At 42.4% G+C, this 144,179-nt stretch overlaps 3 protein-coding genes across 3 annotated transcripts; all 3 read left to right on the top strand.

Annotated features, from left to right (window-relative positions):
• Nucleotides 1-26,019: 26,019 nt before the first annotated feature.
• bod1l1 (biorientation of chromosomes in cell division 1-like 1) lies at nt 26,020-53,690 on the top strand. The gene is made up of 29 exons (XM_084149851.1): nt 26,020-26,275; nt 26,570-26,694; nt 27,832-28,022; nt 28,271-28,774; nt 29,113-29,262; nt 29,429-29,592; nt 29,731-29,827; nt 36,507-36,633; nt 36,731-36,794; nt 36,938-38,783; nt 38,901-38,998; nt 39,102-39,198; nt 41,124-41,201; nt 42,568-42,614; nt 42,744-42,816; nt 42,972-43,030; nt 43,145-43,220; nt 43,389-43,453; nt 44,099-44,188; nt 44,301-44,373; nt 44,615-44,679; nt 44,979-45,126; nt 45,367-45,410; nt 45,747-46,398; nt 46,506-46,567; nt 50,106-50,193; nt 50,468-50,600; nt 52,152-52,214; nt 52,683-53,690. The coding sequence occupies exons 1-29, from the start codon at nt 26,159-26,161 to the stop codon at nt 52,810-52,812; spliced, it is 5,526 nt and encodes a 1,841-aa protein (XP_084005977.1). The 5' UTR covers nt 26,020-26,158; the 3' UTR covers nt 52,813-53,690.
• Nucleotides 53,691-62,556: 8,866 nt separating this feature from the next.
• Nucleotides 62,557-64,624, top strand: nkx3-2 (NK3 homeobox 2). Its single transcript, XM_084150142.1, has 2 exons — nt 62,557-63,167; nt 63,605-64,624. The coding sequence occupies exons 1-2, from the start codon at nt 62,774-62,776 to the stop codon at nt 64,039-64,041; spliced, it is 831 nt and encodes a 276-aa protein (XP_084006268.1). The 5' UTR covers nt 62,557-62,773; the 3' UTR covers nt 64,042-64,624.
• Nucleotides 64,625-74,491: 9,867 nt separating this feature from the next.
• rab28 (RAB28, member RAS oncogene family) lies at nt 74,492-121,101 on the top strand. Its single transcript, XM_084150601.1, has 7 exons — nt 74,492-74,731; nt 83,262-83,358; nt 86,666-86,754; nt 91,575-91,704; nt 111,364-111,467; nt 111,616-111,693; nt 118,203-121,101. Exons 1-7 carry the CDS (start codon nt 74,657-74,659, stop codon nt 118,293-118,295), a joined length of 666 nt encoding a protein of 221 aa, XP_084006727.1. The 5' UTR covers nt 74,492-74,656; the 3' UTR covers nt 118,296-121,101.
• The last annotated feature ends 23,078 nt before the right edge of the window (nt 121,102-144,179 follow it).

Raw genomic sequence — 144,179 nt, 5'->3', positions numbered from 1 at the left:
CCACGTAGGAGACCCCTTAACCTGGACAGCTGTTCCAGTACTACGAACCACTTCAAATGGTCCTTCACGACGTTCGTTATACCACTTCCTTCTGAATACCTTTACGAATACTTTGTCTCCCGGTTGTACTGTATTCCTCTTATCCTCCTCAAGCGCCTTCTGCACCTCTTCTTGTCTTTGCCTGTCAGAAACATATGTGGACAACTTTTTATGAAAATTGGCCATATATGTAACGTACGCTCTCATTTCATCTTCCAACAGGGCCAAGCTTGGACCCTTTCCGCTTGTTCGCAAACAAGGCGTAGGCATCCTTCTTCCTGTTACCAACTCATGGGGTGTCATATGTAGATCACGTAACTCACTTGAGCGACACACCATTAGTGCTAAAGGAAGCGCCGCTATCCAGTTTAGACCTGTATGTTGACAAATTTTCACAATGCGATTTTTCAAGACACCGTTCATTCTTTCACACATCCCTTGACTTTGTGGGTGATAAACTGCTCCAAGACGCTGCTTAATTCCCAATTTTTGCAACATCAATTTAACTGATTTATCCACAAATTCCCTTCCATTGTCCGAGGATATTCGATCGGGTAATCCCCACCTGCTTATGACTTCTTTACACAAGAACTTGGCAACCGACTGAGCATCCTTACGCTTGGTTGGACAAGCTTCCGTCCATCGTGAAAATCTATCTACAACCACCAACATGTATATTTTCCCATCAACTGGTTTTATCATATCAACAAAGTCAATAACCAACTCACGCATAGGACCCCTTGGTGTAGGAATGTAACCTGGATGAACAGGTATCCCTCTTCGAACATTATTTTTAAGACAGATAGTGCACCTTCCTATCATATAATCAATTTGTTCAAACAAATATGGAGCCCAAAAACCATATTCCTTTGTGATCTTTCTGTTAACCTCCCCCCTCGCAACATGAGCTAACCCATGTGCTTCTTGAATCATCAGACCTAAGAGGTCTAGAGGCGCTACTATCAACCCCTCATGGTTTCTCCACAGACCAGTAGCATCTTTGACCGCTCCTCGGTCTAGCCATAGCTGTTTGTCGATCATAGAAGCAGCTTCTTGCATCAAAATTACATCCCGAAGCGTAATTTTGTCTTCCAAGTCCACTACATGAGTGACCAGCAAAACTTTTCCCAATTTATCCGCTCCTGCGACGGCTTTTGCAGCTTCATCAGCAGCTTTGTTCCCTTGTGTCACTCTTGACATATCTGTCTTGTGAGCTGCACACTTAGCTATCGCTATCTCTTTAGGCTTCATCATAGCATGCAACAGTTTCATTATTTGTGCATGATGTTGTATCGGAGAACCATCCGTTTTCTTAAACCCTCGACCTTTCCATACTGCCCCAAACAAATGACATACACTATGTGCATATGCTGAATCAGTGTATATGGTTACTCGCTTTCCTTCTGCTAACAAACATGCTTCTGTTAGCCCCACAAGTTCAGCAAGTTGTGCAGACGCAGGCTGTGGTATTACTTCAGCCTTTTCCACAACAAATCCCGTTCCTCTGCCTCTAACTACTGCATAACCAGCACATCATTTATCTCCCACCCGATAGCAAGACCCATCAGTCCAATACTCCAGGTCTGCCTCACGTAATGGAAAGGCTTGTAAATCTGATCTAAGCCTCGAATATCTCTCTGCTTCTTGGACACAATCATGTGGCTCACCATCCTCTGAAGTTGGTAAACTCTCGGCTGGATTTACTGTATCACATCTCACTAGGGTGACATCCTCCTGCTCTAAGAGCCTATGATAGTCTCTGAGCCTAGGCATAGTCAATGTATATTTCCCATAGTTCAGAAGATTTCTGAGACTATGATGGGTAAGAATTGTCACTGGGTAGCCCATCGTGACCGATGATGCTTTGTCATACATTGAATATACTCCCACCATTGCTCTGTAGCACAGTGGTAACCCTAGTTCTACCTCTGAATAAGCAGTAGAGTAGTAGGAAATAGGCTGAGGATTCGTCCCCGTGCCTGTCGGTTGACAAAGAACCGCACACGCATATCTACCTCCAGTAGAAGTAGACACATATAGCAAAAAGTTCTTCGAGTAATCTGGTAGTGCAAGTGCAGGTGCCTCCTGCAACCTCTGTTTGATCGTTTCAAATGCCACATGGCCTTCCTGTGTCCAGGAAAGATTGCTATGGAGTTGACCACTCTCAGTACCCCTAACCATAGCTCTCAAAGGTGCCATCAAACTAGTATAATCCTCTACCCAAGCTGAGGAATAACCAGCAATCCCCAGAAATGTCATCATTTCTCGGACTGTTCTAGGTTTTGGAGCCTTACGAATAGTTTCCACTTGCCTGTCCGAAATGTTTCTGTGGCCATGAGTTATGTTTTGACCTAAATATACAACTTTCTCCTGGCAATATTGCAGCTTTTTCTGTGAAACCTTATGCCCCTTTTCTGCCAATACCTGTAGTAATTTAATTGAGTCTCTATGACATGTTTCCTTATTTTGTGAGCAAACCATTATATCATCCACGTACTGAATGACAGTGCTCTGCAATATCTGATCTATCCCTACCAAATCCTCTTTCAGTACTTTATTGAAGATATGAGGCGAATGCCGGTACCCCTGTGGCATTCTACTGTACTCATAGAACTGTCCCTTATATGTGAACCCAAATAAATTCTGACTCTCTACACTAAGTGGAACACTGAAAAATGCTCCACATAAGTCTAATACTGTAAAATGTGTCGCATCAGGAGGAACTTGGGCTAACAAGGTATGAGGGTCTGGCACTTCTGCTGGAAAGTCAGTCACTACCTCATTTACTGCTCTCAAATCATGAACTACACGATAAGTTCCATCTGGTTTTTCTACAGGCCACAAAGGCGTGTTACTCCGAGGGTTTTTTGTTGTCCTTAAAACACCTGCTTTCGAAAGTCCTTCAATTTGTGGTTCAATCCCTTGGATTGCTTCATCTTTCAATGGATACTGATTTTTCCATGGAGGTCTGGCTCCTGGTCGAAGTTCAACTTTCACAGGTTGGGCTGATTTCACAAGTCCAATATCGGTACTATGTTGAGACCACAACCCTTCTGGAACTTGTTGCAACATCTCCTCTTTCATAGAGTCTGAATCCATCTTCATATTGGAAATAGATTCATGTGTCATTCCTACAGCCTGTGGCTCTCCTTGTCCTTGAGCCGAAATCATTATTTTAAGAAATCGTTGATCTTCACTTCTCCAGATCGCCAAATTCTCTTTCATTGGTCTGAAACTAAGTTTCTCTGCTTCTGTCATCATTTCTCCTATTTGCTTTTGCTCATAGCCTTCCGAAACCAACAAGGTAACATGTGGCACACTCTTCTCAATATCAAATTCTTTATTCAGATAGTCGTCTGTGTTTATCTTCATAGCTGCTCCTTGTGGTCCTAAAATAATGCAACTTGAGCTAAGTTGAACATTCTTCGGTTGATGACTCAACCATTCCTCTGAGTGTGGTTGGGCAGCCTTCTTGAAATACTTGAGCGTACAATGGAATGGATATTCCAGAAGCTTCGCATCCGGCATATTTGCAACAATAAATCTTTCCCATATCTTAGCCTGCTTCATAAAATCTTCACTGAGATTTCCAATCCAGAATACTGAAGACGAATCCATCTCCGTCATCATCGACAATTGGTAAACCTTTTCCTTTGGCATTTCTATCAGACAGCCGTCTGGTGTACATCTTATTGTACAGTTCAACTTACACAATGCATCTCTTCCCAACAATGCAACAGGTGTATGTTCTGATACTAGTATGGGTATTGTAATTTTCTGATCTTTATAGCAGAGCTCAATTGGTTCCGTAAGAGGAATCAGCTGTTTTACTCCCTCAAATCCGATTGTCCTAACGAGTTGATTGGACATAGGGAGATGTGTAGCATCTTCAGGTCGAACACAGGTGAACGCAGCTCCGCTATCCGCCATCACTTCCAATGGTCGGTTGTTTATTTTCACCTCAATTGTTGGATCTTTTTCCGGTCCTGATGCTACCAGCTGACACCCCCCTTTCGGATCATCTAGGCACCTCTAGAATCCTTGCTCCGGACCCCTGTAGGGGTTCACCGGTCCTCCAGATGATCTTGACTGGCCCCTGTATCTTCCTCTAAAATTCCCTCTAACGTTTCCTCCTGACCAATTGCACTCACGACCATAGTGACCAACCTGTCCACAATTATAACACACCTCTGGAGACTGCGGGAAGTATGGCTTAAATCTTCCTCCCCTTTCTAATCCTTCTCGTCCTCTTCCTCTCCAATTCTGTGTCTGTCCAGAAATTGGCTGTGGATATGAAACACCTGGTGCCGCCATTGGTGGCTGGTACACTTGCGGTTGGAACTGTTCTGGTTGAAGCTGTGGCAGTGATTGTTGGTTTGGTGCACACTGACTCTGCATAACCAAAGCTTGTTTCTTATCCTTTTTATTCTCCCCCAGTTGTATTTGATTGAGTTTTCTGAGAGTTTCTTCGTCCTGCTCTTTCTGGTTGAGTTCCTTTTTCCTGTACAGATCCACTTGATGAGCTATGTGATCTGTATAGACACCTTTTGTCATGCTTCCAAGTCCAACCACTTCTGCCAGTTTGCTCCTTACTGGTGAGGGCAGTCCCATTTGCAGTTTAGCTCTCAAAATTGACTGCTCAATTTGACTCACATCTGGATCATTTCCAGTAATATTTTTCCACACTTGATGAACTCTTGACACATAGGCTCTCGGATTTTCTTGTTGTCCTAGCGGGTCAATCAGAATATTATCAGGATGCACATTTGTTGGAAATATATCTTTCAATGCTCTCCACAGACGATTCCTACTTGCAGCCAACAATTCAGGATCGTTCACTGCAGTCCCTACATATCTAATGAGTCCAGCTCTCTGAAAGACTTCTTCCATATCTGGAATCCCAATGAGATTAGCCAACAGTCTCTTAACGTCTCCTATGGCTGACTGTGTTCCCACCGTAATTTCTTCCAATTTCGAAATCCAAGGATAGGCCCCATTTTGAAGAATAGGCAGCTTCTCAAGTATATTTGACATATCGGTTGTCACGATCGTCTGAAGGAGGAGACCAATGCGCAGCGTTGCGAGTGAACATGATGACTTTATTAACTTAAAGCAACCACGAAGAAAACAACAAATGACGATCCGTGAAGTTCTAATACTGAATACTACTAACAGCAACAAAGAAACAATAACCCACAACACAAAGGAGAAAACACACAGAATATATATGGCTCCCAATCAGAGATAACGAGCCGACAGCTGACACTCGTTACCTCTGATTGGGAGTCATCGACCAATCACCACATGACACAAACAAAATGAAACTCACCCATCCCCAACACCACCAAATGAAATACACCCAAACACAAGAAAATGAACAACCCTGGCTCAATATAAACGTCCATAGAGCCAGAGTGTTACAGTACCCCCCCCTAAAGGTGCGAACTCCGGGCGCACCAACATCAGGACTAGGGGAGGGTCTGGGTGGGCGTCTGTCCATGGTGGCGGCTCTGGCCCCGGTCGTGATCCCCACCCCACCACAGTCACAACCTGCTTCGGTAGCCTCCTCCCAATGACCACCCTCCACCTAACCCCACCTGGACTAAGGGGCAACCCCGGACTAAGGGGCAGCATCGGCCTAAGGGGCAGCACCGGGATAAGGGGCAGCACCGGGATAAGGGGCAGCACCGGGACAAGGGGCAGCACCGGACTACGGGGCAGCACCGGACTAAAGGGCAGTACAGGACTAAGGGGCAGCACCGGGCTAAGGGGCAGTACCGGACTAAGGGGCAGCACCGGACTAAGGGGCAGTACCGGACTAAGGGGCGGCACCGGACTCAGGGGCAGCACCGGACTAAGGGGCAGCACCGGGCTAAAGGGCAGCACCGGGCTAAGGGGCAGCACCTGACCAGATGGCGGATCCTGGCTGGCTGGCTCTGGCGGATCCTGGCGGGACGGCTCTGGCGGATCCTGGCGGGACGTCTCTGGCGGATCCTGGCGGGACGGCTCTGGCGGATCCAGGCTGGACGGCTCTGGCGGATCCTGGCGGGACGGCTCTGGCGGATCCTGGCTGGACGGCTCTGGCGGATCCTGGCTGGACGGCTCTGGCGGATCCTGGCTGGACGGCTCTGGCGGATCCTGGCTGGACGGCTCTGGCGGATCCTGGCTGGACGGCTCTGGCGGATCCTGGCTGGACGGTTCTGGCGGATCCTGGCTGGACGGCTCTGGCGGATCCTGGCGGGACGGCTCTGGCGGATCCAGGCTGGACGGCTCTGGCGGATCCTGGCTGGACGGCTCTGGCGGATCCTGGCTGGACGGCTCTGGCGGATCCTGGCTGGACGGCTCTGGCGGATCCTGGCTGGACGGCTCTGGCGGATCCTGGCTGGACGGCTCTGGCGGATCCTGGCTGGACGGTTCTGGCGGATCCTGGCTGGACGGCTCTGGCGGATCCTGGCGGGACGGCTCTGGCGGATCCAGGCTGGACGGCTCTGGCGGATCCTGGCGGGACGGCTCTGGCGGATCCTGGCTGGACGGCTCTGGCGGATCCTGGCTGGACGGCTCTGGCGGATCCTGGCTGGACGGCTCTGGCGGATCCTGGCTGGACGGCTCTGGCGGATCCTGGCTGGACGGCTCTGGCGGATCCTGGCTGGACGGCTCTGGCGGATCCTGGCTGGACGGCTCTGGCGGATCCTGGCTGGCTGACGGGTCTGGCTGCTCATGGCTGGCTGACGGATCTGGCTGCTCATGGCTGGCTGACGGATCTGGCTGCTCATGGCTGGCTGACGGATCTGGCTGCTCATGGCTGGCTGACGGATCTGGCTGCTCATGGCTGGCTGACGGATCTGGCTGCTCATGGCTGGCTGACGGATCTGGCTGCTCATGGCTGGCTGACGGATCTGGCTGCTCATGGCTGGCTGACGGATCTGGCTGCTCATGGCTGGCTGACGGATCTGGCTGCTCATGGCTGGCTGACGGATCTGGCTGCTCATGGCTGACTGACGGATCTGGCTGCTCATGGCTGGCTGACGGGTCTGGCTGCTCATGGCTGGCTGACGGATCTGGCTGCTCATGGCTGGCTGACGGATCTGGCTGCTCATGGCTGGCTGACGGGTCTGGCTGCTCATGGCTGGCTGACGGATCTGGCTGCTCATGGCTGACTGACGGATCTGGCTGCTCATGGCTGGCTGACGGGTCTGGCTGCTCATGGCTGGCTGACGGGTCTGGCTGCTCATGGCTGGCTGACGGATCTGGCTGCTCATGGCTGGCTGACGGGTCTGGCTGCTCATGGCTGGCTGACGGGTCTGGCTGCTCATGGCTGGCTGACGGATCTGGCTGCTCATGGCTGGCTGACGGGTCTAGCTGCTCATGGCTGGCTGACGGATCTGGCTGCTCATGGCTGGCTGATGGTGCTGGCTGGGAGGCTGGCGGTGGAGGCGGACCCCAGCCTCGGATTGCAGTCATCACCTCCAGCAGGGCGGCTCCCATCTGCAGGAGTTGCTCTTTCTGGTCCCGAACCCGAGCTTCCAGTCTAGTATGGGCTGCGTCGGCTCCTGCTGATTCCATAGCAGGTGTATGATTCTGTCTGGCGGACGGCTCTGAAGGCTCATGGCAGACGGACGGCTTTGCAGGCTCAGTACAGACGGGCGGCTTATGCAGCGCTTGGCAGACGGGCAGTTCAGACGCCCTAGGGCAGACGGCAGACTCTGGCCGGCTGGCGACGCACATCGTGGACCTGGTGCGTGGAGTAGGAACAGACCGGTCCGTACCGGGAACACCCACCACTGGCCTTAACTGGGGATCAAGAACGGACCGGACCAGACTGGGAACACACTTCAGTCTCTCATGCCGTGCCACAACAACTTCCCTCCCTCTACTCGCCAATGGCTCCCGTAATCCGATAGCCTTCTCTCCAGCTCTACCTGTGGCAGCCTCCTGCTGCCCAGGCGCCCAAGCCATGTGCCCCCCCCCAAAAAATTTTTGGGGAGTAACCACGGGCTTCCAGCCTCGACTCCGCGCTTCCTCTTCATACCACCTCCTCTCGGCTGCAGCTGCCTCCAGCTCTTCACGAGGGCGGTGATATTCCTCCTCATACCACCTCCTCTCGGCTGCAGCTGCCTCCAGCTCTTCACGAGGGCGGTGATATTCCTCCGGTTGTGCCCAAGGACCCTTTCCAGCCCGAATCTCCTCCCAAGTCCAAAAATCCTTAGGAGGCGTCCATAAATCCTGCGTAGGTAGGTCCTGTTGCCGCTTGTTACGCCGCTTGGTCCTCTTGTGGTGGGTTATTCTGTCACGATCGTCTGAAGGAGGAGACCAATGCGCAGCGTTGCGAGTGAACATGATGACTTTATTAACTTAAAGCAACCACGAAGAAAACAACAAATGACGATCCGTGAAGTTCTAATACTGAATACTACTAACAGCAACAAAGAAACAATAACCCACAACACAAAGGAGAAAACACACAGAATATATATGGCTCCCAATCAGAGATAACGAGCCGACAGCTGACACTCGTTACCTCTGATTGGGAGTCATCGACCAATCACCACATGACACAAACAAAATGAAACTCACCCATCCCCAACACCACCAAATGAAATACACCCAAACACAAGAAAATGAACAACCCTGGCTCAATATAAACGTCCATAGAGCCAGAGTGTTACATCGGTATTTTGCAACGGCTTATATTCAAAGTTTTGACCTCGAATGATAACTGGTATCATTTTGCTCGTGGTCTCTTTCCTTGGCCTTAATGCATATTTTGTCTCACCTTTTTTGGATTCTTTTTTCAGCTGTTTCTCCTTCTGTATGGTCAGCGTCTGGAGTTCTTCCTCTAGCTCTCTTACCTCTCCTGCAGTCCTTGCATTCTCCAGTTCTGATAAGCATCGGTCTATATCTCCTTCTATTTCTTCTGTGCCAGTCTTTGCAGGATAAACTCCTTTCGAATACACAGCACCTTTAGTCTCCTCTTTATCGCTGTCTTCATCTTTGCTTTCCTCAGAACTCGAATATATTGTATCCTTCTTCTTCAAACCTTCCTCAGCCCTGGAATATCTTGTATCCTTCTTCTTCCAACCTTCCTCACCCCTTCTCTCCGTTCTGGCCAACCTCCGTTTGATCACCGGATCATATCCACCCATGATCCCCTCTAAATCACTCTGATCATCATCGTCCTCATCCAGTTCCATCCTACTTAACCTCATTCCACCCTTAGTTTTCAGACTTCTCGTTTTCTTTTTACCTTTGGAGCTTGGATGCATTTTTATGGTCGTTTCTGCTTGTCCTCTCTCTATTATTTGTTCATCTTCATCTCTGATGTAATAATCACCCTGCTGGAGGATCACTGGAAGCTGAGGATAAGCATCCCTAAGCTCTACTTCCTTCTCATAAGGTGGGGGTCTTTTCGCCGAATCCGTATGTGAGAAAGGTATACCGACTTCTACCCTTAGTTTCTCTGTCGACTTCTCTTCCTTTAGCCTTTTCTCCATACCTTTGCTTCCCTTATCGTTGGTATCTTTCATCAGTTTTTGTCCTTCATCTTCAAACAGTTTAAGAACACCCAGCTCCCTTTGTCTCTTTTCTTTACGTCGTTCCTTTTGTTTTCCCTTCTTCTGATCTGCCTTGTAAATTGACAGAAGCACTTTCATGATGTTGATGACGTCAGGGTTAAGAGTCCCTTCCACTGGCCATGGTTGTTCAATGTCAGGCCAACGTTTGTTCCATTTGCCGGATAATCTCGCAATACCCTTAACTAAAGGATTACTATGTTCCACTATATCAACCGGTGTAATAACTTTCATAGCCTTGCTGTCCTTTCTCCCCATTGTAACTACTCTTTTATATTCCTTTATTGTGAAATATTTTATTTTAGCCTATATAGCCTATGGCTTCCCCCCTTTAATTATTAATATAACCTAAACAACCCAAAAAAAAAAATCAATAAAAATATGAATATAAAAAATTCAATTAAAAAAATTATTAATTTTTTTTTAAATTAAAAATAAAAAAGATCAATCAAAAAATCAATTACAAATTTTATAAAAAAATTATTTTTAATTAAAAATAAAGAAATATCAATTAAAAAATCAATTAAAAATCAATTAAAAATTATGAATAATTAACACCAATCCTTTATTTCTACACCTATCTTACCAATTTATCAATTAGTGGCCCACTTACCTTAACCCATCCGGAAAGTGAATACCAGTAGTCAACTTCACAGCAATCCCAAAAACAACGACTTCCAATCTACAACACTACCACACTCATAAATTCCATTGTTTAATATGCACCCAAGTATCTTAATTTCACAGAATAATGTCAGTACCTGCTTTCCAACCGAACCCCTAATCAAGCCAAGTAATGCACAGAGACTCCAAAATGCAAGTTTTATTCAAATGATCAGTCTGTTGCCAAGCGTCTGAGAAATTGTCATACCATCCAACATCCTGTAGGGAATATTTGTAGACAAAAAAGCACTGGCCTGATTTTGAATGATCCTCTGCCTGCGTCACACCTTGTCACGTCACGCACACGTTAGCCCCTCCTCTCTCTCTCCTTTGCTCTCGTCCTATAGCCTCTCATATGACAAGGGAACAAAACGGTACAGACAAGCATTTAAAGTTTATACACTTAACCAAGTTATCCACATTCAATATTCCCCCACTCATATTTGCTATAAGCCTGAACTCAGAACTAAATAGATCGCTCAAAAACATTTGTATTTTAATCCGTCATTTAATTTAATTCATTACGTCAACATATACCTAATTTATAAATTCACTACATCCCAACAAATAGTTTCATTTTCAAACAGCAGTCACTTTAACGATTTAGAAGATTCGTGTCCAAATTCCCCTTGTCTGTGGCTATTTCTCCCCCTGCAGGGTAACCCCACAGAAAAATGACCCTTACCCACAATGCCGTGTTGTAGTTTTAGCAAATAACCTCATGTCGTAGTTTTAGCGCCGTAAAATCAAGCGCATGCGCAAATCCATTTAACCCTATGATTGCCACACAATAGAACGCCAGCGTTCTACCTCAGTTCTCTATTTTACACTTATAGTCAGACAATTACACATAACAGAGCTCACATTTGCGTAGAACTTTGAGTTCCACACACACAGACATATTTTAAGAGGCTTATCCTATCGCAATAGGACCTCTAAGGATACGTTAGCATGTAGCACACAACACAATTAGCCTTAGCATTTAGCATTAGCCGCTATGTACCATGTAGCATGAAACCCAATCCAGCATTTAGCATTAACATTAGCCTTAGCCTTTAGCTAACTGCGGCCTACCACGCCCTAAGTAACCTTGTATTGTGCCTAAATCATTGTCCATTTATCCCCTGCTAACTTTATGCTGCCGTAAGTTCTGGATAATCATATGAGCGGTCACCCCAACCAAATACTCCGTCGACTATAAGATGAGCGTAACATACAATATAATCGTCCACCTTATAGTTCCTAGAACCAACCTGACACCACACTAGCGCGTTGCAAGGATTTATGGCCCACTCCTAAGGAGTCGCCTCGTTTCGAGGTCTTTAACAGATTCACAATGCCATAATTGCATACGTATTCCTGACTTTATTCTGCCAATATCTGCCGTTAATATCTGCCTTCAATTGCTGTACAATTTTAGAATAATTATTACCAGACTCCTAGTCGACCGCAACACCCCACATCAACAACGACCCAAGTACTTTTAACTGTACACCTTCAAAGCCCTCTCATGAATCAGCGGGATAACTAATGCCCAAATTTTGTGAGTAATCTCACCTTTAAAGCCGGCTTGGGCAGTAGTCAACTCGCGAGTCCAGGAAAGGAACCAAGAATGATGAAATCAATATCTCAGCGGAGCCTCCATTCTGTCGTGTCTGTTGTTGGTGGCTGTTGCCGTCAATCAAGGAGTCCGCTTAGGCTGCACCGTGTTTAAAGGCTTTTATTAAAATCACGAGGTTACAGCATAAGTTACAGACCCGCGTGGATAACTTGGTGTCTGGAGAAGCCCCGTCCCAAATTAATCTGAATGCTTCTGGCTTTTCCTTTGTCTAACCCATACTTATAAACAATGGCAATAAATGGGTTGCTCCCTTTTTCGTCCAATCACCGGTCTCCCCTGGAGCGTCACCCTCCCACTGCTACATTCAAACCAAGATAAACAGTTCTTCTTTGTCCCTCAAGACTAGTCATAATCTTCATACACGACACCAGCTCACGACGGACGTCCTCCTGTAGACTACAACGGTAGTGATCGATGAGGGCCCGCTCATTCCACCCTGCTTCCGCCGCTAGAGTCCGGAATTCCAAAGCGAACTCCTGGGCGCTCCTCTTCCCCTGCCGGAGGTAGAATAGACGCTCCCCCGCCGCTTTCCCCTCAGGTGGATGGTCGAACACAGCCTTGAAGCGGCGGGAGAACTCCGCGTATGTGATCGTGGCGGCGTCTATCCTCCTCCATTCGGCGTTGGCCCACTCCAACGCCTTGCCGGTGAGACAGGAGATGAGGGCGGAAACGCTCTCGTGTCCCGAGGGCGCCGGGTGTACGGTGGCCAGGTATAGTTCCACCTGCAGGAGGAACCCCTGACACCCGGCAGCGGTGCCATCATACGCCCTCAGGAGCGAGAGCCGAATCCCACTGGGTTCCGGAGCTTGGATGGGCGGACTGGCCGATGGTGATGGCAAGGTAGGTGGAGATGTGGATGCCCCTCTGTTCTCCCATCGGTGCAGAGTGTTTATTACGTCCTGAAGGGCGGTCCCGATACGAAGGATCTGGTCGTTCTGTTCGCGGACGCGCTCCTCCAGTGACTCGGGTGCTGCTGCTGCTCCTGCTGATTCCATATTGGTGTGTGATTCTGTCAAGAGTGCTGTATGTGGATGTGGTGCAGGAATCAGGCGCAGGACACAGAAGCTTCGTCCAACAGACTTTAGTACTCCAAACACAACACGAGCCAAAAGGAGCCCGGAGACGAGCGATTACGCACACAGGCGTAAACTAGCAAAGAAAATACTAACGCGCACACACGTGCGGAAACCTCTCCTACAACAACGGAGAAAAACCAAACACAGTCTCAGTAGACAGGTAGCGCAATCACACACAACACCTGACTAACAAAACGAGAACTTAAAGGACACATAATCAACGCTAAACGACAACATGTGTACAACATTAAGACAAAACCAAACGAACATCAAAAACATACAACGGTGGTAGCTAGTACTCCGGGGACGACGACCGCCGATGTCTGCCCGAGCAAGGAGGAGAAGCAGCCTCGGCCGAAACCGTGACATCTGAAACATGACTTTTTTTTGTCATGCTATACGTACATGTGTGCATTCCCACTCATAGAAAATACATTGATGCAAATTATTTTAAATTCAGAATGATTATCGACATCTTCAGTAATTAATTATCCATAATTCAGCATCATCATTTAAATCAGGGGTGTCAAACTCATTCCATGGAGGGCCTAGTGGCTGCAGGTTTTGGGATTTTCCTTTCAATTAAGCCCTAGACAACCACGTGAGGGGAGTTCCTTACTAATTAGTGACCTTAATTAATCAATCAAGTACAAGGGAGGAGTGAAAACCCGCAAACACTCGGCCCTCCATAGAGTGAGTTTGACACCTGTGACTTAAATAGTTGCATTGTGAGTGACATTTTGATTTAATTAGAATATGCATGCAGTGGCTTGCGAAAGTATTCGCCCCCCTTGGCATTTTTCCAAATTTTTTTGCCTTACAACCTGGAATTAAAATGGATTTTTTGGGGGTTTGTATCATTTGATTTACACAACATGCCTACCACTTTGAAGATGCAAAACATATTTTTTTGTGGAACAAACAACAAATAAGACAAAAAAACAGAACTTGAGCGTGCAAAACATTTCACTATATTTAGCGCCATCCATCATTCCTTCAATTCTGACCAGTTTCCCAGTCCCTACTGATGAAAAACATCCCCACAGCATAATGCTGCCACCACTATGCTTCACTGTGGGATGGTGTTCTCGGGGTGATGAGAGGTGTTGGGTTTGCGCCAGACATAGCGTTTTTCTTGATGGACAAAAAGCTCAATTTTAGTCTCATCTGACCAGAGTACCTTCTTCCATATGTTTGGGGAGTCTCCCACATGCCTTTTGGCGAACACCAAACGTGTTTGCTTATTTTTTTCTTTAAGCAATGGCTTTTTTCTGGCCACTCTTCCGTGAAGCCCAGCTCTATGGAGTGTACGGCTTAAAGTGGTCCTACGGACAGATACTCCAATCTCCGCTGTGGAGCTTTAAAGCTCCTTCAGGGTTATCTTTGGTGTCTTTGTTGCCTCTCTGATTAATGCCCTCCTTGCCTGGTCCGTGAGATTTGGTGGGCGGCCCTCTCTTGGCAGGTTTGTTGTGGTGCCATATTCTTTCAATTTTTTAATAATGGATTTAATGGTGCTCCGTGGGATGTTTTTTTATAACCCAACCCTGATCTGTACTTCTCCACAACTTTGTCCCTGACCTGTTTGGAGATCTCCTTGGTCTTCATGGTGCCGCTTGCTTGGTGGTGCCCCTTGCTTAGTAGTGTTGCAGACTCTGGGGCCTTTCAGAACAGGTGTATATATACAGTGAGGGAAAAAAGTATTTGATCCCCTGCTGATTTTGTACGTTTGCCCACTGACAAAGAAATGATCAGTCTATCATTTTAATGGTAGGTTTATTTGAACAGTGAGAGACAGAATAACAACAACAAAATCCAGTTCTGGAGACTGGCTAGGCCACTCTAGGACCTTAATGTGCTTCTTCTTGAGCCACTCCTTTGTTATAATGTTATAAATTGATTTGCATTTTAATGAGGGAAATAAGTATTTGACCCCCTCTCAATCAGAAAGATTTCTGGCTCCCAGGTGTCTTTTATACAGGTAACGAGCTGAGATTAGGAGCACACTCTTAAAGGGAGTGCTCCTAATCTCAGTTTGTTACCTGTATAAAAGACACCTGTCCACAGAAGTAATCAATCAATCAGATTCCAAACTCTCCACCATGGCCAAGACCAAAGAGCTCTCCAAGGATGTCAGGGACAAGATTGTAGACCTACACAAGGCTGGAATGGGCTACAAGACCATCGCCAAGCAGCTTGGTGAGAAGGTGACAACAGTTGGTGCGATTATTCGCAAATGGAAGAAACACAAAAGAACTGTCAATCTCCCTCGGCCTGGGGCTCCATGCAAGATCTCACCTCGTGGAGTTGCAATGATCATGAGAACGGTGAGGAATCAGGCCAGAACTACATGGGAGGATCTTGTCAATGATCTCAAGGCAGCTGGGACCATAGTCACCAAGCAAACAATTGGTAACACATTACGCCGTGAAGGACTGAAATCCTGCAGCACCCGCAAGGTCCTCCTGCTCAAGAAAGCACATATACAGGCCCGTCTGAAGTTTGCCAATGAACATCTGAATGATTGTGGTCAAATGAGACCAGAATCGAGCTCTTTGGCATCAACTCAACTCGCCGTGTATGGAGGAGGAGGAATGCTGCCTATGACCCCAAGAACACCATCCCCACCATCAAACATGGAGGTGGAAACATTATGCTTTGGGGGTGTTTTTCTGCTAAGGGGACAGGACAACTTCACCGCATCAAAGGGACGATGGACAGGACCATGGACTGTCAAATCTTGGGTGAGAACCTCCTTCCCTCAGCCAGGGCATTGAAAATGGGTCGTAGATGGGTATTCCAGCATGACAATGACCCAAAACACACGGCCAAGGCAACAAAGGAGTGGCTCAAGAAGAAGCACATTAAGGTCCTGGAGTGGCCTAGCCAGTCTCCAGACCTTAATCCCATAGAAAATCTGTGGAGGGAGCTGAATGTTCGAGTTGCCAAACGTCAGCCTTGAAACCTTAATGACTTGGAGAAGATCTGCAAAGAGGAGTGGGACAAAATCCTTCCTGAGATGTGTGCAAACCTGGTGGCCAACTACAAGAAACGTCTGACCTCTGTGATTGCCAACAAGGGTTTTGCCACCAAGTACTAAGTCATGTTTTGCAGAGGGGTCAAATACTTATTTCCCTCATTAAAATGCAAATTAATTTAGAACATTTTTGACATGCGTTTTTTCTGGATGTTTTTGTTGTTATTTTGTCTCTCACTGTTAAAATAAACCTCCCATTAAAATTATAGACTGATCATGTCTTTGTCAGTGGGCAAATGTACAAAATCAGCAGGGGATCAAATACTTTTTTCCCTCACTATATACACTGCTAAAAAAAATTAAGGGAACACTTAAACAACACAATGTAACTCCAAGGCAATCACACTTCTGTGAAATCAAACTGTCCACTTAGGAAGCAACACTGATTGACAATAAATTTCACATGCTGTTGTGCAAATGGAATAGACAACAGGTGGAAATTATAGGCAATTAGCAAGACACCACCAATAAAGAAGTGGTTCTGCAGGTGGTGACCACAGACCACTTCTCAGTTCCTATGCTTCCTGGCTGATGTTTTGGTCACTTTTGAATGCTGGCGGTGCTTTCACTCTAGTGGTAGCATGAGACGGAGTCTACAACCCACACAAGTGGCTCAGGTAGTGCAGCTCATCCAGGATGGCACATCAATGCGAGCTGTGGCAAGAAGGTTTGCTGTGTCTGTCAGCGTAGTGTCCAGAGCATGGAGGCGCTACCAGGAGACAGGCCAGTACATCAGGAGACGTGTAGGAGGCCGTAGAAGGGCAACTACCCAGCAGCAGGACCGCTACCTCCGCCTTTGTGCAAGAAGGAGCAGGAGGAGCACTGCCAGAGCCCTGCAAAATGACCTCCAGCAGGCCACAAATGTGCATGTGTCTGCTCAAATGGTCAGAAACAGACTCCATGAGGGTGGTATGAGGGCCGACGTCCACAGGTGGGGGTTGTGCTTACAGCCCAACACCGTGCAGGACGTTTGGCATTTGCCAGAGAACACCAAGATTGGCAAATTCGCCACTGGTGCCCTGTGCTCTTCGCAGATGAAAGCAGGTTCACACTGAGCACATGTGACAGACGTGACAGAGTCTGGAGACGCCATGAAGAACGTTCTGCTGCCTGCAACATCCTCCAGCATGACCGGTTTGGCGGTGGGTCAGTCATGGTGTGGGGTGGCATTTCTTTGGGGGGCCGCACAGCCCTCCATGTGCTCGCCAGAGTTAGCCTGACTGCCATTAGGTACCGAGATGAGATCCTCAGACCCCTTGTGAGACCATATGCTGGTGCAGTTGGCCCTGGGTTCCTCCTAATGCAAGACAATGCTAGACCTCATGTGGCTGGAGTGTGTCAGCAGTTCCTGCAAGAGGAAGGCATTGATGCTATGGACTGGCCCGCCCGTTCCCCAGACCTGAATCCAATTGAGCACATCTGGGACATCATGTCTCGCTCCATCCACCAACGCCACGTTGCACCACAGACTGTCCAGGAGTTGGCGGATGCTTTAGTCCAGGTCTGGGAGGAGATCCCTCAGGAGACCATCTGCCACCTCATCAGGAGCATGCCCAGGCGTTGTAGGGAGGTCATACAGGCACGTGGAGGCCACACACACTACTGAGCCTCATTTTGACTTGTTTTAAGGACATTACATCAAAGTTGGATCAGCCTGTAGTGTGGTTTTCCACTTTAATTTTGAGGGTGACTCCAAATCCAGACCTCCATGGGTTGATACATTTGATTTCTATTGATACTTTTTGTGTGATTTTGTTGTCAGCACATTCAACTATGTAAAGAAAAAAGTATTTAATAAGATTATTTCATTCATTCAGATCTATGATGTGTTGTTTAAGTGTTCCCTTTATTTTTTTGAGCAGTGTATATATATATATATATATATATATATATATATATATATATATATACAGTGGGGAGAACAAGTATTTGATACACTGCCGATTTTGCAGGTTTTTCTACTTACAAAGCATGTAGAGGTCTGTAATTTTTATCATAGGTACACTTCAACTGTGAGAGACGGAATCTAAAAAATCAAAAAATCCAGAAAATCACATTGTATGATTTTTAAGTAATTAATTTGCATTTTATTGCATGACATGAGTATTTGATCACCTACCAACCAGTAAGAATTCCGGCTCTCACAGACCTGTTAGTTTTTCTTTAAGAAGCACTCCAGTTCTCCACTCATTACCTATATTAACTGCACCTGTTTGAACTCATTACCTGTATAAATCTTGGGTGAGAACCTCCTTCCCTCAGCCCATACCTCCTGACAGAGCTGGTGTAACTGAGTCAGGTTTGTAGGCCTCCTTGCTCGCACACGCCTTTTCAGTTCTGCCCACACATTTTCTATAGGATTGAGGTCAGGGCTTTGTGATGGCCAATCCAATACCTTGACTTTGTTGTCCTTAAGCCATTTTGCCACAACTTTGGAAATATGCTTGGTGTCATTGTCCATTTGGAAGACTCATTTGCGACCAAGCTTTAACTTCCTGACTGATGTCTTGAGATGTTGCTTCAATATATCCACATCATTTTCCTTCCTCATGATGCCATCTATTTTGTGAAGTGCACCAGTCCCTCCTGCAGCAAAGCACCCCCACAGCATGATGCTGCCACCCCCGTGCTTCACGATTGGGATGGTGTTCTTCGGCTTGCAAGCGTTCCCCTTTTTCCTCCAAACATAACGATGGTCGTTATGGCCAAACAGTTCTATTTTTGTTTCATCACACCAGAGGACATTTCTCCAAAAAGTACGATCTTTGTCCCCATGTGCAGTTGCAAACCGTAGTCTGTCTTTTTTATGGCGGTTTTGGAGCAGTGGCTTCTTCCTTGCTGAGCGGCCTTTCAGGTTATGTCGATATAGGACTTGTTTTACTGTGGATCTACAGTGAGGAAAAAAAGCATTTGATCCCCTGCTGATTTTGTACGTTTGCCCACTGACAAAGACATGATCAGTCTATAATTTTAATGGTAGGTTTATTTGAACAGGGGGACCTTGCGGGCGCTGCAGGATTTCAGTCCTTCACGGCGTAGTGTGTTACCAATTGTTTTCTTGGTGACCATGGTCCCAGCTGCCTTGAGATCATTGACAAGATCCTCCAGTGTAGTTCTGGGCTGATTCCTCACCGTTCTCATGATCATTGCAACTCCACGAGGTGAGATCTTGCATGGAGCCCCAGGCCGAGGGAGATTGACAGGTCTTTTGTGTTTCTTCCATTTGCGAATAATCGCACCAACTGTTGTCACCTTCTCACCAAGCTGCTTGGCTATGGTCTTGTAGCCCATTCCAGCCTTGTGTAGGTCTACAATCTTGTCCCTGACATCCTTGGAGAGCTCTTTGGTCTTGGCCATGGTGGAGAGTTTGGAATCTGATTGATTGATTGCTTCTGTGGACAGGTGTCTTTTATACAGGTAACAAGCTGAGATTAGGAGCACTCCCTTTAAGAGTGTGCTCCTAATCTCAGCTCGTTACCTCTATAAAAGACACCTGGGAGCCAGAAATTATTTCTGATTGAGAGGGGTCAAATACTTATTTCCCTCATTAAAATGCAATTCAATTTATAACATTTTTGACATGCGTTTTTTCTGGATTTTTTTGTTGTTATTCTGTCTCTCATTGTTCAAATAAACCTACCATTAAAATTATAGACTGATCATTTCTTTGTCAGTGGGCATACGTACAAAATCAGCAGGGGATCAAATACTTTTTTCCCTCACTGTAGATACTTTTGTACCTGTTTCCTCCAGCACCTTAATAGTATAATAATATAATAATAATAATATAATATGCCATTTAGCAGACGCTTTTATCCAAAGCGACTTACAGTCATGCGTGCATAAATTTTTTGTGTATGGGTGGTCCCGGGGATCGAACCCACTACCTTGGCGTTACAAGCGTGTGCTCTACCAGCTGAGCTACAGAGGACCACCTTCACAAGGTCCTTTGCTGTTGCTCTGGGATTGATTTGCACTTTTCACACCAAAGTACGTTAATCTCTAGGAGACAGAACGCGTCTCCTCCCTGAGCAGTATGACGGCTGCGTGGTCCCATGGTGTTTATACTTGCGTACTATTGTTTGAACAGATGAACGTGGTACCTTCAGGCGTATGGAAAATGCTCCCAAGGATGAACCAGACTTGTGGAGGTCTACAATTTTTTTCTGAGGTCTTGGCTGATTTCTTTTGATTTTCCCATGATGTCAAGCAAAGAGCCACTGAGTTTGAAGGTATTTCTTGAAATACATCCACAGGTACACCTCCAATTGACTCAAATGATGTCAATTAGCCTATCAGAAGCTATGACATAATTTTCTGGAATTTTCCAAGCTATTTAAAGGCAGTCAACTGTGAATTATAAGTGAAATAATCTGTCTGTAAACAATTGTTGGAAAAATTACTTGTGTTATGCCCAAAGTAGATGTCCTAACCGACTTGCCAAAACTATAGTTTGTTAACAAGACATTTGTGGAGTGGTTGAAAAACAAGTTTTAATGACTCCAACCTAAGTGTATGTAAACTTCCGACTTCAACTGTAGATACTGTAACTAGGGCAGCAGCAGTAGCACACACTGGTAACCCACTCTAATTATGCATTTATTCAGGTAACAGCATTACTATGCATTACTACACTGACATTTGTCAGTATGATGTAACAACACTTCAATATCGTGAGTCAGACATGTCTCAAAAGATTCAATGCAGTCTGTCTCACTGTTTCGTAAACTTACATTCATTTAAGATGGAATGGAAATACTTAGCAATAAACAACTCATCAAATATACAATTATCATACTTATTCATGGCATAGGTTTTTTCGATTTCAGCATTACATTTTAGTCATTTAGCAGACGCTCTTATCCAGAGCTACTTACAGTTAGTGAGTGCATACATTTTTCATACTGGCCCCCCATGGGAATCGAACCCACAACCCTGGTGTTGCAAACGCCACACTCTACCAACTGAGCTACACTGGACCAAGCAGTAGCCGTGAGTGGGTAAAATCCCTGAGGAAGCCAAGTCAAGCCAGTGGAAAATCCATATTACAACCTATGTTGTGATACTTGCGTTGTTTGCTCTATAACCCATTCGTTCATACACCAGCGTATTTATTATCGATCCACATTAGCTGCTGCCAAGGCAGCTGCTACTCTTCCTGGGGTCCGGCAAACTTAAGGCAGTTATACCATTTTAAAAACATTACAATACATTCATTACAAATTTCACAACACACTAAGTGTGCCCCCTCAGGCCCATACTCCACTACCACATATCTACAACACAAAATCCATGTGTACGTGTGTGTATAGTGCGTATGTTATCATGTGTGTGTATGCATGTCTGTGCCTATGTTTGTGTTGCTTCATAGTCCCCGCTGTTTCATAAGGTGTATTTTTATCTGTTTTTAAATCTGATTCTACTGCTTGCATCAGTTACCTGATGTGGAATTGAGTTCCATGTAGTCATGGCTCTATGTAGTACTGTGTGCCTCCAACAGTCTGTTCTGGACCTGGGGACTGTGAAGAGACCTCTGGTGGCATGTCTTGTGGGGTATGCATGGGTGTCTGAGCTGTGTGCTAGTCGTTTAAACAGACAGCTCGGTGCTTTCAACATGTCAATACCTCTCACAAATACAAGTAGTGATGAAGTCAATCTCTCCTCTACTTTGAGCCAGGAGAGATTGACATGCATATTATTAATGTTTGCTCTCTGTGTACATCCAAGGACCAGCCGTGCTGTCCTGTTCTGAGCCAATTGCAATTTTCCTAAGTCCCTCTTTGTGGCACCTGACCACACGACTGAACAGTAGTCCAAGTGTGACAAAACTAGAGCCTGTAGGATCTGCCTTGTTGATATTGTTGTTAAGAAGGTAGAGCAGCGCTTTATTATGGACAGACTTCTCCCCATCTTAGCTACTGTTGTATCAATATGTTTTGACCATGACAGTTTACAATCCAGGGTTACTCCAAGCAGTTTAGTCACCTCAACTTGCTCAATTTCCACATGATTGATTACAAGATTTAGCTGAGGTTTAGGGTTTAGTGAATGATTTGTCACAAATACAATGCTTTTAGTTTTTGAAATATTTAGGACTAACTTATTCCTTGCCACCCATTCTCAAACTAACTGCAGCTTTGTTAAGCGTTGCAGTCATTTCAGTTGCTGTAGTAGCTGAAGTATAGTGTTGAGTCATCCGCATACATAGACACGCTGGCTTTACTTAAAACCAGTGGCATGTCGTTAGTAAAGATTAAAAAAAGTAAGGGGCCTATACAGCTGCCCTGGGGAATTCCTGACTCTTCCTGGATTATGTTGGAGAGGCTTCCATTAAAGAACACCCTCTGTGTTCTGTTAGACAGGTAACTCTTTATCCACAATATAGCAGGGTGTGTAAAGGCATAACACAAGTTTTACCAGCAGCAGACTATGATTGATAATGTCAAAAGCTGCACTGAAGTCTAACAAAACAGCCCCCACAATCTTTTTATCATAAATTTCTCTCAGCCAATCATCAGTCATTTGTGTAAGTGCTGTGCTTGTTGAATGTCTTTCCCTACGTATAAGCGTGCTGAAAGTCTGTTGTCAATTTGTTTACTGTAAAATAGCATTGTATCTGGTCAAACACAATTTTTTCCAAAACTTTACTAAGGTTGGTAACATGCTGATTGGGGGCTTTACTATTCTTACGTAGCGGAATGAGGGCACACACTTTCTAGTAGGCTTAAATTGAAGATATGGCAAATAGGAGTGTTAATATTGTCCGCTATTATCCTCAGTAATTTTCCATCCAAGTTGTCAGACCCCGGTGGCTTGTCATTGTTGATAGACAACAATACTTTTTTCACCTCCTCCACACTCACTTTACGAAATTCAAAATTACAATTCTTGTCTTTCATAATTTGGTCAGATATACTTGGATGTGTAGTGTCAACATTTGCTGCTGGCATGTCATGGCTAAGTTTGCTAATCTTGCCAATGAAAAAAATCATTAAAGTATTTGGCAATATCAGTCGGATATGTAATGAATGAGCCATCTGATTCAATGAATGAGCTGAGTTTGCCTTTTTCCCCAATATTTAATTGAAGGTGCTCCAAAGCTTTTTACTATCATTCTTTATGTCATTTATCTTTGTTTCATAGTGTAGTTTCTTCTTCTTTTTATTCAGTTTAGTCACATGATTTCTCAATTTGCAGTACGTTTGCCAATCGGTTGTACAGCCAGACTTATTTGCCATCCCTTTTTCCTCATCCCTCTCAACCATACAATTTTTCAATTCCTCATCAATCCATAGGGATTTAATCATTATTACAGTCATTTTCTTAATGGGTGCATGCTTATTAGTAACTGGGATAAGCAATTTCAGAAATGTGTCAAGGGCAACGTCTGTTTGATCCTCATTACACACCACGGACCAACAAATATTATTTACATCAACAACATAGGAATCACTACAAAACGTATTGTATGACCTCGTATACACTACATTAGGCCCAGCCTTTGGAACTTTGGTTTTCCTAGATATGGCTACTATATTGTGATCACTACATACGATGGATCACAATATTGCTTTCAAGCACATTTATGCAGCATTAGTGAAGATGTGATCAATACATGTTGATGATTTCATTCCTGTGCTGTTTGTAACTACCCTGGTAGGTTGACTGATAAACTGAACCAGGTTGCAGGCACTGGTTACAGTTTTAAGCTTTTTCTTGACTGGGCAGCTTGATGAAAGCCAGTCAATATTTAAATCACCCAGAAAATATACCTCTCTGTTGATATCACATACATTATCAAGCATTTCACACATGTTATCCAGATACTGACTGTTAAGTGATATACAATAAGGATGTGACAACAAAAAGACAAGTCACACAGTGGAAGAATAAATTCAACTACACATATGTTTGTTTAATCACAAAACCGGAGAGCAACATCTGTCTGGTGGGAGCCACAAAGCAAATATTGCATGCAACAAACAGTTATATGACCTGCAACATGGTCAAGCAAGTTAATGTTTTCGACAGTTTACTAAACAACTACTGATTTAGAATCACAGAGTTACCGCAAGTCAGCACAAAGACAACAGGAGCACTGCCTCTGCTATTCCAGCACCATTTCAACTTAAACATTTCATCATCATCAAATCAACAAGGCTATATATGCTTAGTGTAGTAAACTGAAAACATATTTAAAGATAAAAACAATCGTCCAATCAATGTTGCTAAATATTATGTGGCTTTCGATAGTACTGATTCCTGTCTGTCTGTGTGTGTGTGCGTGCGCCCGCAAGTAAATAAACAAATTGGACTCACTCTACATGTAGACTAGTTGAACGCCAATGCCATCCTCCTCTCTTTAATGTTGGCAAAACGGTCTATGGCTCTGTCATACAGTACGTTTTGGGGTTTTGTTGTCATAGGCTACCTAGCTAAAATGCTTGCTAGCCTAACTTCCTTGCATGGGCAACAATGAACCAGCTAAGTTAGCTAGCTAGTTAATGTGAGCCTAAAAGGGCTAGGCTACATCTAGGCTACATATTGAACTTCAATCGTCTCAGGCCAGTGGCAAATCATATTAATGTATGGTTAGATCAGAATCGCCGTCATAATCATTGGCCTGTACAGAGAATTAAGTCAAAACCACAATACCAAATCCCCATCTCCATCCATGGCTTAGGAAAATGCCGATTTAGCAAGCTAGGTACTGCAGGACATCAACACAAGCAGACCAGAAACTAAAATTACATTTAGCTTAGGATGTGATTTGATTGGTGTGAAGCCAAATCCAAACTGGCCTCCCTTGGGGGGCATTTTGCTGCACCAGGATAACCCACAGTGGAGGTCACCTCAATGCTGATTGGCTAATTATTTTATACTTGTTTTATCAACAGAGGCCAAATGCTTGCTGGCATCACTCAATCAAATGCTTCGGCCGCAACGTCATACTCTTTTGGTCCAGACAGCATCGGATACATGGGCTACACATACTGAGACAGAGGGACACTGTTTCCCTCTTTCAGATGATTTCTCTGGTGAGATTCAGCCACTTGCGAATTTTTGAGAATTATGAAAACCCAGAGAGACGAAAGAGGAATTATTTTAGAATTTGTATTTGTTCATTGGTCAAATATTTTGGGAAGCCTGACCTCTATTGGCATCCATGAATACACACCACTGTCATCAAGACAGACTAAATACCAGACATGTGACTAACCCAATCATAGACGCTTAAACTATCTTTAGTGCCTATTGACTATAGACTCCAGTCTCAACGTCAACAGTGAAGAGGCGACTCCGGGATGCTGACCTTCTAGGCAGAGTTGCAAAGAAAAAGTCCAGTGTCTGTGTTCTTTTGCCCATCTTAATCTTTTCTTTTTATTGGCCAGGTCTGAGATATGGCTTTTTCTTAGCAACTCAGAGTTGCCTCTTCACTGTTGACATTGAGACTGGTGTTTTGCAGGTACTATTTAATGAAGCTGCCAGTTGAGGACCTGTGAGTCGTCTGTTTCTCAAACTAGACACTAATGTATTTGTCCTCTTGCTCAGTTGTGCACCGGGGTCTCCCACTCCTCTTTCTATTCTGGTAAGAGCAAGTTTGCGCTGTTCTGTGAAGGGAGTAGTACACAGCGTTGTACCTCATCGAAGAAGAACAATGAGAGTACAGATAAGGTGAACAACAGGCACAACTATAATGTAGTTTTTTTTCAAAGTTGCCTAAATGCCACGTGCGTCCACTTATATCAGTGCATTCATAACAACATAACCATTACAAAACTTCTATTTTATCAAATATGTAGCAAATTAGCAATTGCATTTTTTGTTGAACGGATTCGACACTCTCATTGACCTCCATACAAAAATTCCTCACTTCCTGCTTTATTTTCGTGAACAGATTTTGGGCGGAGTAAAATCTCGCTTCGCCTCTTCCTCTGGTATTATATCTAGCCGCAACCGACAGAGGGCGACAATTATAAGTCGCAAAAGTAATTTAGTTATTTTTCTTCCGGTTTCATATCGTTCAACTTCCGAGTCAAATGCGTTAGTTCTAAATCAAAATACGGAGAATCTAAGGAGTTAGCAAGCGACTTTGTGGTGGTTTAATTACATTTATTTTATTTTGGATTTTAAAAACAAAAGTGTATAGTAACAGATGGCAGGTTTACCCCCTGGAGACCCGCAGTTGGTCTCTATGATCGTCAATCATTTGAAAACGCAAGGTCTTTTCGATCAGTTTAGAAGGGACTGCTTGGCAGACGTGGATACAAAGGTAACGACCGTTATGAATGGTGAATGAAACAGGAACAAGTAGCTAGCCAGCAAGTAAACTAAAATTAGCCATGATACAGTAGCTAAGCATTAGTAATATTGTCCGAAAGCTTTTGCCTTCGCGAGTTGCTACCAGAATCGTACCTCTGTTCCAGGTCGCGAGACGTTGCGCTCTGGATCAGACCTACCACAATTTGTTGTGCAGCCAGGATTTTGTGCACGCATAACCAATAAATTGCAAACATGGCTGTGATTAAATGTTTGTTAACTAGCTAACGTTATTCACTATTTTTAGCCTGCATACCTGAATTTAAGACAACGAGTGGACAACTTTGTGTCCAATCACCTCTCTAACCACACATGGAGTCCTCACTTGAACAAGAATCAGTTGAGAAACAACATCCGACAATTGGTGCTTCAGTAAGTAATTCGTGACAGTTCACATATGGCCCTATACAGAAAGTACAAGTTTTGGTTATGCATGTGTACTTAGAAAAAATGTACCTTTCATCTTATTTCAACCTGGTCTCAGAGGATTTCGTATTATTCCGAACGAAATACGAGAAACTCAATTTAGGATATGATATGTTACGTTTGGTATGGTTACATAAGACATGTTTACTTAAGGCAAAAACGAAAGTAGGGTGGATTGGTGGGCATATAACGCTTACATCTAGCAACCCAAAGATTGAGAGTTTGAATCTCATCACGGGCAACTTTAGCATTTTAGCTAATTAGCAGCTTTTCAACTTTCAACTTACTACTTTTTAGTACTTTGCAACTACTTAGCATGTTAACTAACACTTCCCCTAACCTCAACCCTTTTAGCTAACCCTAACCATAATAACCATATGTAAAAATGTATGCGCACATGACTAAGTCACTTTGGATAAAAGCGTCTGCTAAATGGCATATTATTATTATTATTATTATTATAACCATTTTAGCTAACTCCTAAACTTATCTCTGACCTTAACCCTAACCTAGCTAACGTTAGCGAGCTAGCTACCGTTAGGTTAGAATTCGTAACATATCATACATTTAGAAAATTTGTATAAACATATAAACAAAATTGTAATTCGTAACATATCATACGAAATGGGTGATGGACATCCACAAATGAATACATACCATACGAAATGTAACATATCATATTGGGCGGCAGGTAGCTTAGTGGTTAAGAGCGTTGTGCCAGTAACCGAAAGGTCGCTGGTTCTAATCCCCGAGCCGACTAGGTGAAAAATCTGTCGATGTGCCCTTGAGCAAGGCACTTAACCCTAATTGCTCCTGTAAGTCGCTCTGGATAAGAGCGTCTGCTAAATGACCAATTATTTATTATATTATTATAGTGTCTTGGATTTACATAAAAAATAATACGAAACGGTCTGAGGCCAGGTTGCTTATTTTCACAGGGGCTGTGAATGTGCAACCCTTTATCTCTCTTTAGTCAGTCACTTACTAGCACTTTTTAAATCATATGTCATGTTAGAACATCAAAAGAGACAGTGCATCCGCTTTTGAGTATATGAACCGAATCCTCTTCTGATCTCGTGGCAGGTCTGGGATGCTGGAGCAGGGAGTTGACAGGATAGTTGCTCAGGTGGTGGATCCCAAAATCCATCACACCTTCAGGCCCCAGGTGGAGAGGGTGGTCCGTGAATTCATGTCCCCCGGCAGCTATATGGATGAAGCCCCTGTCCCGCCTGCTCCTGTGGAGGAGAAACAAGACTTTGACCTGCCAGTGCAAGGTAAAATACAGTTGGATGCTTCTAGCAGGTCCTTAGGAGGAAAAAAAATCGGTCTATTATTGTCTTGTCCAATTCCAGGAAGAATGTCTTTAAATTTGCAGAGCACTATATATTCTACTGCCTTCTTTGACTTCCCCCATTCATGTGTTTGTTCGTAAATGGGATTGTGACTGATAATGGTGTGCTTTTGCATTATTGTCTGACTTAACATTCGTCTGTATGACTCAATGGAAATGTTGGATTCCCAGCTCCTTCATCTGCCCCTGCTACTTCAATGGCCAGAGATGCCATGTCCATCCTGGATACCATCACCACCCTGAACCAGGAGGCCAGCTCCCGGGCCAGCTCCAGTGGAGAGAAGGTCCTCAAGGGGGGCTCTGAGAGGGACCAAGACCCAGAGGAGTCGATGCAGGAGGCTGAAGGGGGAGAGCAGGACATGAGTCTGGTGGAGGAGGGAGAAGAGGACCAGGACAGGAAGACGCCGGAGAAAGATGAGGAATCAAAGCTTGTGTCAGAGGTCCAGGCTATGGAGAACAAAACAGAGGATGTACAGGAGCAGATGGACTCTGAGAGAGAGGGGATGAAGGGTGATGAGGAAGAGATTGGGACTCAAGAGGAGGCAGAAGAGAGAAAGGAGGGGAAGACCATAGGAAAGCTCAAAGAGGAGGTGCAGAACAAGGATGTTGATCCACTTCAGTCCCCCAATGAGAAACAACATATCAATCAGAAGGCCAGAGAGAGGTTAAAAGAAGGTGAGATCTAAGGCTTGTCTTGAATGTTTAGGTTTATGAATTTGATGAAAATCATCACTACACTATGACAATGTCGAATCACTAAGTAGGGATTGAAAGCCTCAGGGTTTTAGTTATTAAAGCCTCATGGTTTTATTCATTAAAGCCTCATGGTTTTATTCATTAAAGCCTCAGGGTTTTAGTTATTAAAGCCTCAGGGTTTTAGTCATTAAAGCCTCAGGGTTTTAGTCATTAAAGCCTCAGGGTTTTAGTCATTAAAGCCTCAGGTTTTTAGTCATTAAAGCCTCAGGGTTTTAGGTACCGTTTACCAATTTATTTTGCGTGTTTTTCCTCATCAGAATATTCTCTGGAGGACTCTGACCTTGATGGCCTCAGTGACATCACTGTGAGCTCTGTCCACACCAGTGACCTGTCGTCATTCGAGGAGGACAGCGATGATGAGCAGCCACCGTCAGATTCTACGGAGGACGGCGAGGTCTCATCTGAAGGTCTGTTTGTGTTCATGTATTATTTCTCAGTAAGAAGCATTTATTTAGAGATACAAATAATTGAAAACAATTTCAAATATCAAGTGAAAACCGAAGCTATTAGAGGACAATATTGAAGCCAATATTTCCTCGTCAGTAATTCGTTTTTATTCTGTGTGATCTCAAGATGAAAAGTCTGAGAAGAAGAAGACCAATAGAGACGAAGACAATGAGGAGAGCACAGAGCGCAAGCCTCGTCGACAGGCCTACGTCCACAAGCCCTTCCTCTACTCCCGTTACTATAGCGACTCTGATGATGAGGTCACCGTGGAGCAGCGTCGGCGGTCAGCGGTAAGTGACAGGATCAGGCTGATATTTATGGAAAATAAATGCCTGCATACTGAAAATACAAAAGTTGTTGACAAAGTGTTTTTGTGGCTGGGTTTAATCAAACTTGTTCAAACTCCCTCCTTACCTCTATTCTCTCAGGCCAAGGACAAGGAGGAGAGGCTTTTCAAGAGACAGCAGAACAGGGAACGCATGGAGGAGAAGCGTAGACAGAAGTCAGCTCAACTAGAAGACCAGGGTACTTGTAACATCAATATATTCCACAATGTGCTTTTCCCTGGCAGACTAATTAGTGTGTCAACCTTTTTATACCTGATTCATTTGACTTACAGTACCAGTCAAAAGTTTGGACACACCTACTCATTCAAGGGTTTTTCTTTATTTGTACTATTTTCTAAATTGTAGAATAATAGTGAAGACATCAAAACTATGAAATAACACATGTGGAATCATGTAGTAACCAAAAAAGTGTTAAACAAATCAAAATATATGACAGCTTTGCACACTCTTGGCATTCTCTCAACCAGCTTCACCTGGAATGCTTTTCCAACAGTCTTGAAGGAGTTCCCACATATGTTGAGCACTTGTTGTCTGCTTTTCCTTCACTGCGGTCCAACTCATCCCAAACATCTCAATTGGGTTGAGGTTGGGTGAATGTGGAGGCCAGGACATCTGATGTAGCACTCCATCACTCTCCTTCTTGGTCAAATAGCCCTTACACAGCCTGGAGGTACAGTGAGGGGAAAAAAGTATTTGATCCCCTGCTGATTTTGTACGTTTGCCCACTGACAAAGAAATGATCAGTCTATAATTTTAATGGTAGGTTTATTTGAACAGTGAGAGACAGAATTTTAAAAAACGCATGTCAAAAATGTTATAAATTGATTAGCATTTTAATGAGGGAAATAAGTATTTGACCCCTCTGCAAAACATGACTTAGTACTTGGTGGCAAAACCCTTGTTGGCAATCACAGAGGTCAGACGTTTCTTATAGTTGGCCACCAGGTTTGCACACATCTCAGGAGGGATTTTGTCCCACTACTCTTTGCAGATCTTCTCCAAGTCATTAAGGTTTCGAGGCTGACGTTTGGCAACTCGAACCTTCAGCTTCAGATTTTCTATGGGATTAAGGTCTGGAGACTGGCTAGGCCACTCCAGGACCTTAATGTGCTTCTTCTTGAGCCACTCCTTTGTTGCCTTGGCCGTGTGTTTTGGGTCATTGTCATGCTGGAATACCCATCCACGACCCATTTTCAATGCCCTGGCTGAGGGAAGGAGGTTCTCACCCAAGATTTGACAGTCCATGGTCCTGTCCATCGTCCCTTTGATGCGGTGAAGTTGTCCTGGCCCCTTAGCAGAAAAACACCCCCAAAGCATAATGTTTCCACCTCCATGTTTGACGGTGGGGATGGTGTTCTTGGGGTCATAGGCAGCATTCCTCCTCCTCCAAACACGGCGAGTTGAGTTGATGCCAAAGAGCTCGATTTTGGTCTCATCTGACCACAACACTTTCACCCAGTTCTCCTCTGAATCATTCAGATGTTCATTGGCAAACTTCAGACGGGCATGTATATGTGCTTTCTTGAGCAGGGGCACCTTGCGGGCGCTGCAGGATTTCAGTCCTTCACGGCGTAGTGTGTTACCAATTGTTTTCTTGGTGACTATGGTCCCAGCTGCCTTGAGATCATGGACAAGATCCTCCTGTGTAGTTCTGGGCTGATTCCTCACCGTTCTCATGATCATTGCAACTCCACGAGGTGAGATCTTGCATGGAGCCCCAGGCCGAGGGAGATTGACAGTTCTTTTGTGTTTCTTCCATTTGCGAATAATCGCACCAACTTTTGTCACCTTCTCACCAAGCTGCTTGGCGATGGTCTGGTAGCCCATTCCAGCCTTGTTTAGGTCTACAATCTTGTCCCTGACATCCTTGGAGAGCTTTTTGGTCTTGGCCATGGTGGAGAGTTTGGAATCTGATTGATTGATTGCTTCTGTGGACAGGTGTCTTTTATAGAGGTAACAAGCTGAGATTAGGAGCACTCCCTTTAAGAGTGTGCTCCAAATCTCAGCTCGTTACCTCTATAAAAGACACCTGGGAGCCAGAAATCTTTCTGATTGAGAGGGGGTCAAATACTTATTTCCCTCATTAAAATGCAAATCAATTTATAACATTTTTTACATGCGTTTTTCTGGATTTTTTTGTTGTAATTCTGTCTCTCACTGTTCAAATAAACCTACCATTAAAATTATAGACTGATCATTTCTTTGTCAGTGGGCAAACGTACAAAATCAGCATGGGATCAAATACTTTTTTCCCTCACTGTATGTTGGGTCATTGTCCTGTTGAAAAACAAATGATAGTCCCACTAAGCGCAAACCAGATGGGATGGCGTATCACTGCAGAATGCTGTGGTAGCCATGCTGGTTAAGTGGGCCTTGAATTCTAAATAAATCACCTACAGTGTCACCAGCAAAGCACCATCACACCTCCTCCTCCGTGCTTCACGGTGGGAACCACACATGTGGAGATCATCCGTTCATCTACTCTGCGTCTCACAAAGACACAGCGGTTGGAACCAAAAATCTCAAATTTGGACTCATCAGACCAAAGGACACATTTCCACCGGTCTAATGTCCATTGCTCGTGTTTCTTGGCCCAAGCAATTCTCTTCTTCTTATTAGTAGGCTACAGTGGAATCATATTATTTGCTCCCTCTTTCTATATTGTTTCTTCACCTCTATCTCTCTCTCACTTATTCTCTCTCTTTCAAAAACACAGACAAAAAGTCACACACTCTAAGAAAAATCACACACTAAGAAAAGTCACACGCTCTAAGAAAAGTATTTTCGACTGTAATAGAACGAAAACAGTCATATAGAAATAACAACATCTATGGGTGGGTAAACCCTGTGTGCTTTGTGCTCCCACCTGGCTGCAGGTTAGCAGGTCGCCAGGTAGGCATTTAACAAGCCCTCCACAGGGCTGTCTGCCCCACTTAACACCTGACATACCCCCTCCATGCCGACCTCTGACCCCCGACCCGAGTGACAGCCGAGGAGACATCTCTTAGATACTTTCCTTTCTCTGCACCCTCTTATTTTCTTCTCGTCCGCTCGGTGAGTGCTGCAGAGTGAGACAAGGTGAAAGGTATCCCACCGGTTTTGAGAGGGGGGCCACACAGGTGTTCATGCCTCCACACCTCTCAAGTTCAAAAGACTCCTTAGCAACCAGGGTAACAGTCAAACAATGTCCCTCCCCCACCTCTCTCTAACTCCCTGAGGGACAGTGTCCTCTGTTTTACTGTCAGCCTAGGGAGGAAGAGAATAGAGTAGTGTGCTTTAAAATGAATGATTCATGTGTACAATGTTGTATACCCTTATGCTCTATCTATGCTCTATCTCAGTCGCTGACAATGGACATACATACAGCAAATACCTGCACATACAGTACATTAGAATAATACCTTGTGATATCACTTATCATATCTTACACACAGATCTCAAAAAATCTCTCAGGCACAAATATGTGAGGAATATGAAAACAAACCAGAGGACAGACAGGTTCATGCTTATCCCCCTGTATCACATTGGTCCCACAGCTAAGATCTTAATTTTTTTCTCGAACCCGTCCACATTTCCCGGCTCCTGTAGGTTTATGGGTTCCCCAAAAATGGGAGCCGGTCCAAGCATTACTAGTAACATTAGTGTCAGTAATTTAATGCTCAGGTGTGAATGGATTCTCAAACAAGCCGGGGAGGCCCCCGGCGAGGCCTGCGTCGGACCGCCAGGGCTAGCGGCAGGTTTAAATAAATACGCTGCTGAGCAGACATGTCGGCAGCTGGGGCCCGATATTGCCGCTGCTGTTTGTGTTGTGGCTTTGCTGCGGCGCTGAGGAGAGAGAGCTGAGGAGAGAGAGCTGAGGAGAGAGAGCTGAGGAGAGAGAGCGGAGGAGAGAGAGAGCGGAGGAGAGAGAGAGCGGAGGAGAGAGAGAGCGGAGGAGAGAGAGAGCTGAGGGGAGAGAGAGCTGAGGGGAGAGAGAGAGAGCTGAGGAGAGAGAGCTGAGGAGGGAGAGCTGAGGAGGGAGAGCTGAGGAGGGAGAGCTGAGGAGAGCCCAGTGGCCTTCTCCTACCATGTTTCCTGGGAGAAGTGAGGATAAAAACCTAAGGAGAGAAATAAGTGGAACCTGAAAACTAGACTGTGCCATGTGAAGCTGCATGTGTGTGGGCAGCTTATGAGATCTAATGGTTTCTGTGTCAATGTTATCATTTAGTGCAGCTCTCGTGAATTCCCTCCCTCAAGCCAACCCATGATATTTGCTGTGATTTTTAATGCAGTTGTATAACCCTCTTCCCTTGATCAGTCACTGACCATATGTGTATATGACATGTCATTAGGGCTGGGCGATATAAAACAATTAATTGGATTAATTCGAATGTAGGTTTTTTCACGATATTTCAAATGCCTGAACGATAGCAAGAATCAAATGTATTTATATTTTTCGTTTTTATGATCGTTTATGTCCGCTTGTTCTCATGGTGTCTTTTGGTCTCGTCTCCTTCGCTCCTTCTGCTGTGACTGTGCACCTTCCCATTTACACACACCAAGCCCCTCCCCCACACACCAAGCCCCTCCCACAGACTTTGATACCAACTTTCTAGTCTGTGTTTTGTAAATGTGCATTACGCATAAAACACAATTATATAAGGAATTGGCAACTCATTCTCATTCTGAGAATTAAGGTAGGCCACTTGATTTCAACATCTGAACAAAGTGGACAGGCTAGCATGCTGTTCAAACAGTTGGAGACGGACAGAAGGGTGTGTTCATGACAGTTAAACTGTTCTACCTTGTTAGCTAGCAAATACTGTAGATCCATGCTGGCTAAACTTGAAATATTAAGATTAGCTGGCTACTCCCTAGCATTTGGGCTTGTGCTTGAGAGATTGTTTGAGACCTGTGTTAATTTTCCATAATACCTGCTACAAGAAGTTAGTTATTATTAGTGAATGTGCATTATGCATTGTTCTGGTTAAATTTGTAACAAAAAAGGCATTTTCATAGACAGACTTGAAAGCCAGATCAGTGATTATTGCAACAAAAAAAAGCAGGTTAAACTATTTAGATATAATGATTAAATTATTAGTGGGTCTTATGGTTGTGGAAGGCTTATATTTAGCCTAGGTTTAATTTCACAAACCCTGAATAATTAGATTATTGCTGACTGTTTGAAATGCTGTGTATTTTACCTTTCATTTTACAACAAAGCTAATTAATCAAGATATATACAGTACCAGTCAAAAGTTTGGACACACCTACTCATTCCAGGGTTTTTCTTTATTTTTACTATTTCCTACATTGTAGAAAAACTATGAAATAACACATGGAATCATGTAGTAACCAAAAAAGTGTTAAACAAATCAGAATATATGTTATATTTGAGATTCTTCAAATAGCCACCCTTTGCATTGATGACAGCTTTGCACACTCTTGGCATTCTCTCAACCAGCTTCACCTGGAATGCTTTTCCAACAATCTTGAAGGAGTTCCCACATATGCTGAGCACTTGTTGGCTGCTTTTCCTTCACTCTGCGGTCCGACTCATCCCAAACCATTTCTATTTGGTTGAGGTCGAGGGATTGTGGAGGCCAGGTCATCTGATGCAGCACTCTATCACCCTCCTTCTTCGTAAAATAGCCCTTACACAGCCTGGAGGTGTGTTGGGTCATTGTCCTGATGAAAAAGAAATGATAGTCCCACTAAGCCCAAACCAGATGGGATGGCATATCGCTGCAGAATGCTGTGGTAGCCATGCTGGTTAAGTGTGCCTTGAATTCTAAATAAATCACAGACAGTGACACCAGCAAAGCACCCTCACACCATAACACCTTCTCCATGTTTAACGGTGGGAAATACACAGACAAAGATCATCTGTTCACCCACACCGTGTCTCACAAAGACACAGCGTTTGGAACCAAAAATCTCAAATTTGGACTCCAGACCAAAGGACACATTTCCACCGGTCTAATGTCCATTGCTTGTGTTTCTTGGCCCAAGCAGGTCTTTTCTTCTTATTGGTGTTCTTTAGTAGTGGTTTCTTTGCAGCAATTCGACAATGAAGGCCTGATTCACGCAGTCTCCTCTGAATAGTTGATGTTGAGATGTGTCTGTTACTTGAACTCTGTGAAGCATTTATTTGGGCTGCAATTTCTGAGGCTGGTAACTCTAATGAACTTATCCTCTGCAACAGAGGTAACTCTGGGTCTTCCATTCCTGTTGCGGTCCTCATAAGGCCAGTTTCATCATAGCGCTTGATGGTTTTTGCGACTGCACTTGAAGAAACTTTCAAAGTTCTTGAAATGTTCCATATTGACTGACCTTCATGTCTTAAAGTAATGATGGACTGTCGTTTCTCTTTGCTTATTTGAGCTGTTCTTGCCATAATATGGACTTGGTCTTTTACCAAATAGGGCTATCTTCTGTATACCCCCCTACCTTGTCACAACACAACTGATTGGCTCAAACGCATTAAGAAGGAAAGTAATTCCACAAATTAACTTTTAAGAAGGCACACCTGTTAATTGAAATGCATTCCAGGTGACTACCTCATGAAGCTGGTTGAGAGAATGCCAAGAGTGTGCAAAGCTGTCATCAAGGCAAAGGGTGGCTACTTTGAAGAATCTCAAATATAAAATATATTTTGATTTGTTTAACACTTTTTTGGTTACTACATAATTCCATATGTTATTTCATAGTTTTGATGTCTTCACTATTATTCTACAATGTAGAAAATAGTAAAAAAATAAAGAAAAACCCTTGAATGAGTAGGTGTGTCCAAACTTTTGACTGGTGCTGTATGTTTTTTTAAATGCTGAGGGTGCGGTAATGGTCCATTCACTCTGTGATGTTAACTCCCTGTACAGAGAGAAGGCGGCAGACCTCTTCCCTCAGCCTGGAAGCTCAGGATCCCAGGGCCAAAGAGGCTCTCAAGGAAAAGAAGGTTCTTGAGAAGAAGATGGCCCTCAGTAGGAAGAGGAAGTGGGACTCACGGTGTGTGTGTGTTTGTAATTGTGTGGACCTGTGGATGCTTGAGTTTGTGAGTTACTGGATACATGGCCATGTCACTAAAGTCATTTACATTTTTCAGGAACGAGGGAGATGTTACAGGCAAGAGAAAGGGAGATGCAGCAGGAGAGTTCAACAAAAAGGAAGTAAGTGTTGAATGAAAATCCAAACGTGACTGTATGCTCACCTTGGCCATTGGTTTAATGAATTAAATGTTGTTTATTGAATTAAATAAATAACTTATTTTAGAATTGTATGCTAATGTATTGCTCTGCTACCTCACAAACAGGAAGCAAAGGGTATTTCCTCAAAGAGCTTGCAGCCCAAGTCAATCACAAAAGTCTCTGAGTCTGCAGCATCAGAAGAGAGGCACAGGAGGAAGAGTGTTAGCACTTCTGAGGAATCTGGAGAACCTAGAAAGCTGACAGACAAAAGCCGGACACATTCCTTTATCCTGGACTTGGAGCAGGGGTCTGAGTCGCCACTCAAGCAGCGACCTGCTGGAAAGTTTGACCGGCTTTCCCGCAAGGAGTTAAACCCTAAAGAGCGCAAAGAGAAAGAGTGTAGCCTGTCGGACGAGCGCACCAAGCTTAAGCAAAAGTTGGAGAAGAGAGTAGGAGGTGAATCCCTCACAGATGAACCTGAGCAGAATGAAGGGGCCCACATTGAAGTATCCTCTGATGACAAAGGGGAGAGAAAGTCCAAGGTCAAAGGTGACAAGAAAGTGTCAGTGAATGCCAGGGAAGGTAGGGCGTCTGTGTCAGAAGGAGGTGCCTCTGACGAGGGGGCTAGCAGGGAAGCCACAACCAAGAAGGGGAAGGTTCTATCAGTTGAAGCTGCCAAAGTTGAGAAGGAAAAGAACAGGGAAAATGAGAAGGAAAGGGAGAAAGATAAGGAGAGGGAAAAGACTAAAGGAGAGAAGATTCCAGTAAAAAGTGACCCCAGGCAGTTACTCCGCCCGGATTCCACCGGCTCTTCTGAGGAAAGGTCTGACATGGAGCCTGGATCAGAAACCATCAAGAAAAAGGATAAACACCCCAAAGAAGTCCTCAAGAGGTCAAAGAGCCACACAGAGGACAAGCATGTAGAAAAACCCAAGTCTAAGCCCGACAGTGAGAAGGAGAAACCCAGAACAGAACATGTTACTCAGGAAAACCAGAAACCAAGTAAGTCCAGCTCTGAAACTGACAAAGATTCCAGAAAGTCCAGGGAGACAGAGCCTGGAATGAAGGTAAAGGTCATGGAAAAGTCCAGATCCAAGTCAAGGGAGGATAAGAAAGCTCAAGGTTTGGAGGTCAAAAACAAAGGTGGCACATCCGGCAGTAGACCTGACGCCTCAAAGGAAAGAAAAAGAGAGGGAAGCGTGAAGGAGCAAAGGAAGGACACTGAGGAAAACCCACCAGAAAAAACGGAAGGCAAGAGTGGGAAGGAAATGGTTGAGAAAAAGGTTCAAAACCCAGAGAAGAAGAAAGAGACCCAGGATGAGAGAAAAGGACGTAAAGCAGATGAAAAATCAGATAAGTCATCAAGGTCCTCAACCTCCTCAATCTCCTCACCTGTTCCAGATATTACAGAACCTCCTCTGAAGAAAGGCCCTCAATCCAAAGACACAAGCACAGACTGGGATGCCACCGATGCCACCATTACCACCTCTGCCTCTGTTACCTATGATGCTTTGAGTGACGTCACCCCTGAACTGGAGGATGATGACAGTGAAATGCCACTCAGGGAGGTGGAACCACGTCCTTTGACAACTGGGGCAGATGCTCTTCTGACTTTGATGGACATCTGTACCTCAGCAGATGCAAGACTAGGCCAAGGAAGTGACATCACTGGGACCATGCAGCGAGACGCCTGCCCAGAGCTCTCCTTCCAAGAAGCGGACATAAAGATGAAAGAGGCAGCTCTGACCCTGCTCTCCATGGACCCTGAGAGTATACTATCTCCTAGCTTAGTCACTCCAGCTGCACAAGAAGCCACAGAGGTGACCACACCTGCTCTGCAGCAGAAGGAAACTACTACACCTGTTGCAAAAGATCAGGAAGATTCTGAGCATGTTCTGGAAATGGACGAAAGTGACCTAACAGCTACTGCCTCGTCATCAGAGAAAATGGATGAACATTCAAGGAGCCAAGGTAATGTGTCTTGTGAAAACAGTTATCTGGTCAGTTCTTCTTTTAGTATCACAAGCCAATGGAGAGTTTTTGGAGTACTTATTGTTAGTTACATTACAGTCCATGTTCTCTCCACAGATGTTCTCGCCACAGATGTTCTCGCCACAGATGTTCCTGGCACAGAGGTGAAAGATACGGAGGTGTCAACATGGACATTAGTTGAAGGGATGTCACAGGTGAGAATGGTGTTTCTATTTCATTCTAGTTCTATAATATAAATATCAGTTAAATGTTACTCAGACTTTGAGAGCATCTAACTTTGTTCCAACTCTTTCAAAGGAAAAAAAAGCTACTGTTGACATAGATGAGGAAAACCCAGGCCATGCTGTTGTTCCTAAGCAAGAGCCTGTATTGGGACCATCATTCGACAAACAAGGTAGAGTGCATTCGGAATGTATTCAGACCCCTTGACTTTTTCCACATTTTGTTACATTACAGCCTTATTCTAAAATTGATTAAATTGTTGTTTTCCGTCATCAATCTACACACAATACCCCATAATGACGAAGAAAAAACAGGTTTTTAGAAATTTCTCCAAATGTATTACAAATAAAAATAACTTATATCACATATACTTAAGTATTCAGACCCTTTACTCAGTACTTTGTTGAAGCACGTTTGGCAGCGATTACAGCCTCGAGTCTTCTTGGGTATGACGCTACAAGCTTGGCACACCTGTAGCTCAGTTGGTAGAGCATGGCGCTTGCAATGCCAGGGTTGTGGGTTCGATTCCCACGGGGGGCCAGTATGAAAAATGTATGCACTCACTAACTGTAAGTCGCTCTGGATAAGAGCGTCTGCTAAATGACTAATGTAAATGTAAATATTTGGGGAGGTTCTCCCATTCTTCTCTGCAGATCCTCTCAAGCTCTGTCAGGTTGGATGGGGAGCGTCGCTGCACAGCTATTTTCAGGTCTTTCCAGAGATGTTTGATCGGGTTCAAGTCCGGGCTCTGGCTGGGCCACTCAAGGACATTCAGAGACTTGTCCCAAAGCCACTGTGCTTAAGGTCGTTGTTCTGTTGGAAGTTGAACCGCTCCAGTCTGAGGTCCTGAGCGCTCTGGAGCAGGTTTTCATCAAGGATCTCTCTGTACTTTGCTCCGTTCATCTTTCCCTCGATCCTGACTAGTGTCCCAGTCCCTGCAGCTGAAAAACATCCCAACAACATGATGCAGCCACCACCATGCTTCACCGTAGGGATGGTGCCAGGTTTCCTCCAGACGTGACGCTTGGCATTCAGGCTAAAGAGTTCAATCTTGGTTTCATCAGACCAGAGAATCTTGTTTCTCGTGGTCTGAGAGTCCTTTAGGTGCCTTTTGGCAAACTCCAAGCGGGCTGTCACGTGCCTTTTACTGAGGAGTGGCTTCCGTCTGGCCACTCTACCATAAAGGACTGATTGGTGGAGTGCTGCAGAGATGGTTGTCCTTCTGGAAGGTTCTCCCCTCATCTCCACAGAGTAAGCTGAAGCTCTGTCAGAGTGACTTGGTCACCTCCCTGACCAAGACCCTTCTCCCCCTATTGCTCAGTTTGGCCGGGCGGCCAGCTCTAGAAAGAGTCTTGGTGGTTCCAAACTTCTTCCATTTAAGAGCGATGGAGGCCACTGTGTTCTTGGGGACCTTCAATGCTGCAGAAATGTTTTGGTACCCTTTCCCAGATCTGTGCCTTGACACAATCCTGTCTCAGAGCTCTACGGACAATTCCTTTGACCTCATGGCTTGGTTTTTGCTCTGACATGCACTGTCAACCATGGGACCTTATATAGACAGGTGTGTGCCTTTCCAAATCATGTCCAGTCAATTGAATTTACCACAGGTGGAAACGTCTCAAGGATGATCAATGGAAACAGGATGCATCTGAGCTGAATTTTGAGTCTCATAGCAAAGGGTCTGTATACTTATGTAAAGAAGGCATTTCTGTTTTTAATTTTTTATAAATTTGCAAAAATGTTGAAATAGCAGTTTTCGCTTTGTCATTATGGGGTATTTGTATTTCTATTTATTATGGATCCCCATTAGCTGCTGCCAAGGCAGCAGCTACTCTTCCTGGGTCCAGCAAATTTCAGGCAGTTCATATTGTGTGTAGATTGATGAGGAAAAACATTAATTTAATCAATTTTAGAATAAGTCTGTAACGTAACAAAATGAGGAAAAAGGGATGTGGTCTGAATACTTTCCGAATGCACTGCTAAGTTTCCAGATTTTCCTGCATTTTGGGGGTTTTTCAGTTCCTCCCAAAAAATAAAGTTTGTGCTCTCTGTTAGTTTTTTTTGTGTCTAAATTTGCTAATCTATGTTTTTGCTTAGATGAGACTCAGCCTGAGAAAACAGAACTGCTGGCCATGGAACATGAGTGTCAGGTCAAGACGGACATTGATAACATTAGTAAGTCATGCACAACTGCAATAGTATTCAAATACCGGTCCTTAATATTCTTTGACAAAACATTATCTTGCTCTTTCCATGACATTAACTGATCAGGTGAATCCAGGTGAAAGCTATGATCCCTTATTGATGTCACTTGTTAAATCCACTTCAATCAGTGTAGATGAAGGGGAGGAGACAGGTCAAATAAGGATTGTTAAGCCTTGAGACAATTGAGACATGGATTGTGTATGTGTGCCATTCAGAGGATGGATGGGCAAGACAAAAGATTTAAGTGCCTTTGAACAGGGTATGGTAGTAGGGGCCAGGCGCACCGGTTTGAGTGTGTGAAGAACTGCAACGCTGCTGGGTTTTTCACGCTCAACAGTTTCCCGTGTATATCAAGAATGGTCCACCACCCAAAGGACATCCAGCCAACTTGACACAACTGTGGGAAGCATTGGAGTCAACATGGGTCAGTATCCCTGTGGAATGCTTTCAACACCTTGTAGAGTCCATGCCCCGATGAATTGAGGCTCTTCTGAGGGCCAAAGGGGGTGCAACTCAATATTAGGAAGGTGTTCATAATGTTTTGTACACTCAGTGTATATTCTTCTTATAGAAATATGATAATAATAATTGATTGGATATATATAGTGCTTTTCTACCAACTGAGATGCTCAAAGTGCTTTACATAGTAGGGGGAAACTCACCTCATCCACCACCAATGTGTAGCACCCACAGCGACCATGTTTGTGCCAGAACGCTCACCACACATCAGCTATCAGGTGGAGAGTGATATATGCCAATGAGGGGGATGATTAGGTGGCCATGATGGAATTGGACCAGGTTGGGAATTTAGCCATGACACTGGGGTTAACACTGGGGTCTTACAATAAGTGCCATGGAATTTTTTATGACCACAGAGTCAGGACACTTCCCATCCGAAAGACGGCACCCTACGCAGGGCAATGTCCCATTCACTGCCCTGGGGTATTGGGATCTCCTTAGACCAGAGGAAAGAGTGCCCCCTACTGGCCCTCCAACACTACTTCCAGCAGCATCTGGTCCATCCAGGGACCAACCAGGACTGACCCTGCTTAGCTTCAGAAGCAAGCAAGCGGTGGGATGCAGGGTGGTACCTCATTTAACCTAATTTGGTATAGAAGGGGGACTGACTGTGTTTTGCTAACAGTTCCAACCCCCACAACCAAACCAACTGTAAAAAACAAAAAAACAAGTGCTTTTAATATCCAAGCTTATGTATAGATTTTAGACCTGAATGCCAATGCACTTTCATAACCCCGTTGCATATAGTTTTGACTTTGTGTAACTCCAGTCCTCAAAAGACTGTTTAAAAGGTGATCTCTCCTCCTTCCACTCTCAGATAAAGACCAGACTGAAGCACAACAGGAAAGGGGAGCCCCTGAGTCGGTAAGTACTCACTCTTGGCAGTTTAGCACACATGTTTTGCAAGAGCACCATGGTCTTTTCTGGTTTCATTTTGTGAACACTTAAGTAACTTACTGCTTTCCTCTGTTGACCTGTATATGTGTATTTCAGGTGAAGTCTGACACACCTGAAAAACCAAGGGAGACTCGACGTGGTCGGCAGTCAAAGCTGGTCAAACAAGCCAGTGAGTCTCTGAGCTTTATTTCTACAGCTGTTTTTGTGTCATGCTGTTCTTCTTTGATCTTTACTTGTTTGTTTTTTTTCCTTCACTTTTTTGTGTCGTCTCTCTTTCTGTTTATATGTCTGAGGAACAGCTTTGATGTTGATTGTTTGTTGCAGGCAATGCATCCAAGTCAGACAGACAAGAGGACGAGAAAGAATCCGACCTGTCTGAAATGGTAATTATCTGCCCTCTATGACCGAGTGTAACATTTTATCTTATGGCAGCACATAATCTTTATTTAGGAAAAATACATGCTCTGAATTTGTTTGGAACCTTGTTCCTTGTTCAGGAGGACAAAATGGAGGGAAGAGTAATCCGCAAAGGAAGGCTGTCCGGTCAGAAAGCTACCACAGCCAAAGACTCCGGTACATTCATTTAGATAAATCGGTGTTAACAACTGAAGAATGAATATAATTAATGTTTTGGTATTCTTTTATAACTCGTTCACGTGACATTTGGCCAGCTTCTCATCATCTCAGATTGTGAAGTCCATCAGAGTTTGTAAATCTTGTGTCCTATCTGCAATTTATCAGGTACGGAGAAAAATGAAAAGGACAGTCGAGAGCAGCAGTCCAAGCTGTCTGTGGACGTGAGTAAAGTAAGTACCTATCAGTACTTGCATTTGGTAGTAAAAATGCCACTGCCTATGGGTCACTGCTAAAACAATGGAAACACTTGAGTAAATGAGGGATATAAAGTATATTGAAAGCAGGTGCTTCCACACAGGTGTGGTTCCTGAGTTAATTAAGGAATTAACACTGCATCATGCTTAGGGTCATGTATAAAAATGCTGGGCAGGCCATTATTTTGGCCACCATGGCTATGCCCCCATAGGATGACAATGCCCCCATCCACAGGGCACGAGCGGTCACTGAATGGTTTGATGAGCATGAAAACGATGTAAACCATATGCCATGGCCATCTCAGTCACCAGATCTCAACCCAATTGAACACTTATGGGAGATCCTAGAGCGGCGCCTGAGACAGCATTTTCTACCACCATCAACAAAACACCAAATGATGGAATTTCTTGTGGAGGAACGGTGTTGCATCCCTCCAATAGAGTTCCAGACACTTGTAGAATATATGCCAAGGTGTATTGAAGCTGTTCTGATGGTCCAACGCCCTATTAAGACACTTTATGTTGGTGTTTAATTTATTTTGGCAGTTATCTGAATAAGTGCATGCATTATGTAATGTTATATTGCCCTAATATCCTTGCTCATATGGTTTGCTATTGTAGGACAATGAGGGAGAAAAGGCCACAGAATCCAGAACGCCACGCAGAGGACGCTCATCTAAAACCTCGGCGGATGAGGAGGAACTTAAAGAGGTTATATCATCCTTCACTGCTCACGCCCCTTCTACCTGTGTGGATTGTATGTTGATGAGGTATGTGAGTTGAGGCTGTGAGGTAACCATGTTGGATGTTGTTCTCTATACAGCCTGAGAAAGTGGAGGAGACCCCGCCTCGCAGAGGCAGACGGTCAGGTGCCCAGGCCAAAGACTCCACCACAGGTAAGAGGTTCCACCACAGCCATTTGGAAATTCAACAGCTAAATGCTTCCATAGTCCCACTCTGTGCTAGGCCTATTTAGTACCTCCAATCTCTCGTTTCTGATAGTGAGATGGGTGATAACTAAGATGCATGCCAAGTTCATCATCTTCTTCCTGTGTGCCCCTCAATTATTCCATTGTTACATTCTTAGTCATTATCAACACATTTCACACCAAATAAACGTATTACTTCCCTACACAGGAAACCAGGAGAAAGAAGAGGAAGAGAGAGCAGGAGAGACATCAGCGGAAAAGGAGAAACGGGAGGTAAGTTCAGTAGACATGATCAGTTTGATTAAAGTTTGGCATAGACCTTCATCCATTCAGCAGGTGGGGCGGTCTCATTCAGCAGGTGGGGCGGTCTCATTCAGCAGGTGGGGCGGTCTCATTCAGCAGGGGGGGGCGGTCTCATTCAGCAGGGGGGGCGGTCCCATTCAGAGTGATTGAAACATGAGGGGAGCAGGTCAACATCAACTATCTATATGGCCACACAGATCACTTGTTAACAGCTGATTGACTCAGTAATTCAGATAAGGGCTCTGTTTGTTTTTTGGTTGTTGTATCAGATTCATCCCCCTCTTCAAAAAGACCAGGAGGAGAAGAGTGAGCAGAAGAGAGGCAGTCGACGGGGAAGACCAGCTAAACCTCCAATCTCCAAGCCAGAGACTAAAGAAGATGCAGAAAGCTCTGATTCCAAGGAGACCACTGATTCTCGTGAGTTTCAAACTCTTTTTTTTATTTTTATTTTTTACTTTATTCAATCCACAATATAATCTTAATGCAAGATCCAAATACTTTTATGATGCATGATTGGATGTTAAAAGTGATTGTCTGTCAACAACTATGAAAAGCTATCATTGTCAATGCACTTTCTAAGTGCACGGAGGGGAGTTAATACAGAACTCAGGAAAGCTTGGTCTGGCATTTGTTACAGTAACGGTCTCTTTCTCTTAGGCAAACCTGCAGTGAAGAGGAAGAGGCCTGAGGAATCAGGGGAGGTGAGGCCATTTTGCTTCATTGACCTACAAGGTTTACTGAGCCATGGCCTGGTTCCTCTTTGATCCCCAGTCTCTACCCCTGCAGACCTCATATCTGGAAGGGCTGGATACATGAGTTATATGGGAAATGCTCCATGTAGCTTATTGGAGGGCTAGGTGCAGCCATCACCTTATTGCTTACACTTATCCAGTCCATTTTAGATCTATGAACACAGAGGAGCTGGCTAGAGGAAGGCCCCTGAGAATAAAATGGAACCGTTTGTCTTTCACTAGCAATTTGTCCTCCCATTGACAGAGAGGTGTGTGTTTTTAAAGTGAGCTTTGATTCTGTTGAAGGGGAGCCAGCCTGAGGAGGTGGAGGAGACCCAGCCTGAGGAGATGGAGGAGACCCAGCCTGAGGAGGTGGAGGAGACCCAGCCTGAGGCGGTGGAGGAGACCCAGCCTGAGGAGGTGGAGGAGACCCAGCCTGAGGAGGTGGAGGAGACCCAGCCTGAGGAGGTGGAGGAGACCCGGCCTGAGGAGGTGGAGGAGACCAGGCCTGAGGAGGAGGAGGAGACCAGGCCTGAGGAGGAGGAGGAGACCAGGCCTGAGGAGGAGGAGGAGACCCAGCCTGAGGAGGAGGAGAAGGAGACCCAGCCTGAGGAGGAGGAGAAGGAGACCCAGCCTGAGGAGGAGGAGAAGGAGACCCAGCCTGAGGAGGAGGAGGAGAAGGAGACCCAGCCTGAGGAGGAGGAGGAGGAGGAGACCCAGCCTGAGGAGGAGGATGAGGAGGAGACCCAGCCTGAGGAGATGGAGGAGGAGGAGACCCAGCCTGAGGAGGAGGAGGAGGAGGAGACCCAGCCTGAGGAGGAGGAGGAGGAGGAGGAGAACCAGCCTGAGGAGGAGGAGGAGGAGGAGGAGGAGGAGGAGGAGACCCAGCCTGATGAGATGGAGAGCCAGGAAAGTGACCTGAAGGAACAAGAGGAGAAACAACCTGGAGAGGATAGCGGTGAGAAGAGATGCAATGCGTTTACTTCCACACACTGTGGTCCATTAACTCATGCCATGTCATTTTTTTCAACTTCTTCTCTCTCCCTTTCTTCTTCTCTTTTTCAGTGAGCCGGTGTGATGACCAGGAGGGGAGAAAACAGGGCTCCAGTGATAACAAAACAGATGAGGTACGTAGAGAACATGCACAGTCAAACTGATTTTAGATAAATACTAATATACATAGAATACTAATATACATAATATATATATATCTATATATCTATATATATATATATATATATATATATACAGTGGGGAAAAAAAGTATTTAGTCAGCCACCAATTGTGCAAGTTCTCCCACTTAAAAAGATGAGAGAGGCCTGTAATTTTCATCATAGGTACACGTCAACTATAACAGACAAAATGAGAAAAAAAATTCCAGAAAATCACATTGTAGGATTTTTAATGAATTTATTTGCAAATTATGGTGGAAAATAAGTATTTGGTCAATAACAAAAGTTTCTCAATACTTTGTTATATACCCTTTGTTGGCAATGACACAGGTCAAACGTTTTCTGTAAGTCTTCACAAGGTTTTCACACACTGTTGCTGGTATTTTGGCCCATTCCTCCATGCAGATCTCCTCTAGAGCAGTGATGTTTTGGGGCTGTCGCTGGGCAACACAGACTTTCAACTCCCTCCAAAGATTTTCTATGGGGTTGAGATCTGGAGACTGGCTAGGCCACTCCAGGACCTTGAAATGCTTCTTACGAAGCCACTCCTTCGTTGCCCGGGCGGTGTGTTTGGGATCATTGTCATGCTGAAAGACCCAGCCACGTTTCATCTTCAATGCCCTTGCTGATGGTAGGAGGTTTTCACTCAAAATCTCACGATACATGGCCCCATTCATTCTTTCCTTTACACGGATCAGTCATCCTGGTCCCTTTGCAGAAAAACAGCCCCAAAGCATGATGTTTCCACCCCCATGCTTCACAGTAGGTATGGTGTTCTTTGGATGCAACTCAGCATTCTTTGTCCTCCAAACACGACGAGTTGAGTTTTTACCAAAAAGTTCTATTTTGGTTTCATCTGACCATATGACATTCTCCCAATCCTCTTCTGGATCATTCAAATGCACTCTAGCAAACTTCAGACGGGCCTGGACATGTACTGACTTAAGCAGGGGGACACGTCTGACACTGCAGGATTTGAGTCCCTGACGGCGTAGTGTGTTACTGATGGTAGGCTTTGTTACTTTGGTCCCAGCTCTCTGCAGGTCATTCACTAGGTCCCCCTGTGTGGTTCTGGGATTTTTGCTCACCGTTCTTGTGATCCTTTTGACCCCACGGGGTGAGATCTTGCGTGGAGCCCCAGATCGAGGGAGATTATCAGTGGTCTTGTATGTCTTCCATTTCCTAATAATTGCTCCCACAGTTGATTTCTTCAAACCAAGCTGCTTACCTATTGCAGATTCAGTCTTCCCAGCCTGGTGCAGGTCTACAATTTTGTTTCTGGTGTCCGTTGACAGCTCTTTGGTCTTGACCATAGTGGAGTTTGGAGTGTGACTGTTTGAGGTTGTGGACAGGTGTCTTTTATACTGATAACAAGTACAAACAGGTGCCATTAATACAGGTAACGAGTGGAGGACAGAGGAGCCTCTTAAAGAAGAAGTTACAGGTCTGTGAGAGCCAGAAATCTTGCTTGTTTGTAGGTGACCAAATACTTATTTTCCACCATGATTTGCAAATAAATTCATAAAAAATCCTACAATGTGATTTTCTGGATTTTTTTTCCTCAATTTGTCTGTCATAGTTGACGTGTACCTATGATGAAAATTACAGGCCTCTCTCATCTTTTTAAGTGGGAGAACTTGCACAATTGCTGGCTGACTAAATACTTTTTTTCCCCACTGTATATACACACACACACACACACACACAGTGGGGAGAACAAGTATTTGATACACTGCCGATTTTGCAGGTTTTCCTACTTAAAAAGCATGTAGAGGTCTGTAATTTTTATCATAGGTACACTTCAACTGTGAGAGACGGAATCTAAAACAAAAATCCAGAAAATCACATTGTATGATTTTTAAATAATTAATTTGCGTTTTATTGCATGACATAAGTATTTGATCACCTACCAACCAGTAAGAATTCCGTCTCTCACAGACCTGTTAGTTTTTCTTTAAGAAGCCCTCCTGTTCTCCACTCATTACCTGTATTAACTGCACCTGTTTGAACTCGTTACCTCTATAAAATACACCTGTCCACACACTCAATCAAACAGACTCCAACCTCTCCACAATGGACAAGACCAGAGAGCTGTGTAAGGACATCAGGGATAAAATTGTAGACCTGCACAAGGCTGGGATGGGCTACAGGACAATAGGGAAGCAGCTTGGTGAGAAGGCAACAACTGTTGGCGCAATTATTAGAAAATGGAAGAAGTTCAAGATGACGGTCAATCACCCTCGGTCTGGGGCTCCATGCAAGATCTCACCTCGTGGGGCATCAATGATCATGAGGAAGGTGAGGGATCAGCCCAGAACTACACGGCAGGACCTAGTCAATGACCTGAAGAGAGCTGGGACCACAGTCTCAAAGAAAACCATTAGTAACACACTACGCCGTCATGGATTAAAATCCTGCAGCGCACGCAAGGTCCCCCTGCTCAAGCCAGCGCATGTCCAGGCCCGTCTGAAGTTTGCCAATGACCATCTGGATGATCCAGAGGAGGAATGGGAGAAGGTCATGTGGTCTGATGAGACAAAAATAGAGCTTTTTGGTCTAAACTCCACTCGCCGTGTTTGGAGGAAGAAGAAGGATGAGTACAACCCCAAGAACACCATCCCAACCGTGAAGCATGGAGGTGGAAACATAATTATTTGGGGATGCTTTTCTGCAAAGGGGACAGGACGACTGCACCATATTGAGGGGAGGATGGATGGGGCCATGTATCGCGAGATCTTGGCCAACAACCTCCTTCCCTCAGTAAGAGCATTGAAGATGGGTCGTGGCTGGGTCTTCCAGCATGACAACGACCCGAAACACACAGCCAGGGCAACTAAGGAGTGGCTCCGTAAGAAGCATATCAAGGTCCTGGAGTGGTCTAGCCAGTCTCCAGACCTGAACCCAATAAAACATCTTTGGAGGGAGCTGAAAGTCCGTATTGCCCAGCGACAGCCCCGAAACCTGAAGGATCTGGAGAAGGTCTGTATGGAGGAGTGGGCCTAAATCCCTGCTGCAGTGTGTGCAAACCTGGTCAAGACCTACAGGAAACGTATGATCTCTGTAATTGCAAACAAAGGTTTCTGTACCAAATATTAAGTTCTGCTTTTCTGATGTATCAAATACTTATGTCATGCAATAAAATGCAAATGAATTACTTAAAAATCATACAATGTGATTTTCTGGATTTTTTAAAATTACAGACCTCTACATGCTTTGTAAGTAGGAAAACCTGCAAAATCGGCAGTGTATCAAATACTTGTTCTCCCCACTGTATATATTTGCGAGATAAAAAAAACATATGGGGGATTGGAAGTGATGCAGACAATTACATTGGAAGTTACAATCTATCTGAAAAAATAAAGCTGATCTACCCCCTTAAAAGAATATATAAAAATAATAATATTATACCTAATCTTTGAATGGTTTTGATCAGTCTCAAACTAACCAAAATGGTGTTTGAATTGATTTTCTTCCCCCGATGGGACTCTACCAGGATGAGGAGGACCAAGACAGGCCTCAGAAGAAACCTGCTCGTAGGGGAAGGCCCTCGAAGGGAGCAACATCAACGTCAGAAGAACCAGGTATGACTCAGGGGGTCTGGGTAGTTAGGAGGATATGATGCAGTATTGTTATGCCCATCTCCATGGAAATTCATTTTGTAACTTGACAAAACATTTATCAATGGCTGTTGGAGAACTCTGAACTCATACATGTATGTATTCATTACAGTTTACTCTCATAGGAGCAGGTTAAACTGGGTTAGAAATGAGAGCGGTTGCAACGTTGTTGCATCTATTAACACCACCGTGCTTTTTGACTACCGTGTGACCATGCACACTTTTTCGTTGTAAACAGAAAATACCGTATCTGAGAAGACCGACAAAAAGCCAGACAAGAAAGAGAGCGAACAAAAAGAGGAAGATGAGGAGAAAGAGACTCCCAAAACCAGAACTGCGACTCGAGCTGCTGTTCGCCTTGAGGCTGAGAGGTAACGACATGTCACATGACATGCAGTGCATGATATACACTATGTGGCCAAAAGTATGTAGACACCCCTTCAAATTAGTGGATTCGGCTATTTCAGCCACACCCGTTGCTGACAGGTGCATAAAATCGAGCACACAGCCATGCAATCTCCATAGACAAACATTGACAGTAGAATTGCCCGTATTGAAGAGCTCAGTGACTTTCAACGTGGCACCGTCATAGGATGCCACCTTTCCAACAAGTCAGTTCGTCAAATTTCTGCCCTGCTAGAGCTGTTCCAGTCAACTGTAAGTGCTGTTATTGGAGCAACAACGGCTCAGCCGCGAAGTGGTAGGCCACACAAGCTCACAGAATAGGACCGCTGAGTGCTGAAGCGCGCAGCGCATAAAAATAATTGTCCTCGGTTGCAACACTCTCTACCAAGTTCCAAACTGCCTCTGGAAGCAACGTTAGCACAATAACTGTTTGACGGGAGCTTCATGCCTAAGATCACCATGCGCAATGCCAAGCATCGGCTGGAGTGGTGTAAAGCCTGCCCCAATTAATAGTGGCAACTGTAAAGTAGGGTGGAGGAGGAATAATGGTCTGGGGCTATTTTTTATGGTTCAGGCTCTTTAGTTCCAGTGAAGGGAAATCTTAACACTATAACGACATTCTAGATGATTCTGTGCTTCCAACTTTGTGGCAACAGTTTGGGGAAGGCCTTTTCCTGTTTCAGCATGACAATGCCCCCGTGCACAAAGCGAGGTCCATACAGAAATGGTTTGTCGAGATCGGTGTGGAAGAACTTGACTGGCCTGCACAGCGCCCTGACCTCAACCCCATCGAACACCTTTGGGATGAATTGGAACGCCGACTTCTAGCCAGGCCTTATCGCACAACATGAGTGCCCAACCTCACTAATGCTCATGTGGCTAAATGGAAGCAAGTCCCCGCAGCAAGGTTCCAACATCTAGTGGAAAGCCTTCCCAGAAGAGTGGAGGCTGCAAAGGGGGGACCAACTCCATATTAATGTCCATGATTTTGGAATGAGATGTTCGACGAGTAGATTCTAGAACACGGCTGACTTAGTGCTTAAAGGTTAGTTCAGACAAATTACAAATGTATATATTCATTGGACAAGGAGAGACTGCAATCCACACTTGGGTTTTGTTAAACTAGCTACTGCCAACAACTACTAATATTAGCATATTTTTGTATTTTTCCACAACATAAGGAAGTCAATGTCCCTCAGTTAGCATACTTTAAATGTAATGTCTAAATCATCTCAAAGTAACTAGTCATTGAACTACATAATACCTTTCATACATGATATGTTGCATACAGTATTGACAACAGTGGGAGTGTATCCGTTTCATCTAACCACCGCAAATAAAAAGGCAACTGGTGTTGCATTGCCCTTAACCATCTTCTGAAACATTCATAATTAAATAATAATGGAAAAGGAATCAAATTCTGTCCATCTATCTTGTTGGGGTGTCTGGCACTGAAGTTGCAAGAAGGCAGTGCACTCAATGATTTTGGTCTTGCTTTCCATTTGTATTTTCTCCAGGAACAAACCAAGGAAACCTTCCACCCGAGCTCGGGGTGAAGAGGAGAACACAGCAAACACACGGTAGGTTTTTGTGTGTGTGTATATGCTTACGTGTGTGACAGGCTATGCTCATCTCTTGGACAGGTAGCTTAGTGGTTAAGAGCATTGTGCCAGTAACCGAAAGGTCGCTGGTTCTAATCCCCGAGCCGACTAGGTGAAAAATCTGTCGATGTGCCCTTGAGCAAGGCACTTAACCCTAATTGCTCCGGATTGCTCTGGATAAGAGCGTCTGTTAAATGACACACAAAAAAAAAAAAAAAAAAAAAAAATTGGTACTGTGTGTATCCTTGTTAATTTGTATAAACGGTATGATTATTTGCTGAAATGCTATATAGGATCTAGCAAACTAGTTTTATAAGAGACCTCTTACAATTGTCTTTACATTACAGGATTTACATGTTTCTTGACATGACCCTCTAATATACTGTCAATATGTCGTTCTATATGTGTGTTACTGCATACTCTTGCTTACCTGTTATTACCCTCCAGTGGGACGAGAGGACAGGTCTCTGTGCCAGCCAAGGCAGTGGGGCGTAAACGTGAAGCTAGCCCCCCAGCAGTGCGTACCAGAGGTGGACAAAAATCTGAGGAGCCCCCTTCCAAAAGGACCAAGCGATAAACAAATACCGGCTTTCCCCAAGCCCAGGTATTAGAATATTCACAGCGCTGTTGACATATTATTTGACTTTTGAATGCTTCTTTGTTTTTAGCAACACTTCACATAATACATACCGGTACATATTTTCAAGTATTAGTTTGAACCCCACCCCTCTATTCAAGCCTGTGGATGTGTTGGATAGCAATATTTGGGGATGGTATGACAGTATGGTCTAGCAGTGGTGGTTCACCAAACATTCACCTAACCTGGATTTAGCTCATGGTGCTTTCCATTTCTATACAGTATTATAGACCCTTCACCATGGGCCCATATGTTTTAGATTGCACTGGTCATTTAAAGATGTTAGCTAATAATACCTCATGAAACAGAGCATTAGAGACCAATCATAGGTCTTATGTGGAGAGGCTCATTGACTTTAATCCTAGGAGAGGTTACTGGAAATTCTTTGTCACTGACAAATCGACTTCTGTCTTTGTTGGTCACTCCAAGGATTTGCCGTTCCTACATCACGTTCAAAGGTTTTATATTTCTTTGACCTATAGATCCATATAGATATCATTCATATAGATTTTTATAGAGCTATTAACCTGGGTATAGTCTCACAAGTGCTTTCACAATTTGTTATGTTTTTGCTCATTGTTTCCGTATCCAGAAGCCTCTTCCTGTTACTGGACTTGAACATGGAAGTATCCATTCTATGAATGTAAAGGATGCGTTTGTCTTCTCCCTGTGTTTTTTTTTCTATGTTATTTTGTTTTTTACTACACAGATCCGTCTGTGCTCCTAACTACTTTCCCCATTTAAGTGATTTCTAGTTTTGCTTATGCCCTGTTGTCAGTATTGGAAGAGATTAAATTCCTTTCAAATGGTGAACAATTGGCGTGTGTGGGACTCTTTCCTCACTTATTGACTGAACATTTGTTTTTGATTATATTGGAAGATATGTTGCAGGACATTATTACATGTGAAATTCAAAACACATGACGCATGTTACACTTCACACTTTGCGTATGCGTAATTCTAGTACTCACCATCATATTTTCACACATTTAAACTCCATTGTAAAATCTTCCACATCTGGTAACACTCATGAAGTGCCGTCTAATCCAGTTTGCATGTTGAACAACTGTAAGTTAAGCTTTGTTATTGTTTCAACTGCGGATTGCCCCTTTAAGGTGAGGTAGTGCTACTGTGTGTACTACCGATGTTTTAACCGCTGTGCAGTTAAGTCTCTCAACTGTTATTTTTCAGTGGAGGCGTTGTGTGAATGGATGTGCTATCTGTAACGTGTACATAGCTGAAGTCAACCTATCGGCTGAGGGGAGAGGACATTCCTGGTTACTAATAGGGAATAAACTAACACGCTAAGAATGAAATATGCCACGATCGTTAACACATTACAAGGATTTAAATAATTACTGCACCTGAGCCTACGAAATCCAAAGGCATCGACAAGGGCCATGAAAAGCTGGAGGTTTTTGAAGATGCTGGATGGAGTTTTCCGACCGGTCTTGCGGAATGCTAAATCCGATTCTTTAAGGAGTTCTGCACAGGTATTTCCTGGTACTGGAATCCAGTCCCTAAATATTAGCTTAACAGCAATTTTTTTTAAACGTTTTTGGATCCGTTTTCATTTAGCCACTGGTCCTGGCAGACAAACAACACCCCTTTCTGTGATTTGATATCATTGGTGTAACCAGGTGTCTTTTGTTTTCTAATGACTGGCTGTCTGAAACGACTGACAATTTGGGACTTTGGGACAATGGGGACTGTAATGTAAGGTCATAGAATTACATATAAAACATCAGTTAATAGGATCTATGTGTTCGGTACTATTGTGGAGACGGCTAGGTTGGTACAGTGCAGTCATGATCTAACAGACATTATAAACTGGGTGGTTCAAGCCCTGAATGCTGATTGGCTGACAGCCATGGTATATCAGACCGTACACCATGGGTATGACAAAACATTTATTTTCACTGCTCTAATTGCTTTGGTAACCAGTTTATAATAGCAATAAGGCACCTCTGGGGTTTGTGGTATATGGCCAATATACCACGGCTAAGGGCTGTGTCCAGGCACTCCGCGTTGCGTCGTGCATAAGAACAGCCCTTAGCCGTGGTATATTGGTCATATACCACACCTCCTCTGGCCTTATTGCTTAATTATAAACCGGGTGGTTTGAGCCCTGCCTTATTTGTTTAATTCAGCAACGGTCACAATGTTAACACATGATAGGGGGATCCTTTGAAACCAGATCCCCACTTTTTAAACCACCTGATGTCGCCAGACTTACTTTGTTACAAAAGGTTCTCCATATCACTTATCCTTATCGCATCCTTAAGATTGGAGAGCTTTGCTTCTCCTGTTGTGACTTGATATGAGTGTCGGCAAGGTTAGGCTAGTCTCTTGGTTAGCCATGTGGTTTATCCTGGAGTGCACTATGGAAAGCCTGTGGTTTCATCTTAGCTGTCAAGTGAAATAAAAGGCATATTAGATTTGAACAGAGGAGAGATCCTCCCAGACTGCCTAGCTCGGCTGTTTGGAATAAGGGGGCTCACTCCCGTAGCCCCTCCATATTGGGAGTGGTCTTTCCTCTACTGGGATTTAGCCAAGGCGACTGGCACTGAATATAATGGCCTCCCATTCAGCCGCTCCGCTCACAAGACATAAAAGTTAACAGGTGTTTAACGTCAGAAGTGTTTCATATGAGAGTCACAGAAATGGAGACGGGCAGCCAAGAAGAGTAGAGGCTTTAAAAGAAATCTTAAAATACCATGGTTAAGACAAAGAGAGAGGTTAAGCCCCTGACTCTAGCGTGACTGGGTTTTTGAGCCATGTCACCACAGCACTCCATCGCTGGCCGCTTTTTGGAGAGACAAGAAAGTGTCATAGGAAACACAACACAGAAGAAACAGATCAAAGATTAGGTTAGTGGTAACCATAATAATATGCTGCTGGCCACTACTGACCACACCCAGGGACCTCGAGTGAATCTTGTATCATCATTAAAAATAATGTCGTAAGAACTTTCTCCACTGACCAACATAGGAGATGCAAAGACATGGTGGCATAGGGGCATGGACAATGTGGGACCTCTAGAAGCTTACAAAGTCTAGATAACCATAAAAGAATGTACAGTGCATTCGGAAAGTATTCAGACCCCTTGACTTTTTCCACATTTTGTTACGTTCAGCCTTATTCTAAAATGGGTTACATTTCTGTTTTTCTCATCAATCTATACACAATACCCCATACTGACAAAACAAAAACAGGTTTTTAGAAATGTTTTTACAGCAGTGATTACAGTGTCGAGTCTTCTTGGGTATGACGCTACAAGCTTGGCACACCAGTATTTGGGGAGTTTCTCCCGTTCTTCTCTGCAGATCCTCTCAAGCTCTGTCAGGTTGGATGGGGAGCGTCACTGCACAGCTATTTTCAGGTTTCTCCAGAGATGTTCGATTGGGTTCAAATCCGGACTCTGGCTGGGCCACTAAAGGACACTCTGAGACTTGTCCCAGAGCCACTCCTGCGTTGTCTTGGCTGTGTGCTTAGGGTCGTTGTCCTGTTGGAAGGTGAACCTTCGCCCCAGTCTGAGGTCCTGAGCGTTCTGGAGCAGGTTTTCATCAAGGATCTCTCTGTACTTTGCTCTGTTCATCTTTCCCTCGATCCTGACTAGTCTCCCAGTCCATGCCGCTGAAAAACATTCCCACAGCATGATGCTGCCACCACCATGCTTCACCGTAGAGATGGTGCAAGGTTTCCTCCAGACGTGACACTTGTCATTCAGGCCAAAGAGTTCAATCTTGGTTTCATCAGACCAGAGAATCTTGTTTCTCATGGTCTGAGAGTCTTTAGGTGCGTTTTGGCAAACTCCAAGTGGGCTGTCATGTGCCATTTACTGAAGAGTGGCTTCCGTCTGGCCACTCTACCATAAATGCCTGATTGGTGGAGTGCTGAAGAGATGTTTGTCCTTCTGGAAGGTTCTCCCCTCTCCACAGAGGAACTCTGGAGCTTGGTCAGAGTGACCATCGGGTTCTTGGGCACCTCCCTGACCAAGACCCTTCTCCCCCGATTCCTTCGACATCTTGGCCTGGTTTTTGCTCTGACATGCACTGTCAACTGTGGGACCTTATATAGACAGGTGTGTGCCTTTCCAAATCATGTCCAATCAATTGAATTTACCACAGGTGGATTCCAATCAAGATGTAGAAACATCTCAAGGATGATCAATGGAAACAGGATGCACCTGAGCTCCATTTCCAGTCTCATAGCAAAGGGTCTGAATACTTATATAAAACTTGCAAAAATTTATAGAAACCTGTTTTCGCTTTGTCATTTTGGGGTATTGTGTGTAGATTGATGAGGGGGAAAAAATTATTTAATCCATTTTAGAATAAGGCTGTAACAAAATGTGGAAAAAGTCGAGGGGTCTGAATACTTTCCGAATGCACTGTATATAATAAGTCCGCCATATGAGCAGTATTGAGCCACAAAGTGGTAATATACAGTCTAAGTCACCTCAGTCCAACTATCCTTGGTTAATTCTAGAACGTCTAAATGGTCCTTGAAGCCTTGATAACCAGATAAACCTCTGTGTATATTCAAAAGAAGTACATCTGACATAACATTCATGAAAGGCTTGTTTTCTTTTGAAGGACATTTTTATTGAAGCGTGAGCAGAGGAGAAAGAGAATAGTCGCAGAGGCATTTAGGCAACAAGGCCCTTGACTAAAGAGAAGCCTTGCATGAATGTGCTTGAGTTGCATGGATTGTCTATTGCGTGCTGAAGGCAGATGGGAGCTCGTTTGTCAGTAGAACATGCCTGAAAATCCACTATAAATCATGTCTGCGCTATCTACACAAATGAATTGGACTGTAACAGTGGGCTATCCCCCCACTAAAAAGTGCTCCTGTGCTTTGAGTGTGGGCCGAGTAATGTAGCCAATGCTGAGTTGTTTTGAATAACTTCCAAGAGGAGGAGGGCACAGCTAGGCCTGCTCTTCCCTTGTCTCTTGGTTCCATTTACAATATTAGGTGTGTGCTATCCATAGGGTTCTTCCATTTAGTGGTTCATCGCATGCAAGGATAATGTTTCTTGAGAAAAAAAAGGGGGTTTGAATTGTTACTTAGGTGACTAAAAGCATACTTATAGTCGGTGGCGCACTTCCTCCGCTTCTTAATGTCGAAGTTGATTAAGGGTGGCTATCATGGTAGATCTGATATTTGGTGAGAAATGCAGAGGACCTTTTGGAAGCATTTATTGCAAATGACTCTTGGCAGTGCCCTCTCATGTATTGCTCCATCTGAATGCAATTTGGCAGCGGTTCTCGTAAGAGAGGGGGAGAATGGCGTGCTGCAAGCCTCCTTCCTCATACCAGCACGCAAAGGTTCAGGACCTGTCATAAACACACCCTGGAGAGGATGGGAAACAGAGATGTTACCATGGTTCTGTCATGCGGCTCGATTAACCAGGATTTCTGTTAAAAACATACGGTTAAAGTTATATGCTGTGTAGAAATAAGGAGACACAACCACTCTCACGCCATGTTAACCCAGTATACATTTGTCTTGAGTAATGGTTTTGTGGTAGTTTTCTCCCTTACATCACACTGAGGATGTATTGAGGGAGTGTGGTAGTTTTCTCCCTTACATCACACTGAGGATGTATTGAGGGAGTGTGGTAGTTTTCTCCCTTACATCACACCGAGGAGGTATTCAGGAAGTGAAAATTAAATCTGTGGACAAATTAATACATCATTATGTCAACTCTCCATAACACCAACACACAGAATGATCTGCCATCATTGTAATTGAATATAACGATGATAATTGAAATGATGATTACATATAATAACCATTAAAGGTGCAATCTGCAATGTTTAAAGGAGAAGTTCACTTTATTTGAACTAAATCTGTATTTTGGATGTAAATGGCATGTTATAGAAGAGTCCAGACACTTTTGTTTAGATTTCACTTGGGTTTGAGAAACTTACCCCAACCAGCGATACACTTTCTTATGCTCGTTCTGCAGTGCTTAGATAAAACATGAACAAAAACACCCAAATACAACGCTCTCAGTATAGTGATGCAGGTCTTTAGATGTTGTACACATGAAATTGTGTCATTCCGAACTTTATCCGCCACATTATATTCCATTTTGTGCGACTCGACTCAGAAGCCTTTTTAAACCTCAAATACACTACAAGTTTTAAATGTCCTGCATTGCAGGAAAGTTCTCCTGCAACAGGGTGGTCAAATTAAGATCCTACATCTGAATGACACAAAGCCCAAACTTACCTGTGGGTCCCAGACACCACCTCCATGTCAGTGTCTTTCCCAGCCAGCAGAGGGACCCATTTTATTTAATCTACCTCGGCTGTCCCTGAGTATCCCTCTATAGGCTAGAGAGCATGATGTGGACCTTACAAACAGGCATTTACTCAAAAACGATGGGGTTTCTATATAGTTTCCCAAACCAGATCCTAGAGAGCCCATGTGTCTGGGCGGTTTTGACTCTCTTCACATATATATTTATATTTATACCTAATTGCACATAAGTCCCACACCCACAAATTAAATGGCAGAGGAGAAGCTAAACTCTGAAAAGGGACAAGTATGCTTTTGTTGATGGTCTGGAAGGATATGTGAAATTGATGTGGGACATTTGATTTATTTCCAATGAGTTATTTGACCACTTCTGCCAATTCTTAAAATGCTGTCAAAATTTGAACCACGAGTTGGTACGCCGATTTGAGATGAATTCATTAGAGCTAGATTTTTCCTTTGAGTGCCGTGAAATATTTTCTTTTGCAAAGAAATGCTTTTATCCATCTGTGACATTAATCTTGCTTTGCTCTATGCATACACACGCTGAAGCTTTTATTGCATATCACTTACTATGCATCACTTATTGTCTCGCTGTACAGCAAACTGCTGTTGCACTGTTTAGTTTTCCTGTCACTTACAGCTACTTACTTTCTATTACTCATCCCAGTTTGGTTATCTAAACACCCTGGAGCCCAGGGAGTCCTGGTTGACATTGTATTGATAGCCAGGGTGAGTTCCTCTTTTGTGGACCTCTGGCACGTGAACAAACTCTCAATTTGACCCATTTTCCATCTTATTCTCTCTTAGCTTCTCTTTACCCTCATTCAGTGGCTAAAGCAGGGAAGACTCATTACAAAACCTTTTAAACACTCTTCAAGACTAAGTCAGACTTTAAGTCTTAAATCAGCTGGGGTTATTTCTGTAAGGAAGGAGTTGTGAGATCAGCAGTCAACTTTTTGCAAGGATCATATGTCATGATATGGTCATATACCCTGATGAAGACAGCTTGTCTGTCGAAACGTTGGTTATTAGGTTATTAAATTATTGCATCTGAGCTACTAGAGTGTGCGGCTTTCTTTTTCTTTTTCAAATGATATGGTCATAAACATGCAAAAGTAGCACAACGAACAATAAATTGTCTGTACACAAAGGCTGTCTTTTTAAATGACGTAAAAAAGGAAAATGAGGTCCCTTTCTAATCCAGGTGCAGGGTCCATGCAGTTGCACAGCAGGAATGGTCCTATATGTACTTCAGGCTGCCAGTGTTTTCACTAGGTTGTCTAACTGCATGGACAGTAGTAAGTAACAGTATTTTTATATGGATTTCTTGAGTATAATTTCATTATCTCAGAAAACTTTATTAAAAGAAGAATTTTATTACATCCCTGATTTATCAACCTCCCAACAACAACATCTACTATCATGTGGTGATCATCATATTGGAATGGGAAAAGTCAAGGATGCCACATATGCAAATGCAAATGTAGTATACTCCGTGACCACTAGGTGGTAGGACATATACATGCAAAAGGTCTGCCAATGACATCATTGATCAACATGACAATTGAGAAACCTTTAATATTTTTAAAATGAGCCTAAGTATGATAGGATTACACACTCATAACATATGCTTGTCATCAATTGTCCTATACATTTTCTAGGCATATGACTTCACTTCATATTCAGTGGGTTCATGCTGATATTTAGATCACTGCAAACTATTGCAATAATCAAACTGTTATCAACATGAGGAAGCTATTTAGAGAGGAAATACTACAACTGCAAATATCTGAATTGATAGGATCAGATTCAAGGCCAATGACCCTATTATGATTCTGTTGAACGGTTGATATTCAAAATAAATCTAAAAATCCCTGTTTATTCAACATTACGCTCTACGTTATGCCAATAAAATATATTATTAATCAAGGCTTACCTATGTAAGAATTATGAGTCAATGTAATAAATTACATAGGCCTAAGCATATACCGCGCATAACTCGATTGATTTTTTGGGCAAGAAGACATTCACAAATACCAGTTACACCTTTTATGTGTTTTCATTGGTTGCCTATTGTATTGATTTACTTGTTGTTGTTTTTATATGTAAAAGATCAGCTGATACATTACCTGTATCTAGTGTTAATAGTGCATCAGTTCTTGGCCTACTAACTTTCAATCAACACAAATATGAGTCAATGTAAAAGCGGATAGTGGATAAACGCTTCAGTTACATGGCTATAAGTCGTAGGCCTATATTATGGGGACCGCTGAGGCATTCGAATATTCACGCTCGCGGTCTGCTCATAAATATAGGTTAATTCGTGCATTGTGCGCTGAATGAATGTTGTTGATGTTTATTAATGTCTTACTATCATCACGATAAAAATTATATTATGTACGCCTATAACAATAACTACCAGCGACCTTTCATTTACTTGCCCAACGCTCTTAACCGCTAGGTTATAGCTGAATTAAACAAGATCAATGATACATCTTGGACGAATTTATTAAGACGTCAATTCGATCAATTGCCATTGAGAAAATCATTATTCCTCCTACCTCAATGGGCTGCAATGTGCCGCCTATAGGCCCACAGATCATGTCGCCGAAACCGGAGGTCTGGAAGCCTATAGGCCTAGGCCTAAATGTGGCAAACCCTGAAAAACATAATGTGCATGCATTGAAATTAAATGATGCTTTAGGCATTTGCTGTATAACGCTGCAACATACAGGAGGAGAAGCATGTAGCCTACATCATTATTTCACGGGAAGATGCTCCTCAGAAAGAACTTCAGACATTAAGCAAATAATCCCTACAATATAACTCTTCTTCGTTTTACAGTTATTAGGAGTTATCAACATTAATGGAATACATTTGACACCGAGTGAAGCTTACCTGTGGTTCAGGTGGTTGGTATCTACAGTATAGATTCAAGGCCAAGGTCGTCGTCAAAAACGTCAAAACAAAACGTCGTCTATAGAGCAAACCGTAAACCTATGTATGGATAGGGAGAAGGCGCAGAACAACAGCCACCCAGGTAGACTGACAGCTGTATTACTATCAACCTCGAAGTTCTCATTATTATGACTAACATTGGCAACAGTTGTGTATGCGTATCTATTGGTGTGTGTTGGCTAAAGACAAACATAGGCTAGGCTACTGTCATTTCAAGGGATGATTTTATTTTCATGGTTTGATATACAACAGCCCGTTTGGCTGGTGAGGGGTTAACCTTTTAAAAACATATTTATTGCCAGACAGGACGTGAGCGTGTCGTAATTTACAGTGACCAATCACCACGCGACTTTCCTCTCCTCTTGTCCAATAGGAAATGGAGAAGGATCGCTGTCTGTCACAGGTGAGGTTGGATAGTGGATCTGTGTGAAAAGGGCAGGAAAAGAGAGAAAGCTTAGGCTAATGCGAGAGCTATACGGAGGAGAAGCATCGTGCCTCGGGAAATAGGCTGAACGCAGTATTTCCATCGCTTTTTCAGTGGGAATGCAATGAGATACCAAATCTGGGAGGTACAAAAAAGCAGTAATAGCGCTTCAGGGGGGATACCATGCGGATGATTTGACATTGGTCCATATCTACGAATTTTAAAAGACAAGAAACTTTGCTTTTTGAAATGGCCGTTCGCAGCAACTCCTTGATGCCTTTCTCTATCCAAGCCATTTTGAACAAAAAAGAGGACAGTCGACACTTGCCAGATTTGGACATCTGCTTCTCGAAGACTGCGTGTTGGAAAATATTTGGGGAAATGGATACTGGTTCGGAGGACTTTCCCGCGGCGTGTAGAAGTGACGAGGGTGCTTGCATGGCCAGCGACCAGAAAAGTTACGACTCGGATTCAGGTCTCAGTGATGACAATGACAGCAAGACGCTGGCCGTTTGCAAGTCAGAGAAAAACAGGGATCCTGCTTCAGACGTGCTGGAAGAAAGTTTGCAGGACGAAACGGACCATGAATCCACTGCTGTCGATAACGCAAAAGGTCTTAGTGACTGTGAACCTAATGTTTCGGGTAAGTTACACATTTATCTTTTATTGAGACATATCGGGAAAAAGTCTGTAAACACATCAATTGAAAGCATCATTTAATGTAATATTCTAAAAATACTTTATGGGGAACATCCAAGGCTAATCCCTTCAAATCATTTCGCCTATGTGGTGTAAACATTAGGCTATTTTACTCGCAGGATGCTCTGCCTTAACATCCTGCTGCCTCGTGCGTAATGTCATGGCATACACTCATATTTAGGCCTCATTTCAATGTATATATATTCCATTAACGTGTGTATATGGCCATGATGATTTATGAAGGTGTGAGGTTCGTTTTCAGACAGCCTTGGATACATTTTCAGAGCTAGGGCCTATATGACTATTCCATCTTGTGTGGTCTAAGAAAAGCGATGGTTTTCATTGTTCATAGTACATCAAATGCACCATTTCTTCTTTCAGATTCCAACAACCTAGACGAGGCCAGTTGTGATAAAAGTTCGGATCAGCCCAAACAGAGGAAAAAACGCTCAAGGGCTGCGTTCTCCCACGCGCAAGTCTTCGAGCTCGAGCGGAGGTTCAATCACCAAAGATACCTATCCGGACCGGAGAGAGCAGACCTGGCCGCCTCCCTGAAGCTGACAGAGACGCAGGTCAAAATATGGTTCCAGAACCGCAGATATAAAACAAAACGTCGTCAAATGGCTGCCGACTTGATGGCCTCGGCCCCTGCAGCAAAGAAAGTGGCTGTGAAAGTGTTAGTTCGGGACGACCAGAGACAGTACAACCCCGGAGAACTACTGCGGCCTCCGCTCCTTGCTCTCCAGCCGTCGTATTACTACCCCTACGCCTATTGCCTCCCGGCATGGACACTCTCTACTTGTGCTGGGAATCAATGAGAATTGAATAGCCTACTTTGTATTTATTTTCCCCCATCAGGAAATCGAGGCATTTGCTTTATTGACTTTTTATGAAGAAATCAGGAGAGATTAAATGAACTCAGAACTGCTTATGTGAGTTATGTCAATCATTTGAACTGCCTCATGGTGTCTAGACTGAACATGTCACTTTTCTTGGTATAGTGATGACACTAGGCCATTGTTTCAGATTGTATGGAGTGTAAACCTTCCAGAGGGGGCCTACAACATCTGTGTTCCTATGTATACTACGAGCATTGGAGATATCAGAGCCCCAAGCGACATTTCGAATAACTCCCTTACTGCTTTTCTTTTCTTGCTGCGGTTGTAGGGTAACGGTAAGATTTATTTTCAGCACTTTTCGAAACATAGAGATAGAGTGTGGACATATATCCGACTGAAATATCGATTTGAAGGTTTGTTTTGTACTTATGACCTTAACGTGAACTGTGGCAGAGACAGTAACAATTGAACTCTTGTTAAAAATGTACTTATTTTCTAATTGTTCTAAAACTGATTGTTTATTAAGAGAGAAATCAAACATTAAAAACATATCAGGCATATTATATCTCGAAGCCAGTCGTGTTTGATTCGAGCCTTAACTACCTTTATATGGATGTCCTTTTTTCATTTTTTTTTTTTTCATTTTTAGACTTTTCCCTTCCGAAAAAAGATTGCAGTTAAGAGTGCAGTATTACTGCATGCTGCCCTACCACAGTCAACTGCACAGTCACTATACTTTTACTGCAGTTTCAAAACGGCAATCTTTTTTTGTAAGGGCTGAATTGTAATTGTGTCATTAACCATTCTTGTGATCATAATGATAACAAAATGATAATAATAACTTAATTAACTTAGTAATACTACTACTAATAAGCAATGAAATACCCATGATGCATTGATGAACGAAATTGCATCACAACAACAAATTTAGACTTTTATTTTCTTGACCTAAATTACTAAATTGGTGGTCATATATTACATAATATACTACGTTTATGTGCACAGATACCACGTAGTACCTGTATCACGTAGCATACATATTCATTGTGTGTGTAGCCTAATTTAATTAGTAACTACTTTCTAACATGGTTTTGATCAGTTTCCGTTCATCATCCTCATAGCTTCATGCAGGCCCACCTTATTATTCAGCTACAGTATATACCATATAGACCTACATCTGCGGAATTACCCTCAAACCAGTTATAAAATAACTGTTTGGGGATTATTTATTTAGCCTACCGATGTATTTCAAAATACTTTAAAAAAATTCAGGAATTAAGCATTGTCCTCTTTTTTTATTCCAGTTGCTCATCATTAATTACAGTACTATTTATCAGTAGGGTAAAAGTAGCATGTCTCACGACGGTCTAATTAGATTGGGAGATAAATATTCTGCACACCAAAACTGCAGGGTTCAAGAGCATGTGACGGTTTTAATCCCACACTATTTGCATTTACATAATTACATTTTACATTTTGGTCATTTACCAGAGCGACTTACAGTTAGTGCATTCATCTTAATATAGCTATAGGTGAGACAACCACATATCACAGTCGTAGTAAGTACATTTTTAATGAAGTTATCAGCAAAGTCAGCGCTAGTAGGAAATGACACGTGCCATTATTAAAGATACTCTTTGAAGAAGTAGGGTTTCAGAAGTTAATTTCATCCTGAGAAACGGAATAATTGGTTGAATGAACTTGTTTATTCAATGACAGAAAGTTGAATTGTGCTGATTCATATAATTTTATTTGGCTGAACAAAGTTAATAGATATACAAATAAAGAACCATAAAACTAACAAGTATAGAATTATTCTTATAATTTTTCTTATAATTATAATTTTTCTTATTATTAGAAGTAAAGGTAACCTAGTAGTCTGTTCTATACTGATATATGATGACATCATGTAATCATAGCCCATAAATCTCGCATATCCTAGCGGCCCTAGTTCAAACCACACACACCTCAGTGCTACCTCCCTTACTGCACAACTTCCTGACAGGTCGGCCATGCGCTAATCCTCATTTGCCTCCCCGCTAACACACCTGCCAGACAATGATTTATGGGTCCCCGATTCCTGAGCTATGTAAACTGACATGGACCTTCGAGGTGTGTCAACATGAAGGTATCTACACCCATGAGTGTTTGGGAGTTAAAGAGGTAAAGAGGTAAAGAGAGAGGAAAAACGTAAGCCTATGTCACATCCTGATTCTCAGCAATGGAGAACAAGGCCGAGGTACCTTGGCCTACAGGATTACGTTCAGACCGAAAGATAGGTATAGGCCTGTACCCAATGATTCTGCCTCATTTTGGAGGCAGACACAAAAGTAGGCTATGGACTGACTTTTATAACCACAACTAATTTCAACCTCGATACTATTTCGGGTAGATAGGCTACTTTTTCCGTGGGCCAATAAATAAGCAACAAACATTAGGCTAATATTTAATCAATCAGAATAACTTTTATAGTATTTTTCAACATATCATCTCACTGACAAAACCAACAGAAATGGTCCCATTTTCTATTTTAGTCATTTAGCAGACGTTCTTATACAGAGCGACTTACAGGAGCAATTAGGGTCAAAATAAATGTTTTATTGTCAAATCCCTTACGTAAAAAAATTGCAGTCAGAGTGCAGTATAACTGCAGTATGCTGCGTTCAAAATAACACCTTTTTTTTACTGCAGTAATTTTCAGTGTGACTGCAGTTACAGTGCAGTATAACTGCAGTTCAACTGCAGTATGCTGCAGTTATTCTGCAATTACTTCGTCCAAAATACCACAGTCGACACAGTTTAAAAACTGCTATTTTTTTAGTAAGGGATACACCTTATAGATGCAGTGAAATGTGTTGTTTTACAGGGTTAGCCATAGTAGTACGGCGCCCCTGGAGCAAATTAGGGTTAAGTGCCTTGCGCAAGGGCACATCGACAGATTTTTCATATAGTCGGCTCAGGGATTCAAACCAGAGACCTTTCAGTTACTAGACCAACGCTCTTAACCGCTAGGCTACCTGCCACCCTGGTTCCAAGCACAAAGGGCATTTCAATCTTCTTATTCTGGAGAATACTTGCACAAAGTTACAAATATCTTATCGAGTACTTTGTGCGGGTATAGCCTATAACTGATACCGCGCCCGGGTATACAGCCAACACAATCGTACAGCCCAAAGGACATCTCATGCCTGCATACGAAGATATCTCATTAAGAGTGAAATATTCTGGCAGTTGAAGTTCTTCTTTTAAACTTTTGATCGGTGAAATGCAAACACACACATATGTGTGCATTAACCTCATTCCATTGTCTACCCATTATACTTGTTTTTCTACATGAGAGCGTTTGCATGACATTTGGAGGGAATGCCTGTATAGGCCTATGCGCAAAGCATGAAGATGGTTAAGAGTGTGTTGCGAAATTTAAAACATGAGTTCCGATTTTTTGTCATGTACTAAGCCTGTACCATGGTAGGTCAAATGTAGAACACATGTCATGTAGCACGTTGGTAGGCCACATCTGTAGGCCTATAGTTTTGATATAGGTCCGTGGTACCCAATTTGTTTTTATGAAAATAATCGTATAATATAGCCTACAGCACAAATTATTTTCAACAGCTAGATTGAAATAATTGAAAACGTAGTCTGCGTCGTGATTTTACATATTTTGTGAGCTTGTCTGATTCATGCGCACGCCATGGGCCATTTGCGCAATCCATTTGCTGAGATTTACGCGTAACCAAACAATTACATACGAATTACACATGTCCTAAAAATGTATTGTCTCTTTCAGGTAAATCATTAATTTCACCCTTTCCTTTGCTATGTGTTGCATCTCGGCCCTGCTGGTCTCATCTCAGCCAGCGCTGCCCGCTCCTGCGTTGCACGCCAGCTTGGCACAGATGGGCATACAGCCTTGGCTAAGGAGATATGTTTCGCATAAAGTAACGGAAAACGATTTCACTCTAACAAATCAAATATTATTCACTTATTTTCAAATAACACAGAAATAAAACTGAACTGGGTGCAAGGGCTAGGCTATAGGGCTATCTATGTGGAGTGCAGGCCCATCCCTTCGTGTTATCGTTTGTCACTTTGGAAATCGCAAGATCACAAGAGGCCCATGTGGAATTGTGACTTTAATACATGAATACATGCCAGTATAATACATCTCAAAATAATTACTATAATTGAAAATTATCTGATCAACCAACAGTAGAGGCCCTTTGTTCCAAAACAAATATGTATGTCATCCAACAGACGGCTCAATACAACTCTCATTCCAATACAACTCTGCATTCCAATCAAGACTTACTCATTTTTGACAAATTGTTTGGTATTTTTCCTTCTATTTTATTTAGACATCATATTTGACACTTTGAATGATACAGGCCAGTTAATGAAGGTTATTCCAAACAGATTTTTCGTTTAATCCGAAATATGTCATCTTGTTCTTTATTCAAGCGGGCTCAGCCCTTAATAACAGCGTCAACATAGGTCAATAGTTGTTTGCATCAAAAGATAGAGTACATCACAGGATGGTTATTTGCAAAAGTAAAACTCCTCAGTTGATGTATATGGGACGCTAATATCTATTGGTATCTATTGGTGCACTTTTTCGGAATGTGACTCGTGAGTGTTGTAGCTTAGGCCTAAGTCAGATCAAGAGCACAATGTTTGAGGCTGGCAGACAGAGATGAATAAATACAGTATATTTACCATATATATATGTTTCTCGACTCGCACACAAACACCTTCAACCTCTGAGTCTCTCTCTCCCCCCCCCCCCCTCTCTTTCTCTCTCTCTGTTGACACACACCCACACACACACACACACACACACACACACACTCACCCTTAGTCACTACTCCTTTGTTTGCCAACACAAAAAATATCATACAAGATTTACTCAACATGGTATAGTAATTTACCAGTTTATTAGTACTTTTTCTTACTATCATCTGAATGCCTGTATATATATTTTTTAAATAAGATCTTGCATGATGCCAAGGACAATTCCATACATGTTCGCTTGACACGTATAATGAGACTTAATCAGCGAAATTATTTTCTCTCGCAGAGACATGTTCCAGTTGTTGTTCTAGATCAGGTTGCAGATCTAATGATAGAAAATTGGTATTTAATATGACGTTCTTTGAGACTTAAATCCGTAGGCCATATGTTTCCAAATGCATGGATAAATGTATCGGTGCGTATAGGCTATAGACTTAATTAAATGATATGTGGACATGTCAGGTTACAATAGCACAATTACAGAACGTCGAAATTTAGTAATGTAGGCTATTGCGCTGCCAGTGGGATGATTTTTTTAAATATATAATGCGTTCACACGATATAATGCGTGTCTACCTTGTCAAAAGGAAAATAATCGACGTGACATCATTATTAGGGCGGCAGGTAGCCTAGCCGCCAGTAACCGAAAGGTCGCTGGTTCGAATATTTGAGCTGACAAGGTGAAAAATCGGTCGATGTGCCCTTGAACAACGCACTTAACCCTAATTTGCTCCAGGGGCGCCGGACTACTATGGCTGACCCTGTAAAACAACACATTTCACCACACCTATCTGGTGTACTTGAAAAATAAAATCATATATTGAGCTGCTTGGATGAATTTGTGGAGAAAGGCAACAATGTAGACATGGTGCACTTATGGAGTTTGATAATATGCAGCATTATTTCTCTGCTTCAAACACCGAGAGAAAAGGACAGCTGTGAGGATGTATTTATTTATTTATTAGGATCTACATTAGCTGTTGCTCATGCAGCAGCGCTCTTCCTGGGGTCCACACAAAACATAAAACATGACATACAGAACATTGATAGACAAGAACAGCTCAAGGACAAAACTACATACATTTAAGAGAATTTGGGCTGTCAAACGATAAAAAACAAATATCAGTTAATCTCAGGATTTGCTGTGATTACACGATTAATCTCAAATTCAGAATTTGTTCAAATTGAGCTTTAAGATTTGTTTCATACAAAAAGCATTACAATAATTTTGACGTCTTGATTTTGTCCAAGGTAACGGTTAGCAAAATCAGGTAAATTGATAAAGCACACTTGCTTTAACCTCAATGTCAACTTGTTTTGACATGGCATTGTTGTTTTTAGCTGTATAGATTATGTATTTTTAATGTTTTCAGTGTATTTTGAACGCTTTCAGACAATGCAATTAATCACGATAAAAATAGAATGCATTAAAATTACAAAAAGTGAACTCGAATTAACTGATTAACTCTGACAGCCCTAAAGAAAATACATAATGAAAATGTAAAATGCCCAACAGGTGTCCTTGCTCCATTTCATACTAAATGGTACATTTTGACCTCCAGCATTTAAACCATCAAGGTCCTTGCGGTGATGTAAGCTGCCACACATGGTATATATATATATATATATATATATATATATATATATATATATATATATATATATATATATATATATATATATATATATATATATATATATAATGAAAATGAAATGACATTTTGATCTATTTTCAGATCTCGTGGAGTAGGCTATCTCGGGTAAGACTTGCATATATTAAACCAAACAAAGATCTTACGAGAAATAAATAAGCAAATCATGGAGAAGGATGCATGTATCGCATCAAAGTAAATAGTATACTAATATATAATTTAAGCAATCTATAATTGTAAAAGTTACTATACAGCCTATACAGTAGTTTCAATATTTCGTTTGTCAAATGTAGCCTAATATCAGACGAGTAGGCCTATTTAAAGACGGCTTGAGTGGCGCAGTGGTCTAAGGCACTGCATCGCAGTGCTAGCTGTGCCACTAGAGATCCTGGTTCGAATCCAGGCGGCGCACAATTGGCCCAGCGTCGTCCAGGGTAGGGGAGGGAATGGCCGGCAGGGATGTAGCTCAGTTGGTAGAGCATGGTGTTTACAACGCCAGGGTTGTGGGCTCGATTCCAGTATGAAAAAATTTAAAATGTATGCACTAACTGTAAGTCGCTCTGGATAAGAGCGTCTGCTAAATGACTAAAATGTAAATGTAAATGCTTGACTAGTGTTGAAGACCAAGCAAGCGCTTACATTCTAGTCTATTTCAATAATGGTTAAGGAACATTATACCATACCAATCGATAAAATGCTTTTTATGAGTCTTTTTCTATTGCTAATGTTAATCTGAAAAATGAAATGACAAATTCACGCACAAAACAAGCAACTAGGTTTGAGAACTTCGATAGAGCGCAGCTAAACTGCACGCTAAAGACTATCACATAACTTCTGAACTGTGATAACCTATACAATTGCCCTACATCAGCTTTAAGCTACTGATACAATGTGTCCCTTCCAGTCTTTAATGAAACGGTAGGTTGTAAACGATGACCTGAGGGGCACAACAAGGTCTGGAGAGGGTAGATTACAGAATGTCACTCATCCATAACGACTTGGGGATGTATAGAATAGAACTCGTGGACATGGCGGTGGAAAAGGATGTTGCAATATTAGTCGCAAGACAAAACTGAATCTATCCGTGGATTGGTATTGTGCATCAAACATTCTAATAATAAGTAAAAAGGTACTAAGCATAGTCTAGTCTGACTAAACTTGGTTTTTGGAATAGAACGGTCTTTGAACTGTCTATATCTTATCTATATCTTATAGCATTCGATGTCTGTCTATATATTTACAGCGATTCGATTCCGAATGGATACAAATTTAACGTTCAAGAAAGATATAATTTAAAATTTCAAAAGTTATAGCCTAGCCTATAACATTTATTTTATTATTTCGCCTACTGCATAAACAAGCTAAATATTGGCTATTTTTATTTGGCGAATACGGACGCAGCATAACGCACTTTTCTGTCATGTAATTTGGAAATGTATACTATTATATAGTACTGAGCAGGCCTATAGTCTACATAAAACAAAGGAAATATGAATGAAATAGTAGGCTATTGTAAAATAGCACATCAAATATTTTCCCGCTAACCTGACGCATGGTGCAATTCGCGACAGAGGCTATTATGCTGATTAAAAATATAGATTTAGGCTACCAAATTAATATAATTATAGGGTGTTTGACATTTTTATGTGACAAATTTATCAAAAGAAACTTTACCATCCTACCTAAACATTTACTAGTGTAGGCTGTGTAGGCTATACCACACAATGCGAAAATATATTCACACTTAAAAACAAATAATGTATTAAATAGGACTTATATAGTCTAAAGATTGATTCTCACATTTGTTTTTGCTCATACATTAAAAAAAGTAATTGCTTTGTTGATTAATATACTCACCTAAGAGAAGGAAATCCTAATCATTACATAACCCTATACATACACATGCTGTATTATGCATTATTATGTTATTAGGGATATTTAATAATGATTAAGGATGACCTCTAGTGACTAGTCCTTCCAACAAGCAGATGTAGTTATTCTATATAAACATTGATATTGTAACACATGTCATTACTATACCACATGACCATATCTATTTTCCCATGAATCTCTACTTTTCCTCTGCATTTCCAAACAACCAACGTGAAACGGCAGAAAATGAAAACGTGTGATTGTTGTTTTTGGATTAATCTGGGCCATACCTGTTTAGTGAATCTGTGTCCTCTCTAGACTGAATCTGTGCCATTACACCACTGCCTTGGATTTGGACTGAAGATTCATCTTTAAGGCATGACCTGGTTCAGAAGACCTTTATGTTGCAAAAAAAATAGTACTTTTGGGGTAATAATAAACTGCACGCTAAAGACTATCACATAACTTCTGAACTGTGATAACCTATACAATTGCAAACGTAAATGTAATATGTATTATGAAAATTCATTTTTCATTCTTACAGATATTTATGAGTGTTCTGATGGTACCCTTAATTGAAGAACATGTGAAAGATATTGGCAAGAATATATTCTTAGAATTCATAACTGCCTGCTATCATGTAGCCCAACAATTTCCTTTGAAATCAATCAACCAATTTAGGTAGTATCTGTACTGGAGTCTATTTTGTTTCACTATACAGTAACAACAATATCAAAGTAATTTTTGCATAACACAGAATTATGTTCAATAGCCTATACAGTGCATGCTTTGTGTGTGCGTGCATGTGTGTAAATGCATGTGCCTTTTCGTGTCCAGTTTAGGTTCTTTCACACATATACCTTCACAATACTCTTATATCTATCTTGGCACCCTCACTTACCACGTTGATGGGCCAATATTGACCTGACAGTCACTGCCACCTGGCTCAAACTGCTCCAGGTGCAAATTCCTCTGGATTACCTGCTGGCCGGCCCGGTGACCACACAACATCCCCTATAACAGACAAAATTAAACTGACGCCGTCTTGAAAACGGTGAAATTTGAAATGAATAAATGTATAACTATTTTTAATTAATCATTAACCTTAATTTAACATCAATGAAAATAAACATATTACTTTGCAGATATAGGCTATCTAGGCCGAATGCAATATGATTTTACAAAGTAACAGCTTTGTGCATTTTCTCATGTTCATTCCTAAACTAAAATGAAAATGACCTCTGGCTTTTCCATGTATTTCATTTCATACTCCTCTGCAAAGGACAAGGATGAATGTGCTCCCGACTTGGAGACTGTGACAGCATGCAGCATTAATTGATTTAACATTTTAGCAGATGCTCATCCAGAGTGATTTACAGTAGGCTAGTAAATTCATACATGTTTCTTAGTGGTCCACCGTGGGAATCGAACCCACAACCCTGGCGTTGCAAGCGCCATGGTCTACCAACTGAGCCACATGGGATAAAAAAAACTGTAATTTAAACCACTATGATTGAGCAGCAGCGATCCCATATGAAGACAATGCAGGTCTAATGAACCTAAAATGCATTAGGTCATCAGCCTTTAGTTTATTTAAAAATCCATTAGGGCCTCGGCCTACCTGGGATTTAAAAAAAATGTTTTATGGACTATCATGATGAATAGGCTAGGCTAGGCTAGGCTAGGAGATGTGGAACGTTTTTGAAGGTGTATAGCTACATATTTCAGTTCATACAGTTATTTGATGCACTTTAGGCTACATCATGTGGGGGGAGAAAAGTACTATTTATGGAATGGTCAATACTTTAAAATTCTACATGTATTTATAGGGAAAGAATCTCAGCCTTTGACCTTGATTACCATAGCAACAAGGACGCGTAGTGTATGGTCACTGGTGAGTGGTGACTGTTCAGGTCCTTGGACTGGTCCATTGTAAAGCAGTTTCATTAAATGAACATTTTCACCTTCTTTATTAGCTACTCTTGGATGATCTTTTTTACATTTATTTTTATAAAAGTTGTAACGTCAAATGTGGCCTTAATGTACAAGTATTTCAGTTGGCCGATAAAGTGTTTGTAAATAAAAGTCTTACAAAACATAAATGGAACATGCCTGGCATAAGTGGCTGGTGAAACATGGCGTCTGGTTGTCTAGTGCTGGGTCTATTTTAGCTATCTGATTAGCACGCTAGCTATAGTTAAAGGCTTTGACTATATTACTGTGAATAGCAGTAGCTACATTTTCAGTACAATAATATCTTCATTGCAATATATCTCAATATGTCGGACTCAGAAGAGGACAGTCAAGATAAGCAACTTAAAATTGTAGTCATCGGAGACGGCGCATCGGGGAAGGTGAGGGATGAGTTAATAGTTAGCTAGCAAGCTAGACTTGTTATTTTGAGTAACGTTAGCTGGCTAGCTAGCAACATAGCTAGGTCGCGGGGGCCAATTGGGTAAATTACTGTGCAGTGGATAACTTTAGCTCAGAAGTATCTTACAGAATTGTCATGCGTAGCTGCGTTTGCTAGACCAACGTTTGGCTATGCTTGTTAGCTGCTAAACTAGCTAACGTTAGCTCTTCAGCCAGGTAGAACAACCGTGAAACCAAACCACCGAGTTTTGTCAAACAGGCAGTGTTTTTGTTTTAGCATAGCTAGCTATATCCAATACTGCTAATTTAGTTGGTTAGTTAACGTTACCGTCTTAATTTTGCACAACAGGGGCCAGGGGGATGTTAATAGCGTTAGTTCATGTGGAGCAAACTAACGACATGGGAACAAAGTCCAGTAATTGTCAATGATGAGAGTTAGCTACTGTCCTCTGAATTATCTTCCCAACAGTCAGTGTCAACAGAAAGGACAATTAGCCTGTGGTGCATAACATGTTGCCCGGCCACAGCCTGGTCTCATAGACCAGACGCAACATAGTAAACGTAAATCCGGGACACTTGTTACTTTTGGTAGGCTGGACAATAGAACGAGTCAAAATTCACCCAAGGCTAAAAAACGGAAATAGAACGTTGGCTAAGCTGGAACACTAGCGCGAGCCCATAGCAAATGAATTGAATCAAACTTTTGCAGAGCCTATTTTGACTGGAATGAAGCTTAGAATTACATTTAGCCTAAATGGCACAAAAAAAATGTATCCCTTTTCATATTACCACTACAATCTGTTCTTAGTACGAAACTGAAAAAATCCAACTTGTGTAGAAAGTAAACATCTGCACCTCTGATGTCAACTTTGCTTACGTCTAGTGATCGATGACAACCGAGCTCGCTGCCCAGACTTACATAATTATAAAGAGGAGATTCTCTTGATTTAAAATGGCGTCCGACTTGAAAAAATCAAAATATACACATTGAGAGATATTTGGCGAAATAGACCGGCATGCTTCTCCATAGGAAAACAATGGGCGGAGCTCAGGGTCCTGTCAAGTTGCAAAAAGTATTTTGGGGCTAGCATTTGATGACAACCGAGCTCGCTGTCCAGACTTACATAATTACAAAGAGGAGTGTCTCATGATTAAAATGGTGCCCGACTTGAAAAAATCTAAATATACACATTGCGAGATATTTTGTGAAATAGACAGACACACCTATATTTCCCCTATAAAAAACAATGAGACGACCTCAGAGTTCCATGGGTAATTTTTTGTTGTTGTTGACTTTTTAACTACCAGCGTGGGCAGGTCTCATTGACAACAATAGCGAAGCAGGCATTGTGACGTAGAACAATGGGCTGGGAATAGAACGTTCTGAAGGCGAGTTGGTGCCACAGTGCTCAATAGAACTAATAGGAGCTGGCAGGGTAAAAACTGCCCTAAACAAAGGCCTGTTTTTTGTTGTTGTGATTACTTCAAAACTACGACAAGCAGCTAGGACATATGGTAATATTATGAAACTGGGCTCCATGGCGGATGCAATGAACACGTTTTTATCAGAAAAAAACGTTGTTAAAAATGTAATGTGTCCAGACTACTTTTGGTATGGTTACATAAGACAGAAGGTTACTGAAGGCTGAAAGTGTTGGGTGGGCGTAGGTGTATAACGTGAACGTCTAGCAACTAGATATGGTCATTTTCACGTTTTCATAAATTCTTAGAATGTTTGGGAATTACCTTAACTAAGGCATTTGTGAAAATCCTATAGCAATGTAGAGTGGGAAAGCGGCCGTGCGTTTGGACTATTAACTGCAGTAAATAAAATCTAATAAAAACATCTGTCTCGTCCGAGACCGGAGTCTACGCAGACCGTTGTGCCATAGCCAATCAGAGCTACAGTAGGCCTTTATGCAAGCAAGCCATTTGCCACACTGGCCTGCCATCATTCACTTTGAACTGGACTGTGTGTTTACAGGCAGTTGCAACAGTGCGACTTTAGATCATTAGAAAGCATTCGCCAAAAGCCACAAAATACACCTGAATGGATTTCTGCAAATATGTAAATACCACGGGAGTCCTCTTACATATGGGAACTTTACAGACATATTGATCAAACAACCATGAAAGGTAGGCTCTCTCTCCCTCAGTTATACACATCAATAACAACAAGATCAACAACTAATGCTAGCCAGAGCAAGATTAACTAAACTCTAACAAAGGAACATTAGATAAACCCTCTCAAACTTTTTCAGCTAGTTACCCATCAAAATTGCACCGATAAATTATGGGGAATTGTAGCCTACATGTCCTTCTGCATCTCGCCTGCCAATGTATCACAACGTGTTTTTAGCTTGCTACATAAATAGATACACTAGCCTATTTGCCACGTTGTGACTGACGTGATCATTGCCCTTGCTAGTTGGATTGTATTGACATACCCAGCCGTAGTTACATTCATCAGTTTTTGTCCAAAATATTGAGTAATTGGAACTGAAACAGTGCATCCCGAATGGAGGCAGCAAACAATGTACCAGTCCAGCTGTGATTTACAACCTGATAGCAATAGTTTTTTTTACCAAGAAAATTATTCATGAATTATATTAATCATGCAGTGAACTGCATCCATCTATTCTGCCAACAATGCCTTAGTGCACGTCATGGAATGTTGAGTCAAATAGAACCTATTTATAAAACCTCTTATAAAGTTTGTTTTGTAGCATTATGATTGTCTGTTTGTTTCATATTTGCAAAGTAGTTAAAACGCTGTCAGTTCCACTTTAAGATTGACTCTCTCAGACAGGATGAAAACTACTACATCGACCATGATCCATTGCTAGTTACGGCCACTTTCACCATGATCCATTTAGCCCCATTCAGCAATATGGCTCGCCTCAAATTCGAATACTTCCGGCTTCATGCACTATCGGGAGGTTTCCATAGGAATACGTGGATGACGTCAGCACAATCATTATCTACTGGTTTTAATGTAATGGTCTTATTCTGGTGACATGATGATCGATGCTTTGCTGCCATTTGACAAATGAAAATAATCTTGCTCTTACCTATAATAATCTCACCATGTACGGTGAATTCGGAATAAGTGGGACACTTTTTGCATTTCTGTCCTCTAACCTTTCTGACATCTATCCAACATATTAGCACAACACATGATACTTTTTACACATTTTGTTACGTTACAGCCTTATTCTAAGATTGATTAAATTGGAACTCCGGAGCTCTGTCAGAGTTCCAATTTAATCAGAGTGACCATTGGGTTCTTGGTCACCTCCCTGACCAAGGCCCTTCTCTTCCGATTGCTCAGTTTGGCCGGGCGGCAAGCTCTAGGAAGAGTCTAGGTGGTTCCAAACTTCTTCCATTGAAGAATGATGGAGGCCACTGTGTTCTTGGGGACCTTCAATGCTGCAGACATTTTTTGGTACATTTCCCCAGATCTGTGCCTCGACACAATCCTGTCTCGGAGCTCTACGGACAATTCCTTCGACCTCATAACTTGGTTTTTACTCTGACATGCACTGTCAACTGTGGGACCTTATATAGACAGGTGTGTGCCTTTCCAAATCATGTCCAATCAATTGAATTTACCACAGGTGGACTCCAATTAAGTTGTAGAAACATCTAAAGGATGATCAATGGAAACAGGATGCACCTGAGCTCAATTTCAAGTCTCATAGCAAAGGGTCTGAATACTTATGTAAATAAGGTATTTCTGTTTATTTTGCTTTGTCATTGTGGGGTATTGGGTGTAAATTGTTGAGGATTTGTTTTCATTTAATCAATTTTAGAATAAGGCTGTAATGTAACAGTGTGTAAAAAGGGAAGGGGTCTGAATACATTCCGAATGCACTGTATGCCTCTCTATTTAAGCGTGGGAATACTTGGGAACAGATTTCCAAAATGTATAATCACTGAGCTGATTTCCTGGTCAATTTACAGTATTTTTTTTTCCAACAACGAAAAAAACTATGAAAAACACTCAATGGTGTTCCTAATGATTTGTTCACTATATGCTCCAGTCTTCAATTGTTCAGAGGGAGATTGCTAAAGTAAGCACTGTTACTGTGTAACAGATCTATAAACTGTTTCAAAGATAGCATAGTGGATTTAAATCTGTCATGAATCCAGTCTTGTAAACCTATTAATCGTACCTGACCCTTAATCCAGGTTGCATGTGCTGTTGGAGGGATTTTCTGTCAAACTTTGGACCATGGTACTCTGGTTGTCTAATTTTACTATTGTAGCCAGTGATTACAGGTAGGCCACACAGGTGTGTGTGTGTGTGTGTGTGTGTGTGTGTGTGGACCACACAATAAATGAAGTTTCTGTATTGCCTAGTACAAGGTAGACTCGCAGCCTATCCTAGGTACAGAGCATTCGGAAAGTATTCAGACCCCTTCCCTTTTTCCACATTTTGTTACGTTACAGCCTTATTCTAAAATGGATTAAATACATATTTTTCCTCATCAATCTACACACAATACCCCATAATGACAAAGGGAGAACCGTTTTTTTTTAAAGAACATTTTGCATATACATATATATATATATATATATATATATATATATAACAGATACCTTATTTACATAAGTATTCAGACCCTTTGCTATCAGACTCAAAATTGAGCTGATAGCAAAGGTGCATCCTGTTTCCATTGATCATCCTTGAGATGTTTCTACAACTTGATTGGAGTTCACCTGTGGTAAATTCAATTGATTGGACATGATTTGGAAAGGCAGACACCTGTCTACAATTTAAAACCTGTTCTCACATAATTAATATTGTAGGTCTAGGTTACAGGGGAATAATATAGTCCTAGGTCTATTTGCTCACTCAGGTATACTATTCAATGTAGATAAAATAGTGTCTAGAATCTCAAAATCAGCTTGATCGTTGAGTAGGGGAAAAAGTTTATCCTACATTTTTTAAGTGAACTGTCTCCTTGCCGTAATCTATATTCAGGACTTAGGGTTGTTTTCTCATTTGACTCCCTGCTGCAGAAGCAGCGCTTTAACATGACCGTTGTGGCTTTGCAGTCATGACCGATTCATTCATATGAACCAGCAGGGGGCAAGTCTCAGTCTGCAGAAATGGTATTGACCTCGCTCCAGATTGCACACATCTTTAAGACTCATATGCTGTTATTCTTGTTAAAAACCGTCCACAGGCATTTATTGTTTTCTTAATGAGAAACGTTCAGTTCATGCCTATGCTCTTCTATTACGTTTAGAGTAGAACCAACTGTGGTAGAAGTTTAGTGGGAAGAGGCTGGAGAGTTCTGCAGTGATTAAATGTTCAGGCGGTGTCTGAATCATTGTTAGGCTACTTGCTTGCTGTCAAAACTGAGGACAGTAATAAAACCAGTCACCATTCTGGACACACATAAAAAAATTAATCGAAACTTGTATTCACCTCACCTACATTTTTTTTACATTTTATGCATATGCTTTAGACCCAGGCTAGGCTGTTTATTACCACAAATATTTAATGAGTCTTTCATTCATTCTGTTCTTGGTAGAAATAGGCTTATATTTTCCAGACCCAGGCTCTATAGCCAACTTTGCAGAATAGCCTACATGCATGTGTTAAGTTCAGATTTATTAAAATGTTAATTTATGGACAAATGTTTTGTATGAGACTGCTTGGTCTACGTGCTCATAATGCAGGTAAATGTACCAACATTTTTCTCTGCCACAGCACAGACAGGAGGCGGCAAGGCAAAGAGGTTGTCATGACAACGCTGCAATGTTTCTTCTTCAGCGCATCTCTGAATCCTCAAATGATTGTGCGAATGCGCTGCAGTGATTTTTAAGGGTTTTTCGGCTTCACTAGCCTCTCTTGAAAGTAATGTCCCCCCCTCTGAGAGAAATAACACAAATGGAGCAGTTAGCCTATGTAGGCTCAACAAGAAAAATGAATGTTCCCAGTCTGAGAAGTCCTTCAGGCGGACAGAGAACACACACAGCTTAGTTTTCAGTAGAAATGCTACATTAATAACCCCCCTCACACTGCTGCCAGGTGTCAGTTCATCACTGTCTCCATGACTTACCTGCTTGTCTGTTTTGGGCAGAAAACATGACCCCTACCCCTATTTTGAATGGGCACCAGTGACTGACATCTTGAATGCTGTTTCCCCCCTTATTAATGTCAATTTGCTCAGCAAATTGCAATCGGATCAGTTTTTCTTGGACGGCATCTTGCGGGGTATTTTCACATACGGTTGTCCATTCAGAAATATGGGGGGGAGATGTGTGAAGGCTTGTCCACCACCTGAGGTAGGAGCTGTCAAAAATATGGATGCTCACAGTTTCATCAGGCCTCACATGGCATTACAGAAGCTAAAGGACTTTTAACTCGACATATTTGTGTTGTTTGAAATGTGATGAAATAGCATAGCCTACATGCAGAGTAGGAATTGATCAACTATCCTAAATCTAAGATATGTAGGCATACTTGTCAGCATATGGTCCCCTTTGATATTTTTTGTATTTAATTTTTGTAAAAGAAATTTGGGGGGGTAGATCAGCTTTAATATTGAAGATAGATTGTAACTTCCATCAATGTAATTGTCTGCATCACTTCTAATCCCCCATATGTTTTTTTTTCTTTTTCTCGCAAATATAAATCCTTTTGAAAAATATATTTCCCTTTATTGGTCCCCTTTGTTGACTAGAAAGCAGCCTAACTAAGCTAACTATGCTCACATTAAATATTAGTGACGTCGCATCATGGACATACTGTGGCTTGCTATCTCTCTCTCTCTCTCTTCTCTCCCCTCCCTTTCTCTCTCTCTCTCTCTCTTCTCTTCTCTCCCCTCCCCTTCTCTCTCCCCCCCCCTCTCTCTCTCTCTCTCTCTCCACCTCTCTCTCTCTCCTCCACCTCTCTCTCCTCTCTCTCTCTCCTCCACCTCTCTCTCTCTCCTCCACCTCTCTCTCTCTCCTCCACCTCTCTCTCTCTCCTCCACCTCTCTCTCTCGCTCTCTCTCTCTCTCTCTATTTTCTCTCAATGGAACTTCCCTCATTTCCCGGCAGTGGTATCATTGGTGACCTTGTGCCATCTCCTTATTGAAGAGAAGTTTGGATTACGCCAGCTTTTACATGCCCTGGTTAGTATGGTGGAAAAAAAGGGTCCTATGAAGAGGGAGTAGAGCCAAGCTACTGGAATGCCAAGACCAATGGCTCCCTAAGCCAACGCCAGCATGTGGAATAGATTGTTGTTATCCGGGATAGTTATTCCTGTGTTGTCAGTGATTGTGTGGGCTACTTAAATGGTCAATTTTCTCCTTGTTGCGTCAGTCACCTCCAGTAAGTTGTCACTCACCATAGAGCTTGTGAAATGCTCAACAAGACAACTTTTCAGACCTTTTGGTCAACGCACGATTTCAGAGTCACAGGCTTAAGTTTAACGAAAATATAAGGACACTGCAACCTATGTAGAAAGCGTTGGCCTCAAATGTATTTGGGGTATTTCAGTCTAATGAAGATCTGTCCTATTCAGCCACTTGAGAAACAGCTGCCAAGATGACTCCTCTTCAGCGATTCTAGTTGGGATAGACCTTACAATACTGTACAGCGGAGTTGCAACCTAATGACTGACTGAAATTGGGCATGTTTTGATGGCGTAAAGAGTTGAAATAGCCTATGCTTGACTGTTTTGACTAATGTAGATAGCAGGTTTAATTGTAGTCCCCTGTGCCTTCCCTGTCGTTGTCTGTTCCATATGACTTTTCTGTCCTTTATTTTTGACTTATTGCTGGCATAACTTGAAATGTCAGAAAATAAATGGCAGTAGATTAAGTGAATAAGTGAATGCTCTGTGGACATAAAGAAACCATTTATTTCAAATTCTATAACCTTCAGTGATAGTAGTCAAGTAGTACATAAAATGAATTCACCGCAGGAAGACTTAGGAAGCCCCACTGTTCCATTATTCCTCCATGCTTATGTAAGCACACTGCTCTAAAGATAGCTAATAGACATCCAGTGCTTTTTTTTTCTTGTACTCATCCATCAAAATGAATTAAACTTGGCATGTCAAGTCTGTGCTGTGAATTCCCATGCTTTTCAGACTAGCCTAGTGACATTGAGAGATGGAGTTTTGTAATTTCGTGCAGGTGGCAATTAGAAGCTGTAGTTAGGATGCATGACTCGTCTACTCAGACACCTGTTTTCTTAATTCACTTGGATTTTTACAGTCAGACAGGCCTTGATAGCTTTGCGAGACAGCAGAGGTAATTACTTTAGCTTACCTCACTTTAATTACAATGGCTAGGGTAAATCTCTTCCCAAGCATTTTTTATTTTTTTTAAACAGAGAAAAATCATGGGCCCAGTTCATTTGGAGTTATGAATAGGCCTAGTTGTCATACAGAACTGAACACCACTCCAACTCCAACACTCAGGCTTGTTCATAAGGCTTGAATTCAACTTCTTTAGTCGTTTTATTGGCAGGACAAGGGTCTTAGCATGATCTCTCTCTCTGTTTCAGACGTCACTCGCCACCAGGTTTGCGCAGGAGGCCTTTGGGAAACAGTACAAACAGACCATTGGCCTGGATTTCTTTCTGAAGAGAATAACTCTGCCAGGTAAGACACCTTCATCCTTTGGTTCTTTCTGAAGAGAATAACTCTGCCAGGTAAGACACCTTCATACTTTGGTTCTTTCTGAAGAGAATAACTTTTCCAGGTAAGACACCTTCATCCTTTGGTTCTTTCTGAAGAGAATAACTCTGCCAGGTAAGACACCTTCATACTTTGGTTCTTTCTGAAGAGAATAACTTTTCCAGGTAAGATGCCTTCATCCTTTGGTTCTTTCTGAAGAGAATAACTCTGCCAGGTAAGACGCCTTCATCCTTTGGGATTGCCGGCCTGCTCTGTACCACACCACAGATACAGGCACACACACACACAAACGCAGGCACACATGCACACACACACGTGCATACTGTAGTCTACCTGTTGGAGCAGTGTTTCCCAAATTCGGTCCTGGAGATCCCAAGGGATGCACGTTTTGGTTTTTACCCTAGCACTACACAGCTGATTAAAATGATCAGAGCTTGATGATTAGTTGATTATTTGTATCAGCTGTGTAGTGCTAGGACAAAAACCAAAACGTGCACCCCTTGGGGTCCTGAAGACCGAGTTTGGGAAACCCTGCGTTAAAGGCACGTTGATGTAAGATGCTGCAGTGTCTGACTTTAAATCTATTCAATACTGCTTATGAAACATGCATATCTAAAAGTATTTAGACGTTATTAAAGTAGCCTACTTGGAATTTATTACATTTCTTTTTACACAAGCTGTATGTGAATTTCTTGATTAGTTTGCCAATTTTAGTTTGTGCACAATTTCTCTTTTCATTTTTTTACACAAAGCATTAGAATGAAAATGTCTAAATTTATTTTCAAATTGTTTAAAAATGTGTTGCATTTTGTATTTCCTTCCCCAGCGTTTTATGGTAGAACCGAACTATTTTGTTCCTCAGGTTATCTCAGGACTTTCAATGTGTCTTTCTTGGTAGCACCACATTGTGGAGAGTCTGCCACTTCTCAGCCTTATTCATTCTGAAAGCTGTTCTCTCTAGGGCAAACACCAGGCTTTTTTCCCTCCATGAAGCCAATGGACAGCTTATGTCCAGAGAGGCGAGCCTTACACATAATTCTGTGGGCACAGTACAGAGTAAATACATTTAGCATTTTATATTCATATCCCGGGGTTCAACTGATCTTTGTTCTGAACCACATAAAACATTCATGTTCTTATTTGTTTATTTTCAAACCCACGGAAATAAAGCCTCGCTCTGTATCCTCTTAGATGTGTAAAATAAATGTTTATTGACTAATGTTATATTTAGACTAAAGCCCTCCGTTTTCACTTCCTACCATATGGCATGAGGATTTTCAGCATTTTAAATTGCATATTTAAAACAGTGCCAAGATATAAAGCTGCAAAACTCTGCAAAGTAGCTCCATTCTTTTATGACTAATAAAATAAAATTTAAGCAAGGGTGGATTAAGTACTAAAATAAATATATGACAACTTGAAGCTATTACATTTAGTCCTATATTCAGTTTCAGTTGGTAATAGTAGGAGAAAGCAAACCATTAACGTTTTAGTAGAGATAATTAGGCAGACCTTGGTGAAAATTGGGAAAGGATTCAATGAGAAAATCACACAAATAATGCCAATCTTAGTTCTTCTGATTCTGGTAAAACTAGTTGAGAACCATTACTGCAGCACAGCAAGACACGTAGATATAATAATAGTAGACGTTGGTTCAACACTAGAGTTGTTAAATGGCACATTTTCTGGGGGATTGGGTTCTGTTGACCTGATGAAGAGGATGGCTGTGTCTGCCGTTTGGGTGGTCCTGAGCTTCGTTAGGACCCACGTCCGCCTTCGACTGGATGTGTTGTGTGGCTCTCTGGGGTTGTATGGGGCTCTATGGGGCTCTCCAAGATGGGGGGGAGAGTATAGCCGGCGCTGGCCCCTCTCACCGTGAAGGCCCAGCTTGTCAAACTTAATGTACATTTTCCAACGCGTGGAGAGGTGAGGCGAGGCCGATTGGCACACAAACTCTTCTTTGTGTGCTTTTAACAATACCTCTTCCAGATGTTTCATGTTTGGTCTGTGAATTAATACTTATCAAAATGGTAATGTTTTGATAGTGTATTTATTGGGTTCCACTGAACATTGCTAATAGCTAATGAAGACTACTAAAAACACAAAAACAGCCACAAACTCACCACGTAAGCAGGGAAACTTTGGGTCTGTTGAGTATTTTAAACATAAATAAAGTATGTGTCCGAGTGCAGGGGATGGGTGGGGATAGCTCACATACTGTAACACCAAGGGCAGTTATTCATTGCACTCTTCAATGTAGCTTTACATTGACACTGTATAGTCTAGATGTAGTCACTGTGAACACTCGTGCTTCCTTCCTCTGAGAAACAGGGACTTGTGTGGTGGGGGTCGGCTCGTCCAGCCGTGTCCACACTGTACGCTCGGCTCGGCTCGCCATAAGCGCTCTAGGCCAATGAAGGGCCCTCATCACACCGACAAACTCCTCACTGTCTGGTCCTCCCTTCTCTTCTTTTCTCAACCACCCCTTTCATTTTCCAGAGGAAGAAAATATTTATTTGGATTTGGTTTTGTACCCCGTCCCTCTCTCTCCCTCTCCCCACCTCCCTCCTATATAAATTGGGACAGTAGTCTTCTTTTGCTTCTTATTTTGTGTTTAATTATCTGTATTTTTCTTAACACCACATATATTTCTCCTCGACTTGGCAGAGTACGACACAATGCAAACAGCTATTCCCAGGCTAATAAGTGCTCTTTTTTTTTTTTCTTCGTCCGGGGTATTGAGAATGTTTAAATTACAGGGTAAGCATACCTATTCATCCCCCTGAATCTCTCCTCTGGATATTCTTGGATGTGGAGTGTGTGTGACCTGCCAGAGGCGAGTGGTTAAAAATGAAAGATTAATCTCTGATTTATTGTTTCCAATATGTACATGAACAACGTCAACGTTTTATTATAGAAATCCCTCTCCAGAAATATAGGCTCCGGTTACGGCTGACTCGTGATTTCCCCAAGATTATGAGCTTTGTTAAAACAAACGCTTATAAAGGGGACCAAAACAACCCAGACGGAATGCTCACAAATTACAGTACAATTGAATTTTGGCTTCTCTTGTCACATTATTTTCCAGTTGATCGACTTACTTTCACTTTTTAGTCAGAAGTTGATCATGTCAAAAATAAGCTAACAAGTCAAGCCAAATGTTGATAGTTTTGTAATATGTGTGCTTTCATTGCAGCAGCGTTTGTTTGAAACATTGAAGTCAGTGAATAATTTCTAATGATTTAAGTTTCTCCATTTCTTCTTCCCTTAGGCAACTTGAATGTTACCCTGCAAGTGTGGGATATTGGAGGTCAAACGATTGGAGGGAAAATGCTGGATAAATATGTCTATGGTGCTCAGGTACTGTAACAACCACACACACACACACACTCAATAAACGCTGAGGTGGTCCGTCGTTCTTCACGATAGAGCTCTGAACCTTTTAACTGTATTTAACTCATTTACAATGTAGTAGTGTTTCCCTATTAGGCTTGGGTAATTAATAAGCCTTTATGATAATATTAGTGCAACAGGACCCTGCACAGATTGCAGCCAAGTTTTACTACTTAGCTGGTCATATGGACTACACAGTGTACAGCATGAGGGGGAGTAAGAAATACCTTTCTCCCTTTCCCCGCTCTAACTTCATTATTTATTAACAAAATAAGCATATTTACTAATTAATGTGAATAGAGTGAGGTTTGTGTTGACACTGCAATAACACGTGGGCGGGAGTGTTATGTTTGTGCGTTTGCTTCACTCCGCTAAGCAACATCCATAAGTGGTTGTTGCTATATAGGCTACCATTATCTGTCACCCAAAGCCACTGTCTACGCTCTCAAAGCTGCACTTGTTTGAAGAGGTATAGATATAGCTATAGATCCGGTCTAGCTGAAGAGCATGGGGCCTGTATGGGATGTAGAGACTGAGACAACACTTGATGCTGTTCTTGTGTGTACACTACCGTTCAAAAGTTTGGGGTCACTTAGAAATGTCCTTGTTTTCCATGAAAACATAAATTAAATGAGTTTGAATAGGAAATATAGAAAAATGCATAGGAAATGTAGTCATTGACAAGGTTAGAAATAATGATTTTTAAAAGGAATAGTAATTGTGTCCTTCAAACTTTGCTTTTGTCAAATAATCCTCAATTTGCAGCAATTACAGCCTTGCAGACCTTTTGGCAGTCTAGTTGTCAATTTGTTGAGGTAATCTGAAGAGATTTCACCCCATGCTTCCTGAAGCACCTCCCACAGGTTGGATTGGTTTGATGGGCACTTCTTACGTACCATACGGTCAAGCTGCTCCCACAACAGCTCAATAGGGTTGAGATCCGGTGACTGTGCTGGCCACTCCATTATAGACAGAATACCAGTTGAATGCTTCTTCCCTAAATAGTTCTTGCATAGTTTGGAGCTGTGCTTTGGGTCATTGTCCTGTTGTAGGAGGAAATTGACTCCAATCAAGCGCCTTCCTTCTTCAAGATCCCTTTTACCCTGTACAAATCTCCCACTTTACCACCACCAAAGCAACCCCAGACCATCCCATTGCCTCCACCATGCTTGACAGATGGCATCAAGCACTCCTCCAGCATCTTTTCATTTGGTCTGCATCTCACAAATGTTCTTCTTTGTGATCCGAACACCTCAAACTTCGATTGTTATGTTCATAACACTTTTTTCCAATCTTCCTCTGTCCAGTGTCTGTGTTCTTTTGCTCATCTTAATATTTTCTTTTTATTGGCCAGTCTGAGATATGGCTTTTTCTTTGCAACTCTGCCTAGAAGGTCAGCATCCCGGAGTCGCCTCTTCACTGTTGACGTTTAGACTGGTGTTTTGCGGGTACTATTTAATGAAGCTGCCAGTTGAGGACCTGTGAGGCATCTGTTTCTCAAACTAGACACTAATGTATTTGTCCTCTTGCTCAGTTGTGCACCGGGGCCTCCCACTCCTCTTTCTATTCTGGTTAGAGCCAGTTTGCGCTGTTATGTGAAGGGAGTAGTACACAGTGTTGTACGAGATCTTCAGTTTCTTGGCAATTTCTCGCATGGAATAGCCTTTATTTCTCAGAACAAGAATAGACTGACAAGTTTCAGAAGAAAGTTATTTGTTTCTGGCCATTTTGAGCCTGTAATCGAAGCCACAATTGCTGATGCTCCAGATACTAAACTAGTCTCAAGAAGGCCAGTTATTGCTTCTTTAATCAGCACAACAGTTTTCAGCTGTGCTAACATAATTGCAAATGGGTTTTCTAATGATCAATTAGCCTTTTAAAATGATAAACTTGGATTAGCAAACACAATGTGCCATTGGAACACAGGACTGATGGTTGCTGATAATGGGCCTCTGTACGCGTATGTACAGTGGGGAGAACAAGTATTTGATACACTGCCGATTTTGCAGGTTTTCCTACTTACAAAGCATGTAGAGGTCTGTAATTTTTATCATAGGTACACTTCAACTGTGAGAGACGGAATCTAAAACAAAAATCCAGAAAATCACATTGTATGATTTTTAAGTAATTAATTTGCATTTTATTGCATGACATAAGTATTTGATCACCTACCAACCAGTAAGAATTCCGGCTCTCACAGACCTGTTAGTTTTTCTTTAAGAAGCCCTCCTGTTCTCCACTCATTACCTGTATTAACTGCACCTGTTTGAACTCGTTACCTGTATAAAAGACACCTGTCCACACACTCAATCAAACAGACTCCAACCTCTCCACAATGGCCAAGACCAGAGAGCTGTGTAAGGACATCAGGGAAAAAATTGTAGACCTGCACAAGGCTGGGATGGGCTACAGAACAATAGGCAAGCAGCTTGGTGAGAAGGCAACAACTGTTGGCGCAATTATTAGAAAATGGAAGAAGTTCAAGATGACGGTCAATCACCCTCGGTCTGGGGCTCCATGCAAGATCTCACTTCGTGGGGCATCAATGATCATGAGGAAGGTGAGGGATCAGCCCAGAACTACATGGCAGGACCTGGTCAATGACCTGAAGAGAGCTGGGACCACAGTCTCAAAGAAAACCATTAGTAACACACTACGCCGTCATGGATTAAAATCCTGCAGCGCACGCAAGGTCCTCCTGCTCAAGCCAGCGCATGTCCAGGCCCGCCTGAAGTTTGCCAATGACCATCTGGATGATCCAGAGGAGGAATGGGAGAAGGTCATGTGGTCTGATGAGACACAAATATAGTTTTTTGGTCTAAACTCCACTCGCCGTGTTTGGAGGAAGAAGAAGGATGAGTACAACCCCAAGAACACCATCCCAACCGTGAAGCATGGAGGTGGAAACATCATTCTTTGGGGATGCTTTTCTGCAAAGGGGACAGGACGACTGCACCGTATTGAGGGGAGGATGGATGGGGCCATGTATCGCGAGATCTTGGCCAACAACCTCCTTCCCTCAGTAAGAGCATTGAAGATGGGTCGTGGCTGGGTCTTCCAGCATGACAACGACCCGAAACACACAGCCAGGGCAACTAAGGAGTGGCTCCGTAAGAAGCATCTCAAGGTCCTGGAGTGGCCTAGCCAGTCTCCAGACCTGAACCCAATAGAAAATCTTTGGAGGGAGCTGAAAGTTCGTATTGCCCAGCGACAGCCCCGAAACCTGAAGGATCTGGAGAAGGTCTGTATGGAGGAGTGGGCCAAAATCCCTGCTGCAGTGTGTGCAAACCTGGTCAAGACTTACAGGAAACGTATGATCTCTGTAATTGCAAACAAAGGTTTCTGTACCAAATATTAAGTTCTGCTTTTCTGATGTATCAAATACTTATGTCATGCAATAAAATGCAAATTAATTACTTAAAAATAATACAATGTGATTTTCTGTTTTAGATTCCGTCTCTCACAGTTGAAGTGTACCTATGATAAAAATTACAGACCTCTACATGCTTTGTAAGTAGGAAAACTTGCATAATCGGCAGTGTATCAAATACTTGTTCTCCCCACTATAGATATTCCATTAACAATCAGCCGTTTCCAGATACAATAGCCATTTACAACCACAATGTCTACACTGTATTTCTGATCAATTTGATGTTATTTTAATGGACAAAAAATTGCTTTTATTTTGAAAACAAGGACATTTCTAAGTGACCCCAAACCTTTGAACGGTAGTGTAGGTCGGTTCTGTCGGTCTCTGTACTGTAATACCACCTCAGCCGCCCTGCCCCGCACACTCACACCCAACAACAACGTGTCGTCCATCAATGCCACATTGGAATACTTTGCTCTGCGGGTTTCTCACCAGCGCTTTATGGGGCTTTCACAACCATTGTTCGACGAGCCACGGGCGACAATCAATCATAGTCATTGGTAGCGACGTGCTGCAATTGTAACTGACACAAACTGTCGTCACCGGCCTTGTGTTGTGACATTGCTGCAGTTCTGTTTCATGATGATGCAATCAAAGGCGAGACATTATTTATTTTGGTCCCTTTTCATATTCTATAGTCTTTTGGAATGGTGAAGAGCTAACTGACACAGTTTTGGCACTTGAGGCTTTTGTTTTTAACATGGAAGTGTTTCATCTTTGTTTACATATAAGCTAGTACAGACGCCAGCTTTAACGGTCTGGTTACTCGGACGGACACCTTTTGTGCTTTGCTATAGGACTGCTTCCGTTCTTGTACTTACGCTGACAATACTTCCACAAAGTATTTCGACGAAGGGAGGAGGATGAGACCTCATTCATAAACACCCGTATACTACCCTCTTTTATTTGTAAGCACAGACAACAGAGCCAATTTTGTTGCCAGAGAACCTAACCTAACCCCTATCCTACCTTCCTATGCTTGTTTGACTGGGTGGACAAAACTCTGCGGTCCCCCTCGCCTCGATGTCCACAGACAGACAGATTAGAGTGTAGGCGTAGTGGTGGGCTGTATGTTCTTAGCATGTCTCTCTGCATCTGTAACAGCGATATAGATCTTTTAATGCCATGACTGGCTTAGAGAGAGCCGAGGAGGTGCTAACTCCGTGTGTGTGTGTGTGTGTTTTGAGACGGAGGGGGGGTAAGAAGAAGGGTAACTGTCTTTTCTCAGACACTAGTGCCACCTGCTGTTCACACTCAAACCTCTCTGGCATGTTTGTTCTCATCTTATGTCAAATTTAATTCGTTTTGGAATGTTGTGATTACATCATTTTAGATTTTCCATGGTATTGTTTTTCAGGGTGTTCTTCTAGTGTACGACATTACAAACTACCAGAGCTTTAAGAATCTGGAGGACTGGTACGGCATGGTCAAGAAGGCCAACGAAGAGTCTGACGTCCAGCCTGTGGTCTCCCTGGTGGGAAACAAAAGTGAGTATCTAAAACAAAGCTCTCTGACACACACGCAGGTAGCCTAGCGGTTAAGAGCGTTGGGCCAGTAACTGAAAGGTCGCTGGTTCGAATCCTCGAGCCGGCAAGGTAGAAAAATCTGCCCTTGAGCAAGGCAGTTAACTCCGAACAACAACTGCTCCCCAGGTGATGACGTGGACGTCGATTTAAGGCAGCCCCCGCACCTCTCTGATTCAGAGGGGTTGGGTTAAATGCAGAGGACACATTTCAGTTGAATGCATTCAGTTGTGCAACTGACCAGGTATCTCCTTTACCTTTCCTTTCTTCTGATCATAGGCCACACTCTTACACATCATAAAAGAGACTGAAGACTAAAGCAGACGACTCAACTATAATGTATAAACACTGAGAGCTGTGAAGAGAATGTCATTTTCAGTGCAGAAAGATCAATCACAATTTTCTCTGCCGGTGAAATGTTTTATTCACTCTTTTATACACTGCATGCTTTAGCAGTACAGCAGTGACCATATTACTGTATCCAGCTCTATTTTGCAGTATGGCAGCGACCATATTACTGTATCCAGCTCTATTTTGCAGTATGGCAGCGACCATATTACTGTACCGAGCTCTATTTTGCGGTACACAGAGACCATATTACTGTATCCAGCTCTCTTTTACGGTACGGCCGCAACATTATTACTGTATCCAGCTCTATTTAGCAGTACAGCAGCGACCGCATTACTGTATCAGGCTGTATATTGCGGTACGGCAGCGACCATATTACTCTGTGTGTGTCTGTGTGTGTCTCTGTGTGTCTGTGTGTATCTGTGTGTGTGTGTCTCTGTCTTTCTGTGTGTGTGTCTCTGTGTGTCTCTGTGTGTCTCTGTGTGTGTCTCTGTGTGTCTCTGTCTTTCTGTGTGTGTGTGTGTGTGTCTCTGTGTGTCTGTGTGTGTCTCTGTGTGTCTCTGTCTTTCTGTGTGTGTGTCTCCTGTGTGTGTGTCTCTGTGTCTGTGTATGTCTCTGTGTGTGTCTCTGTGTGTCTCTGTGTCTGTGTGTGTCTATGTGTGTGTCTATGTGTCTCTCTGTGTGTGTCTCTGTGTGTCTCTGTGTGTCTATGTGTGTCTCTGTGTGTCTCTGTGTGTCTCTGGGTGTGTGTCTCTGTGTCTGTGTGTCTCTGTGTGTGTCCATGTGTGTCTCTGTGTGTGTGTCTCTCTGTGTCTCTGTCTTTCTGTGTGTGTGTCTCTGTCTTTCTGTGTGTCTCTGTGTGTGTGTCTGTGTGTCTCTGTCTTTCTGTGTGTCTCTGTGTGTCTCTGTGTGTCTCTGTGTGTGTCTCTGTGTGTCTGTGTGTCTCTGTCTGTGTCTGTGTGTGTGTCTGTGTCTCTGTGTGTGTCTCTGTGTCTGTGTATGTCTCTGTGTGTCTCTGTGTGTCTCTGTTTTTCTGTGTGTGTGTCTCTGTGTGTGTGTCTCTGTGTGTGTGTCTCTGTGTGTGTCTCTGTGTGTCTCTCTGTGTGTCTGTGTGTGTCTCTGTGTGTCTGTGTGTGTCTCTGTGTGTGTCTGTGTGTGTCTCTCTGTGTCTCTCTGTGTGTCTCTGTGTGTCTCTGTGTGTCTCTGGGTGTCTCTCTGTGTCTCTGGGTGTCTCTGTGTGTGTCTGTGTGTGTAGGAGTGTGTTGCAGCCGATAATACCAGATAGGCCTTTGTGTGTTAGGGCTCAAGCTAATTGATGTGTTTCGATTAGCTAATTGATATTGAGGAGCAGGGTCTCCTGGGGCGATGGGAACGGTGATGTTTGCGTGCTCTTGGGAGTGACCCTCCGTGATTTAAGACCCTGGTGTGGTGGCTACGGGGCACCCTCCCTCTACTCTAACTCCAGCCTGGACACCACTTTGGATGAGGAGAGGATATTAGATGATAACCAGACAACCTTTTCCAACCCCCCCCCCCCCGCCCATCCGCCCCTCTCCAAAATAAAGACTAATAATGATGACTGTGTTTTTTTAAACATCCCCTCTGACAGATGGGGAGACATTGCTGCCGCCGTGTTATTGTAAAGCACCCAGTCACAGACCCGTGTGTAATGATGGCTGTCGACTGTCCAGCCTCGAACCCCTCCGCCCCACTCCTCCTCCGCCCCAGTGATGAATGGCCCACAGAGTGGTATCTACACAGGAAGCCTCTCTAATGTTACTCAACGGGGGCGTTTAGGTCAGGGCTTAATATGCCTGTCTAGCGCAGGGATTCTCTTGTCTTCGCATTAGGGCGCATCTCTTAATGCCCGGCCTAACGGCAGGCGCCTCTGTATTTAGGCTACATTTTGTATACTGTCGGTGAGTGTGTCTGTGTAAACGTGTGTGTAAGTGCGTTTGTATAGTGTGTGTCAGTGCGTATACTGTAATATGTATTTAAGAAGTGTATAGCCCTCTGTCAGGGTCCCCCTTCGCCCGCTCAGTCAGTCTGCTCTTAATGGCCGTATTGCTAAGAATCGCCCATGTGTGTTTTTTCGGCTCCTACAGTCCGCAAAGAAGAAAAACAAAATCCCACACAGATTGCCCTACCAGGAGCAATCAATTACCTAGCGAGACTTTATGAATCCCTGAACCCTCTCACGGACTCCGTTTCTTCAGAGGGCATGAAGAGAGAGTTAGTCTAGCTATCTTGTGGGAATTGCCCACACAGACATTTCTGTTTTGCTTTCTTTTTTCCCCCTCCCCTGCTCCGTCATCTTTCGCTCTTTTGCCGAGGAGCCCCTCTAACACTTTTATGTATCATAGCTCTCTTTTTATTTTATTTTATTTTTTTACCAAGTGCCCGGCTGTCACCCAGTTATAATGAATAGAACAAAAAATATACAGCATTCTTAGGGGGAATGTTGAGATGTTGTTTTGTAGGTTCCCATGAAATCCAAAAGAGTGAAATAGCCACCAGCCCTCAGACCATGTCAATTGAAATAGAAGGACCTAACCAGGAGCTTATAAGAGTATGATTTGCACTATACAGATTTATGAGAGGGCAAGTCCTCTGGGAGATCCCTTCTCTCTCTTAACCACTGACATGTTTTACTGTTGTTTCCCTTCATCATTCACTCTCACTTATCATATATGCAGTACTAGTGCGTTATCTACAGTGGGGAAAAAAAGTATTTAGTCAGCAACCAATTGTGCAAGTTCTCCCACTTAAAAAGATGAGAGAGGCCTGTAATTTTCATCATAGGTACACGTCAACTATGACAGACAAATTGAGAAAAGAAAATCCAGAAAATCACATTGTAGGATTTTTTATGAATTTATTTGCAAATTATGGTGGAAAATAAGTATTTGGTCACCTACAAACAAGCAAGATTTCTGGCTCTCACAGACCTGTAACTACTTCTTTAAGAGGCTCCTCTGTCCTCTACTCGTTACCTGTATTAATGGCACCTGTTTGAACTTGTTATCAGTATAAAAGACACCTGTCCACAACCTCAAACAGTCACACTCCAAACTCCACTATGGCCAAGACCAAAGAGCTGTCAAAGGACACCAGAAACAAAATTGTAGACCTGCACCAGGCTGGGAAGACTGAATCTGCAATAGGTAAGCAGCTTGGTTTGAAGAAATCAACTGTGGGAGCAATTATTAGGAAATGGAAGACATACAAGACCACTGATAATCTCCCTCGATCTGGGGCTCCACGCAAGATCTCACCCCGTGGGGTCAAAATGATCACAAGAACGGTGAGCAAAAATCCCAGAACCACACGGGGGGACCTAGTGAATGACCTGCAGAGAGCTGGGACCAAAGTAACAAAGCCTACCATCAGTAACACACTACGCCGCCAGGGACTCAAATCCTGCAGTGCCAGACGTGTCCCCCTGCTTAAGCCAGTACATGTCCAGGCCCGTCTGAAGTTTGCTAGAGTGCATTTGGATGATCCAGAAGAGGATTGGGAGAATGTCATATGGGCAGATGAAACCAAAATATAACTTTTTGGTAAAAACTCAACTCGTCGTGTTTGGAGGACAAAGAATGCTGAGTTGCATCCAAAGAACACCATACCTACTGTAAAGCATGGGGGTGGAGACATCATGCTTTGGGGCTGTTTTTCTGCAAAGGGACCAGGACGACTGATCAGTGTAAAGGAAAGAATGAATGGGGCCATGTATCGTGAGATTTTGAGTGAAAACCTCCTTCCATCAGCAAGGGCATTGAAGATTAAACATGGCTGGGTCTTTCAGCATGACAATGATTCCGAACACACCACCCGGGCAACGAAGGAGTGGCTTCGTAAGAAGCATTTCAAGGTCCTGGAGTGGCCTAGCCAGTCTCCAGATCTCAACCCCATAGAAAATCTTTGGAGGGAGTTGAAAGTCCGTGTTGCCCAGCGACAGCCCCAAAACATCACTGCTCTAGAGGAGATCTGCATGGAGGAATGGGCCAAAATACCAGCAACAGTGTGTGAAAACCTTGTGAAGACTTACAGAAAATGTTTGACCTGTGTCATTGCCAACAAAGGGTATATAACAAAGTATTGAGAAACTTTTGTTATTGACCAAATACTTATTTTCCACCATAATTTGCAAATAAATTCATTTAAAATCCTACAATGTGATTTTCTGGATTTTTCTTTCTCAATTTGTCTGTCATAGTTGACGTGTACCTATGATGAAAATTACAGGCGCCTCTCATCTTTTTAAGTGGGAGAACTTGCACAATTGGTGGCTGACTAAATACTTTTTTTCCCCACTGTACTTGCTTTTGGATGTCTACAGTACTCTGTACGAACAGTCAGAGAGGGTAAGGCTTTGAAGAGGACAGTCTGACCCCCACCATTTATTTCTACCTGTGCAATGCTTTTGAGACAGACGCTAATAAGAACCCCTCATTATCTTTGCCAAACCTCAGTATACTCAGCCTAATTGAGCTTAAACGGAAATTCTTATTTGGGATGCTGTTGTTCCCTCCTCTCCTTACCCTGGCCTGCCTGACCGCCCTCCACTGCCATTTGGCTGGTGGGGAACAGCCTCCCCATTCTCTGTTTAACACGGCCGTGTAGGGTTAAGGTGCTTGTTAAGCCCGGCGTTGGGCCCCTCCTTGCCCTCCACATGCTGTCCAGACCCTTGTGTTAAATAATGGCACCACTTGTAACAATTCAGGGAGGAAGCCAATGAAATATTTTATTGAGGACACACACGTATATACACACACACACACACACATAAACGCACACACATAGAAACTCACACACCGTGCACACAGAAACACAAACACTATGCACACACAGACACGCACACACACACACACACACACACACAGAGAGAGAGAGAACCATAGAGAAACATAAAGACACTCAAACACTTGCAGAGGTGGGCTTTTCTGGGAACACATGGGTAATGGAAGAATGCTCAGCTCTTGGTCTGTCTAAACATACTATAACTGTTTATTACAGCACAGCCCAGTGTAACACCGTATGGTACACAGTATCCTCTCAGGAAAATGTAGACATCATATGCATGCAGTCTCCCTCACTCATTAAGATATTGTTTCGCTATACTATTCAATGAGCATACAATATAGCTCAGTATTTGTATTATTTATTTTACACAGCCATTATGTGTCGATATTTCGGACCCTACGCTATAGTTTATCTATGCAATGAATCATGTGTGAAGTCAATGTATTGTAAATAATCGATCAAGTACAACTTTTTTTCATTTGATATTTTATGTGATGTCTAATGATCATCTTAAAGGGATAGTTCAGCGATTTTATATATTTAATATTTATTTCCTTACGTTGAATGCAGTCTATGAACAAGGAGTGACTGCAATACACACATTGGTTTTGTTAATTAAACTAGCTACTGCAAACAATTAGCATCATTAGCACCTCCGTACCTCCGTACCTTCAGGCTCTGATCAGTCCCTACACCCAAACGAGGGCATTGCGTTCATCCACCTCTGGCCTGCTGGCTCTCCTACCTCTGCGGAAGCACAGTTCCCGCTCAGCCCAGTCAAAACTGTTCGCTGCTCTGGCACCCCAATGGTGGAACAAGCTCCCTCACGACGCCAGGACAGCGGAGTCACTCACCACCTTCCGGAGACATTTGAAACCCCACCTCTTTAAGGAATACCTGGGATAGGATAAAGTAATCCTTCTACCCCCCCCTTACCCCACCCCCCAAAAAAACAAAAACATTGTAAAGTGGTTATCCCACTGGCTTAAAGGTGAATACACCAATTTGTAAGTCGCTCTGGATAAGAGCGTCTGCTAAATGACGTAAATGTAAATGTAAAATCCATCTCCCCCGTTTAGCGTGTTTTAAATGTAATGTCCAAAATAAATAATCTTAAAATAATTTAAACCAATTAATTGAGTAACCCAATCCATTTAAGAGGTGATTATTGCATGACATTTGATACGTGCTAAACGTTGCAGATTGATTTACATGAGGAATTTATCCCAAAATGCTAATGTTGCTAATTGTTTGCGTTGGCCAGTTGAACAAAACCAAAGTGTGGATTGCAGTCACTCCTTGTCCATAGACTGCTTTCAAGGTAAGGAAACAAATGATCTTAATATGCAAAATCACTGAACTATCCCTTTAAAACCTTGAAATACTGTGTTTGGGTCATTACCTGAATAATTTATCGAATGTATTTAACAAGTGGCATGTTTATGCTGACATTGGAACTGTGCACCCTCTTTTCATTCTGCAGTTTATCAAGCCAATTTGTTTTTATTAAGAGGGGACCACTGGACCCCTGCTACCCCCGCATTCCCTTTCCCTTTCGGTCTCACTATCCCTTAGGAGCTCTGGGGGCATCCATCATGGGCTCCCACAGCCCTTATTTGGGTGACTTAAATGGGTTCAGTTCTCTTAACCCCTCCTCATCACTCATGCCTTTTAGCACGGAGGTTCTGACGCTTTTCAGCTCGGCAGATCCACGCTGGCTCGCCATGGGAAATGTTCCAGATCCACGCTGGCTCGCCATGGGAAATGTTCCAGATCCACGCTTTCTCGCCATGGGACATGTTCCAGATCCACGCTGGCTCTCCATGGGAGATAAGACCTGCACCAAGAGACTGTCCCTTGCTTTTTTTCCTTCTCTCTCTCTCTCACACACACAATCTCTTTCTTTCAGTCACACACTTAGCCCTGTACTTACACACTATCTTTCGGAAGTTTGAACTAACATGTTCACTTTCCCTGCCTTTTACAGTAATGTCTTCATTGGCTCTGTGTGTCAAACAACATGCGTGTTTACCTTCTACATGGTACGGCAAACCTTTCCACGTACTGTTACCCATCACACTCTTCTTCACTGCCGCCCATTCGGCTATGTGAAAACGCAAATGCCTATTTCTCAAAACTTGGTTATTGTACAGATGTAGGATCTTCATTTGATCACCCTGTTGCAGGTTTGCTTTCCTGCAATACAAGCTTCTGAAGTTTGTAATTTCCATTTTGAGATTTGAGACTTTATTTTCCCTTGCGAAAACGTTATAAACCCCTAAAAAAAAAAATAATCCACTTAATAATTCACATTTCCTGTTGCTGCAGGATTATTTTCCTGCTGTAGCAAACTGGCTCAAATGAAGATCCTACATCTGTATAACATCTCTAAACTCGGTTCTCGTATAACATGTCTCTCCTCCACCAACATTGTCCGGACGGAGTTGTTTGCCCTCTTGGCAAGGCCCAGGGTGGAGGCCTCCCCCTCCTCTTCTCCACTCCCCTCAACCCCCTGCCCCAGTAAAGCTGCCACAGTTCCTGTCTGTTCTGTGTAGGCCTGCACATTTCTTAATAGAGATGCTCAGAAGTCCAGGAGCCCGGAGGAGCTCAATGCGCTTCTGTTTTTGGTTTAGCTCAGAAATGTTTTTCCTGGCTTGGCCCGCTCGTACTTAGGTCCTCTTACAACAAACTAAAAGGCCCTAATTGCCCCCGAGGGAACGGTTTAGCCACAATAGACATGTGGTGGGACAAAAGCCCAGTCCTTCAACCCCCCCCCCCCCCCAGATATAGGAGATGTACACGTCAGCAGTGTCTGTGTAGCGCTGCAGGGAGGGTGACCGCAGGTTCGACACTGTAAAACATTATATATACAGTCTATAGATCCCGGTAAGGGATGGTGCATGCTTGGGTAAAGATTAGGAATGTTTACAGTATACACCAAGTCCAGCGTTTCCTGTTGTTTTTCTTCCTTCCATTTTATTAAAGGGAAACACTGGCCGGATTGGATGTTTATTGTATCGAATCTGAAGCACGACCACATTAGCTAAAGCAGCAGGCCCTCTTGGCGCAAAATAATTATCTGTGTGATAATTAGAGATTCAGGTTACTATGACGCAGTGGGAGGCTGAGGATGAATGGGAAGGTTTAGCACTTTGTTGCAGATAAGCCAGCCAGGCACCCAATGGAAAAATGGCGGCCATTGAAAACATGCCTGTACACTCATCTCTCCTACTACGTCCCGAGCCTGCAGTAAAATGAAAAGTCCTCATTCATTTTAGCCATCCATAAAGCAAATATTGTTGCACGTGCAGTAGATGATCAGTCTTCGGATGCCTTCTTGTGTGGTAAGTCATGGGCCATTTAAGTTGCACAACGCAGCACAGCTTAGCCACCTGACCCGACGGCAGCCTGGAACCATCATCACGGTCAAACTGCGCTTTATTCCTTGGGTTTCTCCACAACATTGATATGGAGGAATGCCTGGACTAAGCTTATACAGCACAGGATACTTGCCGAGGCTGCTTTGGATTCGCTAGCATCACTTTAATAAAGCCTAATCTTAAGCTTTTGGCTGTTATTTGGGAGTGGGATGGGAAGCATCTCCTTCGTTCTTATTTTGCAATGTTACGTTTCAATCTTTAAAGTGGAACTGACAGCGCTTTACCAACATGAAATCTTATTAAAACCTATTCATATATACCCCCAGAAGAATATTATGCCTTTTATTTTTACATGAGCACTTAGATACTTTCATAGAATGTTGGGGAATGACTTATACTAAGGCATTAGTGAAAATTCTATAGCAATATAGAGTGGGAACGCGGCCGTGCATTTGGACAATTTAATAGACACTGCAGTAAATAAAACCTAATAAAAACATCTGTCTTGTCCAGGACCGGACTCTACACAGACCGGTGCGCCATAGCCAATCAGAGCTACAGTAGGCCAATATGCAAATAATCAATTTGTCACACGGGCCTGCCATCATTTACTTTGAATTAGACTGTGTGTTTACAGGCAGTAGCAACAGAGCGACTTTAGATCATTAGAACACATTGGCCAAAAGCCACAAAATACACCTGCTGTGGCTTAACTTGGGAGTTTATGACAGCTTTAATGAATGATGCCTCATGGGTAAACTGTATGATTATGACGGCTTATGGCAAGTTGAATCAGGTGTTTTTGTCCGGGGCTACAACAAAAATGTGTGCTGTTGGGGGTACTGGGAAACACTGGCTTATGGGGATGGGATGTGTGTTATTATGAAGGCTCCTAGTGGCCTGTATGATTATTATGGCTCATAGTGCAGAGTATTACAGCTCGCCCATAAAAGCCCACTTAGTTTAACTGCGACATGAGAACTCCGAGGACCTGGCCAGTGAAACCCCGGGCAGCGTCTTGTGCGGTTTGCTCAGAACTGGGCCTTTTGTTCACTTTCACGAGTCCTCGGAGCCCGGTAACCCAGCCGGCTAGGCCCGCCGCCCCCATGTTTTACTGTGGCAGTGACAACCTCACACTCCCCAGTCCGCCCCCAGCTCCACTGTCCCGGCTACCGCTGGCCACTTTACAGTTTTTACACCCACTCACAGGGGAGTAAGACCACGCTCAATGTTGTTTTACGGGCCACTGTAGAGAAGCTGATTATGTTTGAAAGTGTGAGACGGGTGTGTACGAGCGGGATGTGTGCGTGTGTGTCCACACATGTGTTTTGGGAGGAATGGTCGGGTGACAAGATGAGCTGTGATCAATGAGCTGTCGACAGAACACTTCTGACCTGGAGGAAAGCTGGTCCCCTGACGGTCCTGGACCGTTTCAGGCCACCGGGGCTGGGGCGCCAAATCACAAAGAGCGCTCTGTCTCTGTCAGGACCCCTCCTCCCTTCCCATGGGTTCCATCACGGCCCCACTCCCCCTGACACTCCCCCTGACACTCACCCTGACGCTCACCCTGACGCTCACCCTGACGACATCAGGCTGCAACGCCTCATTGGCCTGCACGCTCTCTTGATACCTCCATCATCATTATCATAATAATAATAATAATAATAATAATAATAATAATAGCAGTGCTGAGTCACTCACACGTCTTACTGTACTTCTTTGACACAAATTACTGTTCGCTATTTGAGGTTACTGACTTTGATATGAAACACTTATTTTACTTGACTCAGATTCAGTCCTTTGGCCCCTCAATGAATGTAAGATTTTGATAACTATGAAATCACGATTGAAAATGAAACATTATAAATGGAGGTGATACTGAATATCTGAGATTTGGTTCTCGCTTTTGATGAGCTCCCGATAAAGACAGCAAGCTAATCAAACACGTGGCTTCACAAAATGGCAATATGGTGCACTAAAATGTGTAGGCCTGTCGACATTACCATAGATGTACTTCTTTAGCCAAAAAAATCATACTTTTTCATAAACAGTATTTCATTGACATACTAACGTTTGGTAACATCAAATGTAGTATTTTTCCCTATTCCTCCAGAACTAAACAATACCCAGACTGTTTAGGCCCTATAAAAATGCACTAAAGTAGCGTTTAGGTCTCCCAAGCCCTGGTTACTGCATGGCTTCTGAATGAATGCATGCGTGTTCCAGAGGCAAGACTGACATAATAATTCTAATGGCACTGGAGGAGATGGCTGCCATTTTTACGGGCTCCTAACCATCTGTGCTATTTTATAAGTTTTTCTGCGTTGTTTGTAACTTATTTTTTTACTTATTGTGTACATAATGTTGCTGCTATCGTCTCTTATGACCGAAAATAACTTCTGGACATCAGAACAGCAATTACTCACCTCGAACTGGACAAATATTTTTTATTTAACAAGTCCGATGCGAAGGAAATACTGCTTTCTCGGGAACGAGCCCAAATCCCCATAATTAGCGTGAAGAAAAGACAGAGAAAAATGGGGCGGGGGTTGGGCTGCCTTCTGAGAATTCGTAGGCGAGTGAGTAAACCTCCACTACCATCCGTTCTATTGGCCAACGTGCAATCATTGGAAAACAAAATGGAGGATCTACAATCAAGAATATCCTACCAACGGGACATTAAAAACTGTAATATCTTATGTTTCACCGAGTCGTGGCTGAACGACGACACGGATAATATAGAGCTGGCTGGATTTTCCATGCATCGGCAGGACAGAGAAGCTATGTCTGGTAAGACGAGGGAGCAGGGGTGTGTGTCTATTTGTCAATAACAGCTGGTGCGCGATGTCTAATATTAAAGAAGTCTCGAGGTATTGCTCGCCTGAGGTAGAGTACCTTATGATAAGCTGTAGACCACACTATCTACCAAGAGAGTTCTCATCTATATTATTTGTAGCCGTCTATTTACCACCACAAACCGATGCTGGCACTAAGACCGCACTCAACGAGCTGTATAAGGCCATAAGCAAACAAGAAAATGCTCATCCAGAAGCGGCGCTCCTACTGGCCGGGTACTTTAATGCAGGCAAACTTAAATCCGTTTTACCTAATTTCTACCAGCATGTCACATGTGCAACCACAGGGAAAAAAACTCTAGACCACCTTTACTCCACACACAGAGACGCATACAAAGCTCTCCCTCGCCCTCCATTTGGCAAATCTGACCATCATTCCATCCTCCTGATTCCTGCTTACAAGCAAAAACTAAAGCAGGAAGTACCAGTGACTCGCTCAATACGGAAGTGGTCAGATGACGTGGATGCTACGCTACAGGACTGTTTTGCTAGCACAGACTAGAATATGTTCCGGGATTCATCCAATGGCATTGAGGAGTATACCACCTCAGTCATCAGCTTCATCAATAAGTGCATTGACGACGTCGTCCCCACAGTGACCATACGTACATATCCCAACCAGAAGCCATGGATTACAGGCAACATCCACATCGAGCTAAAGGCTAGAGCTGCCGCTTTCAAGGAGCGGGACACTAATCCGGACGCTTATAAGAAATCCCGCTACGCCCTCAGACGAACCATCAAACAGGCAAAGCGTCAATACAGGATTAAGATTTAATCCTACTACACCGGCTCTGACGCTCGTCGAATGTGGCAGGGCTTGAAAACTATTACGGACTACAAAGGGAAACCCAGCCGCGAGCTGCCCAGTGACGCGAGCCTACCAGACAGGCTAAATGACTTTTATGCTCGTTTCGAGGCAAGCAACACTGAAGCATGCATGAGAGCACCAGCTGTTCCGGACGACTGTGTGATAACGCTCTCGGTAGCCGATGTGAGCAAGACCTTTAAACAGGTCAACATTCACAAAGCCGCGGGGTCAGACGGATTACCAGGAAGTGTACTCAAAGCGTGTGCGGACCAACTGGCAAGTGTCTTCACTGACATTTTCAACCTCTCCCTGACCGAGTCTGTAATGCCTACACTACCAGTCAAAAGTTTGGACATACCTACTCATTCAAGGTTTTTCTTTCTTTTTAAAATGTTTGACATTGTAGAATAATAGTGAAGACATCAAAACTATGAAATAACACATATGGAATCATGTAGCAAACAAAAAAGTATATTTTATATTTGAGAATCTTCAAATAGCCACCCTTTGCCTTGATGACAGCTTTACCCGCTGTCTATTATCTATGTACAGTGAGGGAAAAAAGTATTTGATCTTCTGCTGATTTTGTACGTTTGCCCACTGACAAAGACATGATCAGTCTATAATTTTAATGATAGGTTTCTTTGAACAGTGAGAGACAGAATAACAACAAAAAAATCCAGTTCTGGAGACTGGCTAGGCCACTCTAGGACCTTAATGTGCTTCTTCTTGAGCCACTCCTTTGTTACCTTGGCCGTGTGTTTTGGGTCATTGTCATACTGGAATACCCATCCACGACCCATTTTCAATGCCCTGGCTGATTTGAAGGAGGTTCTCACCCAAGGTTTGACGGTACATGGCCCCTTCCATCGTCCCTTTGATGCAGTGAAATTGTCCTGTCCCCTTAGCAGAAAAACACCCCCAAAGCATAATGTTTCCACCTCCATGTTTGACGGTGGGGATGGTGTTCTTGGGGTCATAGGCAGCATTCCTCCTCCTCCAAACACGGCGAGTTGAGTTGATGCCAAAGAGCTCGATTTTGGTCTCATCAACACTTTCACCCAGTTCTCCTCTGAATCATTCAGATGTTCATTGGCAAACTTCAGAAGGGCCTGTATATGTGCTTTCTTGAACAGGGGGACCTTGCGGGCGCTGCAGGATTTCAGTCCTTCACGGCATGGTGTGTTACCAATTGTTTTCTTGGTGACTATGGTCCCAGCTGCCTTGAGATCATTGACAAGATCCTCCCGTGTAGTTCTGGGCTGATTCCTCACCGTTCTCATGATCATTGCAACTCCACGAGTTGAGATCTTGCATGGAGCCCCAGGCCGAGGGAGATTGACAGGTCTTTTGTGTTTCTTCCATTTGCGAATAATCGCACCAACTGTTGTCACCTCCTCACCAAGCTGCTTGGCGATGGTCTTGTAGCCCATTCCAGCCTTGTGTAGGTCTACAATCTTGTCCCTGACATCCTTGGAGAGCTCTTTGGTCTTGGCCATGGTGGAGAGTTTGGAATCTGATTGATTGATTGCTTCTGTTGACAGGTGTCATATATACAGGTAACAAGCTGAGATTAGGAGCACTCCCTTTAAGAGTGTGCTCCTAATCTCAGCTCGTTACCTGTATAAAAGACACCTGGGAGCCAGAAATCTTTCTGATTGAGATACTTATTTCCCTCATTTAAAATGCAAATCAATTTATAACATTTTTGACATGCGTTTTTCTGGATTTTTTTTTTTTATTCAGTCTCTCACTGTTCAAATAAACCTACCATTAAAATTATAGACTGATCATTTCTTTGTCAGTGGGCGAACGTACAAAATCAGCAGGGGATCAAATACTTTTTTCCCTCACTGTATAGTCACTTTACCCCTACCTACATGTACAAATTACCTCGACTAACCTTACCCCCACACATTGACTTGGTACCGGTACCCCCTGTATATAGCCTCGTTATTGTTATTTTATTGTGTTACTTTAGTTTATTTCATAAATATTTTCTTAACTCTTTCTTGAACTGCATTGTTGGTTAACGGCTTGTAAGTAAGCATTTCACGGTAAATAAAGTTTGATTTGATTTAAAGCAAACTCCTAAAACGGGCCTTAACACTTCACTCCCTCAAAATATGAAAATGGTAGAATGATTAGCAGGAGTTTGCCGAGGAGGGATAGGATAAAGCATTGCTGTTTGTTGGTGGAGCCAAACAGTGGCCGTGTTATCCTGTTTTGATTGGTGAATTATGGCATGACATTTATGATATGTTCATGTTGTTCTTCGTGCATATTTCAACGCACCAAAGCTCCGCGCTTTTTATAAGCTGTGCTCATGTCACGTAAACCAGTAGGGTATTAATCTGTTAACTGTGCTGCATGATTTCAAGTTACAGTTTAATTTTACAGGCCACTTCATGCACAAAAAGCACAATCAATGCCGAAAGCCATTAAACATTACGCTGAGAAGGCTCTCTGTAATACGTTTGTGAGATTTGTAGAAGTTTTCCATATGTCTAGTAACAGTAAGTTTAACAGTAAATAAAATGTCACTTGCTATTAACCTGGGTTCTATATCACATTTGGAGAGAAAATAAATCCCATGAAAAAGTGCAGCTGCAGCAGAATCCTTTCATGATGTCATGGGCCTGTCTCAGACACATTACTAGAGGATGGCGTTGGTGTCTTCTCAGCTGAACACCTCTGTCTCTTATTTTGGCATCAGTCCAGTACACATCCATAATCCACTGATTGTGTTCAGTAGGAAGGAAATATTTTGAAACGGGGAGGCATTTGAACTTGTCCAATACGAACCGTGACAAAATAAATTGCTACGGTGTGCCCTACTGAACATGACCCATGAGGTCAAAACCCAGCAGTTGGCCATGCTGTGGACTGTTGAGTTGAACTGTTTTATTGAGCTGCACATCTGCCATAATGGGTGTGCCGGTGGTCCGTATTCCAGGGTACCTCCTTCATTCCCTATGCCAACAAAAGGGAGGATGAATAAAGCTGCCTAGTGCTTTGATATCAGGCCTCTGTCACCCATCATAGTAATGGCATATTATACACCATAATAGAGCATAAGTCATTATAATAGTACAGGTGTGAGGGGAGGACAGTATAGATTTGGGAGAAGATAGATTGAAGATTCAGCCTGTTCTTGTCTTCTTCCAGTGGATACAGAGTAAGCCTGAAGAGGAAAGTTGCTGAGACCACCAAGGACTGTGGGAGATTGTGGTCTGGGTGTGACTATGGCTCGGTTCGATACACCCTCGGAGTAGAGACAACTCTCAAAATCCAGCATGAAGGGTAGTAGCTCAATGTCAATTTGTGGATGATATTGAAGGGAACGGAAACCCCCTACTGATCGGTCTGCAAGGCACAGTGAGGTAATGTTGGAAGTGAGAGGTATCCCCTCTGGTTTTATTAAACCCTGCAGCTTTCACTAGGGGTGTATGACCCCCCCAGACCCCCCTCAAGTCATTTTCCCAACCCTCCCCAATGCTCCAACAGTTGTTTGGTTTAAATGAGGCTGGTGGCGATTAACTGTGTTATGTCAAGTTTATTCGCTGGCAGTTACTCGCTCGATTAAATGTTCCACTTGGTCCCCAGCAGTAGACGCAGTGGAACAGTGCAACGAGTCCCTGTGCTATCACTGTGTGTTTTTAAAAAGCCATGACGCCGGGGACCACGCAGCACTACACTCACTGTCTCCTGTGAAGTGATACACCTTTGTTAATGGGAATGTGTGAAATGAATAAGCCTATTACAAATCTGAATACTGTCTTAATGTCTTGACTGACCAAATTGTATTGTTTATCAGAAGAAAACTAGCATACACACTCATTGTGTTGCCCCAAATCTACTAATGAGGGAGGTAGATTACATTTCTCTAATGTTTAGCCTATAGGCTGCTAACTAACTTGACTTTCTAAAGTCCCTTCATTGTATTACTTGGACACAGCCGACTCCAGAGGTTAAAACCAGTCCGAGCATATTTCCTTATCATTTATATTTCTCCCTTTGGCTCTGACCTAACATGATTTCTTACAAAGTATTTGTCTCTCTAAATGTTCTGAGATTCACCACAATGACGACTGGCTTTTAAAGTAAACACTCATGGTGACTGGGGTTAGGTGGAGTCATCGGTCTTGACGAGTGATGATCCATTCTGCTATCTCTATGTGCTAGGAGGCCTAAACAGTTGATTTCGTGTTTGCAGTCACTTCCTGGGGGTAGTTAACTTGACATACAGTTTGTCAGGAATGGAGAGAAACCAGATCAGCCAGGAAGATCGTTTCAACCTGATAAGTGGAAATGGCTACATTAACACAGGTTAAAAAAAGAAACACCGTAACTGTAGGCTTTTCTTGCGCTCAGTGTCCACAGACCGATGACACATGAAGCTAGAATCTGTTTGGGAGAGAAGTTGTGGTTTTTGGCAATTTTAAACTGTATTTGCTGTTCTAAATTTGTACTCGTTGTCATTGGTAGTCCTCACAAGATTGAAAACATTTATTATTTCTGGCAATTTTAACGAAAGAAATATGAATTTATGCCTTAACATATCAATCATTGCATTCCTATATTATTAAATACAGTATTGTTTTATACTTTATGTGTAGTCATTTACTGCACTTTATTAAGTCTTCTCTCGGCATGCATGAAAATATAATTAATTGTCCAATTTATAATTCAAATGTATACATAGCCCATGTTTATTTTCATTAGGGAGGCACTTTGAGTCTCTGGGTCAGGATTGTTCTCTGGTATTCCTGTGAGGGAATGTGATAACCTAACTCTCCCTGCGACTGCCAGAGCAAAATAACACATGCCTACTCTCCCATGTCTTAGGATTGGGTCACAAATTCTATACGTTAGTTATTCTTTAGTAAATATGGAGCAGGTTTTTTGAAAGAAACATTTTGTCTATTGGGGGGGGGGTTCATTGATACTAGTGGGGTGGGGGGTGAACAAGTCTATGGGAACATGCTAGCTGTTTCCATAGACTTCCAGTCATTGAGCCAACGACTATCCATTTAAAAGCGCGTCTTGGCAGAAAAATATATATTGACAAAAAATGCGGCCACAATTTAGCAGCAGTGGGCCACCACTGCGAAATGAATATAGGGGAAACACTGTTGTCCTTACATGCATAATAGCTTACCAAAAGCATCACTGGTTAGCCTAGCCAGCCTTTTTTATTGTTCTTGCAAATCATGTGCTTCTAGTATTTCAAGGGATATGTTCATTATTTGAACACATCTTTTTATTTTCCTCCATAACAGGTCGAAGAGTGTTAACTGTCACATGTATGACTATACAACAATGGAAGACAACAAGGATAGTTTTTCCTTGTATTCCCTGTCAGTCATCACAGCACAGAGAAACCTTAGTCAATAGGTTTAATTGCTTCATCTTCACTTCTCCCCATGGTCCGGTTTACTTAGTGTCCTGCCACTCTGCCACTCCCCGGCACCATTCTGTTAATGTTGCCTAATCTGACTCTGACAGATGATTGATAACCCTTCCCAAGTGTTCAGGATCCAAAGGATTAGCACCGTTTACTTCTGGTAGCATGCAGGGTACCTCCGCTCTTAGTGACGGGAATTAATAACGTGCTGACGCCTACAAGACAGCCATGTTTATGCGTGCGGAGAGACGCGACAACCTGCTTTGGTCTGTAGCGTAATTGGTGACTGTGTGTGTGTGTCCAGGGGGACTAGAAAGGTTTGTGTACATTCCAGACTCATATGTCATCACATATACAATTACCTTTTCCAAGTTATGTGGCGTCAACATTCTTAGAAGGATTCACATGACATAAAAATGACAAAGCACTGTAGAAAATGTGCCTTTCTCTTGGAAATGGCTATGGATGGCTATGTGTTGCTATGGATTGCTATGTGTTGCTATGGATGGTGACTGGCCTTTTATATTTGGGTCACTGACCTACAATGTTGTTATTTATGATACTGGAGGACACTGTTTACATTGCTCTTTAGAACACACACACAGGGTTGGGTAGGTTACTTTCTAAATGTTGTACGTGTAAGTTACCAACTAGTTACCTGTCCAAAATTGTAACATTAACTTTTGGATTTGGAAACTCAGTAACGTAATCTGATTACTTTCTGTTACTTTTGGATTACTTTCCCCTTAAGAGGCATTAGAAGAAGACTAAAAGGATCCATCAAACTCATTTAGTGTGTCATCATAGTGGTCTCTGACTTGTGGTCAGACTCAGGTGGAACAAAGTTAAACTTGCGTATTTTTTCAATGCTGAATTGAATGTCATTGTGAAAACAGAAAGGTGTTAATGTACTGTATTTTTTTCACCAACATCCTTTCTGAATTTAAAAGTAATCCTAGAAGTAATCATCTAGTTTTTCAAAAGTGTCTGTAATCTGATTAAAATAATTTTGCTGGTAATGTAACGGATTATAGTTACAGTTTTTTTGTAATCAGATTACAACCCTGCGCGCACACACACACCTAAACCAAGTGGCATGAGAACGGCAGAAAACATTGACAGCTTGAATGAAGCTTCACACAAAGAGCTGAGCTAAACTTGGGGGGGGGAAATGCAACACCGTACAGTAGCTTACTACCTCCTACAGCTCCCATAGACACGTATGCACCAGATACCGGGCGTGGCCGCCTTGTCACACAAAGCCAGAAATAAAGAGGGAAGCTATTGCTTTCAGCAGCGAGACCCCCAGGTGACCTTCCCTTGTGACCTTGGTGTGACCCCGTATTGAGGAAGGGGAAAAGTGAAACGCCTGGTATCACTGCACCAGACTTGAATGCACAGAGACGCAGGCACAGTGGCTAGAAAGGAAGGCTCTGTCATTGTGCGCATGCCGTAATCACACACCTAGGTTATAGGCCCATGTGTGCACCTTAAAGGCCTGATTTAATTCAATATGTCATTACATGATATGTCATGGCTTTCTCTCGGCAGACACCCATACTTCGGGGTAGCCTGAAGTCTTTGGTCATCCATGTATTGTGTTTGAAGAGCCACAGCTGGGCTCTTTTGACTTGGTTCATGTAGAGGTAGATATAAAGGTGCATGGCTTCAGGGTGTAACTGTACCAGGCCTGAGTTATGGAATGTGTGACACTGAGCTGTAGGCTAATCACACCTGGAAATGGAGGCCAGGGGTCTCTGAATGTATCACTTCCTCCTCCGAAAGGATCTTCTCAAAATATATTTCTGAAAAAGGTGCCTTAACTGAACGTGACACACAATAATTGAAGTATGTTGCCAGTTATCTATATCAGGCAGATCCTGAGTCTATCTTGAGCTGGTGTAAACCTTATCTTTTCTGTGCAAGTCCAGATATGAGGTTCGCCCTGTCTCTGTACAGTATAACCTTGTGTCAAGTCAATCTTGCTATCTGTGTAATTTGCTGACATTTTGTCCACAGTCGACCTTGAGCATATGAGGACGGTGAAGGTTGACAAACACCAGCGCTTCTGCCAAGAGAACAGCCTCATCAGTCAGTTCGTATCAGCCAAGTCTGGAGACTCGGTGAGTCGGTTTACCCAGTAAATCACATCAAAGTGGCACACACGCACAATCTTTTTCAAATCCGGAAATACTGATGTTTTGCTGTGAAGAAGATGTAGTCTGTATTCCTGCTCATCTCTCCTCCTTTGCTGCCCTGCTTTCCCTTCAGGTGTTCCTGGCATTCCAGAGAGTGGCTGCAGAGATTCTGGGGGTGAAGCTCAACAAAGCGGAGCTGGAGCAGTCCCAGGTGAGACATGTCTTCATTAGGCCTTTTATCTCACATTTCCCAGAGAGAATTGACCCTTCGCTAAGCCCCGCCCGCCTTGGTTACTGTTGCAACCTCAGACAGCATTCCCCCTTCTAACCACTGGCGAAATCCCCTCACAGTGATCTCAAAATGTGTTTTTTAATACACAATGAAATTAAACACAGACTACCCCTTGCTAATCAGGAGACCCTCTTTTATGTTGTGGTGGACTTTCATTACGATCATTTCAATCACAGGAACCTGGTAAAATGAAGGTTGTAGTGTGTCAGCATGCAGCCAAAGTTACTAACCACTTCTGGAGATAACTAGTGCTCTCAAATTGTATCCTGATGTCGGCAGCAGATGAGAGTTGTATTCATAACATGGCTAACTTACAGTGAGCTCCAAAAGTATTGGAACAGTGATTTTTGTTTTGTTTGTTTTGGCTCTGTACTCCAGCAGTTTGGATTTGAAATGATACAATGACTATGAGGTTAAAGAGCAGACTATCAGCTTTAATTTTAGGGTATTTCTCATCCGTATCGGGTGAACCGTTTAGAAATTACAATAATTACAAAGTAGTCGAAAGTTAATTATTTGGTCCCTAATTCATAGCACGCAATTTATTTATTTATTTTATTTCACCTTTATTTAACCAGGTAAGCCAGTTGAGAACAAGTTCTCATTTACAACTGCGACCTGGCCAAGATAAAGCAATGCAGTGCGATAAAAAACAACAACACAGAGTTACATATGGGATAAACAAAACATAAAGTCAAAAATACAACAGAAAATATATATACAGTGTGTGCAAATGTAGCAAGTTATGGAGGTAAGGCAATAAATAGGCCATAGTGCAAAATAATTACAATGTAGTATTAACACTGGAATGATAGATGTGCAAAAGATGATGTGCAAATAGAGATACTGGGGTGCAAATGAGAAAACATTTCAGATGGGCTGTGTACAGGTGCAGTGATCGGTAAGGTGCTCTGACAACTGATGCTTAAAGTTAGTGAGGGAGATAAGAGTCTCCAGCTTCAGAGATTTTTGCAGTTCGTTCCAGTCATTGGCAGCAGAGAACTGGAAGGAATGGCGGCCAAAGGAGGTATTGGCTTTGGGGATGACCAGTGAGATATACCTGCTGGAGCGCAGACTACGGGTGGGTGTTGCAATGACTACATCAAGCTTGCGACTATACACATTTGTTGGATTCATTTGCTGTTTGTTTTGGCTGTGTTTCAGATTATTTTGTGCCCTATAGAAATGAATGGTAAATAATGTATTGTGTCATTTTACATTTGGAGTAACTTTATTGTAAATAAGAATAAAATATATGTCTAAAGACTTCTACATTAATGTGGATGCTACCATGATTACGGATAATCCTGAATGAATCGGTAATAATGATGAATGAGAAAGTTACAGACGCACAAATATCATACCCCCCTCCCAAAGAAAATGCTAACCTCCCGTTATTGTAATGGTGAGAGGTTAGCATGTCTTGGGGTATGATATTTGTGCGTCTGTAACTTTCTCATTCATCATTATTAACGATTCATTCAGGATTATCCGTAATCATGGTAGCATCCACATGAATGTAGAAGTCTTTAGAATATTCTTTTTTATAATAAAAGTGACTCCAAAATGACACACTACATTATTTAACATTCATTTCTATTGGGCACAAAATAATCTGAAACACAACCAAAACAAGCAGCAAATGCATCCAACAAGTTTGTAGAGTCACAAACTTGATGTAATCATTGCATTTTAGGAAATGATGTAGCAGCCCCTCAAGTCATGTCGACATTGTTTGGACGGTTTCATATAATCACACGCATGTACACGAGGTCAAACAGAGTGTGCCAGGTCACAGTGATGCTGTACCTGTGACTGTCCATCTGTAAATACAGCCACATTGACGACGTTAGAGCCCAATCGTGCGTGAAGCAAGAGGTCAAGAGGTTGGCGGTGTAGGGTGGGAAGGTTAGGATGCGTTCTCTGATTTATTGAGTTTATCTCCCTCGGAGCTCGGCCTCTGCGAACCAGCCAGACCAGGTGGCCCCGTCACTGGTGACAGAGGTGGGATTACTCAGGGCACCTCCCACAGAGGCATTCATCCTGCTTGTGATATGACTGGTCGGTGCCACGCTGGCTAGAGAGTGGCTGATGAGGCTGGGGCTATGGGGAGGTCAGGACCCCCAGAGAAGGGAGAGGACCAAGGGAGCGAAGGCTAGGAGACGACTCTCAAACACACTTCCACCCCCACCCTGCCTTTTTGCTGTCAACAGACAGGCTAATGAAGGTGTCCATCTCCGCTCCCCTCCGTCACCTCCCATGATAGCTACCTCAATAAACCCAAGTGCTTTAATCCAAGCTAAACAAGCTGGATGAGTGGTCTGATCTAGGGCTGTTGAGGTGACCGTATTACCGCCACACCAGCAGTCATGAGTCATGACCGCAGTAAAATTCGACGTGACCGTTGAGTCACGGTAATCTCCTTTTATGCACTCTGGACATGTGTTGGTAGTACCTAATTCATTAACGACCTTCAGGTTACTAATGACCTGGTACTCAGTACTCTATTGTCCTTCTAACCACGCTGACATTAATGCAAATGCAATCGAAAATCACATCAAACACTTATCAAAACAGTATCGTGCTTTTAAAACTCACCTCACTGTAATCGATCAATTTGAAGAAAGAAGTTTAACAACAGGTTGAAACTGAGTGGAAAACATGGTGGTTGTGGATGTTGTTTCAAAGCCTAACACAACAAAATGGACAGTGCTTTCTAAGGTGATGATTAATTCAAAACGCCCATACACATACTGTATTAGAGCTTATGCATACGCATAGGCTTATGAGCCCGGGGGAAAAAAAGGAATTAAAATGATTGTGCCATTATACAATTCATAGCCTACCACATATTACGCACAGCAGAAAAACATTTAAAAAACTGATTTAAGATGTCTTTGGTACATAATTGGTCCAGCCTATACTCCAAAATTAAACAAATTATAGTAATCGCCTTTGAGTGTGGACTGTATTATTATGCATACTGGATGGACTGGTTACCTTATGCTACACTCCAAAATGTCTGTCCATGAGTGGGAGAGAACTTATAGGCCTAGGCCATGCTGTTGTTTTATTGATTGTGCAGGCAGCTTACGGAGTTAGCCTACAATTATAGTGAATTTGTATTTGATTTTGAAGAGCCTAGTAATGGGGCATTTTTTTATATTTTTTTTTTATAATTAATAGGCTGACACATGACCTTTTAGCTACAGAATATCTCACCACCGTGCGTTTCCATCTCCTCCTCTCTCTCCTTCATTCCTTTCTCAAGTGCGCTGTCGCGCAGCGTTCTCCTCAAACAGTGGTTGATGTGTGGAGTGAAATAAATGTTCTTATAAGCCCAGACATTTCTATATGTAATCCCGTGTGAAAGCAGAGTTTTGATGGTTGCTCATATTAAGCGCATGCTCCGCTATAAAACCGGAGTAGCCTACCTGGCATGATTGAAAAACTAACAGACTTTCTCAAATCATCAATAGCCTATAGTCGCATCATGCAGCCCATATATGTTTTGACATTCTAAGGTTTGTATCATTTACAACTAAAGTTGCCAAATAACTCTAAATCTAGCGTATAGGACCTGTTTCAAATGATCACTTTTATGCTCAACATACCCACTTCATATGCGCAGTCGCTCCGGAATGGGAAAAATATCCTTTCTATTTTATTCAGCTAAGTTCAAATATATGATTTTTACTATAAAATCATATAATATAAAATAATGGCCTGGGACTTATAAGCATATCTTGTCACCTAATGAGCAAGCCTACAGCCTATGGCATGGAGCATAGTCAGATAACATACAGTAGGCCAACTCATATTCTGTTCTGAAATACATTTTCTTCATATCATAATGTTTCTTTAGACCTGCCTAAAATAAATAATGGATTTATTGTGATGGTTTATATTCAATTGATTTATTCAATGTTTTTTTAAATGTAGATGTTCCAAAGGCGTGCATCAGCTACTTGTATGTGGCTTGTATGAGTGGAGGCCTGGAGATGCTAAACATGTTTGTTTATTAACGGTCAATTACCGTGAGACCGGCAGTCTTTTGCATGACAATAACCGTCTGACACAATTTAATGACCGCCATAGCCCTAGTCTGACCTGATCTGCCTGTCACAGAGACGTAATCTATGGCTTCCATGGGTCACTTCAGGGATGCAAGATTCTTTTTCTACATAAAATAAGTAATATTTTAGTGAAGACTATCCTACTTCAATGGTGTATCTTCATCTTGGATAGAGAATGGGTCAGGTTTCTAGGCTACAGTAGTTGAAGGCCTCAACATTCACTGGAGAAAAAATAAGTCTGCCCAAAATCTGTCTGTTTTTCTACTTTGTTGCTGTGCAGTGCTATCAATGAGAGAAGTGATGTTCTGATTGGTAGGCAAATGGATTTGGGGAAGGAGGTCAAGGGCAGCTCCAGGTTATTGTTGGGGGGCAGAAAATCCTGATTATCAGCTGTCAGGTTTAGAGAGCTGTACATGGGGGTCAGGGCCCCTGACAAGATCTTATCGGCCTGGGAGCCCACTCCATCATGGTCCCTTGTCTGGAAGATCAGATACTGGGGCCGCTGATCACTCACAGGGTCCGACCCCAGGCATCGGCAGCTCGTTAATCAGAATGGCCAACCAGTGCCTGGGTTACAACCACGATCTCTGCTTTTTGCTGGCTCCCCAATCCAGGTCTGAGGTTTAACTGTAAGTTCAGAACCCGTCCGTCCAGTTACTGTTACTCAATATCCAGGACCCGTATTCATGAAGCTTCTCGGAGAAGAACTGCTGATCTAGAATCAGTTTAGCCTTTTAGATCATAATTCATAAGATTACCTGGACATGGGGGGGGGACGGGACCTTTATACCTTTCCTCAATGAAGATGTAATGGTTGATTTAAAACTTGGCATGGTAAAATTTTAGTAGATGAGGAGCTGAGAATGCACACCCAAAAACAGTTAATAAAGTGCAGACTAGTGCCTTAAACTTTTAAAAAATTAAAGTCTCACTCCCAGATCTTTATTGAATGGATAAACCAATATTTGGCACACACAATTCATATCAGGCTGGGAGTATTATAATACATGAGTGTTCTTCATTTGTACATGGCAAAATGTTTCACAAATGTATTTTGTCCATGGACTGTGTAAACCTGGGAACTTCTCATTAGTATGTTCTTCTGTTAAATCCATTTGTCACGTGTTTCTTTCTCATTTCTCTCCCTGTCACCTCCACGACCCTGTCTTCACCTCTCCCTGTCCTCCATTCCAACCAACTGTACCCCCCGTCTGCATCTTTTTTTCCCCTTCCTGTCCTCTCTCTCCTTTCATTCCATACCTCACCTCCTCTGCCCACGCACCTCCTTTTCTATCCCTCTCTCCTGCTGGGTTTTGTCTCCTTCCATCCCTCCATCTCTCTGCTGGTGTGGTGGTGTGTTGTGCTGCTCAGAGGATCGTGAAAGCTGAGCTGGTGGACTACCCTCAGGACGAAGCCCCCATTAGACAAGAGACCAATCAGAGCAAAATCTGTTCTGTTCAATAGTTGGAAGTATGTTTACACACAGTCACACATAGATGTATTTATCTCCTGAAATATATCTATTAGTGCCTGGTGTAAAAACACAATTAAAGCATCTTATAAAGTGGTTGTGGTGGTAATGGTAGCTGTTTTCATTGTATTTTAATTGTGGGAATTGAGTTAGTTATTAGTTAGTTTGTAATTCAAGAAGAAAGGTTTGATAATTAACGTTAACCAAGAAAATCTTAGGTTGGTTGGGCTTACAGTAGTTTGGCACAAAAAATATATTACTCCAACTAATTGTATGTGACATCACTGATAAAAGCAAAATGAGATGCCACATATAGAAGATGTTGCCAGGAATTCTGACTCTTTTAGTTTGCTGCATCAGTGTGATCCAGAGAAGTGGGCTTGGCCCCCAGACATAGTTTGTGTCAGACTGACCTTTGTCTGACCTGTTTCTAAGCTTGTGATTGACTTTGAGCTGGATGCATCTGCAAAAAGACTGTAGAGTAGATATTTACTGTAGGTCTTTACTGTATATCAGATCTTTACTGTAGATCAGATCTTTACTGTAGATCAGATCTTTACTGTAGAGCAGATTTTCCATCTTTATTTTTACCACAACATTCATCCATTAACTTGTATACTTCAGTTTACATGTTTTTCTGAATGTGACAAATTAAATGTATTTGAGTTATACAAGTAAGGTCTGGGGCCTGGGAAGGAAGACCTGGGATCTACTTTAAGTGGTCCATATAGATTTCTGGACTATGCCGGAACAAATGGCAAATATTTAGTAGTATCAGTTAGGTAATTTAATCTTAAATTGTATAATTTGTGAATAAATCAGAGGGATTTTCTAGTGTGGAGGCAACTTTCTCATACCTCTATGTCTGTGTGTCTCCATAGCGCGTGGTGAAGGCAGATATCGTGAACTACAGTCAAGAGCCTGTGACGAGGACAGTCAACCCCCCGCGCAGCTCCATGTGTGTGGTGCAGTGACTCCCTCTCCCCCCACCTTCCCTCTTGCCCCTCCACAAACTGAATACAGCAGTGAGGGCCTCTGACCAGCAGGCTGCCCCAACACACTGGCCCATAGCCAGAGCTGGGGAATTGAGCTGGCCTGGTTCTTTCTGCTGTACGCACACACCTGCTGTACACACACACACACTGATTCCTCCCTTCTCTCTCTCAACGCACAAGTCTTCAGAAAGGCTGTATATCAGTATTTCCTTTTTTAAAAGGTTTTCAGGGTCATCGGACCAAGTACTGCATATTTGAAGATTAATATATGAGAATCTCTCTGTATGTCCAGTATGTATATTTACAGGGACCCCACAGTTTATTCCTGGTTTCAGTACATTTAATATATTTTCATGAATAATTTTTTGAGTAGTAATCAGCTTTGGCTACAGCATACTCCTGTTTAAACATTAAGTTATGCTGAAAGGAAATGGGACCTCCACTTTTTTAGCAGTTTGAACACGTTTGTCAATATTTATTTTATTTTTGAGAAACTGTTACTCTTTTGGCATATTTTTTCTACTGTCTTCATTGTCTCTTATTCTTTAAAGGACCATTTGATTGTATATAGATATGAAGTTGGTATCTGTACCAGAAAAGAATACATAAACCACTGTGTTTCAAACTGTATTTTTAAGGATAGAATGTGTTTTCCCTCTGCTGTTGTGTATACAGATGCCATATCTTTATTTGATCATCCTGTTGTTGCAGGAATTTTCCTGCACGGGTAGTGTAGTGTATTCGACATATAAAAAGGCTTCTAAAGTTAGTATTTTCCACTTTCAGACTAAATTTGCCCTAAGGAAAAATTTATCAACCCCTACAAAAAATGTCCATTAATTATAATCACATAGCAATTAACATTTCCTGTTGCTGCAGGATTATTTTCCTGCTGTGTGAGATCAAATTAAGATCCGATATCTGTATGCTTAGATATCAGGATTAGTTTAATCGCTCTAAGTGGTACTGTCTACACCTCCCACTACCCCCTCTCCCACTTCTCCCAGTGCTGAAACAGGAGTGGTGGGATGGGCTTGGGTAGGTTGTTGGGGCAAGGAGCTATTTGGGGGCAGAGAGTGGTGAAGAAAGAAGGGGCTGCTTCATTGATATACAGATGTACGATTAAGCAATAAGGCCAGAGGGGGTGTGGTATATGGCCAATATACCCACGGCTAAGGGCTGTTCTAAAGCACGATGCAACACGGAGTGCCTGGCTACAGCCCTTGGCCATATACCGCAAACCCCGAGGTGCCTTATTGCTTTTATAAACTGGTTACCAACGTAATTAGAACAGTAAAAATTTTTAAAATCTTATACCCGTGGTATATGGTCTGATACACCACGGCTTTCAGCCAATCAGCTTTCAGAGCTCGAACCACCCGGTTTATAATGCCTGTTATACAACGGGTGGGTCTAATCCTGAATGCTGATTGGTTAAAACCGCATTCCAGCCGGTGTCTATTCCACAAGTTACCACCGGCTAAATCTATGATGTAAAATGCCTATTTACTCTGTTCCTTCTGACTGCGCAATCCACTGTCTCATCAGCCCAGCCAGGCAATTTATAAACTTGATATCCACTAAAAAAGCATCTAGACATTATCGCACATTTCTTTTAGACTAACATTTCGTTTTCAACAGCAGAGATTTGTATAAACCTTGCTGTCTGTCTCTGACATTTGCAACATTGTTTCAATATTCAAATTCGATCTCCAGCTGTCCCATAGTAATGAACGTGTTGGGACGAGACAGACAGGCAGGCAGCGTTTCTCAGCCAGTCAAAATCAGCTGGCATCTATGTTATGGATATATAAGAAATGTAATTGAAAAAAGGTCAAACGAAACGAAGTGCAGCTAGTTTGCAGTCTTTCCAGCTTCAATTTGAAGTGATTGTGTTAGCGGTGTTGTTGGCTAGCTCCGACTGAACAACTGGGTCGCATCTCTGGCAACCAAACCGATAGAACGAGTGACCAGCCAGCTTGGGTAGCAACCCTAGATTTGTGTCGGGACTATATCTTGTGGAAGGATGAAATAGTATGAATAAATTCATCAAAATAACGTTTTTAATGAAAAAATGTCAATCATTATTTGAATATGTTGGTAATCTGTTGTATAAAAGTGATAATGCCCTCGAAGCTGGTGTTTGGAGGACTTCGTCTCGGGCCTAACAACACCCGTGCCAATATATCCACCAAACACCGGCTTCTCGGGCATTATCACTTAAATATACCACGGCTTTCAGCCATTCAGCACCCAGGAGCCAAACAACGGGTTTATGTTGATGACAATTTTTCTGCGCCGCAGGAAATGCAGATGAGCTTCGTGATTTACATAAATTCACTGAAAACCCACACTAACACATGGGTATATTAACAGTATTGCACTTTTCATGTAGCCTAATTTTGTCCAACCACTGATCAAGCAACATTATGGAATGTTCAAATCCTGTTGCAGCAGGATTATTTTGCTACAGCAATACTATTCAAATTAAGATCCAACATCTGTAAAAACAATGTGCTGAATGTAAAATGAACTGCTGGCTTAATTAAGAGTGTGCTCAAGGAATATGTCACTTTAAAATATAGCTTCTCCATTCTTAGTGCTCTACATACTGCCCTTCTAAAATGAAGGGTTTAGGTACTGTAGTCAACGGAATCAAGCTCTGTTTTATTTCATTTGCCAATTAGCGGCTTGCTTGAACAGCTGTGATTTCCCATTACTTTCAAGACTTAATAATAACACTAATAACAGATGTTAGTTAGAAAAAATAAACTTTGTGATTTCTGCCACTCTACATTTGTGAAATTGACCAATTACCCAAAAAGTATATATTTTCCTTATTTCTATGTTTGTGTTGATCACATCTTTAATTGAAGCATCGTTCAGTTTCATGTGATGCATATCAAGACTGTATTTTTTGGGAAAACCTAATATGTCGTCCTAGTATAGAACAATGCTGTTGCTATTTTTATCCTTGAAGAATGAAGAACTGCTTTGACACATGAAATGTCTTCATAGGATCTTAATCTTGTTCAAACAAGCTGAATAATAGCCAACCTACACTCTTATAAAAAAAATAGGTTATATCTAGAACCTAAAAGTGTTCTTTGTCTGTCCATGGGAGAACCGTTTAAAGAAACATTTTGGGTTCCATGTAGAACCCATTCCACTGTTCTCCCATGGGGACAGCCAAACCATTTTTTGGAACCCTTTTTTCTAAGAGTGTATACATAATTTATAGTTCTGTGTTGTTTTGTACTCGTCCCTAGTTTGTCTTGCAGTTTGTATTTGTCAAAATGTTTTCTTCGACCAATATGGTGTACTTGCGCACACAGGATGTCAACATTGTACCTGAATCTAGTACAACAGAAAATACATGATAGAACATGGTGACATGGTTGGATTTGACTCTGGAAATCATGGTGTTCGCCTTATGTGTAAATTATGTCTTTGTAAATTATCTGCGTTGTATTGTGGAAGATCTTATTTATAAAATGCTGCTCACATTTCAGTAAGATGTCAAGAACTCCTCTCATTGGATGGAATTGCCTCTGTGTCATAAACACAAAATATCTAAAAGTTAAGTATTAAAAAATGATGGTATATCCTCTGTACACTTAGAAAATTGTTGTTTAATGAACATTAAAAAGTGGTACAGACATTTGTATATGAACTATAAAAGTGCTATAAAGTGCAATAGTTTATGTATTATTACTGATGCATATAGTTTCCTAGGTGGAATTCAGGAAATAAGTATTATGTTAGTGTGAGTGTATGCTTCATTACCCATGTGTGCGTGCGCGTGTGTGCGCTCTCCTGCAGACACACACATTTGTAATTGATTGACATGACTGTTGATGACTGATCACCATATAATTTTCCAACATATTGCTGTACATTGGTCTGGACACAATGTGGTTCATTTGTGCATATTTATCCTGTATGTTAAACACAGTTATCTAAAACTGATTATAAACTGGGTGGTTCGAGCCCTGAATGCTGATTGACTGAAAGCCATGGTATATCACGGGTATGACAAAACATTTATTTTTACTCTTTTAATTATGTTGGTAACCAGTTTATAATAGCAATAAGGCTCCTCGGAGCTAAGGGCTGTATCCAGGCATACAGTACCAGTCAAAGGTTTGGACACACCTACTCATTCAAGGGTTTTTCTTTATTTGTACTATTTTTTACACTGTATAATGATAGTGAAGACATCAAAACTATGAAATAATACATATGGAATCATGTAGTAACCAAAAAAGTGTTAAACAAATCAAAATATATTTTATATTTGAGATTCTTCAAATAGCCACCCTTTGCCTTGATGACAGCTTTGCGCACTCTTGGCATTTTCTCAACCAGCTTCACCTGGAATGCTTTTCCAACAGTCTTGAAGGCGTTCCCACATGTGCTGAGCACTTGTTGGCTGCTTTTCCTTCACTCTGCGGTCCGACTCATCCCAAACCATCTCAATTGGGTTGAGGTCAGGGGATTGTGGAGGCCAGGTCATCTGATGCAGCACTCCATCACTCTCCTTCTAGGTAAAATAGCCCTTACACAGCCTGGAGGTGTGTTGGGTCATTGTCCTGTTGAAAAATAAATGATAGACCCACTAAGCCCAAACCAGATGGGATGGCGTATCGCTGCAGAATGCTGTGGTAGCCACGCTGGTTAAGTGTGCCTTGAATTCTAAATAAATCACAGACAGTGTCACCAGCAAAGCACCCCCACACCATAACACCTCCTCCTCCATGTTTTACGATGGGAACTACACATGCGGAGATCATCCGTTCACCCACACCGTGTCTCACAAAGACACAGCGGTTGGAACCACAAATCTCCAATTTGGACTCCAGATCAAAGGACACATTTTCACTGGTCTAATGTCCATTGCTCATGTTTCTTGGCCCAAGCAGGTCTCTTCTTCTTATTGGTGTCCTTTAGTAGTGGTTTCTTTGCAGCAATTCGACCATGAAGGCCTGATTCACGCAGTCCCCTCTGAACAGTTGATGTTGAGACGTGTCTGTGACTTGAAATCTGTGAAGCATTTATTTGGGCTGCAATTTCATAGGCTGGTAACTCTAATGAACTATCCTCTGCAGCAGAGGTAACTCTGGGTCTTCTATTCCTGTGGTGGTCCTCATGAGTGCCATATTCATCATAGCGCGTGATGGTTTTTGCGATTGCACTTGAAGAAACTTTCAAAGGTCTTGACATTTTCCATATTGACTGACCTTCATGTCTTAAAGTAAGGATGGACTGTATTTTCTCTTTGCTTATTTGAGCTGTTCTTGCCATAATATGGACTTGGTCTTTTACCAAATAGGGCTATCTTCTGTATACCCCCCCTACGTTGTCACAACACAACTGATTGGCTCAAACGCATTAAGAAGGAAAGAAATTCCACAAATTAACTTTTAAGGCACACCTGTTTAATATAAATGTATTCCAGGTGACTACCTCATGAAGCTGGTTGAGAGAATGCCAAGAGTGTGCAAAGCTGTCATAAAGGCAAAGGGTGGCTATTTGAAGAATCTAAAATATAAAATATATTTCGATTGGTTTAACACTTTTTTGGTTACTACATGATTCCATATGTGTTATTTCATAGTTTTGATATCTTCACTATCATTCTACAATGTAGAAAATAGTAAAAATAAAGAAAACCCCTTGAATGAGTAGGTGTGTCCAAACTTTTGACTGGTAGTTTATACCACACTCTGTCTGGCCTTATTGCTTATTTAATCATGGACTCTATTCTACAGTGCTGAACCTGATGTTCTTAATAAATCCCAATTTATAGTCAGAGGAGAGGGAACATTGGCTGTTCCCATTCCACAGGTGTACAATGAGCAACTGATACAGAGATAAAGGGAAGTAATATAGAGTAATACCCCTCAGCATGAAATAAAGGCACTGTCATCTATGGATATGCACAATATAATGATGTGTAGTGGCCCAAGGCTGCAGTGCCATTTTTCACCCCAGGTGGGACAATGAAAACCAGTAGAATGGGCCCCATGGGACCTGAGGAGCTTGGTCCCATGGGATTAAGGATCCATGAGAAGTTTAAGCATAGGAGGTAATTCCCCCCATACAGACAGAGTTAAGACTCCAAAAGCTAATGAGGCACCTGGCTTTTGTTCCTTAAATCTGCACTGAAACTGGTCCTACAGACGATCCAAATGCCAGCCGTTGTATTAATTAATCACTTAAATAGTTTGGCCTTTTGTCCTCTTCACAAAATGGTAAGAGGGGTTTGGTTTCAGGTGTAACTGTTTTGCTGAGCCAAAAAAAAACGTTCTGCTTATTTAGACAAAGGATTAAAGGTGATGAAAACCACAGAGAAGAACAAACAAAGATGGTGTCCTTTAATAAACAGATATAAAGGAGGAAACTGCATTTTTTAGTCAACCTGTTGCATTTTTTTATCTTGCTAAACAAAACATTTACCTTGTGAAGAAGCGCGAGCCATTGCAACAGACACAGCTGGAGTCATTCCAGCACACGTGCATTGTTTCGCTTGAGTGGGCGTCTTTAGGATTGTCTCTACTGAATTTTTGTCAAGAGCTGTCACCAACACTGACAGGCGAGACTCACCCTTGGCTTTTCCACTGTTTAGACAGGTGTTTTAGTAAAGAAAACAACTGCAGACTGTTTCCAGTTTAAATACTCAACAACAGTGAAGTTCCCCAAAAAAGATGTGAAAAAAGAATAATATCGTGGACAATAATGCAAGGAAGAGGGCAAGGTTTTGACAGATTGATTGGCAAGCGGGTTTGAGTATTTTGCCTTCCTGTTTCTCAGCTGAGAGTTTGTTTCTTATGAAGGATTGTATGCTTAAAATGGGGAATGTTATTTTCAAATGGAAAGTTGGCTACAAAAAGAAAGTAGCCTATAGCCTAATTTAAGAACGAATGAATGGACATTTGTAAAAAATAAATATGGGATACTGTTCATATTGACTTGTGTGTTGTTTAAAGGTCCAATGCAGCCGTTTTTATCTCAATATCAAATAATTTCTGGGTAACAATTAAGTACCTTACTGTGATTGATTTCAATGAAAAATGGTCAGAAAGAAACAAAAATATCTTCTTAGCAAATAACAATTTCTTAAGCAAGACTGTCTGGGAGTGGTCTGAGTGGAAAACCGAAAACTAGTGGTTATTGGCAGAATAGTTTGGAACTCTCTTTATTGGTCTATTAACTAATTGACTGCCTGGTGACGTCACCAGGCATAGCCAAAACTCCAACCCACCGAAACAGGCTGAAATTTCAGGCGGTCTTTTCAAAGTCAGTAGGCATCATCAAGGCAGCGTTACTGTTTTTAATATCTCTCCCCCCCTTTCACCCCCTTCCTCTTTCATTGACTGTGTTTCTCGTTGGTAAGACTCAGCGATGACAGTTTTTAAACCGCACATGACAAGTAAGTAAGAGGCTATGGTTGTGGATAAAGTTAGTGGGCAGAGAGGGGCCAACACCCTAATGACTAGCCACTCACTGTCTTCCGTTTTCCACCTGTGCAGTGTGCCAGACCAACAGCGTTGAGGGAGCAGGGAGGACTGAGTCAACCCCTCTGATGAGCTCAAGGTCTGTATCCCAAATGTTACCCTTTTCCCTATATAGTGCACTACCTTTGACCAGGGCCCATAGTGCTCTGGTGGGCCCTGGTCAAAAGTAGTGCACTATATAGGGAAAAGGGTAACATTTGGGATGCAGACCCCAGATACCCACACTGGCTCCCATTCTGTGGTACTCTGTTACAGTACACTGGGCCAGCAGGAAGGGGAGTGTGACAGGCAAGGCAGGTCAGGGCCCAGAGAGGACATTACTGGCACCCACAACCAGCGCCTTGAGGTGAGCCAGAACTAAGTTCCCATGCAAGTAGGGGATGGCCCCTCCTGCAATGCTCTGTGTGTGTGTGTGTGCGCATGAGGGACTATGCTGTGTATAATGCTCCTCTTATTTGGCTCGCTCTGTCAGACTGCACGGTCCCTCATAGGTGCCGGGTTTCTGCTCTGGCCATATAGTGGAGGATTTATTTTAGGGGCAAGGATGTGGGCAATCTTAACGGTCTTATTTATAGTCAGGTGGTCTGGTGAAAGGACCAGACAGGAAAAGCACATACAGGACCAGACGACTGAAAGTCTCCCTTTCTATAGTGCTCACTCACCCACTTACCATACTTTACAATAACTTCAACAACTTATTTTCTGATTTTGAGATCACTTAATGTACATACATATTTGTTTCTGATAGTGTATGTATGTGTGTATGTGTGTGTGTGTGTGTGTGTTAAAGAGAAAGAGACTCAACACGAACACACTGCTGCAACTGCAAGGATATCTTGTCCCGTAGCGGTCAGTGATTAATGAACATGTCCCTTTCTGTGGTGTTAAGAGGCCTCTGGAGATAAGAGGCCTGTGGAGATCCTGTGTTTGATAAAGATCTCCTCCATTAGACAGAACCACAATGATAAAAACATTTTTTAATGAGTGTGTCTTCGGCAGACTGAATCCAAGCCGGTGTGTCTGAACAATGTAGACAGTTGCTGGGTGGCACCCGAGTTGGATGTCACTTCTTGGATGTCCCATCCACACAAAAACACACAAAAAAGTGAATGTGTGTGGTTAAAATGTCAAGAGTGAGGCAGATTTCAAGGTCATTACTCAAATCTGCCTGTCTTTTATCTCTTTTGCTTTGTGATTAATTTCGTATTGTTCACCAAAATACTGCGGTTCTCAAACATGATACATGAGCCATTCAGTGCGTTTAAGTGCTATTCATTACACCACTGAAAATAGCATTTATCTGTAGAAGGAGCGTTGTAGTTGTTCAAAAGCGTACTTAGGGGATGTTGAAGTGTTTTCTTCGCAGAAAAAAATCTGAGAATAGCATGCTGTGGTGTTCCCTCACATTTTGTTCTGGGAATAAAACACTTCAATAAGATAACCTTATGACTTTATGGGGCAAGAAATTGTCCTGACCAAACGGAATTTAATAATACTACTTATTACTGAGAGCCTTTTACGGATTCGCACAAGTAAGCTAATTCCATGTTCACTGGCACCTCAAATACGTCCCATTTCACTTGTGACAGGGTGGAACATTCGCTCCACATTATAACTCACTTACTGGAAAAATCATTTGGCGCGGTGTAGTCTACTAGGACTGGCCTTATGCAGTGGATGCATCCCAAATGAAACCCTATTCCCTATATAGTGCACTACTTTTGACCAGAGCCAATGGGACACGTCCACTGCAGAGTCTGGCTATTCCCATCTGTGGCGTCCTCAAAGGAGGAGAAAGAATAGAACATTAAGAAGACATCATGTCAAAGCCAAGTCTCCAGCGTTGACAGCAATGAGTGACGGGGCGTGGGTGTTCGTTTCCCTCATGGGACAAGCTCTTAAACCACTAAAATGTGTGGTCTGTACCATCCCACTCCCTATAATGAAAGACAGAGGGTATCCGTTTGCATTCAGGTGTTTTCTGGGAATGCTTTAGTTAATTAGGGTACACAGAGGATTTATACTGTTACAATGGTATACTCCGGCAGTATCCTATGCCATGGGATGGCAATACAGATATTTAAGTAAAAAAAAAGTAGTTGTATCAATGAACAAAAGCTAGTGTCAGCATGACAAATACAATAATTATTTAAAAAAACGAATGAAAATATTATCATGTGTCATATTATGTCATGGATATGGATCTAAATAATATCTTCAAGACATGTTGAGACAGCTCATAAGGTGCCTGTAACATTGCTTGGTTGGTTAATAGGAAATGTTCTTCCACTCCACTGTGCTTTGGACCTTGACTGAAATGGAAATGAATGCAATTGAAAGTAACATAGATTGTTTGTTGGAAAATGTAACTGGTTCAGTCATTGAGAGGCAAAAAACCTTTGACATAATGTGAAATCACGTTAGAATTCCTTTTTCTGCCAACACAATGTGGGCAGTGTGGAAACGTGGACTGTGTGATTATTTCACAGTAATCAACACAAGGTTCCAGAAATGGACTGGCCATAGAGCAGTTTGGGCAAATTTCCACTGGGCCGGTCCATCTTTGGGCCAGTGGGCTGGTCTCATAGCAGAGAGAAAACATTGTTTTGTTAAAATGTGCCTGTTAAGAAATGTTTTCATGAGAGAATAATCATAATAACATTTTGGCTAGTGGGCTGGTGTCCCATTTCACATACAGCAGCCTAAAATAGTGGACCTGCCCATTTGCCACTGGTGGGCCATCGTGTAAGAAATGCCTGGGACGATTTTTTGCTCCCAGTCTGCACCTGCAAGGTTCATAGACCTTCCAGGTCTAACTTTTGGTACCAAGCACTGTTAATCAAAACCAGCATTCTCTGAGGTCATCAGGGGGAGTGAAGGAAATCATTGGTGGAAATAATGCTGGCTCTAAACGTTCTCCCTGGGACTTGTTTGGTCGATTTGGAGAGTTTCTGGAGAGCTTGACCGTGCTAAGAACAACATAAACTTGTTCCTATTTGATTTAGGACCTGCTTTTGTAGTGACACGAGCCAGCGAAGGACTCATGATTTCTATTGGCTGTTTAGCATAGTCATATTTCTTTACCTAAATCGAACGTGTAGGTCACTAAAAGTTAATAATTCTTTAATGTTTTCTTACTTTTCAAGTAGTCTGTGTCTGGAGTGAAAGTGCAGTCCATAATTTATGTAGCTTGAACACTTGGAATTTTACTTTCAGATTATTTCTCTCTCTCCACATTCTGAAATATCAAATAATATAAATTCAGGATTATAAAACAAGCATTTCTAACCAGATATTGAGCCTTTAAACAAACTACACAAGGTGTTAACTTGCGTGTCTGTGAGGCAGCTACTGGCGGTCCGTCCTAATTTGGAAAGAGAAGTCGTTTAGAGAAAAGGGCACAAAAGAATAAAAGAGGCGCAATGGTCAAGTTCCCGTGCGGAGGCTGTTGTGTGAAGTGTCTGGTGATTATCTGGCTGTTATGTGGGTGATGCTGGACAGGAAGGTGAGAGGCAGGTTAATTACTGTACTGAGAGGGGAGGTGAGATGGCTTACACAGTCCTTTGTGGCCTGCGCTCTTAGATTTCCAGCGCGGGGAGGAGTGAGCTATGGGTAGCGGTGATGATGCCAAAGGTTTAGTCTGGAAGGGCCAAATCTGTCCCGAGGTCACCTCATCGATCATGGGTGACAGGGCGGAGGCGCTGCCGGTCCCAGGTGAGACACACACACATGTAAATGTTGACACACACGTACATGTTTATACACATTAATTAATTCATGCACACATGCACACACACACCACACACATACATACATACACACACACACATATGAGAACACATGTAGAAACATTGTAGTGTTCCTCTTGGATATTTACATTATAACTCAATAGTTCAACAGTGCAAAGGGAGATTTGAATTTTTCGTTTAAAAAACGACAGGGAGAGTTGATTTACAATCCTCTTATGGGGCTCTAACCTGAGGTCTGCCATTTTCCCCAAAACCCCCTGATATTTACCTTTCAGTATCAGGGTGCCATTAAAGGTTTGTTTGTCTTGAGACCACGATGTTGTCATGGCCATGTCTCCGTTTATTATTATACCTCTGAATTTAGTGAGGTGTTTTAGGAGTTCGTTAACTAAATGAACAGGTGTTTCCTCCCCTTAAGTCTATATACAGCTAATGAGCTGACTTAAGTGTGTTCAAATTATTAGACCATTAGGGACGGGAAATGTACAAAACGTTGAACACACAAAGAAATGAAGTGTGTATATTGTGCACAGCTCGCTTGTATAATGCTGAGTTTTCTCAGGCTTCTCTTCAAAAATCAGCAAGCTAGTTCTTAACTTTGTGTGTGTTTTTGAACACTAATCATATCATTAGTGATTAAACACTTTCGAGAAACGACAAAGTGGAAAATAATGATGTTTTTTCTGCTTAAATACACCAGGCCATATTGAGGCAATTAACCCTTGTATTAATGTAGTGTTAATGAATAAAAATAGGCTGATGGATGTTGCTCGTGAGAGTTTTGGTAATTTGGACAGCAATAGTTGGGGAAAAATAAATACATTTGTGGTCGACTTAATTGTATGTTTGTCCTTGGATTAAATACTGCTTTTATTCATGGAGGTCAGTGCTGCAGAATATTAACGTTACAGGAGTTGGAACCATGTTTAACAGGGACTACTTGTGTGTCACAGGCATGAACAAGTGACCTTATCCCTGAAATGGGAGGTCTATTAAGCATGGAAGTGATGTGAGCACAGTTTGATGTGAAAGTATATAGTATGAAGTGGGGAGAGAGAAAGAGCACAGCCCTATTCAGTCACAATTGTTAACTGTTTATGGGATAAACAAATGTTGTGTTACTGTTGGAAACGTGACATAGTAAGCAAGCCCATTTTATATAAAACAATACAACAAGAATAGAACATCATACACATTCAACATTTAGAAATCAGAATCGTGCCATAAAAACATTTCCTTACATGACACCTTTTTGACCAATAAACTGCAGAACTTTCTTTACGGAGCACTTTACTAAGCTGAAATAAAAACAAACTAAACATTCGTCACTTCTTCAGTGAACAGTGTCTCAATCATTCAACAGCGTCAACAGTTGTACCCTAAAAAAGAGAAACTGTGTTGCACGCTGGGAGGAATAACCTAATCCGCCCCCTAACAAGGGGACGTGTGAATATGACAAAGCCTTCCCACCTGACACCCTAACCAACAAACAGCCATCTGTCCTCATTATAAGAGGGGTCTGATGCGCCTTAAGAGGTGCAGTGAATCTTTTATGCTCCACAACCAATTAAGCTGGGCCAATTATCTTCTGAATAATTTAGTTAAATTTGGATACCCAATCATTTATTCAGAAGCTACTGGTGCTAGTGTTTCATTGTCAGGGGGCATTTGGGGAGTACTTAGAGGTACCCCTAAAGCATTTTTTAAACTTGTTTATTAATTCATGCTTAGTTTTGATGGGCGTACATTGTTATATTTCGGGATGTTCAGTGCCAGCGTCTTCCCCCTTTTCTCAGCCAACTCTTTGGTTATTCATATCCTTGGCCTGTCACAACGGGGACTTCTCCATACTCCATAACAGATAATCCTCCCAACGCAAAAGTCACATGTCTCAGGTGTATCGCGGGAGAATGTCACCTGAAACATTATCGTTGTTATAGTCGACACAAAAATATTTTCTGCGCCTTTTGTTCGGCTGACAGGACTTACTACCACTTAAAGGTCCCTCGATTATGTTCTGATGTTCTGATGTTTGGAAATTCATGGTCATTGAAATCTGTCGTATCTGGTAACTAATCCCTAAACTGGCACAATAAAGAAGTGGTGCAGGCGGGGCTCCTCTCTGTATCTCCACATATTTCTATTTCTCCACTCTCCAGAACACATTCACAAAAGAACTTGAGGTATCAATCCCCATTGGGAGGAATATGAACCCTTAGTCAATGCAATGATGTTATAACAAGTTGACAATGGTCAGGAAATCTTTTATCAAAGGGATAAAAGGAATTTGGGTTCCAAAAGAGTGACAATGTTATTTAGTGTTTGTTTACCCTGGTGGAAATCAGAAACTGTGAAGCTACCAGTGAGAGCCAGATAATTTCGGCAAACAAATCTTCTCCTAGCCTGGTCCCAGATCTGCTTTATTGCCAACTCCTATGGTTGGTTGGCATGACAATGACCATAGCAGTTGGCAAGACAGCATAAACAGATCTGGGACCAGGCTAATCTTCTACACATTATCTTTAGGTTTATAGCAAGAACATCACAGAGGGAACTGTTACTCTGATGCAATATGTCTGGTAAGCGTCCTCCATTAGCCTATCCAATGGCATCTACTCAGCAGCTGTGAAAAGGGTCTCATCTAGGTCTGGCCTGCCTGGGTGTTGACGAGCGACAGTGGGGCTAAATATTTGATGAACGACTTGGGATGATCCAAAGGTTGGCCTCTCAGAGTGTCTGATACAGGGAACACCCAAACCCTCTGCCATTGTCCTGCCCCTCTCTGGCCCTGCTATCCATAGACTGAAGGATTGGGTTCTGCTCTCCCACTCCCAGAGTTTCGCCCAAGAAGGAAACACAATGGTCAGACTAACAAAGCTGGCCTTGGCCTTCTCACCACCATCATCTGATCTGAGCCCCCTGAAATGTGACGGCTAGTGCAGTGTATGTCTGTGTGTGTGTGTTTTGCAGAAAGCTGTTTAGAATGACTCTGGGTTGTCCAAGTTGCAAAAGTCTATCTGTCTATCTGTCTATCTCAGGATAGAATAGGATGAACTTTATTGTCCCCTAAGGGAAAAATCTATTGGACACAGACAGTTGAATATTGAATAATCTACAGTGCATATGGTACACACCAGTGGCTCAACGCCAGATTCAGATGACAGGTGTCAAAGCTCAGTATCATATGGTTACGGGAGAAACTCAGTATCATACGGTTACGAAGAGAAACACAGTATCATACGGTTATGGGGGAAACACAGTATCATACGGTTATGGGAAAAACACAGTATAATACGGTTACGGGAGAAACACAGTATCATACGGTTACGGGAGAAACACAGTATCAAACGGTTATGGAGAAACACAGTATAATACGGTTATGGGAGAAACACAGTATCATACGGTTACGGGAGAAACACAGTATCATACGGTTATGGGAGAAACACAGTATCATACGGTTACGGGAGAAACACAGTATCATACGGTTATGGGAGAATCTGAGTATAATACGGTTATGGGAGAAACACAGTATAATACGGTTATGGGAGAAACCCAGTATAATACGGTTACGGGAGAAACACAGTATCATACGGTTATGGGAGAAACACAGTATAATACAGTTACGAGAGAAACACAGTATCATACGGATATGGGAGAAACACAGTATCATACGGTTATGGGAGAATCCGAGTATAATACGGTTATGGGAGAAACACAGTATCATACGGTTATGGGAGAAACACAGTATCATACGGTTATGGGAGAAACACAGTATAATACGGTTACGGGAGAAACACAGTTTAATACGGTTATGGGAGAAACACAGTATCATACGGTTATGGGAGAAACACAGTATCATACGGTTATGGGAGAAACACAGTATCATACGGTTACGGGAGAAACACAGTATCATACGGTTATGGGAGAAACCCAGTATAATACGGTTATGGGAGAAACACAGTATCATACGGTTATGGGAGAAACCCAGTATAATACGGTTATGGGAGAAACACAGTATCATACGGTTATGGGAGAAACACAGTATCATACGGTTATGGGAGAAACACAGTATAATACGGTTACGGGAGAAACAAAGTATCATACGGTTATGGGAGAAACACAGTATAATACGGTTATGGGAGAATCCGAGTATAATACGGTTACGGGAGAAACACAGTATCATACGGTTATGGGAGAATCCGAGTATAATACGGTTATGGGAGAAACACAGTATAATACGGTTATGGGAGAAACCCAGTATAATACGGTTACGGGAGAAACACAGTATCATACGGTTATGGGAGAAACACAGTATAATACAGTTACGAGAGAAACACAGTATCATACGGTTATGGGAGAAACACAGTATCATACGGTTATGGGAGAATCCGAGTATAATACGGTTATGGGAGAAACACAGTATCATACGGTTATGGGAGAAACACAGTATCATACGGTTATGGGAGAAACACAGTATAATACGGTTACGGGAGAAACACAGTTTAATACGGTTATGGGAGAAACACAGTATCATACGGTTATGGGAGAAACCCAGTATAATACGGTTATGGGAGAAACACAGTATCATACGGTTATGGGAGAAACCCAGTATAATACGGTTATGGGAGAAACACAGTATCATACGGTTATGGGAGAATCCGAGTATAATACGGTTATGGGAGAAACACAGTATCATACGGTTATGGGAGAAACACAGTATAATACGGTTACGGGAGAAACACAGTATAATACGGTTATGGGAGAAACACAGTATCATACGGTTATGGGAGAAACACAGTATCATACGGTAATGGGAGAAACACAGTATCATACGGTTACGGGAGAAACACAGTATCATACGGTTATGGGAGAAACCCAGTATAATACGGTTACGGGAGAAACACAGTATCATACGGTTATGGGAGAAACACAGTATCATACGGTTATGGAGGAACACAGTATCATACGGTTATGGGAGAAACACAGTATCATACGGTTATGAGAGAAACACAGTATCATACGGTTATGGGAGAAACACAGTATCATACGGTTATAGGAGAAACACAATATAATACGGTTATGGGAGAAACACAGTATCATACGGTTATGGGAGAAACACAGTATAATACGGTTACGGGAGAAACACAGTATCATACGGTTATGGGAGAAACACAGTATCATACGGTTATGGGAGAAACACAGTATCATACGGTTATGGAGGAACACAGTATCATACGGTTATGGGGGAAACACAGTGTTGTACGGTTATGGGAGAAACCCAGTATAATACGGTTATGGGAGAAACCCAGTATAATACGGTTATGGGAGAAACACAGTATAATTCGGTTATGGGAGAAACACAGTATCATACGGTTATGGGAGAAACACAGTATAATACGTTTATGGAGAAAACCAGTATAAAACGGTTTCGGGAGAAACAGTATCATACGGTTATGGGAGAAACACAGTATAATACGGTTACGGGAGAAACACAGTATCATAAGGTTATGGGAGAAACACAGAATCATACGGTTATGGAGGAACACAGTATAATACGGTTATGGAGGAACACAGTATCATACGGTTATGGGCGAAACACAGTATTGTACGGTTATGGGAGAAACCCAGTATAATACAGTTATGGGAGAAACCCAGTATAATACTTTTTGGGAGAAACACAGTATAATACGGTTATGGGAGAAACACAGTATCAAACGGTTATGGGAGGAACACAGTATTTTACGGTTATGGGAGAAACACAGTATAATACGGTTATGGGAGAAACACAGTATCATACGGTTATGGGAGAATCCGAGTATAATACGGTTATGGGAGAAACACAGTATCATACGGTTATGGGAGAAACCCAGTATAATACGGTTATGGGAGAAACACAGTATCATACGGTTATGGGAGAAACACAGTATAATACGGTTACGGGAGAAACACAGTATCATACGGTTATGGGAGGAACACAGTATCATACGGTTATGGGAGAATCCGAGTATAATACGGTTATGGGAGAATCACAGTATAATTCGGTTATGGGAGAATCCGAGTATAATACGGTTATGGGAGAATCCGAGTATAATACGGTTACGGGAGAAACACAGTATCATACGGTTATGGGAGAATCCGAGTATAATACGGTTATGGGAGAAACACAGTATAATACGGTTATGGGAGAAACCCAGTATAATACGGTTACGGGAGAAACACAGTATCATACGGTTATGGGAGAAACACAGTATCATACGGTTATGGGAGAAACACAGTATCATACGGTTATGGGAGAATCCGAGTATAATACGGTTATGGGAGAAACACAGTATCATACGGTTATGGGAGAAACCCAGTATCATACGGTTATGGGAGAAACACAGTATCATACGGTTATGGGAGAAACCCAGTATAATACAGTTATGGGAGAAACACAGTATCATACGGTTATGGGAGAATCCGAGTATAATACGGTTATGGGAGAAACACAGTATCATACGGTTATGGGAGAAACACAGTATAATACGGTTACGGGAGAAACACAGTATAATACGGTTATGGGAGAAACACAGTATCATACGGTTATGGGAGAAACACAGTATCATACGGTTATGGGAGAAACACAGTATCATACGGTTACGGGAGAAACACAGTATCATACGGTTATGGGAGAAACCCAGTATAATACGGTTATGGGAGAAACACAGTATCATACGGTTATGGGAGAAACACAGTATCATACGGTTATAGGAGAAACACAATATAATACGGTTATGGGAGAAACACAGTATCATACGGTTATGGGAGAAACACAGTATAATACGGTTACGGGAGAAACACAGTATCATACGGTTATGGGAGAAACACAGTATCATACGGTTATGGAGGAACACAGTATCATACGGTTATGGGGGAAACACAGTGTCGTACGGTTATGGGAGAAACCCAGTATAATACGGTTATGGGAGAAACCCAGTATAATACGGTTATGGGAGAAACACAGTATAATACGGTTATGGGAGAAACACAGTATCATACGGTTATGGGAGAAACACAGTATAATAGGTTTATGAAGAAACCCAGTATAAAACGGTTTCGGGAGAAACAGTATCATACGGTTATGGGAGAAACACAGTATAATACGGTTACGGGAGAAACACAGTATCATACGGTTATGGGAGAAACACAGAATCATACGGTTATGGAGGAACACAGTATAATACGGTTATGGAGGAACACAGTATCATACGGTTATGGGCGAAACACAGTATTGTACGGTTATGGGAGAAACCCAGTATAATACAGTTATGGGAGAAACCCAGTATAATACTTTTTGGGAGAAACACAGTATAATACGGTTATGGGAGAAACACAGTATCATACGGTTATGGGAGGAACACAGTATAATACGGTTATGGGAGAAACACAGTATAATACGGTTATGGGAGAAACACAGTATCATACGGTTATGGGAGAATCCGAGTATAATACGGTTATGGGAGAAACACAGTATCATACGGTTATGGGAGAAACCCAGTATAATACGGTTATGGGAGAAACACAGTATCATACGGTTATGGGAGAAACACAGTATAATACGGTTACGGGAGAAACACAGTATCATACGGTTATGGGAGGAACACAGTATCATACGGTTATGGGAGAATCCGAGTATAATACGGTTATGGGAGAAACACAGTATCATACGGTTATGGGAGAAACCCAGTATAATACGGTTATGGGAGAATCCGAGTATAATACGGTTATGGAAGAAACACAGTATCATACGGTTATGGGAGAATCCGAGTATAGTACGGTTATGGGAGAAACACAGTATCATACGGTTATGGGAGAATCCGAGTATAATACGGTTATGGGAGAATCACAGTATAATACGGTTATGGGAGAATCCGAGTATAATACGGTTATGGGAGAAACACAGTATCATACGGTTATGGGAGAAACACAGTATCATACGGTTATGGGAGAAACACAGTATCATACTGTTATGGGAGAAACACAGTATCATACTGTTATGGGAGAAACACAGTATCATACGGTTATAGGAGAAACACAGTATAATACGGTTACGGGAGAAACACAGTATCATACAGTTATGGGAGAAACACAGTATCATACGGTTATGGAGGAACACAGTATAATACGGCTATGGAGGAACACAGTATCATAAGGTTATGGGGGAAACACAGTATCGTACGGTTATGGGAGAAACCCAGTATAATACGGTTATGGGAGAAACCCAGTATAATACGGTTATGGGAGAAACACAGTATAATACGGTTATGGGAGAAACACAGTATCATACGGTTATGGGAGAAACCCAGTATAATACAGTTATGGGAGAAACCCAGTATAATACTTTTTGGGAGAAACACAGTATAATACGGTTATGGGAGAAACACAGTATCATACGGTTATGGGAGGAACACAGTATAATACGGTTATGGGAGAAACACAGTATAATACGGTTATGGGAGAAACACAGTATCATACGGTTATGGGAGAATCCGAGTATAATACGGTTATGGGAGAAACACAGTATCATACGGTTATGGGAGAAACCCAGTATAATACGGTTATGGGAGAAACACAGTATCATACGGTTATGGGAGAAACACAGTATAATACGGTTACGGGAGAAACACAGTATCATACGGTTATGGGAGGAACACAGTATCATACGGTTATGGGAGAATCCGAGTATAATACGGTTATGGGAGGAACACAGTATCATACGGTTATGGGAGAAACACAGTATCATACGGTTATGGGAGAATCCGAGTATAATACGGTTATGGGAGAAACACAGTATCATACGGTTATGGGAGAAACCCAGTATAATACGGTTATGGGAGAATCCGAGTATAATACGGTTATGGAAGAAACACAGTATCATACGGTTATGGGAGAATCCGAGTATAATACGGTTATGGGAGAAACACAGTATCATACGGTTATGGGAGAAACACAGTATAATACGGTTATGGGAGAAACACAGTATCATACGGTTATGGGAGAAACACAGTATCTTACGGTTATGGGAGAAACACAGTATCATACGGTTACGTGAGAAACACAGTATCAGACGGTTATGGGAGAAACCCAGTATAATACAGTTACGGGAGAAACACAGTATCATACGGTTACTGGAGAAACACAGTATCATACGGTTATGGGAGAAACACAGTATCATACGGTTATGGGAGAAACACAGTATCATACGGTTATGGGAGAATCTGAGTATAATACGGTTATGGGAGAAACACAGTATAATACGGTTATGGGAGAAACCCAGTATAATACGGTTACGGGAGAAACACAGTATCATACGGTTATAGGAGAAACACAGTATAATACGGTTATGGAGGAACACAGTATAATACGGTTATGGAGGAACACACTATCATACGGTTATGGGGGAAACACAGTATCGTACGGTTATGGGAGAAACCCAGTATAATACGGTTATGGGAGAAACCCAGTATAATACGGTTATGGGAGAAACACAGTATAATACGGTTATGGGAGAAACACAGTATCATACGGTTATGGGAGAAACACAGTATCATACGGTTATGGGAGAAACACAGTATCATACGGTTATGGGAGAATCCGAGTATAATACGGTTATGGGAGAAACACAGTATAATACGGTTACGGGAGAAACACAGTATCATACGGTTACGGGAGAAACACAGTATAATACGGTTATGGGAGAATCAGAGTATAATACGGTTATGGGAAGAACACAGTATCATACGGTTATGGGAGAAACACAGTATAATACGGTTACGGGAGAAACACAGTATCATACGGTTATGGGAGAAACACAGTATCATACGGTTATGGAGGAACACAGTAAAATACGGTTATGGAGGAACACACTATCATACGGTTATGGGGGAAACACAGTATCGTACGGTTATGGGAGAAACCCAGTATAATACGGTTATGGGAGAAACCCAGTATAATACGGTTATGGGAGAAACACAGTATAATACGGTTATGGGAGAAACACAGTATCATACGGTTATGGGAGAAACACAGTATCATACGGTTATGGGAGAAACACAGTATCATACGGTTATGGGAGAATCCGAGTATAATACGGTTATGGGAGAAACACAGTATAATACGGTTACGGGAGAAACACAGTATCATACGGTTATAGGAGAAACACAGTATAATACGGTTACTGGAGAAACACAGTATCATACGGTTATGGGAGAAACACAGTATCATACGGTTATGGAGGAACACAGTATAATACGGTTATGGAGGAACACACTATCATACGGTTATGGGGGAAACACAGTATCGTACGGTTATGGGAGAAACCCAGTATAATACGGTTATGGGAGAAACCCAGTATAATACGGTTATGGGAGAAACACAGTATAATACGGTTATGGGAGAAACACAGTATCATACGGTTATGGGAGAAACACAGTATCATACGGTTATGGGAGAAACACAGTATCATACGGTTATGGGAGAATCCGAGTATAATACGGTTATGGGAGAAACACAGTATCATACGGTTATGGGAGAATCCGAGTATAATACGGTTACGGGAGAAACACAGTATCATACGGTTATGGGAGAAACCCAGTATAATACGGTTATGGGAGAATCAGAGTATAATACGGTTATGGGAGAAACACAGTATCATACGGTTATGGGAGAATCCGAGTATAATACGGTTATGGGAGAAACACAGTATCATATAGGTTATGGGAGAAACCCAGTATAATACGGTTACGGGAGAAACACAGTATCATACGGTTATGGGAGAAACACAGTATCATACGGTTATGGGAGAAACACAGTAACATACGGTTACGGGAGAAACACAGTATCATACGGTTATGGAGGAACACAGTATCATACGGTTATGGAGGAACACAGTATAATACGGTTTTTGGGAGAAACACAGTATCATACGGTTACGGGAGAAACACAGTATCATACGGTTATGGGAGAAACACAGTATCATACGGTTATGGGAGAAACACAGTATCATACGGTTATGGGAGAAACACAGTATCATACGGTTATGGAGGAACACAGTATCATACGGTTATGGGGGAAACACAGTGTTGTACGGTTATGGGAGAAACCCAGTATAATACGGTTATGGGAGAAACCCAGTATAATACGGTTATGGGAGAAACACAGTATAATTCGGTTATGGGAGAAACACAGTATCATACGGTTATGGGAGAAACACAGTATAATACGTTTATGGAGAAAACCAGTATAAAACGGTTTCGGGAGAAACAGTATCATACGGTTATGGGAGAAACACAGTATAATACGGTTACGGGAGAAACACAGTATCATAAGGTTATGGGAGAAACACAGAATCATACGGTTATGGAGGAACACAGTATAATACGGTTATGGAGGAACACAGTATCATACGGTTATGGGCGAAACACAGTATTGTACGGTTATGGGAGAAACCCAGTATAATACAGTTATGGGAGAAACCCAGTATAATACTTTTTGGGAGAAACACAGTATAATACGGTTATGGGAGAAACACAGTATCAAACGGTTATGGGAGGAACACAGTATTTTACGGTTATGGGAGAAACACAGTATAATACGGTTATGGGAGAAACACAGTATCATACGGTTATGGGAGAATCCGAGTATAATACGGTTATGGGAGAAACACAGTATCATACGGTTATGGGAGAAACCCAGTATAATACGGTTATGGGAGAAACACAGTATCATACGGTTATGGGAGAAACACAGTATAATACGGTTACGGGAGAAACACAGTATCATACGGTTATGGGAGGAACACAGTATCATACGGTTATGGGAGAATCCGAGTATAATACGGTTATGGGAGAATCACAGTATAATTCGGTTATGGGAGAATCCGAGTATAATACGGTTATGGGAGAATCCGAGTATAATACGGTTACGGGAGAAACACAGTATCATACGGTTATGGGAGAATCCGAGTATAATACGGTTATGGGAGAAACACAGTATAATACGGTTATGGGAGAAACCCAGTATAATACGGTTACGGGAGAAACACAGTATCATACGGTTATGGGAGAAACACAGTATCATACGGTTATGGGAGAAACACAGTATCATACGGTTATGGGAGAATCCGAGTATAATACGGTTATGGGAGAAACACAGTATCATACGGTTATGGGAGAAACCCAGTATCATACGGTTATGGGAGAAACACAGTATCATACGGTTATGGGAGAAACCCAGTATAATACAGTTATGGGAGAAACACAGTATCATACGGTTATGGGAGAATCCGAGTATAATACGGTTATGGGAGAAACACAGTATCATACGGTTATGGGAGAAACACAGTATAATACGGTTACGGGAGAAACACAGTATAATACGGTTATGGGAGAAACACAGTATCATACGGTTATGGGAGAAACACAGTATCATACGGTTATGGGAGAAACACAGTATCATACGGTTACGGGAGAAACACAGTATCATACGGTTATGGGAGAAACCCAGTATAATACGGTTATGGGAGAAACACAGTATCATACGGTTATGGGAGAAACACAGTATCATACGGTTATAGGAGAAACACAATATAATACGGTTATGGGAGAAACACAGTATCATACGGTTATGGGAGAAACACAGTATAATACGGTTACGGGAGAAACACAGTATCATACGGTTATGGGAGAAACACAGTATCATACGGTTATGGAGGAACACAGTATCATACGGTTATGGGGGAAACACAGTGTCGTACGGTTATGGGAGAAACCCAGTATAATACGGTTATGGGAGAAACCCAGTATAATACGGTTATGGGAGAAACACAGTATAATACGGTTATGGGAGAAACACAGTATCATACGGTTATGGGAGAAACACAGTATAATAGGTTTATGAAGAAACCCAGTATAAAACGGTTTCGGGAGAAACAGTATCATACGGTTATGGGAGAAACACAGTATAATACGGTTACGGGAGAAACACAGTATCATACGGTTATGGGAGAAACACAGAATCATACGGTTATGGAGGAACACAGTATAATACGGTTATGGAGGAACACAGTATCATACGGTTATGGGCGAAACACAGTATTGTACGGTTATGGGAGAAACCCAGTATAATACAGTTATGGGAGAAACCCAGTATAATACTTTTTGGGAGAAACACAGTATAATACGGTTATGGGAGAAACACAGTATCATACGGTTATGGGAGGAACACAGTATAATACGGTTATGGGAGAAACACAGTATAATACGGTTATGGGAGAAACACAGTATCATACGGTTATGGGAGAATCCGAGTATAATACGGTTATGGGAGAAACACAGTATCATACGGTTATGGGAGAAACCCAGTATAATACGGTTATGGGAGAAACACAGTATCATACGGTTATGGGAGAAACACAGTATAATACGGTTACGGGAGAAACACAGTATCATACGGTTATGGGAGGAACACAGTATCATACGGTTATGGGAGAATCCGAGTATAATACGGTTATGGGAGAAACACAGTATCATACGGTTATGGGAGAAACCCAGTATAATACGGTTATGGGAGAATCCGAGTATAATACGGTTATGGAAGAAACACAGTATCATACGGTTATGGGAGAATCCGAGTATAGTACGGTTATGGCAGAAACACAGTATCATACGGTTATGGGAGAATCCGAGTATAATACGGTTATGGGAGAATCACAGTATAATACGGTTATGGGAGAATCCGAGTATAATACGGTTATGGGAGAAACACAGTATCATACGGTTATGGGAGAAACACAGTATCATACGGTTATGGGAGAAACACAGTATCATACTGTTATGGGAGAAACACAGTATCATACTGTTATGGGAGAAACACAGTATCATACGGTTATAGGAGAAACACAGTATAATACGGTTACGGGAGAAACACAGTATCATACAGTTATGGGAGAAACACAGTATCATACGGTTATGGAGGAACACAGTATAATACGGCTATGGAGGAACACAGTATCATAAGGTTATGGGGGAAACACAGTATCGTACGGTTATGGGAGAAACCCAGTATAATACGGTTATGGGAGAAACCCAGTATAATACGGTTATGGGAGAAACACAGTATAATACGGTTATGGGAGAAACACAGTATCATACGGTTATGGGAGAAACCCAGTATAATACAGTTATGGGAGAAACCCAGTATAATACTTTTTGGGAGAAACACAGTATAATACGGTTATGGGAGAAACACAGTATCATACGGTTATGGGAGGAACACAGTATAATACGGTTATGGGAGAAACACAGTATAATACGGTTATGGGAGAAACACAGTATCATACGGTTATGGGAGAATCCGAGTATAATACGGTTATGGGAGAAACACAGTATCATACGGTTATGGGAGAAACCCAGTATAATACGGTTATGGGAGAAACACAGTATCATACGGTTATGGGAGAAACACAGTATAATACGGTTACGGGAGAAACACAGTATCATACGGTTATGGGAGGAACACAGTATCATACGGTTATGGGAGAATCCGAGTATAATACGGTT

Source organism: Coregonus lavaretus, assembly GCF_964263955.1.
Source record: "Coregonus lavaretus genome assembly, chromosome: 32".
NCBI classification, from domain to species: Eukaryota; Metazoa; Chordata; class Actinopteri; order Salmoniformes; family Salmonidae; genus Coregonus; species Coregonus lavaretus.
Note: the sequence above shows the minus strand (reverse complement) of the source record. Positions and strands in the feature narration are given on the sequence as shown.

Bases quoted from the DNA above. Each gene is read 5' to 3' on its own strand.
- bod1l1 (XM_084149851.1), top strand. From the start codon at position 26,159: ATGGCAGGTTTACCCCCTGGAGACCCGCAGTTGGTCTCTATGATCGTC. The intron at 29,593-29,730 runs GTAAGTGACAGG...CTATTCTCTCAG, and splicing joins AGCAGCGTCGGCGGTCAGCG to GCCAAGGACAAGGAGGAGAG. The intron at 50,194-50,467 runs GTATGACTCAGG...CGTTGTAAACAG, and splicing joins ATCAACGTCAGAAGAACCAG to AAAATACCGTATCTGAGAAG.
- nkx3-2 (XM_084150142.1), top strand. From the start codon at position 62,774: ATGGCCGTTCGCAGCAACTCCTTGATGCCTTTCTCTATCCAAGCCATT. The intron at 63,168-63,604 runs GTAAGTTACACA...TTCTTCTTTCAG, and splicing joins CTGTGAACCTAATGTTTCGG to ATTCCAACAACCTAGACGAG.
- rab28 (XM_084150601.1), top strand. From the start codon at position 74,657: ATGTCGGACTCAGAAGAGGACAGTCAAGATAAGCAACTTAAAATTGTA. The intron at 74,732-83,261 runs GTGAGGGATGAG...TCTCTGTTTCAG, and splicing joins GAGACGGCGCATCGGGGAAG to ACGTCACTCGCCACCAGGTT. The intron at 111,694-118,202 runs GTGAGACATGTC...GTGTCTCCATAG, and splicing joins CGGAGCTGGAGCAGTCCCAG to CGCGTGGTGAAGGCAGATAT.